This window comes from Oreochromis aureus, linkage group 23 (genome assembly GCF_013358895.1).
Source record: "Oreochromis aureus strain Israel breed Guangdong linkage group 23, ZZ_aureus, whole genome shotgun sequence".
Classification (NCBI taxonomy): domain Eukaryota; kingdom Metazoa; phylum Chordata; class Actinopteri; order Cichliformes; family Cichlidae; genus Oreochromis; species Oreochromis aureus.
Window position 1 is genome coordinate 32557200 of NC_052963.1, and position 111735 is coordinate 32668934.

The window sequence follows — 111735 nt, forward strand, 5'->3', positions numbered from 1 at the left end:
TACTGGACTGCTGAATTTGCCAAAGCTAATCCATAAACACAGTGAAAGAGTTAAGAAAACTTTATTGCAGGCTTTTCACAAAGGTCAGTACCTTAAGTATGCAAAGCTACATCTGGACGAGTGGTTTTGGAAACAGGTGCTATGAACAAATTAAGTTAAGAAACTGATACTGAAAAGCAGTTAGTTTCTGAAATAGGACAGTGATATAAAGAACTCTCAAAATATATTAGGAACTACTTAAAGCAGTGGAATAATGATTAATGTGGTAAAATTATGAACAATAGTTATATTATTAATTATTAATTATACACTAATAATTATCTTGCATTCTTAAACCTACTTAACAAATGGCAGATAGTACCACCAGCAGTGTGCACTAAAAGTCTTTATTGTGCAGCAAAACTGTCCTATCAGTATTTTACTATATTTGATGTTTTTGTTGCATATTACCATTGTTTATAGTTTAATATACAGATATACATCATATCCCTTAAGCTATTCAAACAATTGTAGGGTTTCTCTCCGTAACCCCAACAGTCTTGTTGTCGTCTTTCTGGCTATGCATTTTTCAGCTTACCTGGCAATGTTTCGTTTCTGTAGCTTTAGAAGCTGAATAAACGTATTACTGCAGATTTTGGCAAATATTTTCACTGCAAATATTTCACTGTTATCTGTAAAATCTAAAGCTGTCAGATATTTGTAATGAAATAAGTAAGTATAGATAATATTCGCTCTGTTTTCTAGCAGAACAGGCAGTAACCTAAAACTGAATTGAATTGAACTGAAAGTTGTTGTTTTTTTTAAATGTTTTATTCTGCTGCAAGATTCATCCATAGTTTGACCCCACAGATAAAAACACAAAAGATTTTCTCTATTGTCTGAGCTTTACAAAGTGTGACATTATATTTTCCCCTTAGATTATAACCCGTCTCTAGAGAACATCTTCTGTATATTTGCTGGTAACAGGCTATTCCATGGTTCATACAGTACTTGTGCAGTATGATATTTAACAACTCTCATAAATTTGAACAAGTTTGATTTCAAAAATAAAATTTTATTGTGTTCTTGAAACTTTACCTGCTTGACAATTCTTAAGGGCCATTTTTGAAGTTGTGTGTAACACCTCTGCACAGTAATTTAAATATGGAAATACATGAAGTGAACTACTGAGTTTATGATTCAGTAGATGCTTTTCTTTACTCATGACTGAAATAGTTCTTGATAGTCTGATTGTACATGATTTATTTAAGGTTTCCAGCTGATTTTGTGGTCTAAAAGTACACCAAGAAATTTAATCTGACATTTATGTCCAGTGTTATTTATCAGAATATTTGTATCAGCTACAAATAAAATGAGAACAGTATCTGATTATCTACATCAGGACTGTCAAACAAAAGACAGAATTGGCACAACAAAGACTCAAATCTGAGCCACTGGATAGCTTTGGAAAAAAGAAGGAGAAGATAAATTTTGGACTTTTAATTGTAAGTTTTGCAGCTTCTCCTACTAATAATGACCTTCCCCGCAGCCATTCATACTACCATTAAGTAATCATTAGGTAATCAATAAACAATTAAATGACAGAAAAGTCCTGTTTTTATAATCTACTATAAAAATTTCTGTTTTTGTTTATTTTTAGAATGGACCAATGGTAAAAAACCAAAAAAACAATAGAATATTGTCTGTGAAGTAACAAAAACATTCTCTTTTACTTTTCCTGTAATTTTACACATTTGTTTCTCACAAATGTAAATCATGCAGACACATTTCTTTCATTTACTACAGCAGCATTTCTTTGTCATGTAGAAAAACTACACCTTTTCTTTTTCTGAATGTGTAGATGAACTTCTTTACTCTGACAGAAGTGTGGCCCACTGCCTCAGGTTAGTTTGACATCCCTGCTCACATACAGTTTTGAATCCAATACTGACCCCTGTGGGACTCCACAAGCAATGTTCAATCATTTTAATTATGCTATCCTGTCTCCACAAATTGTTCCTTAATATTTTGTGCTTAGTTATAAATGTATTCAGTCTGTCAATGAAGAGTTTATTCCCGTATTTTAGATATTTGTATGAGTAGAGAATTTGTGGTGTCTGTCTCTGGATTTATACAGGGCTAACTGCTCTCACTTATATCATAAAGAGTTGAAAAAACAAACCAAATGTTTAGAGGTCTTAGTTCACAGGGTTACCCAAAAATAAACTGGCATCATTATTTGAAAGTTTGGTCATATTTAATATCTGTTATACTGTTTAATTTTTAATATCTGTTACACACACACACAGTTAATTTTGATGTTTTATTGTTTCAATTTATGCTCATTTTTTATAATATGGCGTATAATGAAACAGCACAAACTGTAGCTTCAGACAAATCCGAGGCTTCAGATCTACCAGACTAATTTCATCACACATGATGGGCACTGTGATGAGGCCCAGGGCTTCTTGCAGACAATGAACACAGATCAAAGTGTGGAACATGGGAAAGTCATCGGGTTCAGATTGCATTCTTTGTCTTTCTATTAGCAGATCATTTTTATCTTTCCATTTATGTTTTGCATCAAATAAAATGTTGTTTTAAATGAACAAAAATCAGAAAAACACCATCAGAGCTTCTCTCCAAAAAGAAGCAAGGATGAATGACGGCCTCTTGTTGAGACGTTAAGCAGATACAGTTATGTCTACGACTATTTATACAGTGACACAGTTTTTGTCATTCTGGTTTTATACAGTCTCTCATTTTCAGAGACTCAGAAGTATTTGGACAAATAGCATAATTCTAAATAATGATGTGACCCCAGCAAGGACCCAAGACACTCAGCATGCTTGTGACCGTGTGTTTATTTACAAAATGTGCGTCTCTGCATCCCTCAGTCCCTTTAACCCTTCCCTCAAATAGATGCTGCTGTATTAAATCCCTCTATCCCTTCAGTACCATTCAGACTTCCAGCTGTCTTCACCTGTCCTCCCTTCCTCCAGGTCCCGACGTCACTGAAATAGGGAGAGTGTAATTACTGAATTGCTTCCAGCTGCCCTGCCAGTCTCCCTGGCACTGCCCCTTGAGCCCACTGGACCACCCGACCTCTGCAGCGGAGCCGCAGACCACACCTCCGCCACAAATACTTTCTAATAATCATGGTCAATTACTCCCTGAAGTCTACAACATTTCCAGATGCCATGGTGATCATCTTGACCCTGCTTGCATAAACAAAATAGCTTCATTTGCATTTAGGTTTTCAATTATGAATTTGAAATACAGGGAAACTGATCATTATGGCCAGGACTGTAGCTGGTTATATGCAAAGGTCATAGTGGTTCAACTGTCAGTTGTCATCGTTCCCATTAAAAGCACCAGTTCTCTTTGGGCACCGTTTGCTTTAAAATATTAAAGTCCTGCATTAAAACACAACATATCATAGCAGGAAATACATCTTAGATAAAAAATAAATTATTTTAAACATGAAAAGTGTCAATGTTATTTGAATGTCTGTGTTTGTTAAGACTTGAAATACCAGATGATAGGTACACATTTTCATATTACGAAAATAATTTGCACATTACATTCAAATACATTCATGTGGAAAAGTTTTCACAGGGCTGTCTGCAGTCCTGTGAGAAAAAAGGAAAGTCGTGAATCATTTGCTCACAAAACCACCTTCAGCAGCAAGTAATCATTTTCTGTATGTCTTTATCAGTCATATCACTGTTCTTCTTTGAAATGATGCTTCGTTCGTTCAGGTTAGGTTCGTGGCCATTCGTTTATGGACAGCTCTCCTAAGGTTCTGCCACAGCATTTGACACCCTAATTTTTTTCTTTTTCTGGTCTTCAGAAAAAGTTGTAGCCAAGCTTTATGTTGCGGACAGATCCGTTCTAGAATATTTTAGTGTTGTCATGAACTAGTCTGAATCTAAATTCAAAGATCACACTCAAAGATCAGCGGCGATTGGCAGCTTTACAGAGTTCATTGAATGGTAGTGAGTTATTAACTGGCAACAGGTAAGTGATGGGGAAGAGTGGCTTCACTACAGGGATGCACAGGAGCTCTGCTGCAGAGCAGAGAGGGAGTTAACTGCAGTCCAGGCGGAGGAATTGATTATTGCGGAGCTTATGAATATTTCAGACAGTCTTACTTGTTAGGATGGTAAATTGAAGCTTAGGAGGAGAACTTTGTCAGCAGGAGAAAATCAAGGAATGTCAGAGAGGTGCAAAAGGGGTCGTGATCAGGTAGGTTGTGAATGGCTAATACCTTTCCTTTGCAAGTAGCAGAGAAAAAACAAGCTACAGCAGGCAAAAGTTGCTGGAGGTGTTCACAGTCCACAAGTGAGTTGTGTACCAAACAAACAGGGTTCCAGGAATGAATCTGGTCTAAAAAGGGGGATAGAGAAACAGGTTTAACAGGCAAAGAGCACTGAAACAAACTAGTAACGGAAGAAGGCTTCCTGTCACCATGCTGGCAAGAGGACTGAGGAACCCTTTAGCTTTAATATAGCCAACAATTGATTTCTCCATTCAGAATAGCTGTGGGACGGAGGGCTCAAACAGGAACACTCCTCCCAGTGGAGGAGGGGAATCAGCAGGTACACAGAAGAGTTCATGGATGATTCAGTGACTCCGAAGTGCCCGAGTCCTGTGACTGCAGAACAAACCCAGATGTCAGCACCACTATGCTGACAGTTGGTCTGAGGCGTTGATAGTTTGTGTTTTGTTTTTGCTTAAATGACATGTCGTGCTTCATGGCCAGGTGTCTCCACTGTGATTCTACCTGTCCAAAGGACATTGTTTCAGAAGTCTAACTGACGTCTGTAGCGTCTGACATGTAGCTCTTTGGTTTTTTGCAGTTTCTCTGAGCTGCAGGTGAATTTGCTGAGTCGTCCATTCCTGGGAGGGACTACCAAGTGCCATGACTCTGACCTGACTGCTCCAGATCAGCAAAGTGCCAAAACCTCTGCTTTCATAGAGGTGCTCCCGCTTACTGATGATCAGTTAATCGATTGCATTTGATTAGTAACCCATAGCCTCTCCTTATCCCCATCATTCCTCATTCCAAACAGGATTTCTGTTATCAATACTTGTACTTCAGCATAATCATTGTTTCTGCGGTGCGTTGGTACACCCTTTGCTTTATGATAAACACACATTCAGTTCAAATGCGTGCATATACATCAGATGTAATGATAGAATCTATCAAAGCATTTTTAAAGCATGATGCAACGTTGTTTGGGATTTTTGAGAGAGAACAGTAGGGGGAGCGCCACTACAATAAAAAAAAGTCCTTGTCCTTACCTCGTATAGTTTTTGTCTTTAAAATGGGCTTACCAGACATTGGACCGCGGTGCAAAGTGCCCATTGTCCTGATGTAATTCAGATCTGAGGCATTTAAAGACTTATAGATTAGACGGGATGGTTAAATAGGATAACACACACACACTCTCTCTCACACATACACACATAACGTGTTCGGAGAACTGTGTTACTAAATTTGTATCACTTAGAAGTTTACAGTGATGTCTATTTACATCACCTACGGGTCAGACTTTAGCCCAAACTTAAATAATGGCAGTTTCGCTTTGTGGGTCAAATCAGACCAAACTAATGGTATAAAACACTTCTTATTATCGACTTTTTATTATTATTTTATTATTTGACTCTTGGCGCAAATCCCCATTTACTTTTTGCAACATTACTCTTGTACAAGAAATATTCCCACTGATGAGTTTCTTCGTGTCCATCCCTGAAAGCCATTTAAAGTAGAAGAAAGTATATCTTGGCTCTCCTGCCTACGATCCTTAGCCACATTTGAACCAATGGCAGGACAGACGGCTCTGCTGTAGCCAATGATAAACCGCTGTTGAGTGCGCACTCGTTTGGCTGACGACGACCATGGAGCGGAGTAGTGTCCTCTTCGGCGTTTCAAACTTTTAGCGTTTAGTTTCATTTCGGGCAGAACGGTAAGTTCAAAACAGCTTTTGAGCAGATTTTCTTTTTTTTCACTCGTGTGGCGACTTTTTCGGATCTAATTCTCGGTTAAGATAATTAACTTCGCTTCGGTTCTGGAATCCACTGAGTTCAGTTTCTCATCAAGAAAACAAACCTCACCTTAACCATTCCTCATGCTTTTCCCGAAAGCTTTTCTGGCTTTAAGTGTTGCTGTAAACGCGGTTTACGTCTTGGTGAGACTTTTGGGCCCCACATGAAGCGCAAAATCGGTGCGCCGTCGGTTCTTTTCGTATGTTAGGCCGTCTTTTGTGCCAACCTGCACAAAAGACGGTAAAAATAAATGGTTTGGGTCAGTATTACTTTATGGTCTTCTGTATGTCAGCGTAATGTGGTACATTTGTTATGAATGAGCCTCAGGTGTGCGTAAACAGCTTCGCAACTTCGCAGTTAAAGGAAGCTGTTTGGACTGTTTTTGTTTGTTTGTTTTTTGTTTTTTAAGCCCACATAGTTTGTCCTTTAGAATAAAGAAAATATTTGATCAGTGGGAGTTTTGTGTTAATGTTTGTTGCTTTCTGAATTTGCAGGAGCGTTTCCCTGAGCTGGAATGGGGGAGATAGAAGGTTCATACAGGGTCCTGCAGACCCCTGGCACAAGACTGGGAGCCCAGTTCAATGCTGGGATCAGCACTCTGGAGCCGGGCCAGAGTCTCAGTGGCAACATGGTCAACAGGAGCATAAGCCAAGGGAGAGGAATACAGATCCGTGTGCAGGGGCTGGACGACTCTCAGGAGTTCTTTGATGTAGAAGTAGGTTCTACTGTGTGTGGTTCGTGCAACCTCGTTTATTTACTTTAAATATGTCTGCAGATTGCTCCACAAAAGGCTCCATCTTACCTTGGAGGCCTTGGTCACCCTGGTTTGTTTGTGTGTGTGTGTGTGTGTGTGTGTGTGTGTCTTGGTGACAGCTGCCACATGGCTTTGGTGCTGAAATCCCTTCCTCTTTAAGGCTTCTTATTGGGGCAACTTAGTGTAACTCAGCAGGGCGCCTCTTGGTTTCTTGGCTGTGATTTCTGCTCCAGGTCCAACTGGTAGTAGTTCTCTTTACTGTCCCTAAGGCTTGACTTCCAAAGGAGTAGATATTAAAAGTTAGGAGTCTGGTCTTTCTGTTTTTTAATTTTTTGGGGGGGGGTTAAGTATAAATTTTACAGAAGCATTTGGTTACTCACACAGTCATCACATACAGTGTATGAATCCTAGCTAAATATTCTTGCTTTTGTTTTCTTCTTTTCATTGGAATTACTTTAGAGAAGTTGATCCCATTTAATAGTGGCTGTTGAACAAACTTTGAGATCCATGCTGTGGCTCTGCTTTGCCATGTCTACTTGCCAAATTGCAGCAGGAGTCACTGAGAAGGCCAATAGGAAGCAATAAGGAAGCCACTCTATCAGAGCATGCTTCCTGGCTTTTTATGTGAAGGGGAAAAAAAATCTAAGTAGAGTCTGTACAATGATTAAATGCTCAATTCAGTGGCTGGTTGATGGTGAAGTGTAATAAAAAGACCTGGCAGCTGCTAATTGTGTTCAAATAGGTTTGTATATTTATACTTTCCTGTGTGTATCCTAAATCCTTGTGTAGCCACAACAGTAGCAGTTCAGGAGTACTGCTGAGGCAGACGTTTCATAATCTTATACACCATATGTTGTCTCAAAGTCTTAAGCTAATAGAGCGTAACAGACATATGTTAAACTTGCATGAAAGCAGGCCTGTGTGCTGTTCAGTCTGAAGAAAATTTAATTGGTTTTAAGAAAATGTTGTTCTGAGTTCTGACAGGCTGGCTGAGGTCTGAGTTCAGTGCGGCTCTGCACGTGGTGTTGATAGGTGGCAGACCGAAATACATGGCTGCAAAAAGAGAATGACGGCAGTGCTGTTGTCAAGCAGACTGGAGTTTACCAGGAACAAGATGGCCTCTGAGAGGCTCTGTTGTTCACTGCTTAATATTTCTGTTCATTCATTGTGAGGAGTCGTGGGCTGGTGGGTGAATAGTTTTTATCCTTGTGTACTGAACGCATCAGAAATGTACGCTCAGTTTGTGCTCTATCATTTATTGTTTTTGTGCCTATCTGTCCACAGTCACTTCAAAGAGAACTGATTGAGCCAGCACAACTTTTCCTATGCTTTTAATTATATTTTTTCTCCCTCGTGGAGTCCGTGTGCAAAAATAGATACGAAATTGCAGTGTGGAATGTTTGCCATGGTTGTGGCCTTCAAGTAACTGCCTCCCCTCATTGTGGCGTTTTGGTTGCTCAGCTGCCCAAATATCTTGTGTACAGTCTCCATCACCTGCCATTTACTGCCCCTCTTACTGTACAGTGAAGCAAAAATACACTTCACTCAAAATTACACACAGGAAAGCCACAAGGGATTCATCCATTGTGCAAATTTGCTTGATATAGATGCTCTTATTTTCTGCTTTGTTTTTGGTGGTTTTTCTCTTTGAGTCAGGGGGGGATAAATATATGGGAACTATTTTGGAGTATTTCTGCTTTGCATTGCTTTTAAAATGTAGATGCCACAAAATTTATGGATTTTGACGTCTTATGATTACAATATTCTGCTGGTAGATTGGTGCAGTGCTAAAATAACCGCTGTCGTTCTCCATATTCATTTCTTTACTGTTAAATCACATCTTTCATCCTTTGTGATAACTCTGAACTGTAAAATCATATTGCGTGCGAAGGTGTGTGTATTTCTGGCCATATAATGTCTTTAGCCTGGACCTCAGGCAGTCGAATCAATCAGAGAGTCTTTGATCTGCTGGCCTTCTTCTGCTGCAGTTACCTGACATGGGTCATCATCAGCAGACATTTGCTTGCACGACTCTTGTCCACAGGCCCCTCCCATAGCCAGCCAGCACAGGAGAAAGCTCAGCCTTGTGGTTTCTGGACAGGGAGGCTGGGCCAGCGGGGCAGGGGAAACACAGGCCTCTTTTATCCAGCACAGCCAGCCCCTTTGCTGGCCTTAACTTCCAGCTTAAGACTTGCAAAAAAAATAAAAAGGTGGCAGAGAGTGGGTTGTGGAACCTAGCTGTGTGAAAATGCGTTTATAGTCAGGGTGCTGGTGGGAGGGAATCCAGGCAGGCTTTGCTTTAGTGTTAGCAAACAAGCACATAAATAGCAAGGTTGACAACCAAGAGGGGCAGTTCAGAGGGAGCAGTCATGGCCAGTACAAAGTTTGAGCCGAGGTGGTGGGGGAGGGGGGACACAGTCAGGAGTGAAGCCCTGCCGAAAGTTGGGCTGAGGAATTCCAAACCCCCCTGGCCTGTCCCTGAAATCACATTTGGACTAACTAGATAACTCAAACAGTGTAATTCAACCGTGATGTGTGCTTTAAAGTCCTGTTTCATCTGTGAGCCGTTCTTGCAACGATGCAGTCAGTGTGAAATGCAACAAAGTGTTTAATTATCCTTTAAAATGGATGGTTTACACTAAAGTTAACAATACACAATTTTCCTCTGGCCCAGAGTGTTATTTATTCAGATTGTCATTTCTTTAGAGACATTTTTACACGGATTTTTAATGAATAATTTGTGTGTTTAACAATTCAGATGAATAAATGGCACTACAACCCAGAGGGGGGAAAAAAAAACAACACAGATTTTCATTTATTTATTTAAATTGTGTGGAAGTTTCTGGCATTAACAAGAGATTGCAAGATCGAGACACATGGCACTCTTGTAGAGGAAAAACACTTTAAAACTTTATTTTGGGAGCAAAAAAAGCTTAAAAAGCAAAGATTTTTAAGGGTTTTTTTCCCCATCTGATCTCACTAGTGATTCTATGCATGCAGTTTTTATGTTGCGTGATGTTTGAAATTAAAGTCAATTTAGATAATGGTTTGAAATGGCTAGCTAAATAAGTGCCTGGAAGTGCTATAAGATGGCTGCCCAGTGGAAAGACTTGTTTCCAGAAGGAATTTGGATAAAGTAATATCAGAGTGGTGTATCTGAGTTTATCTGTGGTCAGTTTATCATCTGTGGCGTCAGTTACGCGGACATGCTCACAAAAGCGGTAATCTTGTTCTTCATACCAAATACAGGCTGAGAAGCATTCGGCTCTCATCCCCACAAAGCACTCGCGCTACCCCACTGTGTACTGAAGTGGCTAAACTATCTAATGGCTGTGCCTTGAAGGACTTCTTGTTAAATACCTCAAACAACTCCTCTCTGCTTTTACTGTTATGGTAATCTTTCTTGCTGCAGGGAGTAATTTACCACCACCTAAGGAGGATCCACCTATTGAGATTTTTCTTTTTTCTTTTTTTCCTCCCCTCATGTTTTAAAAGCCAAGCCGAGGGTGTAAATTATCTGGGTTACACAGGTGACTTGAGCAGAAGGCACTCTGTAAAACATCTGATCGCGATTACCACCTTCCAGAGTTGATTTGCCAACAAACAACATGACTGCCAGCTGTCCACGGGCGTGTCCTAAAGCCAGGCAGCGAGAAGAAGGGAAATTGCCATTCAGTTATAAAATCCATTGAAGAACCTGTTTAACGTCAAAATGTATACCACCGTGAAAAATGACAGCGTACCTCCCACTGTGGCAAATGCAAGCCCCAACACACCCCTGCTGTCAGTGGGAGGTTCTGCTAGAGCCCTCTGCCTTTCACCGTGATCTTTAGACCATGTTTAACCTGTCATGCAAGGTACAACCAATCCCTGCATTTTTGAATTGCACCTGTATTTTTTTTTTTTTTTCCTTATCCCCCCCCTTGAAATTCTCTGTGCATGAGAAAGGCAGTCCTCTCCTATAGCAGGCTGTTTTTAAAACTTCTACTTGTACTCACCCCTGCTCCCAGCGCATACACACAAACAAGGAGAGATTTGTCTCCCAGAGAAACATCTGTTTGCCATAATCCCCCGCTGCTTTTGGAGCTTGATTGGGTGACCCATTGACCTGCCTTAATGTTGGCGTGGAGATGAGACTGTGGTCCACACCACAAGTAGGGTGTGAACAAACTCGGCATGATCTCGCCGTCACATCGCAGATGTGACTGAACTTAAGATGCCAGGAGGGCTTCTGCGGTGCCGCCCATTGGTTTATGACACATTAGCGGCAAAGGAGAACTGATAAATTACATTCAAAGGTGGAGTTAAACAGCAAAGTAAATTTGGATTTCTTTTAATCAGTTCGGCCAATTTTGGTAGTATGTTCTCATGCTTTCAAAAGATATTTATATCTAGAAACGGGGCCGGATATGTGATGATGCCCAAGCCATTTAGTTTCGACTCCGTCTTCCGTGTCAGAGGCCTTCACAGGTCGGTGCAATTGTTTCTTATCTCTGACTCAGAAAACTCAAATAGCGTGTTTCTTTTAAAGGCTTGCATGTGACTCAGGTGTGTAAAAGCTCCACCACCATGATACTGATGTCACAGTGTTGCAATGTTCAACTGTCAGGAAAAATAACCCAGCACTGATAAAGGAGCTGATAAGCTCGGAGGCAAACAATTCAGATTGATTGGACAGTTTGGAACCCGTCTAGATTTCAGGCCCTTCCAAAAGAATGAGTCAGGTGATTCAACAGCTAAAATATGGATTTATTGGCAACCGCGACTAAAAGTCCATTTCATTTTTAAGACGTTTAACTCTGATGACTGTAAAGTGTAAAACTTCATTCGAATCTAGGTTGCTTCTTGGAGTTGCCTGAACTTGATGACAGCTTTTGTACCAAAGCTTTTGCTTTTAGTACGTTATTGGCCAAATTATATTTGTAGTTTATAAACTTGTAAATTCAGGCATTTTTCATAACATTTACTTTTTTCTTTTTGTTGTTGTTCTACTGTAAAATACTTCAGCTGTACTTAAACCACCGCAGGGTTGCCAACATTTAAGTGTGTGCCCACAAAGTAAACAGTAAGTGACTTCACAGAGAGATAAGCCAAATTGGACAGCATAAGAGGAAGTTGGTTGAGGGGAAAATATTATCTGCGGGCTACATGGAATTTCACTGCAGTGATGCTAGAAAGAACTTTTTTTGGGGGGGGGAAATGGGGGAATGCTGTGCAGTAGTTGTACCGAGGCTAGCTGGGTCAATAAGAAAATGCTATCCCTCCCTGTCTGACTGTAAAAGATAATGCTACATGTCAAAGTTTGATCTTACTGTGCTCTTAAACACACGTTCACAATTCCGGCAGAGGGTTAATGAGTAACACAAAGACGAAGTGCCAAGAAAAAAAAGATAGCATTAAGTAGTTTGCTCATGGCTACTGCATTGAGAACATAATCCTCAGCAGGTCAAACCTGCCAACTGCTTCTGGGTTTCTTGTCGAACCAGCGGCCTCAGTTCTGTTTGATTAAACCTAAACATTAATCGTGTGGTGATTAGGCTGATTGTAGCTGTTTGACAGTGTGGTTTTAAACTTTGTTTGCTGGTTAGACTGAATTTCCACCGACTTACAACAGGATGAGGTGTACATGGTAAACCTCAAGAACACTGAGAAGAAATGAGGATTAGTGTATGGAAACATTGTCTAACCGCAGGGAAGATTTGGTTTTGCTCTAATAACTTTGTTAATGAAGCACTCACTGAATGAGTCAAATTGACAAAATACCTCAAAGCGTTCCTTACATTTGGCTCCCGATTCGTTGCGTAAAAAAAATCTCGCTGACGTTGTCTGGATCGTACGTTTGGCCTGCACTCAAAGGCAGCCCAGACAAAGTATTTCAACACACCGGTTTTTGTTCTCCGTTTGAGGTCAGCTGGAATGAGATACCTTGAATGTGTGGAAAAAGGGGGAATTTTACAAGAGATTCCTAAATTTATGGATGTTGTGTCAGTAGGTTTCACCTGCAATTTATAGATTTTCTGAATGCAGAACATGTGATTGTATCAAAGTAATGAAAAGACTGACTACAGTAAACCTCCTGGTGTGCTTTGAGTTGTAATCCTTTACTTTAGCCAATGCAAAGCAGTACTTTTTATAAGGCTTTTAAAAATACTATTTTACATTACAACCAGATGTTTCAGGCTATAATTTTCTCAAAAAGTCACAAGCTAGGATTCCAAACCTCAAGTGCAGTGTGTTCTTCATACATAGTAATTAGTTCTTCATTTAGTGAAAACAGACCCCAGAGCATTGAGATGGTAAACTTGCGCAGAGTTCCCGCATGCACATTTCTCAGGCCCAGATAAACGGCGAAGTACAGTAAGCTCAGACGCTCATCCAAGTCGAGAAAAGTATTTAAATCGACAGATGGAACATACGCAACCATAAAACACACAATGGAGTGGATCATTTACAGCTGCGAATATTTTCTGCACCACACAGGCAGACGGCATTTATTCAGCGCTCGCTTTGAACACAAGCGTGTCCTCGGTCTCTTCGGGCTTAGTTGAAATTAGTTTTTGATGATGCTCTCCATCTGTGGAATCTTTCTGAATATTTTCTCTTTTAAAGCGATGCACTTTCGCTTCTCATAAAGCTCATAAGATCTATTGTCACAGAACTTCTGAAATCTTTGTGTCGACATAGTGATGAAAATGATAATTCATTCTTCTGCTTTTCTTTTTTTTTTTTCTCTTTCAGCCAAAGGCTGTTGGACAGATCCTTCTCTCTGAGGTTTTCCACAGAGGCAACCTCATAGAGAGTGATTACTTTGGCCTCGAGTTTCAGAACATGCAGATGAACTGGGTACGTACATCTCGATTTCCTGTTTGAAGCGGACACATTGGACATGGAGGAGCTGACTTGCGCACTGATTAAATGTGTTGGTTGAGGCAAACTTTTTTTTTTAAAATGCTTGATGACAACAGGATGGGCATTCGGGGAACAACATGGACTTATAAGTCATTAGTTGCTCTTCTTCAGCAATGCAAACAGTGAGGTAGTGTTTTCTCTGGACTTGAGTAGTATATAACTTTGGAATATTTTTAACTTGTCTGGCAGCAGTGCTCATATACACATGTCAGACTTTCCATTGTTTTACTCTTCCAGAAACATAAGTGGAATTCAAGACCACCTAGAAGTTTTTGTAAAGCATCAGAGAGGAGCTATGGAGCCCACTATATATCTTCTTCAAAGAGAATGAGGCCAGTGTTGTTTAATAAGACCCACCGGCCTCTTTGCTCATGTACGCTCAGCTGCCCGAGGACTGAAAACTATACTGTGTTTAAATATACACTACATTTGCTGCTCTGCAGTCTGGTTTTTAAAGGAGCTTCTTCCATTAACAAACTAAATCTTTTACGCATAGTGAATTTTTACTGATCGTATGAAGGAAGCTTAGCTGCAGCTGATGTCATGAACTGTCGGTGACCCAGCAGGGCGCACGCTGAGATTCTTTTGGGAGTAGTTGCTATGTCCTCATCAGTTATTTCATCGTTCAGGAAGCTCTTACGCAGAAGAATAATAATATATTAAGAGTTTAACAAATAATTGGAAAATGTTTTCACGATTAATCATCCGAGTCATGAATCATTCGCTTTGTTAAAGTTTCCCAGCTGTGAGGACTGAATTTGGTACTCATAAAACCAAAAACTAATTTAAATTGGGCTAATCTGTCCCACGGGGTCACCCCCTGTGTGCACCTCTGCTGTTTCTATATCGCTCCAGAGGTCCTGCTCAGTCTCGTTGATCTTGAGGCTCTGTGTTGCTCACCTGATCTCCATTACATCCATTAAACCTGCGTTTAATGGATGTAATGGAAATGTGTGCAAGTCAATGAGAGGCGCTTCATGTGAATAGCACTGGTTTGATTGTTTTACTTCTGCTAAACAAGTCCTTCGAATTATGGGGAGAGGGCTAAGAGCGTCAGTCTTGCTCATGCACTGCAGACTCTTCCACGAACATCTTGTGGGCTGCAGTTTGATCACCAGCGATGATCCTGGGCATGAAAGTAGAGTTGTTGTTTGCTGTCTGCACAACATTTGAGAACTTGGATGAAATCCAAAATGTGCAACTTTTCAAACAGGAGTGACCTCAGAGAGGTAGCAGAACCTGAAAAGGTCTCCAGGTGAACAAGATGACTTTGAAGGGAAAATGGTCAAAGTGACGTTCGGGTATTGTTTAAGGAGGAGTAGTCCCCAAACTTTATTATGGCACCATGTATCTGAAGTTTCTAAATCCTGCTTGATCTGGCAGATTTTTACACTGGATGGCCTTCCTCATGCAACAAGAGGTTTATGTCTCCTCCTAAAATCAGTCTGGGCATATTTTGCTTGTTAGACAAATGTGTAAACCACTGCACCATGGGATTTTAAATGACAATGCCCCACCCCCAAAAAAAGCTGTGAAAACAGTCCAAAATCCTCAGATATTCAGTGCTGCAGAGTAAGACGAGAATAAGCCTCAAATTGGCACATTTGAAAAGCTAGTGTGTTTGGAGGGTTTGCTTATTACATGTTTGGTAAATCAATACTTGTAATACTTGCATTCTACTCATTTCATTGGGTTTCCCATAGATATGGTATCAGTACTTTGCCTCTGATTATTTTTACACATGCATTTGTACACTTCCAGAACCAATCAGCGAGTCTGCTGACATAATCCTGCCCACATATCAAGCGATACACCCATCACTGATTGCGTAGGCTGTGGTTGTGTAGTTGGCTTGACGCGAACTTTAACGTTGTCCTTATAGTTGATGTTTTCTAAGTTTCAGTGACATTCCTCGACCAGCACATCGCTACTAGTACATCTTTGTGGGTAGTTTTTTAAAGTTCAAGTGTAGCTGTGGGATATCCAGGCGGATGTTTGATGCAGGTCAAATGCAGATGGTTTTTATTTATGTGTTTATTTATTTTTAAACTTAAAACAACATCAGACGATAACTGATGGTTTCAGGAATGTTTTGGCAAATGTAATCCCTCTTTTACTCTCTACACTGACCATTTACCCCAAAGCCTGCTCAAATGTGGTTAGCCAGTAGAAGTTGGAGTAGAAGCATAAACCTTTTTTTTTTTTTCATTTTTAATAGAAATTTATATACAGACTGGCACATGTGTGACTACGAATTGAGTAGAATTCAGGCAGCAATCAGCTGATACCAATTTCTCAGTATATCTGTCTGGATCGAGCGCATTCCTCCCTCAATCAGCCCCAGATGTACGGCTTGAGCAGCCTCCTACACTGAAGCCAGTGTTTTGCCAACAGCATTGTGACATCTCTTTTCTGTTTCAAAGGGGGCTGATGCAGCAAACGGTCCCTGTGTTACAAGGGAGTCACTGAAGTTATCCTGCCACCACCTGTCAAAGTTATTGTTCACATTATGTTCTATTATTTTTATTTTGGGTTTTTTTTGTTCTCTTTAGGTTTGGCTGGAACCCACAAAACCCATTTCAAAACAAGTCAGAAGTAAGTGAGGCCTATTCTTAGCTCTGAATCCACTTAATAAAAAGTGTTTGGGGCATTGATAATCTTGCTTGTCTGCTTGTGTGTTTACAGGACCAGCAAATACACTTTTTAGACTGTCAGTGAAATTCTTTCCCCCTGATCCGGGTCAGCTGCAGGAGGAGTACACCAGGTCAGTGACTGTAATTTCCTTCTGGATATCATTTTTATCTCTACCTGTATGAGGAGCTTGAGGAACATGGTTTCTTTTTCTCTTTTTTTTTTTTTTTTTTTTTTTTTTTTTTAGAAGCTCTGTTATGCTTTTCAGGATTTGAGAATTTGTCTTTAAAATTACTTTTTCTGCCGTTAAAAACTTTATGATCCTTGTTTTTCTGAGAGTTATTTGTTTAAGTGCTGTTAAATGGCACTTAAGGTTCCTAAAGATGCTTCATCCATGATGAGCTTAGTTTGTGCTTATTTACTTCTGATGAACATAAACAGATGGACACTAAGCTTATGTCTGTGTGTGTGCACATGCTTTTTTTTTCTCCTTTAGGTATTTATTCTCCCTGCAAATGAAAAGGGATCTGATGGAGGGCAGGTTGATCTGCACAGAAAATACTGGTGCCCTGCTGGCCTCTCACCTTGTCCAATGTAGGTTCTTTCTGTTTTTGTTAAAGCTGACAGTGTAATCAGACTAAATTAAATTATGCAGTAGTAAAAGCACTTGTAAAATCTCTAGTAACTGGTTTGCTCTATATGTTTCAGAAAATAATTCTGATCACAGAAACCGCAGATCTTAAAAGAAAATGTTCTTTTCAGTATTTTCTTATACTCTGTTTAACAAAAAAAAAAAATAAATTCCCAGGGTTCAGTGTATTATACCTCCTCTTACAGGTCTTTAAAAACCTCATGGTAAAACTGTGTTAAGAGACCAGATGAGAAAGCGCAAATGTCTAGATTCAAAAAGCAATTCTTACGGTAATTTGCAGCAAATTGTGTAGGGAATAATTTGTGAGCTATAATCTAAAGTAACAGCAAATCTACAGGTCTCAAAAGAATAAAAACAATCTGTTAAAATGTGAAATGAGCGTAGTCTTGCTTCGTTTTCTCTCCATAAATCACAGCGGAGATCGGCGACTACGATGACGCAGCAGACAGGGAATACCTGAGGATAAACAAGCTGTTACCTTACCAAGAGAAAGTACAAGAACGGATCATGGAGCTCCATCGCAGGCACCTGTAAGTTTTGCCTTTTTGTCTAAGTGAAATCTTTCTCCCTCTTTTCCAAATTGCTCTAACCATCTGACTCCTGTAGTTCGGTTTATGGCTGCTTTCCTTTCTCGCATTCCTCGCGCACTCAGAATACTTGAATCTGACCTGTAAACGTAAACAGGGACGCGAGCTTCGTTCCTGATGTCATTACCAAAATTAAAGTCAGCCAGACTTTCAGCTTCTTCAGACGCTCATGTAGCGACTCTCACGGTAGACCAGCCGCCTGCAGATTGTTCTGTTGCAGCTGCTGACTGTGCACTTCTGAGAATAAATGCAATTCATTATTTTCTCCAGATGACCACATGTTGAGGTAATTTGAAACAAGTTAACTGTGACATCGAAGTCGCTTCCAGGCATTGCCATCATATTGTGTGTTTGTTAGATTGGCCTGCAGTGAGGATGCAGGGGAAATGCAAATGATCACTGTGATACCATGATTGGTATGGATGATAAGACGCTGAATTTTCATACTGGTAGATGAAAAATAGCACGGGTTTATTTCACTGGCAGATGAGATGCAAGCTTCAGATTAAACAAATGATTTTAGCTTTTCCTCTTAAAACTGCACACGCACAGCATGTACTGTAGTACTGGCTGATTTATTTAGACCTTTTCTTCTTGTGGAGCTTTGCATGAGTCACAGCAAAAAGGTTTGGTTTCTTTTATCTTGTACTGGGTTACCCTACAGTCGATCATATGTCGGAAACAAGCCATTTTCCCCCTGCTTCAACCCAGCTGTCGGTGATCACAGCTCACCGCTGGCGACACATGTTGTGTCATTATCAGCGTATACGTGTTCTAATATTGAAACATGCTGAGAAGTATGCTTTGTGTAAGACTGTTATCGCACAATTTTTCCAGCAGATGGACTCTGGCTGTGTTTTTAGAATGCACTCTGTGCTGTCTGCAGCACATGTTGCAGAATCCGCATCAAGGCTGTGTGACTGCAGAAATGGGTTTCACAAACAAAGTAAACGAAACAAAGCAGTGAGCCCCAAAAATCCAGTATCAAGCAGGTCCTAATGCATCTTGTATGGAATGTACCATTGGCCTATGTAAGACATGGGACACATAGCCTTGTTGGCTTGACAGGCAGGGGTTATACCCAGCTGTAAACAGACAGCTGCAGTCACCACAGGCAAGCAGTCATTATGTTGTATTGTTTCTTTCCAAATCTGCCTGCAGACGGAGCCTTGCGCTCTCTGCTTGATGACTAAATTTACGTCACTCAGACAGAAGTGGTCCCTCGCTGATGTGGAAACTGTAACACCCGCATCAGCCTGTTAAGTGTTGCTTCTTTCAGACATCTGAGCGTCTGCATTACTGTGCCTCCCTGGTTTTATTCAGACATGCCTAAACTATTCTGAAAAGAGTCACTGTGAGTGTTCAGCATTTGACTAAACACTCCAGCATGTTGAGTATACAGTTTCTTGGTTATTTTGTCCCATTCTCTAAATGGGTTCCAGCTATTTGGGCATAAAAATCTGTTTCAAATGTGTTTAAATGTCACTTCCTCAGCTTTACATAAAACCATCCCACGTGATTACTCATGTTTGGCTGTCTGTAGCCATTCTTCCACTGCACTGTAGCCCTGAACTGTTCTGCAAAACATCTGATTGAGGAGCATGTTTGAGGCTTCACTGCTACATTTGGGAATCATGTTGTCCCTGCTGCATGCACTACCCAGACAGGCCCACAGAGTATTTCCAGCAGTGCAAACTCCTCTCAACCATGCCATTTCCTGCTGTGTGCCACTTGTAAGTGTGGGGAGGGAAAAAAACAAAAAACAAAACACGTATTCGCCCAAAATAGCTTAAAATTCATGTGTGAAAACAATTTGTTAGTGTGACCGCCCTCAACCAGCCTTGTGCGACTATAAAGAAATAAGTCCCTAATGTAGGAAGATGCTAGAGACTTAATTAAACACGTTTATTTGTTCAGGTGTTTGTTTCTGGATGAACTTGAATAAATAATCATTTCCAGAAAACTGATCTTGAAACTTTAGCACCCAGGCACAGTTCACTTTTTTTCTTTTAATGATGTTTAACACGGTTTACTGTAATGAGGTCAATGAAGTGTGACTATTGAGTGTTCTTGCTAAACAAACCACAGTGAGGGTTTTTCCCCATTTTCAGCGTGTTACAAAACCCCTCACTCCACTTTTCCCACCATTGGCTCCCATGCAAAAGCAGTGCTATCCTGTGGCCAATGAGAACTCTTTTCAACCCAGTGTGTTAGGCAGCTCTAAAGACTTTTGCTAATCTTCCCTTGGTTGCCAGGGTGGAAGCACAAGCAACGAGCTCCCTGGCCTAATCCTTTGCTCTGGCCGGTCTATTAGCCATAAGGCCAGTAGGGCAGGGGAGGACCCTAAGGAGATTTAACTGCTTAACGGATGAACAAAATTAGAAGACTGTGATGATTGGATGGATATGTCTTCCTAACATGCTGTTTGGTTGTAATCACACCATTTTTAGATGACGTCTCTAAAATCCTCGAAATTATAAGGGATTTAAGGTCACGCTGCTCGGTCTAAAATTCATGCTGTCGTGCTCTGTGTCAATTTTATGTGGTAACTTTTTTTATTTTTGATTCTTTAACTGTACATAAATATAGTGTAGTGTTAAACCAAACACTTTGAATGCTGTAGATGATTATTGCCCAACTTGATGAGAAATAATTTAATAAAAAATAATGGGGTAGACAGTTAATTTGATTAAGGGAAGATGTGAATCACAAGACCGCAAAGTGACATGTTGGTGTGTTATACAAGTGATCTACAGTACTTGAGGCAGTCAAGGTTATTTGTTATTAAGCAAAGCCACTTCAAAGTACATGGCATAACTCCTCAAAGTTGCTAAATTACAAACACTACATGAGATACTACAAACTGATTTTTGAATCATTTCACTACACGGATGGGAAGATTTTTAAAAAACAATGTTTTAAGCCCTCTGGCACTGGGCTTTTTATTTTAAACACCCAAGTTTAATCGGTAACAGCCGGAAAGCTAAAAATGGTGTTCCCAAGGAGTGAAACTACGTGGGAACACTGTTAACACAAAACGACTTCATATTCATATCAGTAAATTTGACATTCAGTTTTACTTCCACCTAATCAAAATTGTAAATTTGGAGTGAATGACAGCCTCGCGGCTGAGTCGGCAACTGCGATTCTATTGACCCTGCTCTGAAAATGTTTTAGCTCATCTCCCAAGTTTGTTGCAACAAATGCGATTGAGCTGCTTGGCTGTAGTGTAAACACTGACTATGATTAACAGAGGCATTGTCTTTGTGCTAAACAAGCCATAATGGGCTGTAATTGGCATCTAGCTTGTTCACAATTCTAATGCAATTATCTGGGAGGTCTCAGTTCCTTCACTGAAACACTTCAGTAATTTTTATTTACTGAACTTGGCAGAAAACAAATCTGTGACGGGCCCTACTTTGCCGTCATAGTATCTCTTTCTTTCTTTTTGTTAAATCTGTGTATAAAGCAAGCACGTTACGCAGAACGTAGAGCCAAAAAAGGGTTTATTTATGTGCACATAAATCTGAACCTGTCAGTGGACCACTGAGAGGAACCCTTCCACCTGTGCACTTTAAGAACAGCACGAAGAGGACCTGCTGTTACAGTGAGTATTAATAACTTCTGTTATGTTGTTGATACCAGGGGGCAGACTCCTGCTGAATCAGACTTCCAGATCCTAGAGATCGCCCGTAAACTGGAAATGTACGGCGTCCGCTTCCACCCAGCAGCTGATCGCGAAGGCACCAAGATCAACCTCTCTGTCGCTCACATGGGCCTGCAGGTTTTTCAGGTGACCGCTGCTCTGAATCCAGATGTCTTCCTTGTGCATATATCCTAACAGTGTTACTGATGATTGTGTCTGTCTTTTATTCCACTTGTATTTTCTCTCAGGGCCACACAAAAATAAATACCTTCAACTGGTCCAAGATTCGCAAACTGAGCTTCAAGAGAAAACGTTTCCTCATCAAGCTTCACCCAGAAGTCCATGTAAGTGTTATCAGTGTCCTTCAATCTTAGATTTCATATACACTGAGACTGAGACCAGATGGCTGTATGCATTCTGCTTCTTATCAATCTTTGTTTTAGGGCCCCCATCAGGACACTCTTGAATTTTTGATGGGCAGTCGAGACCAGTGCAAAGTCTTCTGGAAGATCTGCGTGGAGTACCACTCATTCTTCCGACTGTTTGACCACCCACAGCCCAAATCCAAAGCTGTCCTTTTCACTAGAGGCTCCTCTTTCAGATACAGGTATTGACTAAAGACATAAAAATAATGCCATGTGTCACTGTTACTGGTTTAGTACATTGAAGTGGTTTAATTAAAACTCTTTCTGCCAGTGGAAGGACCCAGAAGCAGCTTGTGGAATATGTCAGGGAGAATGGAGCAAAGCGAACCCCTTACCAGAGGTATGTGTGTGTTTGAGTTTAGACATACAATTTATCACAAAGAGAAGCCGGTTTTTTTTCTAATTCTTCTTAAGCATCCACTGGAAGAAAAATCTGCATAAAATCATAACGGTAATTGTTACACGATGACATGGAGATCTTATTTTCTTTCAGAAGGAACAGTAAAGTAAGAATGTCGGCTCGATCCCTCGCAACCGATGTGCCAAAACAGGTAAATACTGCAACATGTGGTGATAATACAGCCATAGATTTGTATTTAATGGATAAGCTAACGCAGATCTTTTTCTCCCTTTATCTCTTTCCGCTGTCCTCTCTGGTTTTGTAATTTTTTTTTTTGTGTGTGTCTCTTCTGTGTTGTTTTGTTTTTTTTTTTTTTCCCAGAGCTTTTCATTCAATGACAGTCTCAGGTCCCCGGGCTCGTCTTCCTCCGCAGCCGTGACTTTCCAGTCAATGCACATCCCTAGCGTTTTCCCGCTAACAGAACGCCAACCTCAGCCCCAGCCTTTGACCGCACTGAGTCAGTCTCCAGCACCTTCTCAGCAGCAGCAGCTTCAGTCCCCTCTGCAAGCCACCAGACCCCCCAGCCCTCCGAAGGAAGAGCCCATCAAGCCTACTTCCCCGTCACCCTACGCTTTTCAAGGTGCCCCCAGCAATCAGGCAGCAGGACACTGCAGCCCCTTGTTTGTGTGTTCAGAGAGTGGCACGGCTCAGTCACAGCCCTCCAAAAATGGCAATGAGGATAATGAGCGTGGGGCCAAGTGGGGTGGAGGGAAGAGGACGGGGTTTTTTACACCTGAGGCTTTTGAGGCGGAGCTTTTGCGTACTAAACAGAACCCCATGTTCTCATTGTCCAGCTCACCACTACAGGTTACTGAGGAGTTCATTGATGATGATCCCACTGAAATTTCCTTCTATGGCGGGGGTGTTGAGGCCTACTCTTATGGGCTGGAGGATAAAGTAGGTAACTTTGATTTAATGGAGGAACCTGAGCTTAGCAAAAACCGGCTCTTTAGTGTGGGAATTGAAGATCTGAATGGGAACCCCAATCCCTTCCCTGACAGTATTGTAGGTCACTCTGAGACTAGTTCTTTGGTTAACAACCGCTCAGAGTGCAGCTCCTTGGATAACCTGGGGCTCAGCTCTGCAGGGGAGTCCATGTCAGTGGGCTACGGAGGAGCTGACACCTCCTCGCTTCGCCTGCCTGGGTCTGACATCCAGTCGGAGGCCAGCTCCATGGTCAACTTCCCAGCGTACTCTGTGCGCTCGGAGAGCAGCTCCGCGGTGCAGTTCAGTGACCTGGTGGAGCAGCTGGAGCAGCTCAGCTACCCGCCCACTGCCACAGAGGGTTCAGGGAACGGTAGCTCAGATTCAGACTCCGACTGGGGCTCTGACAGCGTCCTTCCCCCTGAGCAGAACCTATTTTATAGCAATCCTTTGACGGGGAACAGTGGAATCGAGGGGTTCCTCCTGCAGTGTCACAATCTGCAGGCTCTGACACTAGCAGACCCCTCTGGATCCCCACATGTTAAAATGTAAAGCACTTGAAGACAGTCTAGGGCTGTCCAAATGTAGAGATAACATTATAATGCCTGAATTATGCTTCAGCAGGAAATCTGTGGTAACCGGAAACCCCTCTTAACCCTACACCATAACCTTCCACATCAGTCTCTGCGGGCTGCATCGGCCCGATGTGGAGCTGCATTTCTCAAGAGGTGCACGTCTCGTTACCTGAAAGGTTAAGAGGAGTTTTTGGCTACATGGCAGATTTCCTACTGAAGCATAATTTGGCAACAGCACATTTCACCATTTAACCAGCACTTAAAAGATGTTTTTAGTTTTTGAAAAAGATGGGTGGTTCTTCATCATCATCGCCATCACCTGAACTTTGAGGCTTCTCAGTGAAGACACCACATCATTTCACTTGAACCTTCCCCATACACAACTTTAGTTGCAGGCAGCGCTATAATAGTTTTTTTTTTCCTGCCTTGTCTGGTTGAGGAGGTTCTTTTATTTTTAACATCATTCCTATCTTCTCCTGGAATTTGGCTCTTATTTTTACGAGAGCCTCGAATGCCATATCTCTTTTACAGTTGTCTTCTCTGTAACATTTAGCCTTTTAAGAGAAAATATTGAACATGCATTTTGGCAAAAAAAAAAAAGCATTTATTTTGGAAGCTTTATCTTTTTAAGACACAACATGCCTCCTGTTAAAACACTTATGTACACATTAGCATAGGACAAGTTATCCAAATTACCTTCCACTTGAATAGTGAGTGTTAAATGGAAAAGTTATTCTTCTGTGTGTAAAGTTGATCACTTGAGATGATGGTTTCAGATAATTTAAGCTTGTAAGTAATGCAGAATTTTTAATAATTTTCTACTTTTTAAAAAAAATTCTGTCCTGACCTACAGGTAAGAATAAAAATGAGCTAAGTGTACTTAAAGTACTTAACAAGCATTTAACTTCTTAACTACTTGTTTGTTTTTAAATCTAATTTCTGGCACTTACTGGGCAGTGTAGAGTTTTCTGGTAGATGGTAATCTGTCTAATCTCAGGGTTGAAAAATGAAACCAATATTAGTCCCTGTTCAAATGAATATTAAAGCCCCCCTTTTTTTATATAAAAAAAAAAACAAAAAAAAACAAAAAACACACAGGGCATGCCATTAAATCTTTTTCTTCTTCCTTTTTTTTTGCCTGCCCCCTCTTGTACCTCGCTGCCACCTGCTGGCGAAAATCAGCATTGTTCACATCCCAAAATCCCCAGCTGTGGTAGTTTTTCTTTTGTTTTGATAGGTTTATAATGTCTATATAATTATATTTTTACAAAGCCAACACCAGCTAACAATTTTTTTCCTTCATGTTGAGCTGAGTTAAAGAATGTAAACAGTGCACTGATGAGCCATTAAGTGCGCTGTTAGCACCACTTTCTACAGAATGAATGTATCACCTGTTTGTATGTAAGGCTTTAGTGTTTTAAACTTCTTGATTAACAAATGAAAGCAGAGCAATGAAGCACCTTTTCAAGCATTTGATCAGACCTAAAAACTTACAGGAAATCCTTTTGATAACTTTTTTTATTACGAAACAGGGTTTTTTTTTTTGCACATTTCTGAGTAATTTTATAGGAAAAATCCAGGCATGTCAGTTATTAACACATCAGTGTGGACAGAATATTTCTCTGTAATGTTTGCTCGACTGAGATATATCTGGTGTCAGGATTTGTAAGGGCTGATTCTACATTTAACCCAGCTAAGATGGCGATGATACACGCTTTGATTTTATCCCTTTAAGGTGCCCGAACTCAACTTTGCTTGATTTTTCTGTACATTTTACAGAATCACCTCTTTGTGTGCAGCACTTGCACCTCAATGCGGTTTTTTGTCTTTATTTTTTTGTAATCCATAGACACTAGATGGATAAATCTCATCTGTCCTCATTGTCATTTTGAAGGATGGGCAAAACACACCCAAAGTGTTTCTGCAGACTCTCTGCAGTCACGGGTGTGGACGGGTGTTTCTGTGTCACCATGGAGAAATCTTATTTTGCTTCAGAGTTTTCTGATCTGAAGGATTTGTCTTGATGGGTCTTTATTTTTATTTTTTCTACCATGTGATTCTTCCCACTTAACTAAAGATTTCATTAACGACTAGCTGACAGTTATAACCAGCTAACCTGCACTTAGACACCAAGTAATCACCACTTAATCCTGAACATGTATATTTTTACTAATCATAAACAGCCTGTACTTAATGTTTTGTATGTTTTTACTTTAAAGAATAAAGTAATCACTTTTGGGTACCATGAATGTCAGACTTAAAATTCTTTAAAATTGCAGATTAAACTCAAAGGAGTAGTAATGGTGGAACACAAACCCTTATGGTGTTGGATATTATCTTAATGGTCAAGAACGTGGAGGATGAAGTTTATGTATGTTGCATATAATATATCTGCTGCTGTATCCTGACTGTGTTTTAGTTGCAGGAACAACTACAAATCAAAATCTGATTGCTCACAAATCTTTCATTCAGTTATGAGGAAAGCATGTGCCAAAATGTTTGCATTGACTCATTAATATCCTACACTGACACCACTCCCTGGTGTGTTCCGAGTGTATCGCGTGACACTCCAGGGATCCTGCTAACGTTATTAGAGGAAGAATTCGATATACAGCAGTTTTCCGTCATATTTGAGGCAACAGACGCACATGCCGTTGGGGGTTGGGTCAGACTTGTACACAAGATTCCTCAACCTAATTCCAGCTGAGTGCGAGAGTGTGCTCGCGCTCCCTGTTTGGACGGGCCTTGTGCCAAGTCATTCCACAGCAAACCCCCATCCTCCCGCTGTGGAGCCCGACGTCCGCTCCCTCTCCTCCCCTCGAGTCAGTCCCTGTGGTGGGGGCACTTCAAATAAACTATAAACAACTGTTTGCCCTCCAGACAGGCCGCATTCCTGATAACTCTTTGCATGAGCAATTATTTCCGGGTCGAGTAGTGAGTCGTGGAGCTGTCTTCTTTTTTTTTTTCTTCTTCTTCTTTTTTTCTCCTCCGAGCCTTCCTTCCCCCCTCCCCTCTAATAGAAGTGGAAGAACAGCTGTGGTGACCCATGACTCAGTTAAGATAATGGCCTGGCGTTTCATCTGCTTGTTTTGTCTCCTGATTTTCTGTGCGGAACAAAAGCAGCAGAGCCGGTTCTCTGACGTGAATCGAGCCTGTGTAGGTTACTATTTGTCGTTTGTCTTCCTCGTAGAGGGCGTTTGAAGCGAGGGCAGGAGGGGGAAAATGTGGGAACTATTACTTGCCTTTGTTGCCTTCCCCTATATTTGGGGCCTTTGTGTGATGAACTTGGATTTGTTAGAATCTGTGGCTTTTTTTCTTTAATAGGAAATTTTGATAATTTAGGGGTGAAAAAATGGTTTGGATGAAGATGAATTTTAATAGTTGCATACAGTTTCTGAAGAAGGTCAACTACACGTAGAGGCCTTGGTTGTCTTAAGCTCCGCCCTGAAAAGCTCATGTTTAATCTGTGTGATTGGTTCTTTAACCTTTTTTTTTTTTTTTTTTTTTTTTTTTTTTTTTTTGATCCTTTTACTGAAATCTGACGTAATATAAGGTGATATAAAATGCTTATCTTTATCATTTTTATTTTCCCTCTTCCACAGATTCAGTGGTGGACAGCCCTCAGCTCTCCCCCGTCGCCTCCAAAGGTCCCCTCTGCCTGTCGCCCTCCTTCCAGATGTCGAACCTCAGCCTGCCGGGCCAGACCCCGTCGCCCCTGCAAAGCCCCATCCTGAGCGAGGTGGGCAGCAATGCCAGGCTAGAGGAGGAGGAGGAAGGCAGGAGGAAGGTACACCTCTTACATGCCAATCCTTCCAACAACCTGCCTCACAACCCTAAAGCACACACACACTCAGTCCCTCTAATTAACAATGGGATGGGAAGTTTTTGTTTTGTTTTTTCAGTGGAGGGAAAGTTAGTTTTGCTTAAAAGTTTTGAGTTTATTTTTGACAGGAGTGTTAACTGACGTCTCTCACCGCAGCGATATCCCACCGATAAGGCCTATTTCATTGCCAAAGAGATTCTGACCACAGAGCGAACATACCTGAAGGACCTGGAGGTCATCACTGTGGTAAGTTTTCTTTTGAAACTTGAAGGACATTTGGACGAAATCCATAAAAATATATAAACAAATAAAAGCTATAGGAGCAAAAATGGCTAATCAATCTGAAATTGTGTAGTTCTGCTGTGTCATGCATGTATGAACTTCTATTAACATATTATTTTGCATAATAAATGCACACACAGTGTTTCCATGTGTAAAATTGAGTTTATCAAAATGCAACACACTACTGAGTTAATGTAAATTATTTTGGATGTTCTTCTTGGTGTTTTTATATTACTGGGTAATTCAGCCTTCAGTCCTTCAGATGCAAAACTGGCATCAAACCCTGTAATTTATATTTTCTGAAGTCCGAGTAAAGAAATAAAAGGCCTTCGACTTTAAATGCCATACCATTGTTTGTAGAATAGTTTTGGCTAATCTTACAAACACGCTCACTTTCCCATTTCTCCTTAATGCATAGTGAGTCAGCGTGAGGTGCTTTCATAGGTTGAATTTCAAGTTTTGGAAGAATAATATCCTCATGCTTTTAATTCTGTACCAATACATGACGATCGGGCGAAAAGTGAGCGAGAGGGGGAGAGACGGACACTGGCATCAAAATGAAATCTCAGAAAGCCAGATGTGTTGTAAAACAGCTCCCCTTAAAGGCATTTATGCTTGTAGTCAACATGTACTTTTTCTATTTTTTGCACATGCAAACTTTGCGCTTTGCAAATTTAACTAAACTTGAATTTTTTTGTAATCAGTGGGGATTTAACACATACAGTGTATTTTCATGGTTACTGAGACATAAAGTTTATCCTTCCTTCAGAATTGCTGCCTAAATAACTGCCTAGAGACGAGATTCGCTTTTAGGAACGACTCTGTGAAGAAGAGTCGGGACACTTTTCTTCAGCATCAGCAAGTGTTAAACCAGACTTGTCGTTTTCATTCACACCCATGTACTAACGTGACTTTTGCGTTTGGCTGCTCCCAGTGGTTCCGTAGCGCTGTGATCAAAGAAAACGCCATGCCCGAAGGCCTGATGACCCTCCTGTTCTCCAACATCGACCCCATCTATGAGTTCCACAGAGGTTTTCTGAAGGAGTTGGACCAGAGACTGGCTCTCTGGTAGGTGCTTGATCTGGTTGTGGGTGTTCAATGTACCTTGGAAGTTGGATTTCGTAATTGGGGAGTGATGTCATTGCAATTGAAAATGTCTGTGTTTGAGAATGAGAGAAACAGCATCTCATCAGGCAGGAGCTTCACTGATAAGACAAACTCTGTACATTTTTTTTATTTTTGTTTTTTTCCTAAGGGAGGGGCGTTCAAATGCTCATGTCAAAGGAGACTACCAGAGGATTGGCGACGTGATGCTGAAGAACATGTGTGCCCTTAAGGTAGGACAACTTCAGTTAATTTAACATGTTTTTTTTTGTTTGTTTGTTTGTTTTATTCCTTAACAATCGGCTGACAAACAGAGTGACCTGAGTCTCGTTTGGTCTCCAGGAATTCACCAGTTATCTACAGAAACACGATGAAGTGTTAACAGAGCTGGAGAAGGCCTCCAAGAGGCTGAAAAAGCTGGAGACGGTCTACAAAGAGTTTGAACTGCAGAAGGTCTGCTACCTGCCCCTCAACACATTCCTGCTCAAGCCCATCCAGCGACTCATGCACTACAAGCTAATCCTGGAGAGACTGTGCAAGCACTATTCCCCTGCCCACCGCGATTATGACGACTGCAAGGGTGAGTTTCCTAAAGCTTCTTTTACCTCATGACGGTGCTGATAATACCCCACCATCTCACAGCATCAGTCCTTTGTAACATTCGAATGCATCAACTAGTAAGGGAACTGCAAACGGTAGCACCACGAGCACATTGTCCCTCTGGTGAAGACCGCTTACTTTCACCCAATCAAGTATTCACAAGTTTATTCACTGTATATACATTATATAATATGAAGTACAATTGCATAATATGCATTATGCAAATGTACAGTTTATAAGGTGGGGAAAGCTGCAGTAAGCTGACACTGAAGAAGACGCTTGGATGAGTAACGAAACAATTCTCCCACTGAAAATGCTACGACTAACACTATTAATCTGGAAATGCTTCAGTATATTTACTATCTTTGAGTGTTATCACAAGCAGGTTTCTAGTGAAATATTCTAGTTTTATTCATAGTTCTTTGAGACAAGATTAATACAACATATGTCAATGCGTAAGAGAAATATTAAAACTTTCAGAGGGAACAGTGTTCATGTGCAAAATCATTTCCACTTTACTTGGTCGTCACTGTAGCAGGAATGTGATAAGTCTGTGATGCATCATCTTCTGGTTATTCATTTGTCTTCCCATACAGAGGCTCTGAAGGAAGTGGCGGAGATAGCCACTCAGCTTCAAAGCAGTCTTATCCGGCTGGAGAATTTCCAGAAGCTCACAGAGCTGCAGAGAGACCTGATCGGCATCGAGAACTTGACGGCACCAGGCAGGGTGGGTGCAGTGGCACAGAGCGAAGTGCAGGAAATAAGTGCATACAATCTAACAAGGTTCTCATGTTTGTTTGTTTTTTTTAGGAGTTCATTCGAGAAGGGTGCTTGTACAAGCTCACCAAAAAGGGGCTGCAGCAGAGGATGTTTTTCCTGGTTAGTAAAAACAAAATCTACTTCAACTTAACGTCTAAAGCTTCTAATCATTGTTAGCAGTTTTTAATCTTTGTCTTCATGTCTTTTCAGTTCTCTGACATGCTCCTTTATACAAGCAAAGGTGTTACAGCAACCAATCAGTTCAAAGTCCATGGACAGCTGCCCCTTCATGGCATGATAGTGAGTCTACAGTCTCTTCTCTTAACCTCTGCCACCCCCTTTTTAACCATTAAAGCTCCCAATAAGAATCTGTAGTTGGGTTTACACAAAAGCTAACATCCCATCATCAGGTATTCCAATTCTTCTGACACACAAAGTGATGAGAAGGGAGGGTGAGGGTCTCTTAACTTTACATGTCTCTGCTTTGCTCCTGGCTGCAGCTCATAGTGTTGGATGCGCCGGTAAGTCCTCTGAGCTCTGCCAGCTTGGATGCCCAAACCCGATCCTTCTTTCCTCCCATGCCTGTGTAGACAAAGCGAAAAGCTCATCTCAAGACAGTAGACTCCATATAAAAAAATGGAAATAGCCTCAGCTTTTGAAACATGAAGCCAATATAGTTTAAAGCCTAAACTTGCATTCTTTCTAATGGCCAGCAGGGGGCAGTGATTGTGATCCCAAAAAGTAACACTGTATAGAAATCTGAGAAAACGAGCCTGCTTCTCACTTATGACTGCATTACACACTCCCGTGTACCTAATACACATGTTTGGTAAATTATCAGCTGTTTTACTCTAAATGAGAATTGAAGAATAACTCAGAGTGTGACAACTTTGTGATGGACAAGTTTTCTGCTGGTTTCTCAGTCAGATCCATCCCTCCATCATCTGTACAGGTTCAAAACACTGAGGTGGTGACTGCCAAAATAATCACAAATCAATGGGTGATGTCATAATGGCTACATCCATTTTTTTTTTTAATTAAATATACAGTGTTTACTCAAGACATACAGACATATCAGCCTCTGCCTGTCATAACTGTTCATAATTATACAAAGAAAATACAAGGATGAACTATCAGCAGGGCATGGTGATGTGTGTTTTGACTTTGACATGGATATTATTAGGATATGAAAGATAAGATGACCCCACCAGTTTACCTCCATATACATAGATGCTTCAGTAGAGGCTCTTTGCCAGGTCTCGCTGTGACTTCAGACGTTTTGCGTTTGTTTCCCTTCTTTCTGCTCCTGATCTGAAACCATTCATGGTGAAGAAGGTTATTTGGATTACACCCGTTTCCTCCATCTAGCTTGCATTTTTGTTTTCTTTTAATCGTTTCTTCTTTCTGCTTGTAGGTAGAGGAAAGTGAAAATGAATGGTCGGTTCCTCACTGCTTCACTATTTACTCAGCTCAGAGGACCATTGTGGTGGCTGCCAGGTGAGACTAGGAGGGGGAGAAGTTGAAGTAGTGACATGTGACTGTGCATGCTGCGAACAGCACATTTGTGTGTATCATGTACTTCCACAGTCCCATGTAACTATTACCATCACGGATAAACATCAAATAAATGCAAGTAAATCTAATGCAGATCCAAACAGGTGTTCTAAGTGAACCTTCGGCAAGCACCAGGTGTCTGAATCCAGTCAAATACTGCTCCTTTTATTGGTACGAGTGATGAATGTGTGTGTTCACTGTAATATAAACATCATTACCTGAGCCATCCACTGTAAACCTCAATCAGTATACGAGTCATGTTTCTGGTTTAGCCTTGACCTGCCCTTGTAAGAATAGTAGGCTGAATACTTGGTGGGTTTTTCCTCCAAGTAAAGTGGCCTATGTTGTTTTTGGCCTGTCAGACTTCATTGGCCACATCACCACATTCTTAGATCTCTAAAGTTGTTATGGTCTCAATTAAAATGTCTACAACTTCAGGCCAAAAGCACAGAAACAAAGAACCCTATCATAATAAACTGGAAGTATCCCAATAATGGGTTACATCATCCTCTGTTCTCTCTAAAAATGTGTCCAACGCCGTAATTTGTCTGTTTGTGATTTCAGCTCTAAAGTGGAGATGGGAAAGTGGATTGAGGATCTGAACTTGGCTATCGACATGGCCAAGAAGTCTCAAGAGAAGTCCAGCATCTTTCTTGATGCTGGACTCAGCGATCGCTCCAACCGTAAGAGTTTTCTTTAAACTTGATACCGACACAGCCTTGAGTGTAAATGTGTGTTTTTGTGGCCACTTTGCATTTTTTCTCAGCTTAGTGAGCAGAAAATCCCCTTTGGACACAAACACCCCAAACGTGCTGTTAATCCCTCCCCCTCCTCTCCTCTACACAACTTCCTGTCCTCCATCCTTCCCCCTTAGGGTCGTCCGACGAGGTTTCTCTGGAGCAGGAGTCGGAGGATGACATGAACTCCTCCCGCACTTCACTGGACAAGCAGACGCACCACCGTGCCAACACAACCATGCATGTGTGCTGGCATCGCAACACCAGTGTGTCTATGTCTGATCACAGCCTGGCTGTGGAGGTACTCCTCCCCTGCCCCCAATTACACGCAAACACGGCCATTTACATACACCAGCATGCACACGACACACACCAACAGCACGTACATCAAACCTCCCATCTTCATACCTGCATCAGTGGAGTGAGCGGAAATGGCTTTGCATTCTGTTTTCTTCTGAACCTTTTAACACCTTTTAAATGCTCATTTTTTCCACTTTGTTTCCATTTTCAGTTCTTTAAGGCTCTAACAGTCAATTTCTCCTTGATAGATCATCTTCTGTTCTTTATGTGCATGCAAGAACATTCGTCTGACACTGGCTTTTCATCCCACAGACCTGAAGGATTTCCTAACATGCTCTTCTTTCCATTTCTCAGAGCTAACATGCTAACACTTTTTTCTGCACCCTCTTGTTCCTTTTTTTTCCCCCTCTCTCTCTTCGCCCTCCTCCAGTCTTCGGTTCTCCGGCTGTCTCACCAGAACTTCCTCCTCGCTATCTCCTCGGTCAGGGCCAAAGACCAAATACCATCACACATGTTTGCTGGTACCGAAACCAGAACCTCTCTCTCACTGATTACCTGCGCATGAACCAGGTACTCGATCCACTGACCCGAAAGAGAATACTGAGCTACACAGTGACTGTGTTCCCGCCCTGAAGTCATAAAGAGTTAGACTTAATGAACACTGATGGTGGAATTCCAAGAAATACAAACATCTAAAGTGTTTATTTGTTCATTTATTGCTAGAATTTGTGTCCCAGGAGATACATTCAAAACAAATTAGTCTCCATTTCAGTTTGGATCTACCTACCAAAACAATGTTAAATAGAAGAGTTACTAGAATTGAAGCACGCAAAAATGAAGGCAACACGAGCATTTAGATAATGAAGAAAGGAAAATGCATATATTTTAAATACCAGATGGAAAAGTTGGAAGCAGAGCGAAGGAGCCAGGCTATCTCAGGCTCTAGAGCTTGAGACTCTTTATTCAAGGGTTGTGTTTGAGCCTCACATCGAGTAATGAAATTTTAAGCACTTTGGTCAGGAAAACTAGAAACGTGTTTAATCATTTTAAAAATGCCAGATAATTATATTATTATATTTCAGTTTCCAAGTGTCAGAAAGAAAAACGGCTCCACAACTCATTCTCCCTGTTGGGTAGACTGAGTGCACTGAATAGAATTATAAATTCTAAGCGGTCATTTGTCTCACAGCTTTGAAAGAAAAATTTAACAGAAGTATGAAAGCAAAAATGGTTTGTTTTTAAGGTTTTTGTTTGTTTTGTTTTTTTTAATCAAAATCTGAATCAGCGTTTAAGCAAGAACTGATATGCTCATGCTTGTATCTCTCCTCGGTTGGACTAAGATGGTGACGGTTTCAAATTTTTAGATCTGCAAATCAGAGCTGAGGGCTGAGTGTTGGCAAGCCAGAGTTTACTGTGCCAGGAAGGTCTCTCTTTACCTGGTTAAATCACCATGGTAACTTGCGCTGAACAAACTGAATGAATCGTCTTCTACTCGGCAGCTAACGCAGAAGCACATTAGCAAAACCAGCCGAGTTACAACCACTTGTTGATGAAACGCAGGGTTAGTGAGGCCGTGTATTATATGGACATGCATGAGCAAAACAAAACTACTCGGTTATAATTACTACAGATCAAACTCCACCTTCAGAGCGCCAGCATGCATTAACTCTTTCCCCTTAGAATTAACACACAAACATGCATTATCTACAGATCACATGAATTAAACTTTAATTTAAACTCCAGCATTAAATCCATTAATTTTAGCAATGATCAGTGTCTAACCTTGTTCCTTTCTCCTCTTTCCTCTGTAGAACCAGCTCTCAGGTTACCTCCTGAGGAAGTTCAAGAACAGTAACGGTTGGCAGAAACTCTGGGTCGTTTTCACCAACTTCTGCTTGTTCTTCTATAAGACTCATCAGGTCAGCCCTCAGAGATCTCTGACAAAGATCGAGCCCACGTAAAAGCACGTCACTGAGGTGTCTGTCAATGTCTCGTTTGCAGGACGACTTCCCGCTGGCTAGCCTTCCACTGCTCGGCTACACGGTCAGCACGCCCGAGGAATCGGACGGCATTCACAAGGAGTACGTCTTCAAACTTCAGTTCAAGTCTCACGTATACTTTTTCAGAGCAGAGAGCGAGTACACCTTTGAAAGGTAAGTCGATTCAGGTCAGTTGATTCCTCCAACGATGCAGTTCGTCCGTCAGATTACAGTAGCATGTCTGCTCTTCACAGATGGATGGAGGTGATCAAAAGTGCAGCCAGCACTACAGGCAGGATGAGCCTCCTCATACCTAAAGGAGGTCCCATGGAGATGAACGGAAACTGAAATGAGCGTCGTGTATCTGGAGGCTGGGCCTCTGGGGCATCAGAGACTTGTCGGTGTCATTTCTATGTGAAATAGACATTTAAACATTAACAAATGAAAGATACTGCCAGTTTCAAGTGTTAACATTTTTCTTCTTGATTCTAATGGTCTGTGCATTTTGCTTGATTAATGATGTAAATGGTAACATTTGTCCCACTATACAGGATATAATGAAAGGGAGAGGTGTACATTATGAGCTTTTTTTTTTTTTTTTTTTTTTTTTTTTGCATGTGTTGTGCTCTTGTTTCTTTGATCGCATAGACTGATGGGAGATGCTGTTTTTATGGGACCAACACAAAGGGCTTAAATTCAGGTTTTCTGAAGGACTGAAGCTTTACTGGGTACAGTACTGTACTGTGACTGACTGGGATACAGATGAAATACAGTATGTGGGAAATGAAGGTACTGCAAATTGTATGTGCTCTCTAAACTGTACTTTGATAGCGCTGAGGGCATTAGTGAGGAAGAGGTGAACGGGAAGGTAATGAGATGCTGAAGCAAGTGGGAGACTCGAAGATTTGGGAAGTTTTAGGGAATTCACGCTGCTGCGAGGAAGCGGGATTTGTTGTGAGCAGTATTCGTTTCTATACTCTGAGGCCAGACCTGATTGCTTTATTTGCTCTGAGTGGGAGAATGCAACCAGTGTTTGAAACTTTTTAAAAGGGAGCTGTTGTCTTTTATGCGCCTGGTTAGTTAGGCAGCGTTACGGTCAGTCTGGTGCTACATTTCTCTATTTTAATATCTTATGTTTCCTGTTTTTATGACCCATAGGGATTAACTACTTGAGGACATGCTGCGCAACAATTTTTTTTCTAGTGTTTACTTTGTAAAATTTGCAGATTTTCCTTCTAAAAGCTAAAGAGAACATATTTTTAAGTAACCGTTTGAGGATGGCTTACCACATGTCAGACTTTTACACGAATGGGAGCTGCACAGATGACAGTAGTGTAGCGTTTTACATGAACCCATGGTATTATTTGGTATATATTTTTATGAAGACTGGAATCTTTACGCTCTGTGTGTGATGTGTTATATTTTTTTGTGTGTTTGTGGTGAAGCCAAGCGTGCAGTCCTACTTGCACCTCCTTCCCCCTCCCCGCCTCTGGAGCTTAAAGAGAAAGTGATGATGGAGGTAATCTCCGAACCATCAGGCATTCTGTGCGAGTAAGAGGCAGACTCTGCTGCACACTTAACATCCAGTATGTTATTCCTATTTATTGTGTAGGATGTGGTCAGGGCCAGGCTCCTGAATACACTCATGTAGTCTTCATGTTATTCCATTTAAAAACCTAACAAATAAAGCATCATTTGAATCAGACTTCTTGTGGCTTTGTGCTTACATTGATGCCCATTTACTACTTTACGTTTAAGACGTCAGTTAGATGTATTTGGTTTAGTGGACCTAATAATGTTTGCCTTATTTACTGTCATGTGTATATTGTTTCAATGGTGAATGCTCAACTTAAAAATACCTGTATGTTTTCAAAAGTTCTTGCTGTCGGCACAGAAGGCTCTCACCTGATGATTTTTCTTTTTTAATGTTTATTTAACCAGGAAGTCTTAATCTCTTTTGCAAGCGGTCTTGCTGTCAAGATAAGCAGCATGGACCCAAGTGCACATTGCATTTTCAAAGCAACTGAATTTACTTTTTCTGAAGATGTGAACTTCAAAGAAATTAACATCACTGCAATAAACAGCCACCCGAGCTTCATATTCATATGTCGAGAAATCCTGTGCAAGTATGAGAGCATGCACAATCTGTACAGATGTCTCCAACCAAGGTGGAGCTTTGACTCGGTTTAAAAAAAGTCACCATTCTGCTGTTCAAACCCTCTTTCAAAAACCAGCCATTAAGAAGGAAGAACTGCTTTAAAGGAGGAAGAAGAGGGCCACAATTATTTATTTTAGATGCAGGATGAACTCCGGGGCTGCCCCAAGGCTGAATACAAGATAAATTTGAATTATTTTTAACACTGCATCATGCAAATCTACTACAATAACCCCCAAGAAATGAGCATAATAGTTCCCCTTTATGATCATCTCTAGACAAGTTGCACAAAATCTTCACTTCCTATAAAAGTCAGCCCGTCTTTATGCAACACTAACATTTGACCAGACTAGCTTTTGAAAGCATTGAAAGAAATTCTCCATTTAGCTCTGAAATTACTTTATTAAATAAAGTGGAGCTTTAGCTAATAATGGTTTTCTTGTAGGGTCTAAGTACATTTTAATATCTCAGATCTGTTGCTTTACATAATGAACAAAGGGGGAAACATTAGATAAAAACCTTGAGGTCACATATGACTTCTTGTAAAAATTGAATATAAAAACATGAGGAGGCATTTAACTGTACATAAAACCAGACAAAAAGCATCTAAAGTGTTGGGATGACAAGAGACTGAAACATCCAGAAATGAGTAGAGGTTTCACTTGCATGTTGCCTAGTTAAGTGCACATTATCCACAAGTAATCAAACAGAAAAATGTGTGAAGTTTCACTGAGCAATTTCAAAATGCAGGTATCATTTACAGAACTGACATAATTTATATGTGCAAAACAAAATGTTTTAGTCTTGATTTGAGACTGAGACTCAAACACAAAATTAAAACTAGCATGCCAAACTAGTTTCCCCACAGCTAAGCTCATCACACATCACGGCATGTATTTTCTCATATTAACTGCTGGATCTTGTGCCAGACTTGGCTGAGCAAGACGAATTTGAAACATGCAGAATTTCATAGTTTGGATTTCAAGGAACGAGCCACATCCCCATTAATCAAATTAAGCATTTGCTCATGTATAGCTAGGATAATGAGGTTAAACAACAATATATTTAAGAAAATGCCAAAGAGGAATAGTAAGCTGGAACACTAAATAAATGTGTTATTGCATTATTAAAACAGTGTAGCCTTTACACCTGACTGTACAGCAGTGTTGACGAGACTGCTGCTCACCTGAGAAATAGCATCAGATCTGCACAGCTTGCATAACCCGAACCACAGCGACGGTAAAATGTACACACTTTGTGCTGGACATTTTGAAGATAAGAGAAATCAGCCTTCTCCCTGTTCAGGGTGAGACTCGCCGTTTGAAGAGTTGTTTTTTTTTAATGTCTCATGTATTACAGAGGATCTGCAAAAAATAATGGCAGTCAGTCATAAACAAAGCAGGGCATTCCTCAGGCATGTCCAAACAGCACTGAGCAGTGGGTGTGGTGTCTTCCCCAGAAATGCTGATATTGCTCGTCTGCCAAGCTGATGTGTTCAAACATTTTTCTGCTGGGGAGTGGTGAAGGCGTGGCTCCTTTACTTTTCAGACAACAATGTGCCTCCACATCAGAAGGGTCTTTATGGCTGTCAGTAATGACGACTGCAGCTTTTAACAGTTACAGTTGTCCAGCCCAAAGACTTTACAATTAGTTCTTGTTTAATTACCTGTGTTGCTAAGCTTTTTCATTTTCTTCACTTCACAACCCTTATCTGCATTAACACGGAGTTCCAAGATTACAGCTTTTGATTTCTACCTTGATAAACTGAGTAAAGTGGTGCACTGTGTTGCTTTCTTTATCACGGCTAACTCTTATCTGTGCTGGACGAGTGTGTCACAGAGGGTTCCCATAAAAAAAGTGACCTCCCTCATTTGAAGTACATTATGAAAAAGGCGGACACCATGTGACTTTGAGCTTATCTCCTCCTGTGAAATGTACAACACCACCTGTGAGTCCACTACCACCACCCAGCCCCTATTTGGTTTAAAGGAATGATTTACTTTTGTAGGAAATGTGTGCCAACCTGTTTTCTTGCTGAGCTGGACAAGAAGCTTGACATATAAACCAAGGTTTGTGTTTGTCGTAGCCAGAAACAAATCAGATATATTCCCATTACTGGAAATAGTCCAGTCGATGACGATACTGCCTGCCACTTCTGACTGCGAGATCTCTAGACAAATAACCAAATCAACACTTTGTACACTAACTCAATTAAAGATTAGAATGACTTTGTAGTATTGTGCTGACAATCTGATATATAGTTTTATGTGAAAATGGCTCTAGTGAGTGCTAATGTTATCTTGGACACAGCAAGGCTAGCCCTTTCTCAGACCAAATGGGCAGAAGTGTTATCAACTTCCAGATAAATAAATATGTTTAATATCAAATATCAAACTCCTTCAGCCTTCAGTGCAACAAAAAAGGTTAAAAGGCCCGAGAAAGAGCGATCCCATTTCTCTCATATTGCCTTCCCTAAACTGGTTCCTTTAAAATCCAGAATTGAATTTCAAGTCTTCTCTTCACATACAAAGTCCTGAATGATAATGTAGTATCATATTATCCTAACATAGGTCTTTGCCCTCTGACCGCAGGCTTACTTGTGGCTTGTAGATATTTGTAAAAGTACAATCAGAGGCAGAGCCTTCGGTTTTCAGGCCCCTCTTCACGGGAACAAGCCCCCACTTAGGATTCAGGAGGCAGACACTTACTAGCCTTCAAACTTTCCTTTTTGATGAAGCATACAGTTAGGTTTGGATCAGGTGACCATAAACCCTGAGTATTTGTGTTCCACTCACCTCTTTTAACTCCTCATGCACTTATATCCCACTGTTGCATGTCATTAACATGCATGTGTGCTGTCTCATAGACTGTCTTTAATACGCTGTCAGAAAGTCACCCGATTTAATGGTGGCTAATAAATGGGTTTGGCTTTGTTGTGAAAGAAAAATGGTGTGCAATAAAAGATTACATCACATAATACAGCAAAAAATTTGAAATACTGCTTTCATCTTGTCCATTTTCATTTTCTAATCTGAGACAGAGGGCTTTTTATTAACATTTTACTGTTGAACCGCCTCTAATCTCTGCTGTCTGCTTTCAGTTAACAAAATACCGCTCTCATGTTCCAGTATGATCCCACGCTTGATTTAATCACGCACGTTTTGTTTCATTTAAACTACATTTATTGCTTCATTGCTTTCCACAAATCAGAACTACTTAAGCTTAAATTAAAATTTTCTTGTAGACACAACTTTATAAAATCAGTTGTTGATTAACAGCCGAGACACAACTGGGTCATGTCCTGTGTGTGTGTCTTTTATATGATGTGGATGGAGGCAGAGGGGCGGTGCTTGTGTTGTTAGAGCTTATCTCCGCCTTTCACTCCACAATAAGTTCCCTTAGAAGGAAAGCCTGCAGACTGTAAACTGGAAAGCATTTTTTACACTCAGCGTGGCAGTAAGTCACCAAAAGTCAGTGAAAACATTTTCTACTCACCGAGAGGTTAAAATGCAGCACACTTAGGATGTTGGGGTTTTTTACCTTCTCGACATAGTATTTCGGGTAAGTGCGCTTCAATGATGTTTGATGTCCGCACACCTTTAAGGATTCATACACAACTTTTCAGGTGTAGTCCCAAGCTTCTCCTTGAAGTCTCCATCCTGGGGTTTCGACAGACATTGATTGCGTTTGCATCCTGGAGCTTTATCCAGGCTATCAAAAGATATTCACAATCTAATCCGCGTGTTTGTTCTGCAGGATAATCTCCACAAGTCTTCCTTTCTCTTACCAGAGAGACGGGGCAGAAGGAGAAGGTTCGAAGAGGGGGGTCCACTGGGGAGAAGCACCCGCTGAGCGAGGCGGTGGAGGCGGTGAGGTGAGGAGCGCACTCAGAGGGTGACGGGGGCATGGAGATGTTGCGTCGCTCCTCTGTGTTTGCCTCTGAAGTGTTTGACCGCTCGCCCACCGACAAGGAGCTGGTGTCCCAAGCCAAAGCACTGTGCAGGGAATACATCCACTCCAGGCTGAACCGTGCCGGGATCGGCTGGTCCAAGCCTGAACACGGACTGGCTGCATCAGGTGGGACACTGGGAGAGATATCGTCGGTCCTGCTGTGGCTGGGTAAGTTTTCGGGAAGCGTTCGTGCGCTTTTTGCGCACAATAGTACACTTAATTCAAACAGAGACCCGCGATCGCCTTAAAATGTGTGTTTAATATTCAAAAATGTGTCGTATTCCTGGTGAATCCTAATATGGTTTCCACTGAGAGCGCTGAGTTCACGTTTCACGTTTTTGTGCAGCCAAGTTCCACAATATTTATATTTTAATCATTTAAATTGACAGATTGGGATTTATGATAAAGATATAAGTCTTTATTTTACATTTATACTTATAAATGAATGAACACGTAAACGACTTTATCGGAGAACACCTTTATTATATAGAGAATCATGACGTGATTCCCCATAAAAAAGCTAAGGTCACCGTTTTGTTTGCGTAATATTTTCCTTTCTGGATGCTGGCCCAGTATAAAAACTGGTGTGGTGGATTTTCTTTCTCTGGGAGGATTCACTTCGCCATGCGTGGGGATCTTCCCACCTCCAGATAATTCACTGGAACTTCACGTTGAAACTCGACTGCTCAGGTTTGAAAATCCTGAAAATCCTGGAGGGGGTACACTGTTGCTAAATAGTGAAACTGAACAAAACCACTTGCGCCCTTCAAAGTCTTCTAAGCATAGAGTTACAAAACACTTCGACATTAGTGAGACTTTTTTCATAAATAGTTCAACATTTTTGATAGCAGACTAATACCTGGCAAAATAACAGAAAAACTAAACAGAGAGGACCAGTCTAGCCATGTTCTGACCAAACTCACTTAATTCCAGCATCTTAAAAGCTCACTAACTGATATGTCATATCTGGTTTGTTTAATCTCAACGAAAACTATGTTGTGTAAAAACATTTATGTCACAGAGTTTTTTGGCCGGGTCAGAGACTCCAGGATGTTATTGGTATCTTTGGAAAGTTTAGCTCTTTTCCTCTGCTTTCAGTCTTTCTACAGTGCTCAGTTAATACTTTCACTAAAGTGTTTACTATTAAAAGGGTTCCATTAAGATTCAAAGAGATGATAAACCCGTGTTTTATTACTGGGCAGTGTCCCTTTGTTTCTCAGTCAGACCCGGTGCTTGGCTGTCATACCCTGATTTAAAACACAAAGATGGGAACAGCCAAGAGGTAAAATGAATGTATGTAACAGATAGAAACAGCTTCTGGGTTAGAAAAGTGAGACCAACACAGAAGTGCTTTAAACCTGATTCTTTTGAACAGCCGTCTGGTTCTATAGAAATCTATGAGAAAGTGTCTCCGCTGCTCTCTGCACCTATGACTTCTACAAACACTTTCCTGATGCATTTATGAAATTAATCACTAGTTTCAATTCTTACTAAATACAACATGATGTTCATTAGATAAATTATGATCCACACTGGAGTCCAAAGGGACAATAAAGCGTGATATCCTTTAGGGCATGGCTGTGTTGTGATTGTCACCTCTTGCTTGTCACTTATAAATGGTGACGGTGAAAATGCTCAGGTTGAAGCTTCACAACTTCACCAAAGAATTTCTGAAAACTCAGAAACTGACTGACTGGCTTAATAGGGGGTTGCCTGCGAGATAGTCCAAGCTCAGCTGAACGCCATGTAGTTGTTGCCTGTTAATATTAATTTTATACTGTAAACATTTTTTTTTTTCAATTTTCCTTATTTCTTTGATAGAAGAGGTTGAGTCTATAGATTAGATTTGTTACAGTGTTTTGATTGCAGTAAAATATCTTTCTGTGAGTATTAGGGAATCACATATAGGACACCAAGATGATTTCACACCTCAGGTGAGCAGGCCATTTTCAGTACCAGCCTCCTGACGACCGGTGAAACCAGCTGCTTCTTATTAACATGTGACTCCCTGTTTTGATGTAGCTACACTCCCAATATATTTGTCATAATTATTATTTGAAAACAGTTCCATGAAAGGAGGCCCTGTTGTGAAGTCTTAACCGACCCAGATTAGCAGAATGTAGGCTAACCAGCAGTTTGTTGGTGATATCAAAATCCCTGTATGAGAAATTAAGAAACATTACTGTTGTTTGCTTTCAATTAGGCCGCATAATTTAAACTATTTTAGGTTTTTTTGGCCAGAAGTAGATTTGCATTCAGTGAGGTCAATTTCAGCCATTTTCAGGAACGACATGATTAAGGAAATGGGTCTCCCTACACTGGGTTCAACTTCACAGTGACCTTGTCCATGTTTAATATACGATCTTTGCTCTTTGACCAAGCCAGGGTGTCTACCTGAGCAAAAGTGCTTCCCCAGTAAATCAAAACAGTTGACAACATTTTTCCAATTAGATCAAATACAAAGTATTTTGTAAAATGCTAATATTTTATTCACTAATATCTCTCAAAAGTCATATCTTTTATACGGCATTATCTAAGGTGGTCAAAATTGCCTTTATTAGCCATATGACCAGCTACTAGACGAGATAGCTCTGGCTTATAACTGTGTAATAGTTAACTTTTAAAAGCCACACAGCTTTTGAGAGTTTTTCAGAGTGGGAGCTTTGACTGAGTTTGCTTTCTCTTGTTTTGGACAGGCGATGAGTTGGAGTACCTTCGTCCCAATGTGTACCGTAACGTCGCCCGACAGCTGAACATCACAGTGGCATCGGAGAGCGTGGTGTCCGACGCTTTCCTAGCTGTCGCTGCAGACATTTTCTCCACAGGTAGGTCAAAATCTGGAAAATCAAGCCATGCAGATCTGCATCACAGGAACTAATGTTGGTGCTTTCTTAACTGGTTTAACCTGTACTAACTTGGACTTCAAAATGAAAGAAGGGAACTTATTTTGGTTATCACTGGGAAGGAGGAAGTCTGAGACAAGACAAAATAAAGATATACTGAAAGTTTGGAGAGCTGAGTTACTTTACTTATTTTTACAAATTACAAATGACTAAAAGATTTTGCTTAAGGGTTAATGTCGCCCGTTGTCATGTAAACACTTCTTATTTAGGCTCACCGCAGGATTCTCCATTAGTGAGAAGCATTTTTAGGGCTGCCATTATCCCCCTCAAATGAAAGGAGCTGGAGGGAAAACTTTCGGTCCATATTAGGTTAACACGATGGTGGAGCGAGTGATTGTTACAGACAGTTTGGACCCCACCCAAGGAGTTCAGTCATGAGTCCCAGCTGGGTTATTCTTCGGGGAATTTTAACAAAGCAGTCTGATGAAAAGGTAATGAACAGTCGGCTGGAGACGAGAAAAAAATCCAGTCAGTCTGGTCCTCAGTAATGTTCAGAGTTACTTAGTAATTCAAACGTAGCGAACTTAAAGATTATCTTCCTTAATTCTCACAGTTCACAACTGATTATCTGTGTCCTGTGTACTGTTTGTTTGTATATGTGTCTTTCTGGCTGCTGTTACAACCAAATTTCCCCTTGTGGGACAATTAAAGGATTATTCAATTCTATTCTATTACAAAGGGAATTCAATATCACGAGCGAAAAAGGGGAAAAAAAAGTCTCACGTCTCATGTTGAAAACTTGCGTATCAGTGAATACAGTGTAAACATGGACAAACCGCAGTGCCGACAGAAGAAGAAGAGAACAAAGAGGAAGTCCTGAGCAACAGCAGATTATGACCACAAACTTGTGTAATCTGCACGAGCACAGTTAGAAATGTCATTTGGCTTCCCGCACGACAAAGATAAACTACAGCAGCAATATATTCAGGCATCGTAACGCAACCCGCGCAACAGTGTAGCTATAGTCGTCTAGCCGTGTAGTCGACACACACACACACACACACACAGACTACACGACTACACTTTTACAATTTCCATTTCCTGTAGTACTAAGTATATATTAATTATATAAAAATAAACATAGATAATAATATAATAATACATACACACATAAAGACAGTTTTGCATCTAAACTGTAAAAAGAATCATTTTGTTAAATTGTCTGAAGTTGTTCTTTAGGTTTTTCACAAAGGGAAAATACTGGTGGTGCTGGCTGCACAGAGCATGTGTGCTACAAGTGTGAACTGATTGTTTTAATTGACGAGTGAAAATGGCCTCCATGCTCAGTAGGATATCAGCTTTGCAAAAACAAAAGATTTAGTTCAGAATGATTTGCTCGAGTTAGGTATTTTACACCCCTTCTGATGTTGTGAGTCTTACTGTAAAAGTAACCACAAGTGAAAGCCTTATTTAACTCCAGCTGATTTCCTCATTCACAGCACCTAAAACTGACATAGTGTTGTTTTTGTAGCAGCAGGGAGATCATACTTGAGTATGGCTTGATTGTTTTTTTTTGTTTTTTTTTGGTCTACTTCCTTTACTTTCTATCGAGTACAGCTTAATTTCCATTATATTTTACCTTCATCCTATGTCCTTTTTAAACATTTAAAATCTTTTCTGAACAGTTTAAAAAACTAAATTCCTGACCTGTCAGATGTTGATAGTAGTATGAAATATGCAGAAACTTTAGAGTATCATCCTGCAAGTTTCCAGATTTCCTTTTCAAAGAGATCAGACGACAGTTAGAGGAGATGGATGAAACCGAGGCTCGGTTTGTATGTGTTGGACATATAAACACGACAAAAATAGTCCGAAGCACTGACTGTAAATGGTGTGGCGGCAGAAAGCTCTACTAAGCACGCAAGCTTAGTGGGAGAAATGATGTGCTCACTAATCTAGCAGAGCGTTCTGCCTGCCTGCCATCCCAGGTCTTGTGTTTGGGTTTTCCCCGTTGTGGGACAGAAAGGCATGCAGGCCTCCTGCTGAGATTGGATCATTTGTTCATCCACCTTTAAAGAAAGCTGCTGACAGACACATTTGCTGAATTAAATCCTACTGCAGTTATTCAAGTGGAGAGCAGGGTCTCTCCATTTATGAAATAATGACTTTCAGTATGCGCTCACACATCAGACAGCAGGACATTGATGCTTCCATTGGTTTAAGTAAAGATGTGGTTTATTTTCTCTCATAAGGTGTGACATGGGGAAAGGTGGTTTCCTTGTACGCTGTGGCGGGAGCCTTGGCGGTGGACTGTGTACGCCATGGTCATCCAGCAATGGTCCATACCATTGTCGACTGCATGGGGGAGTTTGTCCGCAAGAGCCTGATTTCCTGGTTAAAAAAGAGAGGAGGCTGGGTAAGGACGACTTATTATTACTTGTTTGTATGTTTCCGTAAGCATGTGTTAGTCTGTACGAATGTACGGCTATGTGGCATCTATGAGACAAGTAACTGAAAATGACAGCCGGCATCTGTGGGTTCGGTTAAGTGTCAGTAAGAGCTCATAAAACCAAAGAAGAGAGGAAGCCATCAGCTAGTGTAGTCTGTTAAGTTAATGCAGTTCCCCACAATGACTATAACTTTAACCAACCACAGCCTGCTTATGCGTTGTGGTTTCTCTTTGCCGCTCTTTTCAGTCTTCTTTTTCCCCCGGGCAAAACAGATGACCGCCCCTCCCTGATCCTGATTCTACTGAAGCTCTCTTCCTGATAAAATGGAGTTCTTCCTTCTTACTGTCACCAGTTTCTTGCTCATTTATAATCATCTGATTGTTGCATTCTTTCTCTGATGTTGTAACGACTTTTTCTTCCAATATAAAGTGCCTTTAGACAACTATTGTTACCTAGTGCAATATTTCAATTTATTATTTAATATTTAGCTGTTCCATTACTAAAATGGCTTTCCTAAATGCAAAGTAAGACCTCTGTTACATATTCAGGTATCTGTGTACGTACATTAGGAAACCACATATGCTGAGAAATATTTTATTCTTTGTAAAAATGTACTGAACTGAGACGGTGAACGTGTAGAAGGGATTTATGGTTGTTGTAAAAATAGTGTGACGCTCACCTGCCCCTTTTCCCACGCTATGTGTGATTTACTTACATGCACTCAGAAACTTTGCTTTAGGCTGTTCAAGCAGGGTTGAAATTGAAACTGGAGCCTTGTGTGGACATGTAACTTCAGAGTCCCGCTTTTCAGTTTTGTGCTTTGAGTTGACGTGAGGCAATTTTATTATTTTTTTTTTATTTTCACACAGCTTTTGTGATACCTCTCAGTTCATCGCCTGCAGGTCTTTTCTATTCGTCATACGCCGACAAATGTTAATGAACAGTTGCATGTTTTCAGAAGCTTTCTGAAGATTTAACAAGCTCAGAATTTTCCTGACAGCTTGATCTCACGTTTTTACTGAGAGCGCACACCCTCCTGTGCTGGGCGTGGTGGTTATCATTCGCAACGTGTGTGTGTGTGTGATTCAGCGTACAGTGATTTTTATTTCATTAGATAACAACTTTATTGAAGCAAATATTTATTTTAAAGAAAGACAGCACATGCACACTTTTAAATCTAAATACTCCCACTGAAGCAGCATTTTCTTATCATTCAGTCCAAGCTACTGCTGGTCTCCCTGGCTCAACCTCACTGCTTTGTGTTTTCACTCACAGCTCTTCCTTTTTTGAACTTTTTGGCATCCAGGTCAACTATAGTGGATACATAAGGTCAGTTACTCCTAAGGCCCTAGCAGAGTAATCACAGCTGATCACATTAATTGTGGGCATAAATCAGTTTTAAATAAAAACATTTTTGTTGGTCAAATAAACTTAAGAATTCCCTTAACCCTTTCACACATAGTGGTCACTACAGTGGGCAGCTATTCAAAGGCTATTTTCTTGGATTTGTGTCAGTTTTGATGGTATACATGCACATAAACCACTACATTGGACACTGATGTGTCACTCCATACCCTGCCACCCACTGGTCGTTTAATGTTACTATAGATGCATGATGTGTTCAGTTGTAATTATTGTTATTTAACCCTGTCATGCATGAATTATGACAACCTCAATCAGGATTTTTTTCTTAAGTTTCTTCTTTTCTTTTCATCTTTTCTTTTTCTTTTCTTCTTTTCTTTTATAATTTCATCATCCTGATTGAGGTTGTCATAATTCATGCACGAAAGAGTTAAAGCTTGCCGAAAGTCTGACTGTTCAACTACTTTTTTTTTTTTATTACGGGCATATGGACATAACTTTTGATTTTAACCTTTTTTGATTTTAACCTTGATTTTATCGTGTGTGTGTGTGTGTGTGTGTGTCTTTTGTTTTGTTGTGTTTTATACGATCTGCTTTGAGCAAATTGCCCCTTGACGAATTTGGCTTAATTGAAGTTAAACTAAAAATATTGTATTTAATAATTCAAATTAAATTCATTTCAAAAAGAACATTTTTATTTTATTTAGCTGTGATGAAGTTTGTCACAACAATAGCAGAGGCTGGCAAATCAGTGAAACTAACTATATTTGATTGTTATTAATCCTCTCAGTGCTTGCCTAATTTTAAAACAGCATGCTCCACCTGTGATCGGTGTGTCATATCGTGTTACAGCCACCCAGATCAGAACTGCAATATCCTTTTGTTTTAAATTAACTAGAATTCTTTGTTTACAAAAAATGGCAAAACCTGGAACAAATGGTTCAAAGAGAAAGGGGATGATCTTCTGCAGAATTGTGTTTATAGGAATAGCCTATCTGATAAAGTCCTGGACAAACATTAGTGTGTGAAATGGAACGATGCCTGACAACGTGCCTCTGTCCGTGTTCTGCTCTGCTGGTAAGAGCACATTAATGCCTTTCCAGCAGAGCGAACCACAGGCCCGTGCGCTCTGAAACATGGCACCCGAGCCTGTTTTGTTCAGAGAGAAGTGGAGTGTGACGAAATGGAGAGCGATGCATTGTATAACTGACCTCCTGAGTGCAAATGAGCGACCTGTTTTTCACTCTAACCCAGAGACATCTGCTCTGACAGATGATGTCAGTGTGTGGGGAAAACCTAAATAACGTTGTGTGACTGGGAGAAGCAGCGCGAGCTGAAGGAGGAGAAGTGTTTAGTGTCAGAGCTGACACTAAACTGCACTCTCTGTGGTATTTCATTGTCTGTAAAAGTCTGTTGAGTAGATGGCCTCGTATTGTAAGCAGTGCTCAGAATTAAGTGTGGGCTCTGGCTTTAAAATGGCATTCTTGTGGGCTAGCTGCATATCTGCAGATTGTCAGATTAGTGGAAAATGAAGGACACATGTTGAAATTGTAAGGTCTTCTTGTGTCTGTTAAATCCTGTGAGAACCGAGTCATCATTCACGAGGAGAAACTCTAACCATCTGTTTTGGAAAAAAACCCAAAAGCACTCTTTGGGGAAAAAAAGTAAAAATAGCTTTTGATGTGTGTCAGTCAGAAGGTTTACTTTCGTCTATTCGATTTATTTTTGTCCCCTGATTACCAAGACTTGGGAGAACAGCTTTCAAAAATAACATACTCTCATAGCCCGGGGACAGTGTAACTTAGGTTTCAGAGGGTTAAAACAATAGACTGTAAATAAACGATGGATATAGCCACCGTGACATCATGATATGTGAAATTCTGCTTTGAAAGAAAGCTTAACAGCCACTGACAGCTTTGATTTTTTTGAGCTAGAGGTGTATTGTGCCAGGTTATTGATTAAAGTTAGTTAGCTGATTAGCAAGGTCCAGAAGGCGTGTAAAAAGCTGCAATCAACTGAAAAACAAGTCAGCTTTATAGCACTAGAAATGCTGCTTATAGCCTTCTCCAAAACAGTTTGGCCCTCTATGGACAGTGTTTAGTTTAAACTCTTAACTTTCCTCTGCCTTATTTCAACTGTCTCATCCTCATGATTAGCCCTCAGCATGTGAGTGTGTTGTCTCTCCTTTGTGTTTTGTCAGTATGTTGTCTTATGGACTTTGTATTTTTGGGACTGCTTATCAAACTCTCTTAAAGGTGTGTTTTGTGTTTAGCGCTCCCTGCCTTAGAGTTGGCTCCTGGGTTGTAAACCTGCATCATATGACGAGTTATTTTATTAGTCTGCTACTTAAAATTAATAGGCAGGTATTTGTGTCTTTGCTTTGCACCCATACAGACAGTGAGGTCAAATGCACTGCAAGTTAAGAAAAGACCAGAAAATACAGCAATGCTATAAAAGCACACAAAACATAATGAAAGTTAAACAAAACAAAATAGAGAAAGGGGGGGAAAAAATTACGAAACAAACCCATAGTGTTTTTGGGGAGACAATAATGTGAAGGAAGAGCTGCGGAAGTGACAAGCTAACAGGAAAGGGCTAATAGCAAACATGTGTCTCCAGTATTATATGAATCATGTGATTATAAAACACACGTTACCTCAGATCTTTTTCTACCACACAACAGTGACGAACCTTCTGCTTCTTTTAAGCGTGTCTCAGTGCAGTCATTCACATGTTTGCATTTCTGTCACTTGCAGCTGGTCCGTCATGTTATTGTGTCCCCAGAAACATTTCCATGGCGTTTTGTTAGATTTTGTTGTTTTCTACTTCTGTTGTATTTCATGTAACTTCCTTTGTGTTTTGTGTTGTTTTGCAGCATTTTCCTATTTGCTGGTACGTTTTTGAGTTGCAGTCTGTTTGACCTTTAAGGGCTACCGTACATACAGTGTATGGATGCAGCTTGTTAAAAGCTAGCTTTAGCTAATAACTTAGCACTACAGTCTTTTATTCAAATAGGGTCTCTTCTAGCTTCAAAATATTTACATGGTGGCTTCAAAATGCCAAAACAAATGGTTGATGTTATGGTTGCTACATTCATCCTTTATATACAGTTTATGACTCACAGAAGATGCATCTGGAAGACACAAAAATCTACTTGTTAAATCTAAGTAACACAAAAAATATTTACATTTGACTCACCTAAGCAGTAGCACAGCCTTCACAAACAGCTAAAATTGAGACTTGTCACATGTTGAGTGGGCCGGATTGTGACAAAGTGATTATAACCATACAACAGGTGAATTATGTAAAAAGAAAAAAAAAAAAATCACTTGTACAGTTATTATAAGGGGGGAAATTGGCTCAAACTGTTTTCTGCAGCAGGTGGTGAAGATGTTGATTTCTCCTGAAAAGTTGGATATCTTGGTCGGCTTTTATTTTTAGCCACAACGGTTGCCACTTGTGTGAAACTTACTTATCTTTATTCCTCTGTGTCCCCCTGCAGGTGGATGTAACAAAGTGCGTGGTGAGCACTGACCCAAACTTCTGTTCTCACTGGCTGGTGTCTGCTGTCTGTGCCTTTGGACACTACCTGAAGACGGTCGTGCTACACCTCCTCCGCGAGAAGTGAAAGAAAAAGAGACACAATGGATTGTGAGCACACTGCCCGGCACTGCACACCACCAACACCACTAAAGCACCCACTGCTTTGGAATATGTTTACACTTATTTGCACTGAGCCTCGTTGATGAACACCCACCCATTTCACAGACAGTGAACTTTCCTCGCGTCTTTGGCTTCCCCTTGTCTATTTATTATTAATGGTTATATAATGGCACACATCGGATGCAAACGTATAAAAACTGCATCTGTGAGCAAGTTTAGCTTTTCATTTTTTGTCAAACTGCACAGCTTCCAGTCTTGGTGCCTGTTTTGCAGGGATTTGGCTGCTCCTAGTGGTACCAAATGGTAACTACTAGGCCTATTGAGGATAATCTGCGAGATCCTGAGGCCATTCATGAGAACTTGGTATTAGAGGAAATCTACACTTTTGGCCTGGACTGTTAAAGTTCATGCTAGATAAAGAGAAAATTGAACATATTTTTGACCAACTAAAGACTGTACAAAATTCCTTGATATCGAGTGATCAGAAAAAAGATGGTTTGCGTATTTTTTTTCCTTTTGACTTTGCAGTCTGAAACGCTCAGAACAGTACATTCTCCTTTATTTTTCTTATCATGATTGGCAGCAGCTTTGACATTTTCTCTCCATTCCTACAGTCACTCTTCAACATTGTTCTGAAAGCATTTAAAGTGACAGTTCGTCCCAATGTCAGATTGACAGATTTTCCTCTGGCCCTCTTATGCTGTATGTCAGTCTACATTATCCAGGCGTGAGTTGCTGTTTTTGGAGGTGACAGGTTTAGATATGTCTGCTTTCTCTTGAAAATAATAAAATTAAATGACAATGGCCCTTAGATGCTCAAAGCATTGAAAACTCAGCAGCAATGCCTCTTACGCTAAATCATCAGCCCTGTTTCACTATTTGCTTTTTACTAAATGACATTTTACCATAGCATGAATATCTCATCATCGCTAATTCCAGCAATACAGTTAACAAATGTTAACTGTAAAAAAAAACAAGCAAACAAAAAAACAGTTAACAAATGTAACCTTGAAGAAAGAAAGTCAGTCTCTCATCAAACTGCTCACAACAAGGTTTGCAGATAGATTTTATTTATTTATTTAATGAGTAACCCTGTCATGATTTCTGCAAAACGAGGCATGGTGTGCTGTTATCTGTAAAATGGCAAATGTGACCTTGACCTTGATAAAACAAATTTGGATGGAAACCCATTAGGTGATCATTGTATTTAAGTGTGATTACATTCTGATCAATACTCCAGGAGGAGTAATCCTCACCGTGGCATAAGCTCGTTGGTTCTACAGTTGGATGAAACAGGTGGCATTGATCCAAACTCTAGAAGGATCAATAAGACCACAGACCAGAGGAAATCAATGCAGTTTTGATTTTGGGGTGAAATGTACCTTTGTTAGGGTAGACCATACATTTATTCTAACTGGTGAATCCATAGTAAACATTAAGATTACAAATGTTGAAGCTGAGATTAAGCTTTATCCCGAGTTATTTATGAATACTATTTTATTAGGATATAAAATTAGAACATTTTAGTTTTTTAATGGGCTTCGATGCTTACACCAAGTCTCTATGTAGAGCCCCTAATTCATCTTCAGTGGTCACTGTGAGGGAGTTTGTTATATTGCTGTACCGAAACTGCAGTAAGTTGCAACATGTTTTTTTTCTGAGCACTTTCATTTCATGAGTAGAATTTATTCCATGAATAATTTCACTGTTTATATGGCATGTTAAATACATAAATGTTTGTGAATGGTCTTTGACTGTAAATATGCAGACATAAATAAAATATTCTTAAAGCAATCTGTAAAGTCTGGAGCCATTAATGATGATTTTCAGCTGTTTTCCAAAGGACAAGCGCTTGTTAACCCTGAATAAATGATTCCTCGTTACAAAGTATTAATTAGTGGTCTATGTGCATGAAATGAAAACACCTGTATTCACAGGTTTTTTTCAGTGTTTATGTTTCAGTCTTTTTTGTTTCATATCCCAGGACTGATCTCTAGTTGTACATTATTTATTGGATTGTTTTTAAATGTAAACTTACTGTTGTATGTGTAGGCTGCAAAGAAACTGCATAAACACTGAAGGCTATTGTTACCGCTGAACCACATTCAGAGGGTCAAAATAGCATGCATTTTTGCAAGCAGTTATTTGTGTTAAACTTTGAAATATCTGTTAAACTCTTTTAATAAATAAAGTCAGATTTTGGGGTTTTCATTCACAGGGAAACCTTTCAGAAAAGAATTTGGCCTCATTTGACTCGATGTAAGCTGTTTACAGCCCATTCACCTACACCAGGGGTGTCCAACTCCAGGCCTCGAGGGCCGGTGTCCTGCAGGTTTTAGATATCACACTGATTCAACACACCTGAGTCAAATGATTAGTTCATTACCAGGCCTCTGGAGAACTTTAAGACGTGTTGAGGAGGTAATTTAATCTGTGTTGGACCAAGGACACATCTAAAACCTGCAGGACATCGGCCCTCGAGGCCTGGAGTTGGAAACCCCTGACCTACACTCTTCTACTGATAACACTACTACTACAATTTTCATCATTTATAAGTCTGTATTTTCTATATAATCAACAAGCTTACAGTTGTTTTTATTTTTTTAATTAGTTTCCACATAAACCTCTAAAGACCGTGTCTTTTTAGATGTTTTGACATTCAGTTGGTCGCAGTGGTTTTCAGTAGCCATCATTCTGCTACATCATTGCCTTAGAATCACACATGTTGCCCATTAAAAATATTGCTGATCAAATTGTTATGAAGTATTTTCCGCAATTTTTTAGAAATATTTTCAATTTAAAATCTCTATTAATATAATAAACTGTTGTTATTAAATATTAATAATAGCTGCTCTATTGTTATATACAGCAGGGAAATAAAGGTCTCTCCTGAACGCACCTTTAGTGTTTATTTGTGTACGTGAACGCACCATGAAACCACTTTCCACGGGATGGATACGTCACGCACTCCCGATTGGTCCTAAAGCCGCCACGCCAGATTCGATTGGATATTGACAGAAACGTCCCGGCTCTTTCCGGATTCCGCAGCAGGTTTCTCTTCCCATTGGTCCAGCGTGTCAGAGTGCAGAGAACAACAAACAAGATCGGGTGAAGACCGTCGGGATGGATGCAGGTAAGCGAGATTTTACAGGAAAATGTGATATTTTACTCCCATAGCAATCTCGTTAGAAGTCATAATGACTACAGCATCACTCTTTAACACCTGGCGGTGGCACTTCTGCTCTGTCGCGGTGGGATCAGCGTCGCCAGCTGGCAGCCTGCCTCGGTGACGCTAGCTGCTAAAGTGATGACTAAAGCTAACTGCTAATTACCGTTAGCTTGCTGCTACTGTTGCTAAATCTGCGGGATTCCCGCTTTGACAGCTTGTGGTGTCATCACAAAACGTTCATTAAGGTGTCGTTTCTTGTGATGCCATGCATTGCTCTAAATAATTTGTCCTCTATACATCTTTTGACTTTTTAGCTAACATTTTGTTACGCCCAAGATGAGCATCCCAGCTGATGCGCTGTCACCATCACATCAGTTATCAAGCTGCTGTTAGCCTGACTCTTGTTAGTTATGTGGGCAACACAATGGTATTTTTAAAGCTCGGTGGGAATATTAAGTCATGTTAAGATATTTTCTAGTGTATGATAACAGGTTTAGTGGGAGTTGTATGCTGTTCTTAATAAGAACTGAAGTTTATCTTGGCTTTGAGCGCAGTGTTTCCAGCTGCAGTGAGAAGCCTGAATCTAGCCTGTTATTGTGGTTGGACATTGACCATCCTCATCAAGCCTTTAGGGACAAAAATGAAATTTTATGTTTTTTGTTATTCAGTTATTGAAAGTCCCTTAACAGTTCCTTGTATCTGCTCGTTTTATGTTTTTAGCTTTTAATGATAGAAACTCCCTCAGCAGCATTGTTAGCACTTGCTCCAAAATCACGGGGGTTAGGCACAGAAATTTGTGCTCAGTCATTATTAAACATCTTGACCAAGTTTTATCTTTTGTGTTCAGGAAGTAGCAGGTCGTCACTCCCTTGTAACCCACTGTAGAACAAGTAGAGAGATTTAAAATCCTTCATTGTATAAGCTATTAAATCCCTTAACTTTTGCAGTGGTCATTTAGAATAACTTCGTTTTATGATTACTAATTTTTATACATATTTCTTTGTCAATCTATTTAATTTTTATGTATTTTTTGTCCATCTTGTTCACTGTTTATTGCTATTTTGCAAGTAGGTTGTGTAGGTAAGTTGCAAATGAATTGCTTTTTTTTGGATCAGTAAAATTATCTGACTCTAAGTTTAAAATAAGAGCATGGAAGAATCATTTTCAGGCTCATGGATGAGTGTTTTTCACTGACTCCATTGGCATGGCCTTTTAAAGTAAAGTCCTCTCAATATAAAAGTGACCTCTCCATACCGGTTTTCTTTCAAATATTGATTGACTCGTTGTCTCCAATTTTGTTTCGCATTTAAAATGAAGCACCGGAAGCTTACAGGATCCAGATGGTACCTGCTCTTTGTTCCTTTTTAGCTCCAGTTACCCAAGTCTAGCTCCCAGCAAGGCTGTTACTTCCAGAGTTTAATTCAGCTTCATACATTTTCTTGGTGGTTACTAGCTGCTCATGACTCAAAAGGCAGTTTTCTGGTTGTTTTAGAGGGTGTGCTAGATTAAGCTTAGATAGGCTGGTTCAGATTGGGATTAACTGATCATCAATGTAAACAGGAAAAAACTTAATTGAGAACAGTTTTTTATGGAATTTGGCTGTGTATGTTATGTAAGCAGTGAACGATCGTAAGAAGCAAATAGACGGCTGTTAACCACATTAACCTGACACTAAACAAATACAGGGTTTCCATGTCTTGTGGCAACATTTTTCTTTCTTTCGACTGTTCCTTTTAGGAGTCCCCATATTAGATAATCTACCTCCATCTTACACTATCTCTTCCTTCCACTTCTGCCACACCAACCATCTCCATGCCCTCTCTCACTACATCTATAAATCACATCAATTGTCTTCTTCCTTTTTTTTCAGCCTTCCACATCTTTTGCCCATATATCTGTTGTCTCTCAACTGCACATGTCAAAAACCTTCTCAGCCTTACTCTTTGACTTTGTCTCCAAACTGTGACATGTACGCTGCCCTTTTGACATATGTGTTCCTAAACTCATCCATCCTGGTCACGCCCAATGAAAATCTAGCGTCTTCACATCTTCAGCTCTGCCACCTCCAGATCACCGTCCTGTTTTTTCATCAGTGCCACAGTCTCAAAACCATGCATCTCAGCAGGTCTCACTACCATCTTGTTAACCTTCCCTTTTGTTCTTTCTGCTACCCATTTGACACAAACCACTCCAGACACTTCTCCACCCACTCCGTCCTGCATGCACTCCCTTCACCTCTCTTGTGCATTGTCCATTGCTTTGGATTGCTGATCCTGTGCATGGCAGGCAATCTGCAGAACATTATATGTTGACTTAGAGAAGTTACTACAAACAAGAGGTTTTTTCCTGTAAAAAGGGAGATTTTCCTTTCCGCTGTCACCAAGTGCTAAATCATAGTGGGTCACCTGATTGCTGAGATTTTTTTGTGTTATTGTGTGGTTTTTACCTTACAGTTTCATGTGCCTTAAGGCAAGTTTTGTTGGGATTTAGGTGCTATATAAATTGAATTGAATTGAATGGTTTGGATATTGTGCTTAAAGGCAGGACACTGCAACAAATGTGAACACTTGATTTAATCAGTTTCTTAAAAGCTCCCAAATTTTTGTTCCTGGAAGTGGTTGAGAGTCCACTCCAGCAACTAATGGATACTCCATCTGAACTCCCTGAGAGATGGCTTCATGTTTATCAGCTGCAATAAATGGGCCGTGATAATGCTGGTGATCACCTGACATTTCCTGACAAGTCTGAATATTGTCCTCACTCACATGCACTGCACAGCAAGAGATAAACCACCTCAGCTGTCAGCGTGTAAGCTGCCTGAGTAGAGTAGAGTGAAAACAGCTTTATCTTCCCTCAGACTCGTTCTTTTTTTTGCAGCTACCTTGACATACGACACACTTCGCTTTGTTGAGTTTGAAGATTTTCCTGAGACCTCAGAGCCTGTGTGGATCTTGGGTAAAGAATACAATGCACTCACAGGTGGGACTTGAATCTTCTCGCATGAAAATTTCAAGCACATCATAAAGTCAGCCACTCTGTTTTGTCATTATGATGTGGATATGTTGTAATATGGCGATGTCTGTATTGTAGAGAAAGATGAGATTTTATCAGATGTCACTTCACGGCTGTGGTTCACATACAGAAAAAACTTCCCACCGATTGGTAAGTTCCGGTCTTCATCACTTCTGTCACATGTTTCTAATGTGACCTCTGGCTATCAAAAGGAGTTATGGATGACTCCTGAATGTGTTACAGGGGGGACCGGACCAACATCAGACACGGGGTGGGGATGTATGTTACGGTGTGGCCAGATGATTCTGGGCGAGGCCTTGGTGTGCAGACATTTAGGAAGAGGTAAAGCGGACTTTATCTCTGCGTGGCACCAACAGCCCGTCTCCAGTGAATAGAAACGAGGCTCGTTTTTGACAGATTTCATAACTGACCTTTTTGTTTTCAGATTGGAGATGGGCCAAAGGCCAGAAACAAAGAGAGGAGTACATCAGTCTTCTCAACGCCTTCATCGACAAAAAAGACAGCTATTATTCCATCCATCAAATTGGTAAGTAGTGAGCTTCAAACCATTCCAGTTACACCAAGGCTTGAGTGAAAGACTTCACAGGAAATTCTTCTTCTGTTCTTATTAAATGCTGCAGCTCAAATGGGAGTTGGAGAGGGAAAGCCTATTGGCCAGTGGTATGGACCAAACACAGTTGCCCAGGTTCTAAAGTAAGTACAGGAAAGTACCATAAGGCCCCACTGTGGACTTAATACAAACACACAAAGCCAAAATGAGCAAGAAATCCCCACATTTTGAAAGCTGGAACAAAGGAATTACTGGCTCTGTGAATTAAAGATTAAAGCTGTGTTGTGCAGCATTCTTGTGAGCAAACAACAGGTTTTGTGTTCAGCATTTCTCTTAAGCACACATTATTTGTGTCTTTAAGGCCTAAAACATTTTTTTTTGTGTGCATTTCTGCTGCTCTCAAGTTTATGGGGTAACTGTTGACTCCTTGACAAATCTGGGATCCACCTGTTGCTACTTGTTGGTCTTTAATCCATTAGCATTTTTTGCAATATAGTTTTTCTGGTCATCGCTTAGCTATTTATTTTCATTTTTCAGACATTTATCACTACTGCAGGAAAATCAAAAAGAATCCTGGTAAGAACAGCAACAAAAAAAAACCCGAGTAAAAACCCCCAATGAAATATCCCACTCTGAACCACACTCATGTCATGTTTCTGTAAGAGCACACATCACTTAGTGTGCAGCATACCAGTGTGGTATTTCATTATTGGCAATTCAAATTCCTTTAAGTTGACTTTTATATGTAACAACAGCTAAAATAGTTCTTTACAACTAGTTCTAGACAAAAAATACATTTTTTTCAGTATAAATAAAACATCTGAATTTAAATTAAAAAAAAAATCTAACTTTTTTTTTTTTTTTCCCCCATAGTTTTCTTACAGTGAATGGCAAGTGCACATAAATACTAGCAGTCTCCCAATGGATGCTGATTGGTTGGTTAATCATTTCTAACATGAAGTACCCCTTTGATGGCGTACATTTTCCAAACAACAAATAGAAATACTGGCGGTCACCAGGTCTACCCGTTGATGTCTGAACTTGACCTTGAGTTCAAGGTCACCAGTATTTGTACTGGTCTGAGATTTTTCATAGATGCACCTGCCTTTCAAAGTCCTACATCGACTTGTTTTGGAGATATCTCATTCACAACTTTGGTGTCCACGCCACCTGCCCAGCGGGGTGACATCTATACCCCATCACCCTTTTATGTCTGAGGGGTAACTCATATGGATGTAAAAGAATGTGCTGATTCGGATTGTCAAAAGTGATGCTGTCAGGAGTTTGCTGCTAAAGTGAATTACGGTGCTGTGACATCACATATAGTCTCAGTATTGGTATTTCATGCTAATCAAAATCCAAAACACAAAAACATTAGAAACACGGAACCACCATGTTTTGAAACTTGATGAAAAATTTCCTGTTTGCCCCATGAAATTTACATTTTTGGGCTGCACCTCCATCAGACTGACTCACAAGCCTTCCAGTGGACCAGGAGGTCCAGAGGATGGGCAGTTCTCGAGTGTTTCGGAGCGCTGGGGTAAAATTAAAACGTGTGACTGTGCTGTGCTGTTTTGCTTTCAGGAAGCTGGCGGTGTTTGATACGTGGAGCAAAGTAGTTGTACACGTGGCGATGGACAACACTGTGGTCATCGAGGAGATCAGTGAGTGCAGCTGTGTTGCAACTTGGTGTTTCTTTCATTAGCTTAACCTGGATAAATGTCACTGTGGACTGTTTACACAGTTCCTGTTTGACCAAACCTAACAGTTTCTCTGTGTAAACATCTGCAGATTGATATGAGTCTCTGTAAAGAAACCAAGTTCATCCAAAGACGGAGTTATGCTGCTACTTAATTTACCAGTAGCAGCATAATTCTACACTGACCTAATTTGTATCTGGTGTAGTTTTCCTTCACTGTATTGTACTGGCAGCATGGTCGAAAGTAATCTGAGTAATTTTCTGTTTTTTGTGTTCATTTTTCTGTAGAGCGCCTTTGCATGCCCTGGCTGGATGCCTGTGGAGAATCGGAGGGAGTTGGGGAGCTTAATGGATGCCTGGAGGGAGCATGTGCCATGGCTGAGGAGGAGACGGCGCTCTGGAGACCTCTGGTACTGCTCATCCCCCTCAGGCTGGGCCTGAGCGATATAAATGATGCCTACATTGAAACCCTCAAGGTGAGAAACTGGCATGTACAGCATAATGACACAACTAATTCTGTGAGTAGTTATGGCCACAGTATCATGAAAAATGAGCACTGTCAGTGTAGATGTGATTTGCAAAATGGGGAAAAATGACAGATAACCACAAAGAAGTGACATAATGATGAACTATAGAATGTGAGGCATTTAGAAATCAGAAATCCAATATTGTTAAGGAGAATCACACAGGAAGGAAGTAGCAGCGTAGAGACCTTAGAAATCAATGACACTGGGCGACTTCAGCCGACTACAGCTGATATAACAGTTGGTGAATTAAAGTGGGCTCAGGCAAAACTATTCTAAACTACAAGGCAAGCGATTAAAATGACAACCAATGAGAGCAAAGGATACAGTTGACTGATATGCAACAGCTTGGTACATACATTTACAGACAGTTACCTAGGCAACTGGAGCAACTGTGACCAACCACCAGTCGGAAAGTCATGCACGATGAGCAAAATGCTCCCTCCATCTTTTATGTTAGTCACCAGGAAAATCACTATTTAAAAGTTACCACAGTCTGAGCATGTAGTGTCCTCAGTTTTTCAGTCAGATAATGGACGTAGTCTCTGTGCGTCTGACTTTTATCCGTACTAAAATTCTAAAAGGGTTGTGGGTAGTGCAGATGCCTGTTTGGGAACAAGATAAATAATTCATCAGCAGTGCCAAGATACAAGTGTTCAAAAGCAGCTTCTGCTAATTTAAGTCTCTATCCACTTCCAGAATATAAGCCGCTTCCACACATTCAATAGTCTCAGTGGTGTAGAATTTATGTATGCCACAACTCCAGGCACGGCCTCCCACTGCCCGCTTCTCTCAGCGTCTCTCTAACAGATGGAGTAAAAAAGCACATCTCTGTTCAGCTGAAATGGAAATAAAAAGCTTGATTATTAATTTAATGACCCCTCATGACTGACAGCATTATGGGATCAACAATGCAAGAACGGTGCCTGAATAAAACTCCCGTTAAGTTATCATAGATTTTAATTTAGTGAAAGGGATTTTGAGGAGACATTCAGTGCCAGCATGGTGTATATATCAGCCAAATTCAGCCACAGCTGGGGTGAGATAAACCCTCTTGTCTCTTTTCACAGCAATGCTTCATGCTGCCTCAGTCCCTTGGTGTTATTGGGGGAAAACCCAACAGTGCCCATTACTTCATTGGTTATGTCGGTATGTCTAGTCTCTGTGTTTGTGAAATAAACTGTGCATTCTAAACAGCTCATGTTCATCATGTGATTCTTTTTTTTCTTTCTCTTCTTAAAAACCTTAATTAAGTTACCCGCTTGGGTCTGAACACATGTTTTTGTCCCCAGGAGAAGAACTCATCTATTTAGACCCACACACCACACAGCCTGCAGTGGAGCCGTCTGAAGACAGTCAGGTCCCCGATGAGACTTACCACTGCCAGCACCCACCCTGTCGCATGCACATCTGTGAACTGGACCCATCCATCGCAGCGGTAGGACTGCCAGGGAGAGTTTGACAGTGCAGAGCTCTTAGAACAGTCTTCGTCTCTTAGACTAGCGGTCCCCAACCTTGCGCCACGGAGCAGTTTATGTCTGACAGTGTTTTCCTCCTTACAGTAAGGAGGATTGTAAAGGGGAAAGCAGATCAACCACTAACTAAAGAAAAAGATCCATAACTTGACCTTCATTAGGTTAACAGATGTTAACAGATCTCATCTCGAGTTTCTCCAGCATTTGTTGGAAAGTATGGAAGTGTCTGATAAGGCAGTGGAGGCATGTAAAGAGCTAGTGGAATAGCGATGGGCTTGGAAAAAATGTCATACTGTGTCCAGATGTTGCCAAAGACCTTTCAGAAGTGCCTCCGGCTGATAGAACAATCAACAGAACAACATATCAGATGACACACAGGCTGTTGTGTGTAGATATGAATATTAATAGTTAGACAAATGTGTTTTCTGTGCTCTTCCAGGGTTTCTTCTGCAGAACAGAGGATGAGTTTGATGACTGGTGTATGCGCATAAGAAGGGTGTGTCTCTCTCTGTCTGTAGCATTAATTTGTTTATTACTACTTAATAAAGGCATTGCTGTGTTATTGGAAAATCACAAAAATAATTGTCCTTGTCTTGTAGCTGTCCTGCAACAGAGGGACCCTGCCTATGTTCGAACTCGTAGACAGCCAGCCCTCTCATATGGTCAGCGTGGACACCCTTAACCTTACTCCTGGTAAATATACTGCACATTATGTTCTTAAATATGCTAAAAGTAATTAAACTCTGTGAAGGGAGTGTTGTAGCTACTCTTTAACTCTTTCTTTTGAGGGGGAAAAAAAAGAAAGAGGACCTTTTGGTAAGAAAAGTTAGTTTTTGATTGGTGTTAATTAAAATGTTTGTTTTTTTTAACCCCCTACAAACAATCAGGGTCGCGTCATTGCCCAGTGGCAATGATGCGACCCTGATTGGTTGTAAAGCTCACCAAACGAGAAAATGAATGACAGCAAGGAAGATGTGTGAATCCCCCCTAAAGATGAATAAAACACTGGGTTTCTTGTGTCTTAACTCACAGACTTAATTAATTAATTAAAAATTAATTTTGAATTTTTTTTTTTTAATTTTCCTTTGCAGATTTCTCAGACTCGGACAGGTTGGAGCGGTTCTTCGATTCAGAGGACGAGGAGTTTGAAATCCTTTCCCTGTGATGAACATAACGAACAATGATTTGCTGTTCTCGATGGCGGACGGAAGATTCACCGTCTCTTCTCTGAATCAGAAGGGAAGCCTGAGTGGAGGAACATGAACTGGAAACCTCTTGAGCCAGTCCAGCTCCAGTGGTGTAGTCAGTGTGTGGCACACAGCCTCTGAATGCTCCATCATTGAGACTGCCTGAGGGAGGGGGGGAGGGGGGGGGAGCTGTAGCAGGAGCTCAGGATAAATTCTGTATGCACATCTTCACACACACGTGTTTCCATTTAAGTCTTAACACTTTTAAATGTTTCTTCTGAAGTGATATGGTGCCTTTCCCTGACTCCATAAGTAAAATTGCCATAACAGTTTTATGTTGTGTAGAAACACGGTGCGGTCATGATGCCCACGGCTTACGCGGTTTGTCACTAATAACTGACGTCTGTAACAGCCTGTAACGAAACCAAATTTAGTCAAATCTGAAGACAAGTTGTATTAGTTGTATCCTCGCCAAGTCTGAAACATATACACTCATCCATTTGAAGATTATTTATTTAATCAAAACAGTATATAGGCAGGTGACAGAACAATAGATATGTAAAAGAATGAAAAAAGCAAAAATAAAAAGAGCTGAATTTCAATTTGTATAGCTCTCTTGACTTGTACAAGTGTGGGACGTAATATTTTACTCAAGTAAACGTGTGGGATAAAGTTTGTGGGGTGCAGGAGAGGACTTTAGTTTTTAGGAGTTTCACTCCAGAGCTCTCCGAGCGGCAGGTTCTGTGCTTTGTTGATGGCATTGAGGCTGTGGGCTGTGATGTCTCTGTGAACATTTTCAATATTCTGCGCTGCATCAATCACCTGAGGAAGAAAATTTAGATAATTAGAACAAATCAGCAATTTAACTCTTTTTTTTTTTTCTCCCCCCCCAGATAGTTTAACGTTAATAAGATGCAAAGATAAGACTGTGGAGGTGCTTTCACACAGGAGGCAGCATTGGAGTGCTTGCCGTCACAGTTCAGCAAATTTAAACTTGGACTGGCCTCCAGTAGAAAGAAGACATCCAGCAGACAGAGTGGAAAAGTTCATATCAGATCCACAAGAAGAAAAGCCTTCCTTGGAAACTGGTTTCCATCCAAATAGATGCAGCTGTGGAGTTTAACAGTGGTGAAGCTCTGCCTGTTTAGCTTTTTGCTCTGCAGCTGTCATGAAACAGCTCGTTGATTCTAGTAGTGAGCACAGCTCAGCAGGTGATACATCCTGTGTGAAAGCCCCATAAGAGAAGCTCAGACTGCTTTCATAACTTTGTAAAAATGAAAACTATCCAAGAATTCACCTTCTGAATTCTTTTTTCTAAAACAATAAATAACACTAGGCCCAAGATAAAGTAAGGGGAACACATACTCTCATTGTTCACAGTATTTATTCACTCCAGTCTCATTTCAGAGCAGTGCAAGTCAAGCTTTATACTGCTCTCACCAACACCTGTCAGTGTGGAGTGGACCTGATGGAGACAGGTGAAGTAAAATAACCCTCAAGGTGGTAACATGATACGTTACTGTACGTGATGGCAGAGACTGATCAGGAAAGAGAAGCCAGTACAACTATAAAGACACGAAGAAAAGCTGTTGGTGTCGCAGGCGTGAAATAGAGTTTAGGTGGTGCTTCGCTGCTGACAGGTGGCACCTGATCACACAGATATCGGCCCGATGCATCCCCATTTTAAACATCCTGTCGGAATAAATCTTCCATTCAGGCTTCCCTCATACCTGCCAGTTTACTGTCTGATCCTTCATCAGCTGTTCAAACCGCTGTTGCACTGTTCTTTGGAAGACGCTCGTCTCGTATCTCTCTTGCCCAAACTGTCCTCTGAGAGCTGCCTCGGCCGGGTTCAGCTGCAGAAACATTACAAGGTCTGGCTTTGGCAGTCCCACATCGGGCTGCATGCACCAGTCCAGGCGGAAACCCTGGAGAAGACAAAAACCTCCATCTGTCACGCTCGACTGCATGTTGCAATACCGAACTGATGGATGGAGTTTGAAAAGCAGAATAAATGCACTTACCGGCTTAGCGCTGGTGAAAGCAACTCCAGAGAAAGCGTACCTGTCTACAACCAGAGTGATGCCTTGCTCCAGCTTCTTCTTCATTAAAGGCCTGTGGGTTAGAATCTGTTAGGCTGTGTAAAGACTTTCAGGAAATGAAACATAAAGGCTAGAGGAAACAAATGTCAGCACATTTGATACAACCAGCAGTGTTTGCTGTCTTGTTTGCCACTCAGTCCATTTGCACTTAAAAAACTGGAGAAGGAACCAATGCACAAAAAAAAAGAAGAAAAAAAAAAAGCGTGAAACTGAACTCACCACTATGCACTTTGAGGACCTGTGACTTATAACATTCATAGCATGAAGTAAAAAAATGAACATGGCTTATCTAATTGTACTAAACTTGCTGTAAAAAAAAAAAAAAATAAATCAGCTGATTCCAAGGTGGGAAGCACTAACTGATTTTTTTATAGAATGATTTACTTTTTAGGGAACAGCTAGTCCCTTCAGCCGTAAGGCTCAAAGCCTGTGTTGGAGTGTCTCAAACCATTTTAATTCATGTGCCACAGACACCCCAGTTTGATCTCAAGAGGACCAAACTGCTAAAATGATCTCCAAATCATGACTTTTCTTTTAGTAAACAAGTGTATGTTATAAAAAAAATATTCACATATAATAAGCTATTGATTCATAAAATTCACAATGAACTTCCTCGGGTGTCCTATAACAACTAACATCTGAGTTTTTCTACACTAAAAAAAAAAATGCTACTGAAATAAATTAAACAAAGCCATCAATACAAATCACTGGGTTTCTGCTTTGTTAGCCTTTTGCTCAGAATTTGTCCCATAATTTATAAAAAGAAAGACAAGATTAGAAATCTTTGCTCCCTCTCCATCCACCCGTTTGTCTGCTTTAGCTTTTACACCTGACATTAAAACACTCGTCCAGCTGCTGATCACACTGTTGGGTTTTATTAACCTGGTGTCTCCAGTTGAGCCGGATCATTAGTGTTTTGGCAAAGACATTTCGTCTCATTCTGTAATATGCATTATATATGATTAAAATAATTGAACTGCAGTAACTATACACCTTTCATATAAATATATTCTATAACTTAACTATTTTCTTTAGCCCACATAATTATATATTTCAGTTACATAAAACATGTGAATTTTGATTTTATGTAGTGTATCGCCTATATAATAAAAATGTATGTAACCCAATAACTATAAAATCCAGAAAGCTACAGAACATGGGGCGGTTCATTTACAATCACAAGTCTAACTTTTGTTTCACACTCATTTTTATATCAGAAATAATCAGATTGTTTTGTGTTTAAAAGTAAACAAAATGCCAGAAATCTGCACTGTCATGAACACATTTATCACCAAAAATTTAAACCTAATATTTCATATTTTATTAGGTTAACCCTCTGGGGTCCAGGGTATAACTACCATTTTTGACTACAGCTTGATCTTTCTTTTTGCCTTGCTTAGTTTGGTATCATTATTTTCAGCACAACCTCACATGTCTGAATTTATAGTTATTTTTTCATTGATATACTGTATTAATACATTTGATCTGAAATCACAAAAAATATAAAATCAGAGTAGGCAAAAGTTTAATTAATTTAATTATACACGTTTAGTTAATTATTTTCATAACTTGAAATGCAACTATAAATTGTACATTTTAAAAATCTATGCACAAATTTTGTAAACAATGATATATACGACTATTTACCTAAAAATGCATCCAATGCATCTGGCGTTTTTTGTAAAACAATTTAAAACTACCAAAATTAAAATTAGAGAACAATCCGGTGTCACAATAAGATGCCACACAAATTGTTTGTGCCAGTGAAGTAGTCTGTCTGCCAAAACACCAACCCTGCAGGCCTAACAATATGCAGTATATTCAGTTTTAGAATTTATATTCATTGTTAATTGTAGCTAGGCTCAAGGTGTTAATCCTAGCTTTTTTAATAAACAACACTGTCATATGCAAATTTGGGGTGGCAAGAGAATATTTTAGGGTGGCACCCCTGTAGATCCGCCCCTGTATCATTCCTACTGTGGTGCCTGTCATTAGAGTAATTTGGGAACGTGTCACTTCCTACATGTTAGCTCGAGGATCAGTCCGCTGACACTGATTTGCAGCCAATAGGAAGCCGACCTCAGGACACCGTCTGATTAAAGGTACTGAACACACCTGAGATTTTCTTTTCCCGCTCTGCCCACACAAACTTTCAGCGGCACATATGTTCACACTAACGTAGAGAGTCTTACACCATCTCCCAGCGATTTGCAGAGAACAACAAGTGCACCGTGTGGTCCTCCAAATCACTCTTGTTCTCCAGGTAAGCCCCAATCAGCTGTCCGATCGTCGTGGTCCTGTCTGCATGAAGAAAACCGCCACGGGACAACATGTCAGACACGTTAAAGCCATAGGAGAACTTTAAGCTCCTTCCGTGAAAAACGGAAAGCAGTCTCACCGGGGAACCTCATCATCTCAGCCGGCCTGCCGCTCTGCTGCAGAGCCTGAACCAGCTTGCTGCACTGCGTGGTCTTCCCGGCCCTGTCCACCCCCTCCAGCACGATGAGCGCTCCTCTCGTCCCCGCCATCCCCAACCACTGTCCGTCAGTGCTGCGGTGAACGTTGCAGAAACCACGAACAAACTGAAGCCAAGCCCTAGACACGGACCTGTGCCCTATCACCATTTACCGCCTTTTCCTAAAACAAAACATCAACAAGGAAACACAATGACGCACTTCCTGTTTCATTTCGTCACGTTTCAGCCAGCCCATCAGCTCTCCGACTGCTGCCCTCTACCGTTTACCCATCATCCCCCTTCACAGATCATTTAGATTTTGCCTACAACACCGTGTGAATACTCCGTCAGTCTGTTTGAATTAGAATATCCAAGAAAAGCAAAAATGCAGGAAAGAAAACTACTACAGCTGTTCCAATATCTATGGAAAACTGCTCTCTACTTCCTTGGCTGTACTTAGAACTTCATACACTTAATCACAAGAAACAGTTATGCTGAATAAAACATGTTTTATTACCACAGGGCAATTTAATGACTGATTCACCTGTGAGTGTACAATGTCCCGAAGTTTGTCAAGTCTGTCAATTCAGTTTCATCACAACAAATCACAACAGCAATCTCCTTGAGATGCTTTTTATTAGGGAATGCTTTACATAAGTTAAAGACTACAATATTACAGCAAACAATCAGATGACAACCCCTTCTATAAGAGTTGGCATTGACTCTCCAGGTATCTGATAGTCTACTGGATGTCGTTTTAAAAGTTATTCCCAGATTTGGTGTTTTGTTGATGGTGGTGGAGAGCAAATACAAGATGTCACATAACTGTTTAGTTGTTTTAAGACCTGGAGGTCATAAAGACTATATATTTTTATCGTTTGCTATCCCTTTTTTGTGTCTTTGTGTCCGGTGGCACCCTGGAAGGGACCACTCCCATCAGGATGAAGGTGATCACTTAGAACTTGTTGTTGATTTGTAGTGAATCTTACTTCCAAGGGGACGTGAATAACCAAAACATTCTAGCTAAATACCCATAGGTCCTGTAAAAGGTGATATTCAACACCTTTCTTACTCTGATAGTATGGAGGGAAAGAATCTGTTCCACTCCCTTTGACACAAAGACTGAAATTATTCATTCTTAGTTACATAATTAGGTATATATTTTTTAAAATTATAGCCTATTGATACATTGGTTTGTTTTGTGAATGAACACAGCAAAAACAAAAGACCATAAAGCAGATGGGAGGGGGTGGAATAGGTTGTTTCTCATTAACAGAGACTGTCATGACAAGTTACTCTAAATATTAAAAATGGCCAATATTTAACTGCACAACACACGAGCACCACATTTCTTCCTTATGGGAAAATGATCTTTACAGCATTAGACACGTGTTACACTTTGCTCTTGTGACAGTGTTTCAGAGCATCTTTCAGTGCTGCCAGCACCATGTCGACGTTCTCCCTGCTGCTGTTACATCCCATCAGTCCCACACGGAGCACCTGGAAAACGACAAAAAAATCCAATGTAAAACACACAGGCAGGAACAAATGTGTTTGGATGATGCATTTTGGCACTCGATCATCATTTTCTCTTACCAAACCAACTGATGGTCCGAGCCCCCCAGAAATCTCCAGATTGTGTGTTTTCATGATGTAGCTTGTGATCTCTTTCCAGTCATATCCATAAGGAGCAACAATTGTAGTGACTGTAGGCAGCCTCAGACGCTGCAACAACCAGCTCATTATTTTATCTTATATAAGAAAGAGCTGCATGCTTGATGGAAATTCCCTTACAGATTATTATGATTATTCTAAAACTTACCTTTTCTTTGACAAAAAGCTTGAGACCCATGCTCTCCAGGCCAGCATGGAAATATTCGGCTACCTTCAGATGTCGTTCCCATGAATTCTCCAAACCCTTAAAAAAATAGAATTATAGAATTAAAACTAAAAATTCACAGACAACTCGCAGACACTACGGAGCTGCAAGTCCTTTTCTCATCAACTATATCTCAATTTTCAGAGTACTGATCACACGAGTGTGCTCTACAGCTGTGCTGTGAGGCTGCATGTTCAGCTAAATGCTAATGCTGGATGACATGAATATTTAACAGGGGAAAGTGTTTCATGTTCACTCTTAGGCTAGTGTGTTAGCACTTTTCATATTAGCATTAGGCACACAATAGTAAGTCTGGTGGGAATGTCATGTTGTTGGTATTCCAATCAAAGCAGTGGATAAATTAAATTTTGGCCTGATAACCATTGGAGACTATAAAAATATAACGATGCTAAAGTTGGTAGGATTAATTCTCTGAACATGAACATCTGTACAAGGCTGAAATATTTTAGCCTGCAGAAAAACCCAACATTTGTTCACTCATTAATTAATTAACTATTAATGAATTCATACACTACCGTGTGGCTGTTTTGACAAATTGCCCCTGACGTCAACACTCTTGGGATCACTTGACGAAGTAAACTCCTCCACCATGGATCTAGAAAGCTGTGGTGGTTTGGGCATCTAACTACAAAAGCCACTTCCCTCTCCTCACCTGAGGAGGTGGCTGAGGGCTGTCTGATCATACCTGCTTTGACTCCTGTCCTGCAACTCAGACTGAGATAAGCAGGATGATAGATAATTTTTTCCCCTCTATGGGATTCTCAAGATAGTTACTGAACCACATTGGATTCAGCTGCTTTGAGCTATTGTGGGAGGAGCTTAACTGTATGGGCCATAAGAAGTGCTCAACTGGTGGGAGGTGTCTGCAGATTTCCTCAACAAACTGAGTTCTGCATCTGCAAAGCTCTGACTGCTGCAGCTGGACTAATTATTCTCTCTTTTTTGATTCAAGAAAAGTGAGGGGTCTTGACTATATTTTGCATTCACTCTGCAACTCATCCGTTTAATAAAAGTCAGGATTTTAATTAAAAACATTTCCTTAGTGACACCAAATGTTTCAGCTGCAGTGCTTTTATCTCAGGTTTCCACAGAGGAGATACGCTCTGTTTTCATTACTGTATTCCGTGCTTCATTAGTTAATTGCATAAAATGTTAAAACTGCAGGCTCATGAAACCTTTTAATTGCTAGACATGTCTCACCTCTTCAACAAGGACAGACAAACTTTCCCTCAGAGAGTAAAAAGCAGTGACAGGACCCGTGTGGTGATATCTATGAAAAGAGACAAAGCAATACCAAATGATCTTAGTAATAGGTTAAAAGTGAGCCTGAAACACGGTCCAGTCTACAGAGAAAGTCTTACACTCTTGATGGCTTCCCATCACATCCCCAGTAGTTTGCCAGCCAACTCAAATCCAAGTAAAACGACACGGGCTTTGTCCTTCGGCTGAAGATTTTTTGGCTGTGGATAAATTTACCTTTAAATACTTATGGTACCCTATTATTCTGAATGAATAAAAATGATAAAAATGTGCAGTTCTTACCATGCTCTCTCACTGAAGGAAATCGGTGCTGTACCTGGTGGGGCATTCAGAACCTTTTGGGAGCCTGTATACAGGATATCTATCTCTAAAAGTACAAACATCAACAAAAAAATCCATATATATTATGTCATAAAATAAAGACTGGAAACATCTGGCAGGATTTTTCAGTGCACCTTGCTGGTCCATGTAAACGGGGGCTCCTCCAATTGAAGCCACAGAGTCAACAAGAAACAGGCAGTTATACCTGCAAGCAAATCACAAAACACCTATATCATCTGTCTAGCTGCAGATGTGGTGATGGCAAAGTGCTGTGTCTTACTTATGGCACAGCTGTCCAATGCCATCTAAAGGATGCAAGACTCCCGTCGAAGATTCTCCGTGTGCCACAAAGAGCAGCACAGGTCTGTGTTTGGATAAAGCCTGCGGTGAGATAACAGTGTGATTACACAAGTGGCAGCAGTGACAGAAATGATTAAAGTAGCCTGATAACTGGAGCATCAGGAAACCATACCTTTTCCATCTCTTCAATAGTGAAGCAGCCACCAGGAGGAGCCACAATAGTGTTTACTCTCGCACCTGTAGGTTTGATACACATGTTTTTTTTCTTAATTAACAGGTTTTTTTATTACACCAATGAAAGCCACCTTTAAAAGACAGCAGCAGTAATACTCTGTATTTTTATCATCAAGTCTTGTGGAAAGACCTATGGGAGTTTATTTAATTATGTGCCACAATGCTTCGTTATTTTCCTAAAAGTCAGTATAATGCACTGCCTGACATGTTCATTATGGTGGATGTGGCCACTGTAGTTTTTTTTGAGTGAGGCCCACTTGCTCTGCCATGCTGCAAATACTAGAGCAGCTAATGAGTATTCACCATAGACTGCATATATGGCTCATGGTTCCCTTATTGTATGACCTCAGTAAAAACCTTTCTCATGAGATTATAGGTTCAGCTGCTAGTACAACATTAAGTTAATGTTGTGAATTTTCTACCATATAAAATATGATAGTATGCCCACATTTAGTCATAGCCTTCGTTTGCTCGTGATCTGGTTTTAAACAGCTATGATGGCGTCTGTGAAAATGTTCAGCTTGACTTGCAGTGTGCTTTGGTGTCATGCATGTTGTGCCTGTCACAGAATGGCCAGGGTGGAGGCACAGTTGCGTGAGAGAGACAGTTTCTTAGGCGATTTCAATGAATACCGATGCAGAGATTAGCAGATGGCACGCATAAACTTTGCTGTACATTTGGAAAAGGTGTGAAAGTATTCCACAGCAAAAGCTCTTTTTGAACAGTGCCCATCTGTTGTAGGAAATTATATTTTTGAATTTGGTTATCTTCCAGGATTTGTTAGGTACAAATGATACAATGAGCCTTACCTATCCTCTCTGCCATCTCTGCTGCTCTCTCTCCCCAGATTCCATTCACAGCTACAAGCACGCTGTCCCCGGGCTCCACTGCATTGAAGATGGCACACTCCATAGCACTGTGGCCGGTGCCACTCACAGCTAGAGTCATTTTGTTTTGAGTCTGGAACATATACTGGATCCCACTCTTGATGTCGTTCATTATCTGTAATTGAAAAAGGGCCAAGTTTGGTGAAACGAGTAGTGATCTATCTGATGTTAGAACCATTCCCAATCTTTGTCTAGCACAGACAGCATGCAACCCAAATATAGATCAGACTGGAGTTTTAATCATTGGTGTTAAACCCCTGAAGTTACCTCAAATATCTCTGGATGCATGTGTCCAATGACAGGGTTGACACCGGCCTTCAAGATGCGTGAAGGGACGTTTGAAGGTCCCGGTCCAAACATGTGACGATAGGGAACTGTCAGAGGTTTCTGCAGGCATTTTGGTGGCGGTACAGAGATAGACGACATGTTCCCAGCAGCGTAACAAGCAAAACCAAACCGCAAAGAGCTGTGGAACCAGAGCAAGCACACCTCAGCTGAACACACCTCTCTTTCTGACCAGTGAGCACCACAGGTCAGAAGACCATCATAACATGTTCTGCTTTTATCTTTTTCTTCTTATGTCAACACTTGTTGGTCTCTCTGCGTAATGAGCTCATGTAGTTTGATGTGTTCTCATTTTTCAAGATAAGGAAGTGATCCAGCATGTCCCGAGATGTTAATCATTGACCACCAACTGACCAGAGTCTCAGGTTTAACTATTAAACTGCAGTGTTCCTAAAACATTAACAGAGTTTGGTTGCTAAACATTCACTTTGTAAGATGATATTTTAAATGCATTAATGAACCTTAATTAAATCTGTGACATCTCGGGTCATTAAGAACCCAACAATTCTCTCATAAGGAAATCGTTGATGAGGAGAAACTCATTTTTAACAGGATGAAATCTCCAGTTAAAACAAGACTCACAGTGGACAGCCTTCTACTTTTAAATATCCTAGGAACCACAATTAAATTAGCAGTCTGTGAGTAAAGTGCTCTATTGGGAGATTATGGTCCTTTAAGGTAATTGTCATTATTCAAGACCTTGTATGTGAGGAGAAGGATTTAAAATAAGATTCTGGATTTAACAGGGAGCCAATGAAAGGAAGCCCATATGGGAGAAATATGCTCTCACTTTCTACTCCCTGTCAGTCCTTTCACTGCAACATTTTGGATCATCTGAAGGCTTTTCGGGGAGCTTTTAGGACAACCTGATAATAATGAATTACAGCAGTCCAGCCTAGAAGTAATAAATGCATGAGCTAGTTTTTCAGCGTCACTCTGAGAAAGGATGTTTCTCATTTTAGAGATGTTGCACGGATGAAAGAAAGAATTCCTACATATTTGTGTGCATTGAAGAATATACCCTGATTAAAAACAACTCCAAGATTCCTCACAGTGTTACTGAAGGCCAATGTAATATCATCAAAAGTACCAAAGCTGGAGGGAGCAGAGCTGAAGATGGTAAGATTTTTACTAGGAGTGACCAGGATGGAGAAGATTAGAAATGAGTACATCAGAGGGACAGTTCAGGCTGCACTTTTTGGAGAGGGGGTGCAGAGGAGGGGTAGTGGATATACCGAGCTGGCAAGCAGGAGGAAAAGAGGAAGACCATGGAGAAGGCTGAGGATGGTATGACAGAGGAGGATGCTAAGGACAGGGTGAGATGGGAGCAGATCATCTGCTTTGGCGACCCAAGAAGGAGGAGGTAAAAGAGGAAGAAGAAATAAATTAGCTGCTGCAATTGTGTGTATTGTTTTGCTTTTGTTTTAGTATTCTTTTGAAGTAAATATGCGGCATCGTAATTACATTTTTCTGTACAGTTAAAATTCTAAAGTTCAGCTGAAGTTTTTGTTTTTTAAATGACCCTTAAGCCAGTTTTTGTTATCCATTATTATGAGGTCAATAACTTTTTAACCATCACTCAGTGAGAATCCGTGAGCTTATGAATTGAATATTTGAGGTTTATTATGACAGCTTGTCATTGTGCTTCACAGTTGGGCCTGATTTGTCTTCTGAGGGATGAGGAGATGCTTCCCCAGAGGTTCGGCGCAGAAGCTGCCATCTTCGTACACCAGCCGTCCCCTCAGGATGGTGGCGCGCACGGCCCCTTGCAGTTTGAGGCCAAGGTAAGGAGTCAGCTGATTGCACAGTCACAAACAGCAAACTGTTATACAAACAACACTCGTCAACTCATACAGTGTGTATGTTAAATGTTTCTCAGTGATTGCATTTACCTTGTTTTTATGATGTATGTTTTCTTCTTGAATCTGTGAAACACAGCAAAGGATGAAACACATCTGCCTCAGGATATGATGACTGTTTATGGTTTCTTACCTCAAACTCTCTCTCTGGGTCCCATACGACCAAGTCGGCATCATAACTGGGGGCAAGGCAGCCCTTCCGGCTGTCGAGGCAACACAGCTGAGCTGTTTTTTGGCTCAGGAGCCTCACAACATCAGGGAGCTGAAAACCTCTTTTACTGGCTGAACTCCAGAACAGAGACAAGCCTGAAAACGATGAGAGTAATAAAGAAGATCACTGAGAACTGAGCTGAGACTAATCAAATCAGAGTTTTTCCACTCCTTAATTCTATTTATCCTTTAATAATAAGATTGTATGAGGCGAAACACTGCGTATCACTGTCAAGAGACGTGTTGGTGTCAGACTTTGACCACTCTCTCACTGAGGCAGAACAGTAAATGATTGCTTTAAACTGGAACTCGTTCATGTTTACCTTCCTGTGAACTTTGCCTGACTGTCAGTGATTGTCAAAAGCATTATGGGGATATGTGGAGGCAGGGGGCAGCTAATCCAACCCAAAAGAAAAGAAGCATATCCCTGTAATATTTCACAGATTAGAATTCATTTGTAATCCATCCATCCATCCATATTTTTTTGCTTATCCTATTCAGGGTCATGGGGAGGCTTTGGAACCCAGCTTTCATAAAGTGAGAGGCAGATTACACCCTGGACAGGTCACCATACTGTCAGAGGGCTAACACACAGAGACACCATGTCTCTTCTATTCATATCAAGTGGTTGATTCCCACTAGAGCATTCACTATTATATGAGGTACTACAAAAGTGCTGTGATTATAATTGTATTGTCTGAAACACTACGTTATGTTGCAGTAGTTGAGTAGAATAGTTTCTCCATCTGCAGTTATTATTGATGCGAATGCCTGTTAACAATTCACATTACTGTCATCCAAATACATTTTTGGCATTTGGTCTTTCCATTGCACCAAAGAAATACTTGGAAAGCTGCAGCAAGACCTCCTCGGGATACAGAACAGATCACGCATCTGACATGACATTAATTATGGAGGAGAGAGGCTTGCTGAGGCAGCAGTAACTGCAGGCAGGTGGCATCAACTTTGCGGGTATTATATGCAGAAGGGGTTGATGTAGGCTACTGAGGTCCCAGGACTGTGGCAGACATTAAGGTCTGCCTGCCTTTTTGATAGTTGCTACTGTATATTAAATATTCTGCATCTGTGTTTGCATGAGTCAGTACCAAACTGTAAAGAAGAAATCCCTCCCCAAGCCTGTGTGAAGTCTCCACTGTCCAGTTTCTTCAAATCGGTGGTGCAGGGGGAGTGGTCTGAGACCACCATGTCGATCTGTCCAGCTTTCAGCGCAGACCATAGCTGCTCCTGGTGGGAAAAAGTCAGTCAGAGAGTAGCTTTTTGTTGTTGCTGTTTACTGAAAATAGTCAGCTTAGTGTCTTCTGTACATATGATTGTTTACCCGGTTAACCGATCCTCTGATGGGCGGGCAGCACTTAAATTGCGTGGCCCCTGCAGGTATGTCTTCTGCACACAGGCTGAGATAGTGGTGGGTGGTCTCCACAGTTAGAGGAGCTCCAGCCTGCCGTGCTTCCTCAATCAGTTTCAGTGGCTTTGCAGAAGACAAGTGGACTATGTGGCAGCGTACCCTAGGATATTACAGGAAACATCAGCGTCTCCCTTTGGTTGATTTTCATATGGGATGACTGTATTTTTTCCTGCGACAAACAGAACCTATACAAATATATCAACTATGATATTATGGTTATTCATTAACATGCTAAATTTCTCACTGGTACTGCAGGCAAAGCTCCGTGACAACACGAATAGCTTCGGTTTCCATGACGTCTGGCCTGGACTGCAAGAAGGTGGAGTACTGGCAAGGGTCTAACATGGGGTTGGGTATGAAAATATCAGTGTTTATTAGTGTAAAAAAAAATAAAAAGACATATGTTCTGCATTGGTATTCCATAAGATTGAATTTTGGACACTGACTACATTAGATTTTTCAGTATTTTCATAAAACACTGTAATGAATGTTACCACCAGTCTCTCCTTTTCCTTCCCAAACGTCCCTCTCTGCATGAAACTGGAGGAGACAGGACAAAAGGCTTATTTTTTTATTTCATCTGGCAATCTTCTGTGTGCAAACTAAAGGCAAATCACACACAGAGTAAGAGAGCTTAATGTTACGTAAGATGTTTTGGTTTGTAATTTACCAGCAGGACGCTTCCTGTGCCTTGCAGCTGCTTCATGGCTGTATGTAGATCACTGTCATTTACATGGGGGAACTCATCCACCCCGCTATGGATGAGAAAACACTTGAAGCCAGCCACTCCAGCCTGGATCATTGGACGTAGATGGAGCTGCAAGGAGACATTCATGGAGTGTTTGTTTTAGTCTTGTTTTTTTAATTTTTTTTACAACCTGGCCTGTTTGTAGAGTTCATCATGCTAAAGCCGTGCACACGTTACCTGATTGCCAGGGACCACGCCTCCCCAGAAGGCTACGTCCACAAAACACTTCCCTGTTGCCTCCCGCAGCTTCTCATGAAAATTGTCAAGAGTTGTGGTGGGAGGGATGCTGTTTCTGTGTGAATAACAAAGGCCTGATGGGAGCTTCACCTCTACTGTTTAAAAAAGAATCTTTCTAAAATGGTACTGTTTTCATTACTTGTGCTATATTTAACCCATCAGGCAAGACTGCATCGTTATGTTTTGTTTTCTAGCTTTAAACTTTTTCCAGTTACCCTAAACTCATTCACTGTAAGTATAATTCTTAGAATAAAGAGTTTTTCACAAACTAAAATTTCAGCCTTGACATTTTAAACCAAGCCCTGGACGTACTGGGCCCCTCAGATTCATTTGATGTTTGCCTGAGGAAAACAACATTTATTTTGCAGTCTGTTTACCCTGCACGTTCTACCAGTGACCTTGTATGATCAGTCTGCAGGCACTGATTTCTGAATTGGTGAAGTCTCCAACTTACAGCGGCATGTCCACAATCGTCGTCACCCCTCCGGCTGCTGCAGCTCTGGTGGCGGTCCAGAAACCCTCCCAGGAGGTGCGGCCCGGTTCATTCACGTGAACGTGGCAGTCTACAACGCCTGGCATCACCACGCTGTCACCCACATCCAGCACCTTCCAACCACAGAAAGGTTTTTTAACAACGCAATGAGTCAAGCACCTGAGAGAAATAAGATCTTCAGAAGTGTTAAATCAATTGATTACAATTTTACAGACAGGCAAATTATCCTGAGCAGTGTTCTGAGGAGTGAGACCCAGCTTACCTGACAGGCCACATCCTCAGAAAAACTGCAGCTCGAGGCTATTTCATGTATCTTCCCATCCTTTATAACTACAACTGCAGGACGTACTTGATCACCAACCAGCACCCTCGTACTCCTCACAGCACTGACTGTTGATCCGAGTTCCATGTTTTGTTTTTTATTGACTGTTATTGAGTTGAGTATGCTAGACTCTCACTAATATTCCTCTGAACTCCAGATAAAATCTGAGCAGCTCAGTTGCCTAATGTGGAGGCACAACCCTCTACTGAACGGGCTTATTGACCTTTGTTTGGCCACGTGACATGCAGGGCCAGTCATGCACAGTTTGTATGAAATTTCACAAGTAGGACCATAAAATGTACTGATTCTAGAGGACATATGAGGAATTGTGAGCATGTTGAGTAGTGGTGTCTGATACTGCATGTACTGATGTTTTTTACTTTTAAAGGCAGCTTATGTAGAAGAGAGCTGTGTATCATGATTTATGAAGTAAATGTAATATGCTTAATCTGAATACTTTTCAATAGCAGCTAAATGTTGGGATTTTAGCTTCCCACTGTTAAAAAAAAACTACATCTTTCAGTTTTTCCAAATATTTTTCATTCTGGAGGATTTAAATTTTTACACAATTTGTTGTTTTAAATGTGATGCAGTACAAGTGTGTTATTATACTAAGGCATTTTCATACTTAATGTTTGAGATATATTTCAGAAATATTTCATTTAATCTATTTCAGGGGGCTTATTTGAGTGTCTGAATATGGTATAGTAATAGATATGATGACCAATATCACTTTTAAAATTAATTCAATTAAATTTTATTTATATAACGAAAATCACAACAGGAGTCATCTCGAGGCACTTTATACTGTAAGGTAAAAGCGCTACAATAATCTAGAGTAAACCCCAGCAATCAGGCGAACCCTCTGAGCAGCACTTGGGGACAGTGGGGAGGAAAAACTCCCTTTCAACAGGAAGAAACTTCCAGCAGAACGAGCTGCAACAGGTTTACGGTTTTTTAAGTAAGCTAAAGTCAACTTATTAAATAGACTCAGGTTCAACATGGTCACCTCTATGTTGTTAAGAGAGACCTGAGCAAGTTTTTGTTTGTTTGTTTGTATTTTACAATGAAACGGATTTCACTTAAAAATGCAGATTTACAATTTTTTATTTTTTATTTTTTAACCGAACCAGTTTTGAGCACACATTTGTGCCGATCGTGACAAGTATTTAAAAAAAAAAAATCTGGTGCGCAAATCCGACAGATGTGATCCTCCTCACCTGTCATCACTGCAGGCTGCTGCTGGCTTTGGCTGTGTCTGTGAGCGTGGGGTGAGTGTGAGGGATGGAGGCTGACAGGGTTCATCTTGAGCAGGCCTCACCTCCCCTCATCCCTTCATCCTCCCGGCGATGCGCTGTGCGTTATGACGCCAGGCCGTTTGACGAGCGCATTACGTGGGGCTGTCAGAGCAGCACAGCAGCCGCGTTATGTAATGCATCGGGTGTTGCTGCACGGATCTCAAGATCAGGAGGAAAAACTGACGGATGGCTGATTTGGTAACCAATAACCGCGTGCTGGCGTTTGACCGAGCTTACAACTACAATGCTAACTGTAAACTGTAGGAGTGCAGTGTAATAGAGCCTGACTGGGGCATCGGTGCCCATCCCTGAGGTGCACAGACGTCTGGAGCCTGCAGAAGCTGCACATCTTTTTTTTTTTTTTTTTTTAGCCGGCCGCTGGCGCGTCTCTGTTCAACGTCTTCTCTTATCTCAGTGGAAATAAACCAATGCGGGTTTGGTTGAGGGAAGAAACAACATCGTTTTCTGTCCTTTATTGCGCTGGTTTGAGCCAACAGCCGCTGAGCTGTGGTATAAACAATGGCGGGTCCCGAGCAGTCCCAGCAGCAGCAGCAGGTAGAGGAGAAGGCAGAGCACATAGATGATGCTGAAATGGCTCTGCAAGGCATTAACATGCTGCTCAACAACGGCTTCAAGGAAAGCGACGAGCTGTTCAGGAGATACAGGTAATTATTTTGCGCATTAATCGCTGCAATCTTGCTGAAGTCTACAATATAGGGAAATGTTTTAAATCTGAAACACTATATACACAGTACAGTATGTACCTATGGATCCACATATACCTCAAACGGAAGAATATTTTTTTAAAGAACTTTACTATCTTTGAGGATCTGTCTGATTTATGTCACCACCTTTAAAATGGAAGTCATAGCACTAGAGTTGAAATTAAGAAACCAGGTGACAGATATAAAAACAAGTTAAGAAATCAAAGAAAAGGTTAAACGATATCAGTTACTTTATTGCTGTATTTTCTATCATGAAAGTATTTGCTGATTTTGTAGTTTATTGTAATAAATGTACATCAGTTTAAATGTATTTGACCTTTTTGATCGAGATAAAACATTTTGGGATTTCAGCTTTAGCTCTGAAGAGTTGTAAAGGATATTTTTTCAGGCACAACAGATTAATGATAGTGAAACTACTTGTCTGTTGCAGCCCTACGTGGCCCCGGTAAATGTATGCACTGAGACACTTGCATTTTCCTCCTTGCATGTCAGACAGATAGTCCTTGGCAGCGGTCATGACAGCTTAAGATGAGACTTGTTTCTGCTCTGTTTGTGCCAACAGAAAAAGTTACTGTCTGCAGCTCCTTTTAACATTTTTCATCTTGGTTTTGCAGGACACCCCAAAAATACACAAAAAGCACGATAAAGATTTTTTTTCTTGTTCTCTGGGGTTTTTTTCTCCACAGGAGCCAGAGCCCATTGATGAGCTTTGGGGCCAGTTTTGTCAGCTTTCTGGTGAGTTTTCTCTTAGCCAGTAGTCCAATGAGTTGATAGAAAAAATAGCAATGCACTGAAAGAGGTGTGAAAGATGCAGAGTTAAAATAATGGGCATCCCATCACAGTTCATAAAGGAAGCACCCAGGTATTAGGACCTCATTGTCACCACTACATCCTCTCCTTTGATTTGCTTTTAAATCCATTAACATAATGGATGCTTCCTCCTCTCAAGATCAGCATCACTCTTGCAGTGAAGCACATTACTGAAATGCTTCAATAATGGCAGAAGGAGATTTTTCACAGCATGGTTGTCACACACACACACACACTCACAGACGCTGCTGTGTCACTCCCACTCGTGTCGACACTCGCACAGCATGATGTCATCCTCTGTCCCCAGATGCTAAATGGCCCTGAAGGCTGTTGGGGGTGCTGAGATCTGACCAATCATTGCAAGCACTCACACATGCCCAGTGGCATTTAATGCATCATGCATAATATTATTACAAGCTAGTATAAAACCACAAAATTAATTTCTTATCTCAATGTAAGAAAATATTCTTGTTTTATATTCAGTATTTCATCCTGTGTGTGCTTTCTGCTGGGCTGCATCTTTTCAGCATCCCAAACACAGCTGCACAGATGTCACTGTGTTCCTCCATTCATTATTTTGTAGAAAGAGCCCTTTGTCCTTTCCTGCTTTTAAAGCTATTACATAATGCTCCTTCACTCTTAGATTGTAAGCTAGCTCAAGCATAAACGTGCCCTATGAAACAATACAAATTCATATCAAGATAGTACTAATGTAAAGCAATGAAATACCACCAGACAAGGACTTTTTTCCTGCCTTTCACTGCAGAATGCCATGATGACATTTGAGGAGGAGAAGATGCAGACTGCCTGTGATGATCTGAGGACCACTGAGAAACTGTGTGAGAGCGACAGCGCTGGAGTCATAGAGACAATCAGGAACAAGATTAAAAAGAGTGTAAGTGCAACGCTATTAAAAAAAAGAATTCAAAGTGTATATTATAGGGCTTTCTGGTGGGCGCTGAAAAAAAACTGTAGACTAAACTGATAAGAGAGCTTCCATTAAATTTGGGGCTGAACTGAAACCTAGAGATACTGTTAGTACAGATTTAGATGGATTCCACTGTTGCTGGCATCTTCTTGTATCACGGCCGGTACAGGCTGCAATTCAGATAACTATGTTAGGATCCTCAGCTTTAGGCGTAATGATGCAGGCAGCAATGAGATCATGCCAAACTCACTCGCAGATTCAATTAGTACTCCTGGGAAATTTAATCAACAAACTGGGTGATGAGTGGAGGGTCATTCAGGAAACTCCCCGTCCCTCATGCCTGCCAACCGCTGGGGAAACGAGATGCATGCTGGCAACTGAAGACGTGTGCCTGTGTGTGCGTGTTACAGATGGACTCTCAACGGTCCGGCGTTGTTGTCGTGGACCGCCTGCAGAGACAGATAATAGTCGCCGACTGCCAAGTATACCTCGCTGTGCTCTCTTTTGTCAAACAGGAACTCTCAGGTAATAAACAAAGAACCATCACAAGCTGGTATGATCTGAATCTGCATCACTCATGAAGTAAACCAGTGTGTGGGGAGTGGGGGGTTAGAGTGCTGTTGGTCTATCATGGCTAGGTTTGCTTGATTGTTGAACTTGTACTTGACATTATAATTCTGATTATTTTGCATGATTCATTAACTTAATGAACCTGTGGGATGTTCTTGAACTTTAAATATAATTCAAGTGAAAAGCAAAGAGAGGTGCAAGTGGTGACAGAGTCTTGTTTTTTTGGTTAATAAAGCCTGTCTTGCAAGTGCTCGTCTACGACCTTCAGTTTAAGCGTCTTACACCGGAGGTATAATAGTATAATAGCATCACACAGAGTGATGGAGATTTGTCACCAAACACCCACTTACTCAGATGAGTTTTGTTTTAAAAAGTGTTAAGCGATTAATGAAATAATAACACAGAAATTCAGCTCAATGGTTCTCAGGTGATCCTCATTTCTTATGTAATTTGCCGCCAGAAGGATGTGAGACTGCAAATGTTTGATGCTGTGAAGATCAGACATTCACAGATCTGTAGCACGGAGTCTGTGTAATATCCATGTGAGACTGTGTGAGATAGCGCAAGTAACTGTTTGGAGAGTTCGCAGTGATTAAATTGTCATCTTTTGTCCTGTCCTCTTGGACACTCTACCAGCTTCTTCTGGTTCTCAGCATTTTTGTTACAGATCATACACCAGCAGTGTGTTTCCAGTATTTCCAGCAGTGAGAATCTGGCTACAGCAAACTACATGAAGTATAGTTGTTTCTGGTCTGAAATTGACACAATCTGGCACTTAATAAAGTTAAATATTGAGTAAATAGTAAGAATTTATAGTCAGGCCTAAGACTTACATTCATGGATGGGTTGTTGCAACCAGTTAGATAAATTAGCAATAAATTAAAAACCATAACAAAAGATTCAGAGTTTGTTATAGTTGTCTTCTGGGTTTCTGGGTTTGTTCTTCCACCTCATGTCAGTGCAGAGCGTCCTCAAAAATATCTTGTTCACTGTTTTCCACTGACAGCGTATATCAAAGGAGGCTGGATTCTCCGTAAGGCTTGGAAAATGTACAATAAGTGCCACAGCGACATCAGCCAGCTGCAGGAGGCCTATCAGCGGAGGTCCTCTGGGAGCCAGGACTCCCTCTCAGCAGACAACGCCAACCACAATACACCCGTGGAGAATGGTGTCACAGCCGAAGCCCTGGACCGCCTCAAGGGCTCAGTCAGCTTCGGCTACGGCCTCTTCCACCTGTGCATCTCCATGGTACCGCCACACCTGCTCAAGATTATCAACCTGCTGGGTTTCCCTGGGGACCGACTCCAGGGCCTCTCCTCCCTTATGTATGCAAGCGAGAGCAAGGACATGAAGGCCCCTCTAGCTACGTGAGTGAGCGGAGGTCTTACCGTTTATTACATCAGGCTCATTTCTACAGCAGGAACTCAGAGCAGAAGTTTTATATGTGAGCATCTCCCGAATCCGAATACTGCTATTTGAGGAATGCAGCTGCTGTTCTTCATCATCTTTTAGAAATGTTTTGTGCAACAAGCAAACAGTGCAGTTTTTCATCGGCACTCAGAAGTACCTTCATCTAAGCATGTACCCTTTCCCTTTTTTAAAAACAATCCTGAAGAGGTCCAGTGGGGGCAGTTACTGTTACTCAAACAGCATGCAAAGATACCTGCATCCCTAAAATGACCCACAAGTTCCTGCGGTAGAAAATGACCTTTAGAAGGACAGAAATGAAAAGGAAATGTAGTAAATGTAATTAGTTACAGTTCGTGCATCATTAATCGCATATAGTTAATTTAAGACTCACAAGCCTTTTAATACAGCTTTGTTTTTATAAAACATCAAATAATAATAAACAAATTAGGAGTCTTGAGTGGTTCTTAATGGTTTTGTTTAAGCTTAATTACTTGTTAAGCTTTCACAAAATATGAACCATATTGTAAAAGATCATCACATATGAGTTCTTCTTTTCCCCCTCTTCTAAATTTAAAACAGTCTCACCAATGGTCATTTAACAGCTATTTTGGGGTATTTGATTACATAACATAGGACCCTGATTGGCTAACAAGCTCTATCTTCACCCTGGAAAAAGCAGCTGACAATATAGTCTCACTAATGGGTTTATTTGACAGCTGCGTGTCAGCTTTGGGAATTAATTTTTAATCTCAAGTTTTAAGCCACATTGACAAGACGTTTATAAGCTTAATTCCATTTCAGAGATTTAGACTGAAGTGGTGAGAACTGTTGTCTGACCACTCTGGGCTCAATCTCCTGTTTTGTTGCTCAGGTTGGCCCTCTTGTGGTACCACACTGTAGTGCTGCCTTTCTTTGCTCTGGAGGGCTCGGATACGCATGCAGGGCTGCTGGAAGCTAAAGCTATTCTGCAGAGAAAGTCGGTGGTTTACCCCAACTCCTCTCTCTTCATGTTCTTTAAAGGACGAGTCCAAAGGCTAGAGGTATGTAGCCTTTCGGTAATGATCAGCGACAGATCAGTCAGCAAGTCCATATTAGCTGCAGATGGTTTATTTGTGTTGTGCTCCATGAGAAATATACAGTAGACAAAACATTCTTCACTGTAGTAGAGTATGAAAAATATCATTCACCCCCTGCCTTGCAGGCTGTCTGTGTTTTGAGCACATGCAGTTAATAAGCATGTCAGACGGTTCATTAACTCACCAGCATCTAATCAACCACCTACTGATCCGTCACCCAGCGCATGCATGCAGTCTGTCTAACACGATTACCGTTACCCGTTGGTGTGTGTGCTCTCTCCTCTGTCCCCAGTGCCATATCAACAGTGCTTTGGCCTGTTTCCATGATGCATTAGAACTTGCATCAGACCAAAGAGAGATCCAGCATGTGTGTCTCTATGAGATTGGTACGTGTTTCCTCATCAGGTTAGTCGTGACATACTGTCTGTTGGCGCTGACTGCAGTGATAGATTAATTGCACTCTGCCTGCTTGTCTTTGGAACAGGCTGGTGTAGCATGATAGAGCTGAACTTTGAGGATGCATACAGGGCATTCGAAAGACTGAAGAATGAGTCTCGCTGGTCACAGTGCTACTATGCTTATTTGACCGGAGGTAGGTCTGGCATACACTAACAAGAGGCACTGTTAGGATGCTGTTCCTTTTGCTTTAGCTCCTAAATGGTCCTCTTTGTGTGTTTTTTCAGTGTGTCAGGGTGCTTCAGGAGACCTGGATGGAGCAAGTGGAGTTTTCAAAGACGTGCAGAAGCTCTTCAAGAGAAAAAACAACCAGATTGAGCAGTTTGCTGTGAAAAGGGTGGGCACTCTGATGACACCTTTTTATCTTTTCTTTCTTTTACATGTCAACTCTAGCACAGAGTAGAGCCAGTGAGGGTCACAGGTGGCGCTTCACTGCACAGCTGAAGTCAACTGTGACATTTTCACAGGACAGAAGTTACATCTAGTACCCGATTTAATTCATGGACGGTACAAAACATGAACATAGCCATCACGACTAATGAGTAGCCACATTATTCTTAGCCAGCGAGCATGCCCTGGATAAGCCTCATTTCTATAAGGATCATATTTTACAAGCTGGACTTGTATTCAAAATGTTTTATTCAAATTGACTGTGAGCTTGTGAGGACGGTGTTTATTGAGGTCAAAGGAGAAAAGAGCCATTTTCCTATAATCTTAAATACAACTTAGAATAGAATACAGTAGAATAGAATGACTACTTTACTGTCATTCAGCAAAAACAGACAAACTGCACTGTCCTCAGCATTCATTCATTTAAAACAGTGCAGGAACAGTGTTTCTGCCACACTGGGCACCACCTGGTGGCCAGTAGAAAGAATGCAAGACTAAGGCGACTTGCTTTCACTTTTCAGATTCAGAGGTAACATGCATTATAAAATTTAGTTTCTATGGATTTTTCCAGCACCCTGGTGGCTTGTAAAGGTACTGCATGCAGACTGAAAGGCATTATTTATAATAAACTAATAACTTAATGCTCATAAAATAAACCCAGTGTATATAAGTTAAATAATCACTTCTCTGGTCTTAGACCTCCAAACATATTTTGTTTTTATTTTCAGTTTAAATCATGGAAGCTCTCAGGTGGAAAAACATAAGCTGTTAAGAGAGAGTTAGCCTCAACAATCAACTCAACAAAGGACAAAAATGAATCCTTTTAAACGAAAAGAAGGAAATATTTAATCTTACTCTAGTTTGTTGATCAGAGTTTAAAGGTTTGGGTTTCACATTGGGTTGAAGCTTTCTTCAGTTTAGAAATGGAACTGTTTCCTCTTCTTTCTGGCAGCTATTCCCACACAGACACATTTTAACAGCACAATCAACCATTAAAATTGTAATTAAAAGCAGTAACATTAGCCTTTCAAGTTTGTTTTAATCGTTTGAGAGTTACATTTAAAAAGCTTTTTTATGTAGCAATCCTGTGTAGTTCTACGTATAATAATGACTGGAAGTGACCAATAGGACTTTCTATTAAAACCAAAAGAAATCAGTTTCTGTGCCAAGTAAGTGTTTGTGGTGGTAAGTGGTGACCTCTGGTGAAATGTCTGACTCTTCCACCGCACGAGAGCCTCTCTAATGTTTTTCTATGTTTTCTGTCTCCTGCCTGCAGGCTGAGAGACTGAGAAAGATGTCGCCCTCCAGAGAGCTATGCATTCTTGGCGTAATCGAAGTTGTTTATCTGTGGAAAGCACTGCAGAACTGCTCCTCATCTAAACTGCAGATAATGAATCAGGGTGAGCGTAGCCCATATGATTCAGATCAGCATTACCTTTGTCATCATCTATCCTGTGTAATCATTTCCTGTTTTTTGGGGGTTCAGTGTTGCAGACTATAGATGACACTTCGTGCAGAGGCCTGAAACACCTCCTTCTCGGTGCCATTCATCAATGTCATGGAAATATGAGAGACGCTGTTCAGGTAGCAATCTGCAGCAACACACTAAGAGGCTTTGCAGTGGATCCACACTGGCAGTTTTACTCATTTTGCTCTGCCTTTTCCTTTTGTGTGGCCTTCCAGTCATTCCAGTTGGCTGCTAGAGATGAGTACGGACGACAGATCAACTCATACGTTCAGCCGTATGCCGTCTATGAGCTGGGATGTGTACTCCTTGCAAAGCCAGAGGTCAGCTTGCTGGTCACAGCTTTTAGATTTTTTTTTATTTGTCTGAGATGTTGGATGTTGTTGCGACTACGTGCCTGATTATAACCACATGGTTTCTGTGCTGCTATTCAGACAGTGGGAAAAGGCAGATCACTGCTACTTCAAGCAAAGGTAAAATAATAACTTCTAAGTTATTTGAATTAGAATTAAAATTAAAAACAAACATTTTAATACATGTCTATATTATGTTTTAGGAGGATTTTACAGGCTACGACTTTGAGAACCGGCTTCATGTTCGCATCCATTCAGCCCTGGCCTCTTTGAAGGAAGTAGTGCCTGTGTGACTCCAGACAACTACGAGCATCAATGGCTGAATTTTTAAGCCATTCAGAGTAACTGTTTGATGTCTTAGTGAAGGATTTGGGGAAATACATGTTTGTTACCCCACCCAGTCAGACTGACAACCAAGTGTCATCTCAAAAATAGCTAGTGTGGCTATTACTAGCAGGCTTAAAACTATGCCGAAAGTTTTCAAAGTTATACTTTTATAGATGTATATTGTTAGCCAGCAAGTTAGCCACCAAAAACTATGTTGTTGCTGCATGGTGCAAGAAATATTAAAAACTTTAGGGCAGATTTTTTTCATTGTATGATGAGGTGAATTATAGACATCAAGCTAAAATCTAAATCAGAAAATCGGGGAGCTTTACGAATGTGTTTCTTTTAGTTTATGTCCAGCTACGATAGCTGTTTTCACCTCTAACGCATCCATGTCCTGTTTCTGGATATGATCCACGTAGATGAAACTAAATGAGTCCTTATCCCTGGGGAAAAATAACAAACAAACTCACTTCCTCCAATCTTTAACTGTTCCTTTAAGTGTTTTTCTCATGCATATGTGTAAGCTAGCTTGTAACAGTTTTCCTCATTAACTTGTGTATTTGGATGACTTTAATGAAGCCTCTCCCTTCAGTGAGCAGTTTACTCAGCACACAAACTCTTAATGAGAATGAAATTCCCTCAATAATAGTTTTAAAATGGATAAGATACAGTTAATATTGCTTTTACATTTGTGCCATCTCACTCCAACTATAAAAAAAGAAAATGCTAAATTAAAGCCAGTTTTTTTTTTTTTTTTACCACATAACATATTGTGAACAGGAATGAGTAAAACGTAATATTTGATACATCTAACATATTCTTAAACAGACAAATGACAAATTAATTGAAAGAGCAGTGGTGTTTCTATCGTGTCGCCTTTCGGAAACAATTTTTTAAATCAGCAGTTTTGAATAAAAAAAGCAACTAAGCTGAATTTTAGTAACAGACAGTTCAGCACTATGACATCAGCAAACTCTTGTTTGTTTCCCTACATAAACCTGGTTTCACTTTCAACCTCGGCCTCTGTGCGGTTATGTGCCTCTCAAATGGGGCCTGAGGGGATCCAAGAGATCTGTTATGCTGTGGAGGGTTATTTTGATGTCTTGGTTTTGATTCACTTGTCCTCTTAGAGATATGAATCACTGCAACTACTTCAAAAAACTGCTCAAATAAACCCTAGATTTTTGCATTTCAGTACGGCTTTATCCTATAATGAAACAGTTTAATCCTTAAAAGCGATTCCAGGATGACAGTGCCTCCGTCTATAAGACATGAGGGTTACAGAGTTGATGGATAAGTACAAATGCTATTCGAATCCCATCGTATGGCCTCATTAATTACTAATATTGTCTTTTCCTTTAATTTGTCACCTGTCTGTAAATTATTAAATAGCTTGCTAATGTTTCAACTGTCACTTCAGTGTTAAAATCATGCTTTTGGTGACTAAATCTTAGTAATCTGCCTGTGGACTTTGAACAAAATGGACAGTGAAACAAGTCATACCGTATCACACAGTTTCATTACTATTCACAGTGAAAATAAACTAGCAAACTAACATGGGAATAGTTAAATAATGTCACTGGTCACCTAATCTTACAGCGGCTCGAGTAGCTGGACCTTTAACAAATGAGACGACCACACTTCACAATGCCCTCATGGTGTTGCTATGTGAAGACATTGGGCGTGGCTCCTGTGCACTATGCATGGCATGGCAGGGTAACAGTGGCTTTAAGACTGTACTGAAGTCAAATGTACCTGTGTGTCCAGTCCTGCATATATATATATGAAGGTATTATAATACAGTACCTTCAGTGCTGTCATGTTACCTCTTGAAAGGTGCTGCTAAATGTCAGCGTAATAAATATATATTACTAGTGACTTCCTTTGTTAGTGTTTTAGTGATTGAAGCTTTTGAATTAGTTCTTAATAGTGGCAAGTTTATATATTACATAAGAGGAGGTGCACTTTTTACAAGCAGTATTTATGCTGTTTTTAGTTTGACTGCTGTGATGGCCGGCGTTAGCAGCTGAACTGACTCAGTATGATCTTGTATTGGACAAAGAACATTGGTGAGAGTGGTTTTGACAACCTTTTTAACCAGTTTGACACTGTACATATGAAAACTTCTGTGCAGAGAACTGCCTTTAATGAACAAGCACTCTGAGGCTTTTGTTATCCGAGCAATACAAGCAAATGAAGGGTATCATATAGTCATTTAAAAAGGCTTCCCACACTGACTCTGTGTTTTTCATCACATCACATTGTAAAATTAAAGGTTTATTTTGCTGACATATCTGGTAAGACAGTGCTAGTCATCCCTTGTGGCTGTGATGGATATAACATGTGGTAAATGTTGAGCAGTTGAATGCACCCAGTACTTCTGTCACCGAAAGATTTCCTTTTGTCACGAGATTATGTTGGAATTAAAGTTACAAGTCAGGATGATGGTGTTCCAATGTGTCACTGAACAATAAACTGTTCTCCATTAATCCAGGTAAACAGTGCGTGTTTTTCTCTTCCCTCTGGACTGAAATTGCACCTTCGAAAAGTGATGTTGCATCAATGACTTTTGGTAGACACACAGTAACTGCACTTTCAAGAAAAGGTCTGTGAAACTGTTTGTTATGCTGTTGTCTTGCAGGCCTTTCGGTGTCAAGTTAGTACAGGGAGTGCAGAATTATTAGGCAAATGAGTATTTTGTCCACATCATCCTCTTCATGCATGTTGTCTTACTCCAAGCTGTATAGGCTCGAAAGCCTACTACCAATTAAGCATATTAGGTGATGTGCATCTCTGTAATGAGAAGGGGTGTGGTCTAATGACATCAACACCCTATATCAGGTGTGCATAATTATTAGGCAACTTCCTTTCCTTTGGCAAAATGGGTCAAAAGAAGGACTTGACAGGTTCAGAAAAGTCAAAAATAGTGAGATATCTTGCAGAGGGATGCAGCAGTCTTAAAATTGCAAAGCTTCTGAAGCGTGATCATCGAACAATCAAGCGTTTCATTCAAAATAGTCAACAGGGTCGCAAGAAGCGTGTGGAAAAACCAAGGCGCAAAATAACTGCCCATGAACTGAGAAAAGTCAAGCGTGCAGCTGCCAAAATGCCACTTGCCACCAGTTTGGCCATATTTCAGAGCTGCAACATCACTGGAGTGCCCAAAAGCACAAGGTGTGCAATACTCAGAGACATGGCCAAGGTAAGAAAGGCTGAAAGACGACAACCACTGAACAAGACACACAAGCTGAAACGTCAAGACTGGGCCAAGAACTATCTCAAGACTGATTTTTCTAAGGTTTTATGGACTGATGAAATGAGAGTGAGTCTTGATGGGCCAGATGGATGGGCCCGTGGCTGGATTGGTAAAGGGCAGAGAGCTCCAGTCCGACTCAGACGCCAGCAAGGTGGAGGTGGAGTACTGGTTTGGGCTGGTATCATCAAAGGTGAGCTTGTGGGGCCTTTTTCGGGTTGAGGATGGAGTCAAGCTCAACTCCCAGTCCTACTGCCAGTTTCTGGAAGACACCTTCTTCAAGCAGTGGTACAGGAAGAAGTCTGCATCCTTCAAGAAAAACATGATTTTCATGCAGGACAATGCTCCATCACACGCGTCCAAGTACTCCACAGCGTGGCTGGCAAGAAAGGGTATAAAAGAAGAAAAACTAATGACATGGCCTCCTTGTTCACCTGATCTGAACCCCATTGAGAATCTGTGGTCCATCATCAAATGTGAGATTTACAAGGAGGGGAAACAGTACACCTCTCTGAACAGTGTCTGGGAGGCTGTGGTTGCTGCTGCACGCAATGTTGATGGTGAACAGATCAAAACACTGACAGAATCCATGGATGGCAGGCTTTTTTAAATCACGTTTAAAAACATACATGTTCGACATTGCATTTAAGGTCAATTAGGGCAAACTGCATCCGGATTGCATTGGATTATGTAACTATTTTATTGTATTTTCATATTTATAATTTTATTATACTTGATTTTATCTGTACTATGATCTTATGGAAAGCACTTTGGTGTACTTCGGTCTTGAAATGTGCTATATAAATAAACTTTGATTTGATTTGATTTGATTTTGAGTGTCCTTGCAAAGAAAGGTGGCTATATTGGTCGCTGATTTGTTTTTGTTTTGTTTTTGAATGTCAGAAATGTATATTTGTGAATGTGGAGATGTTATATTGGTTTCACTGGTAAAATAAATAATTGAAATGGGTATATATTTGTTTTTGTTAAGTTGCCTAATAATTATGCACAGTAATAGTCACCTGCACACACAGATATCCCCCTAAAATAGCTAAAACTAAAAACAAACTAAAAACTACTTCCAAAAACATTCAGCTTTGATATTAATGAGTTTTTTGGGTTCAGTGAGAACATGGTTGTTGTTCAATAATAAAATTATTCCTTAAAAATACAACTTGCCTAATAATTCTGCACTCCCTGTATGTATTCCCGTTGAATTTATCTTTACTAACTCCAGCTTCCTCCCACGGTCCAAAATATGCATACTAGGTGAATTGACTTGATGCATGATCTATTAATGTAGTTGAGCAAATCCCAGATAGTTGATTCAGTAGTTCTGGCAAAACATGAAGTGGGAAAAGCATTTCATTACTCATTCAGGTCATTTATTCAGTCATTATATCAACTTTTTGGGATTTGGTGAATTAGTTATTCTAACTTGGCCTGAAAGTGCTAAATGAGTTCATGGTTTGAATAGTCAGTATGACCAGAAACGTATTATATAAATGCCAGTACAGTACATTCATTAAAATTTTAATTACATTCATGTGCACTCTTATAAATATCTCGCACTCATATTGGATGACAGGCTCCCTGAATACCGATATTCTCTGCAAGAAGGGGCAGAGCTGCCTCTTCTTCCTGCAGAGGCAGAGGTCTCTTGGTGTGTGATGAAACGCTGCGTATATTTGATCATACCGTGGTGGCCTGTGCTGTGTTTTATCCTGCTGTATGTATGTATCTATCTATCTATGCACTTTCATTTTTTATATCTCAAAGAAAGCGTGGAGAATATGACAAACTGGATTTTTACCACACCTTCATCACAATGACAGCCGAGCACAGTCATGATAATAATGTGAACTCGCTGAAAATATGCAGTGATGGAAAATTATTCAAATGTGCTCATTTTCCCAAGTACTGTTGTTGAATACAATAATCTTACTAGATCATAGAGAAGGAATTATTGCACTTATTGTAATTATATTTGACTAGATGCACTTCCAGATTATATAAACTAATAAGCAAAGCTGCAGCCCAGCTCAAATGTTTTATTCTAACATTTCTTTGAATCAAACTTCAGTATTTAGTAATTCCCAATTTATTTATTCCTTTTTTTGTGTTTTGGACAGGTTAAATGAATAGAGTTAGGGATCATTATGTCCGGGCTATAAAATAATATAAATAATCATATAATATCGTACACCGTGTATCAAAAACAAGAATCCATGGTCTGATTTTGTCATAACGATGCAGCAGACAGATGCATAGTCATATGAAGTGATGTCACTAAACCCAACAGAACCTAATATTAGTCACGGACAGTCAGTGAGCATTTTCTTTTAGCTTGACTGATCACTGCTTCCAAATAGTGCACATTTTATTCATAATATTGTCAATCCAAGCCCATTATGTATTAATTATTTTTCCAGGGTTGTATGAAATCCCAGGGGAAAAAAAAAAAAAAAAACTATACAAGGTGTAGGTCTATTCGTCTATTAGATTATGCTGGGGGTTGGGTGTTGATCCTCGAGTGCAAAATTACTGATGGAAGAGAAGGTCAAAGCCATCAGGTCCTCAGTTTAGAAAAAAGAGAAGCATTGAAGTTCACTTTTGTTCTTAGTGGGGTATTCCAGTGGACTTGTGAAAAATTGTCTTCGAAGTGTCCAAGACTGTGTCCACCCTGGAGTGAATGGGGCATGTGAGGCTCCATTAGTAACAGGGGGAAGGTTGGCCTTCCCCCAGGATAAATGACACCCTGGAACAGAGGCGGAGATTAAGCCTCCCATCCTACTTTTAAATACCCTAGAAACAACAAGTAAGCAAGTGAAGTGTTCTTTTGGGGTGTGAAGCAAGATCGATCAACTGCAGACCAGACAACAAACGACGGAGGCCCCAGACAAGTGCAATCAAACGATGAGTTTATTAACACCGGAGAGGAAACATCAGCATATGTCTTCCTCTGACAAAAATACACTGAATGCTGATTTTATAGCATAGAGCAGCGGTCCCCAACCCCCGGGCCTCGGACCGGTACCGGTCCGTGAGTCGTTTGGTACCGGGCCGCGAGAGTTGAGGCTCAGGTGTGAAATGTATGGTTTTCAGGGTTTTTATCGGTTTTCAAAGTTATTTTGTTATCGTTTTTATCGTTAACTCGGTTTTCCTGGGTCTTTTCACGTGTGTTATGAATAAATCTTCTTTTTTTTGGTACCGGCACTAGTTTTATTTTGTTGTATTCATCCGCGACACCTCATTGCCGGTCCGTGAAAATATTGTCGGGCATAAACCGGTCCGTGGCGCAAAAAAGGTTGGGGACCGCTGGCATAGAGGATTACGCCCCCACGTACACGTCAACACAGGTCAAAAATACATTGTGTACAGTCATTGTTTACAGACAAGGGTACATCTTGTACATCTCTAATAACAATAAACAGACATGTAACTTCTCTTTTCTATAACACTTGCCTTTTAAGGTAATAAACTTCAAGCTTCAGGGTCTCTAAGGGCTAATAATTGACCCTCGTCATCAATCACTAAGTAGACAGAATTGCAGCAGGTCTCAAAGAAAAGCAGAAGACACTGGGGCCTTCGCTCAGGCCTGCTACTAGATTAATATGTGTATTGTAAGCATGCATGCAATTAACCTGCTATGTTCTCATCTTCCCTCAACATGTATCACCTGGACACTCTCACCAGTGAAGCTTAAAACCCTCTTGGATGAAACATCAACTCCAAATCAGCACAGATATGCAATGTGTATAAACTGAACTCAACCTGTGAATAGAAAGGTCAATGTGATGACAAACATATTCAATGCAATATGAACCCTATAAGAAATATTACTGATAAAATAATACTGTAAGACATGTTATTAATGCATTTATCATAAGGCAGATTATATGATAGCAATAAAAGAATCTCTGAATCCTAACAGGTGATATAATATTATAAGGTCTTTGAGATAAGACGGGGCCTGATTATTGTAAGGAGAATGATTTTGAGAGCTGATGAAGAGAAGCCAATAAAGGAGGAATATGCTGTCTCTCTCTAGTCCCCCCAGTCAGTACTCTCACAGCAGCATTTTGGATCAACTGAAGGCTTTTCAGGGAGTTTTTAGAACAACCTGATAATAAGGTATTACAATAGTTCAGCCTAGAAGTATTAAATTAGAAACTAAATATAACAGCTGCTGGCTATGCTTCTAATTTTTGGTTGATATTGTAGTATTTTATTACGCTGGATGTCCAAATTGGGTGAGACGACTTTAGGTTTGAATAAGAGTTACAAGTTCAGTTTGAGTCCATTTGATTTATAAAGCACCAATTCACAATAATAACTGTTATATATGATAAATAAAAGACCTTAAAATAATAGAGACAAAACCCCAACAATCAAATGGGGATGGTGGGACAGAAAAACTCCCTTTTTAAGAAACCGGCAGAATGAGGCTCAAGGACGGTTCAAATGGTTGGGGATGAAAGAAAAGGCAAAATAAAAATAAAAAAAATCAAGAGCATACGAGGACAGGAAAAACCACATGATGGGAGGAAGAGGACCAACGTTACTGACATGCAGTAGTGATAAATTAACACACTGAGAGTAAAAGACAGAAGTGGAGCTGAAGTGCGCAGTGCATGATGGGAAGTTAATTAGCAGTTGTGTCCTATAACAGCATAACTAAAGGATGGGTCAGGGTCAGCTGATCCAGCTGTAGCCATAAGATTGATCAAAAGCAAAGTTATAAATTTAATGTTAAAAAGAAGAGAGCATGTCTGGTTACACAGGAGAGGGACAGGACAGCTGAAGGCTCAGCCTCCCATTAGACTTTTGGAAGCTCAAAGAATCAAAGTGAACAACTTTCTCTGCTGCCACACAACTCATAACTGTTATTCACTCCCTGTCCTGATACTTCTATATCATTTACTCAGCCTGTTAATGGTGTACTATGGTTCTACGTGACGTGTCATAACCTCTCACTATTTGTCTGTAAACAATAACGGTACACTATTATTGCAATCTAGACTACAGCTCAAAAGTTTATAGAGAATTAGAAAGGTCTTATTTTCTGACAACAGTGAAATTATTTTTTATGTTTTACTAAATTAATCAGAAGTATAAAGAAATATAAACGATTAATGGTAACATTTATCATAAATCACGAATGAGATTTAGTGGAATGTCTACATAGGTGTACTGTTATGAAAACAACGGAATGATCATGAGACACTGTGGTAAAGTTTAGCAGGTTTATTTGCAGATAGTTATGAATACAGGATAAACACTGTGGGCTCCAGGAGACGGGGTAGAGGTCCTGCAGGTTGTCTGAAGGCACACTCAGACTCTGTCACAGAAGATTGCAGGGACCCGAAAACGCTGAAAGGTCTGCACAGAAACAAAGAGTAAGCAAAGAAAAGAACTAATGGAAAATATGACATGACTGTGGCCTGTTACGTTACCTTGGTGATACAATGATCTGGTTGTTGAGAAGACAGCATAGACACTTCATGGGGAGCAGGGGAGCAATCAGCTGATTGTTGACAAGTGACCGAAGGGGTGGAGGGCGGAGGGGCATCCACTGAAAAAGATAAGCACACGGACAACAACACGGACAAAGGAGAGAGAGAAAAAAGCAGGCAGAGAAGAGAGGGCTCTGGGACCATGACATCTACAGAGGCCCATTCAGCAATTATACCTGCTGTGTTTCAGTGGTGCATATTGTTACCAGTTGTCAGTTTTCTCATGTTAAATCCCAACTTGTCAGTCAAGAAAACTTTTTGTTTAAGGTCTGATTGCTCTCCCTAACTAGTCCACTTTATGCATGCTTCCTAATGTGTCACGCTTATCAGTGGCTCATGGTTGCTTAAGGCCTATGTCTGTACTTGACCACAGAGGCAGAGCATCATTCGATCCTGCAAGCTGCCTATCTAGGGAGCATTTCAAGGATGACAGACTCCACTTTCTCTTAGGCAACACAGCTCATGACTTTTTAACAGTGTCTCCCTATCCTCATATTTGTATATTATCTTATATAATACATAACTATACACTATCCTTGCAATCTAACTGAGTTGCAGTGTTTAAGGTCTGATGGGAAACTCTCCCTAACAAGTCCACTTTATTGCTGCGTGCTCATTTTGTCCTATTAGTGGCTCATAGGTGTCTAACTAGTCCACTTTATGCATGCTTCCTAATGTGTCACGCTTATCAGTGGCTCATGGTTGCTTAAGGCCTATGTCTGTACTTGACCACAGAGGCAGAGCATCATTCGATCCTGCAAGCTGCCTATCTAGGGAGCATTTCAAGGATGACAGACTCCACTTTCTCTGCAGCAAGACAGCTCATGACTTTTTAACAGTGTCTCCCTGTCCTCATATTTGTATATTATCTTCTATAATACATAACTATACACTATCATTGCAATCTAACTGAGTTGCAGTGTTTAAGGTCTGATGGGAAACTCTCCCTAACAAGTCCACTTTATGGCTACGTGCTCATTTTGTCCTATTAGTGGCTCATAGGTGTCTAACTAGTCCACTTTATGCATGCTTCCTAATCTGTCACGCTTATCAGTGGCTCATGGTTGCTTAAGGCCTATGTCTGTACTTGACCACAGAAGCAGAGCATCATTCGATCCTGCCAGCTGCCTATCTAGGGAGCATTTCAAGGATGACAGACTCCACTTTCTCTGCAGCAAGACAGCTCATGACTTTTTAACAATGTCTCCCTGTCCTCATACTTCCACTACAGCTACACTACAGCTCAAAAGTTTGAAGTCAATTACAAAACTTCTTATTTTTCTAAAATACTAAAAGTCTTTTTTCATATTTTTTAAATTAGTCAGAAATACAAAGAAATATCAATGTTTAAAACCCACACTGATCACAAATTATGATTGATGTTTGATAAAATATTTACAGGTATACTGATCCCCATTTACAGCAATTATACCTACTGTGTACATTATATAACCTACTCTCAGTTTATCATATTAAATCTCAACTTATTATTGGCCAAACCTTTTTCCAAAGACATCAGCACAAACCAAAATCATTGTGCAGATTAAAAACAGTAAATTTGTGAGGTTTGTAATGGATCATCCCATTTTTGCTTTATAAACGCATTTTATCAAATCTGCACCTGGTTTATAACCATGTGATCTGTCCATAAAGGAGTGATTGATACTAAAAATGGGCCCATGTATAATTAAACACATTTAAATCATATCATATTCAAATCACATCACATTAAATCTCAACCTTTTAGTGACCAAACCTTTTCCCAAAGACATCAGAGTTAACCAACATCATCTTTCCAACTAATTTAAAATTAAATTTGCCATATTAACTTTTTAAACATCCCATTTTTACTTATTAGTGTCATTAAAATAAATTTGCACATTTGCATAACAACAGCTGGGCCTGCAGATCTGTAAGTTAACCACGGCTTAGGTACTTTGATCTGCAGTGACCTTTGGGGTCTGGATACCTATTATTTATTTTCACAGGCCCAGAGCCTTTTCTACAAAATTACAAAAAAACCCTGCATTTTTTAAAAGTTCCATTAGTATTAACGGAGATCGACAAGTAACTAAAGATTTAACACAGTGATCAGTGGAGAAAAAAGAAAATAACCCATTTCAACATTTTCAGTTCAGATCAAAATTATTGTTTTGATTAAGGAAACAGTAAATTTTTCCACATTATTGTCCTAATCTTCTAATTTTCTTTTTCCTATATGATTAAACCAAATTCAACTTTAAATAAATAAATAAATAAAAGCAGATACACACCCAGATATTCAAACCTTCTGGGTTTTTTTCTTTTTATCAGTTTAACACATGGATTAATTTTCATTTCTTACAGTAAGAATCCTCCAACAACCTTTTGAAAGAAACATTTTTTTGTTTTTCCTCAATTTTGAGACCAACTGAACCCACAAACCTGAAGCTCCAGACCCCAAACTAACCAAATTTAATGTTTCCTTAATCAGCACAGTAATTTTAACTCTTGGTGTGTGATTTCTACTCACAGTTTAGGCGCTTGCTTCTTCGACTTGATCCACGATTAGCTCGACACCATCTTTCTGCTGTTATTTCTCTCCTCGTGCTTCTCCTTCATGCGTCCTGTCCTCAGATATAATCCAACAAGCTGCCTCCTTGTTTCCTCCTTGACTTGTGTTAAGAGTTAAGTTAAGAGAAATCCAGAAAAGTTTTCCTGCTTCAAAAGCTCTTCCAGCTGCCTGTCTTGTTGTCCTCCTTTAAATGTTTTCTTTTGCATTTTTGTATTTGTATTTTTTTGACTTCATATTGCCATGACAACACAACACAGAGCATTATGGTAGATTAAATCAGGGGGTTCTGTCCTGCAGAAATGTTGGTGATGTCATGGGGAGCAGAAATCTAAAATTTTGTTAATGAGGTTTATCTTTAAACAGACACTCACTGATCGTGCAAGAGCAGGAATTTAACTACAAACCCTCATAGTCCCCATCAGGATTGTTCAGTCTGCTCTGCAGTATCGGTCACAGTGGCTGGTTTAAGTAAGTTTGTCCCATAGAAATCCTTCATAACTTTCAGGGTGCATGAGTGTTAGATTGTATCTTCATCTCATCCTAAATGTTTTACCAACATGTAAAAGGCATTCATCCACAAGATTTTAGTTTGTTTGTGCTGAAATTCAATTTTTCAGTTTTTTTCTTCAATCAACAGGCAGCTTAAATATCTTGAATGACATCACTCATTATCAGAGCTCACATACATGTTTTTTTTTCTTTAACATGATGTCATTTGGATGTCTTTACATACACAAAATTAAAATCCATGTATGTCAAATATACAGTGTGTTATGCTGAGATTTTTATGAACAGTTGTCTGATGTTTACTGGGTACTTGCATGTGTTATGTTGACGTCCCCCAGGAGACAAATACAAAAACCTGTTTTATTCAGAATAAAAGTCCATGTCCATGCCCAGGTTTGAGTGACTACTTGGATTAGGGGAGTATTATTTAGAGCAATGTTTGTCACTTTGGTTAATTGTTCAATTCAGGCAGTTGTTGTTCAGTCTTTTTCTAACTGAACTTTACTTGTTAATAAGCTCAAAAAGATGAGCACGGTACACAAATCTGCTAAACAATAAAGTCAGTGACATCTGTTTTCACCAACACTTTTTCTGTCTACACTAGTTTAAATGTTGCGGATTCTACAACTCATCAGACTTCGTGGCGCTTTCATACTCTAAAAACCACAACAATACATTTCCACGACGGGGCTGTTTGAGCACTGTGGTGAAAATGTATATGTACTAGCTCGGTAAGGACAGTTCAAAGTAGTAGAAAAAATAAAAAGAACATTTTATTCTTTATTCAAAATATTTTTATAATTATGATGTCTCTTTAATCTACACCCACTACACATTTTCTTTAGACAATCACTGGTTGCTTCCCAAAGATCTGGAAGCTGTTTGACGATAACACCGCTGCTATTGTGAGAGTGGCGCTCAGGATTGCAGCTCTGGAGGTATGACACCACTGTTACATTAAGATGAACTATATGGTGAATGGATGGGATTTTTTCTCCTTTTGGCACCTTTTCTTACCTTATTTTTGAAATTTTAACCCCTTAGTTATGTGCCATGGCTTTCTCAATGATCCTTTTCTGCAGGATAAAATCTGAACGCGTCTAACTACAAATGACAAAGGCCTCAGAGGAATCCCCTAAATCACTGGAATCTTTCTACTTCTTTTATCACTTCCTGTAATGAAAGTCTTATGCAATCAGATTTAATAAATCGCGTAACAAATCTATTTCGCTACATTTAAATCTAGCTAATAGATGCAATTAATGAATGTATTTTATCCATGTAAACATCTATGTATGTATGCTATCTACTTAAGAACATTTTGCATTTATAAAATCAGCTAAGCACACTGCACACACACACACACACACTGTGTATTTGACCAGTGATTATTTATTGTGTTTTTTAATGAGGAATTCATTGATAAATGTATTCATTGTGATAATGAAACATAATCTGTCATCAGTATTTGAGACTGAAAGGACTGCTATAAAAGGAGCAGGTTTTTTGTTTGTTTGTTTGTTTTTGTTTTGCACAATTCAGCTTGTAAAATAGCACCAAAGTTGATACATGATATGTTTATATGTTCTAAAAGTGACTGATTCTTAAAGTCCATATTTCTGGGAGTTTTTGAACTGGCTGCAAGCATCTTACAGAAGCTCTGAGGGTAAGTGCAGGGAAGAAGTGACTAAAATCCTTTAGGGTTCTCATTTATTACACTTTATTACAGAAGAAAACACACTGGACATACAGAGGTTACCTTTTGCTTTTAACTACAGAGTTTAACTTATCTGAAACCATTAAGACAGAAAACATGAGCTCAAATGTGAAATTCTACATGTTTATGTATAACCTGGAGCAAATGGTAGCTTTAATTTGAGGCAAGAAGGCTTCTATGTTCGACTCAGGCAGCATGAATTACCTACATAGAAACTGTTAACAGAGCTGAAGTTTCTCATCCTGGTTTAGTTGTGTATAAATTTGGACTCTGGCTTCATTGGACACTTAGAGTCTAGATAAAAACTTCCTGATGCTGAGTGAACAGTTGATGTTTGGAATTTTGCTAGTTAATAAAAGTGCAGGACAAAGGTTAAATGACTTGTCTAAGACAATTTGCCTCGAATGATTTCCACCATGTAATAAATACACTTAACGGCCATTATATTAATTACACCTTGCTTGTGCCAAATTTCATTTATATATATATACAGAAGAAACTATATTAGCTTTGGCTTAACAATAGGTTATATAACATACTTTCTTGTTTTTGTGACGGCTCAAAATTAAAACCTTGAATCATCACCACTGTTGTGAACTAAAGTGTCTCATTTTCTTTTCAATCCATTAAGTACCACATTTTGTAGACTGAGCAAGAAAGGCAGTAAGCTCTTCGTTGTGACCCCAGAAAATTTCATGTATCACTTTCTAGCATACAGCTGACGCTGCTCGACATCTTACAGTGTAGTGTAAGAGTCCCGCCACAAGGAGGCACTGCAGCCTTTCAACGAGCCTGGGATTGTTTAGCTCAACGGCCTAAACCGTTTCCCATTCATTGAGAATCTGGAGAGTCTGGCTGCAGCCTCTTGTGCATTCATTCTCTATGGTAGTGCTAAACCACTACGGATGTAATATATTTTTGGCCACTATGGTCTTTCGGCGCTGTTGCGAGTTTGAGACGCGGCACTTTAAAAAATAAGAATTCCACTTTTAAATTTCGGGAGACAAAACAAGCAACGCACCGCTCGCAACACATCTCCAAACGTAGTTTGAAATAAGAGTAAACCAACAGAATACATTTTCAGGTGTATATTACAGGTAATAGGCGTGTTGCGATTACTTGTGTTTGGAATGAATTTTGTTTAATATAATTTTTTATTTTTTCCCTGCATGTCAAGATGCACACGAAATGTGTGTCCTACCCAGGGAAAATCTCTGTGGTGTTCAGCAAGGGGCCACTTGGATACCTTCCCCAGGACCCGTCGAAAGGAGCTAGACAGATTAAAAATGACCCCGAGCTGCAGTCGAGGAACATGGTTGCATAAGCTGCAGCAGTACCTGCGGAAGAAGCAGCAGTCTGCGTCTGCTTCCACAAACGCCCCAACTAAACAACCCCTTGGTAAGTTGTTTTAATAATATTTTAATAACATTTTTGGTGTGAAATATAAGTTCAGTGTATATTTATCTAATTGTTGACTGCATCACAGGGATGGATGAGGATAAAGACCTGGAGGACGCAATGCTGAGCATCTCACCTGCAAAACTACACATGCAGAGCTGTAAGTACTCCGTTATTACATGGACTAAATGTCAGAAGTGATAATGGCTAAGTCTGTTTTCTATCTCATATGACCCTATCCTCTGTCTCTGCATAACTAGTCACTGTGCCAGCAGCAGCAGAAGGGTCCACACTCAGAGGATCTTCAGGAGCAAACAGGTTTTCAAATGAAAGGTTTCAGAACTGGAGTACAATTGTTTTACATGACAAATTGCTCTCCAAAGCTGAGCCTGAACTTTAACTTTTATGTATTGTCTTGTTCTTGTTTTTGTGTGTTCTGGCCACGCTCTGGCGATGTTTCTCTAATAGTATAGTTGTATGCTGGCATTATGCTAACTGTCATAAGGACTATGAATTGATACCTACCATCATGAATTGATACCAAACACAAAGGGTGAGTATGTGTTTTTGTTCTCTATGAATGTATTAAAAACAAATTAAGTAGCAGTAGTTACTAACACCTGAATGCATGTTGTTCACTGTATACCGCTCCTCCTGCTTCGATGAGAAGAGGTTAAAAATGATTTGGTTTGGCGTCTCTCTTGCATATAAATATTTGACATTTGTTTTGCAATGAGAAACAGGAGAAGTAAGAGTATGGATGTGTGAGCTCCTACTAACAGCAACACTCACATACATTGTAAATTATGAAGTGGCTGACAAGTTTTTCTGTTGTAGATCCATCTGCGGCGCTGTCCATACCACCGTCCAGTACAACTGCTGAACCTCAGGCATCTGCAGCCAATGGTAAAAAACAGCTATAATGTTTTTCATATAATTAAATGTTCTGTTTATTGTGTCTAGAGTAAAAAAAAATTTCTGTTACTCTTTTCTATAACTATACCTGTAGGTGCAGCCTCAGGTGTGAAGATGAAGTTACCTGTGCCCTTCCCACAGGAGCTGGCATTTCTACTAAAGGAGACCATAGGTCAGTCAAACACAAAGGCCCGAGTCAAGTCCTAGTCCCTCTCTAATTTTCATTTACAGTTGATGTTCAGTTAGACATCTGCTTAATGCATAGATCGTTAATGATAGCATATTAATTACGATCACTTTACATTTTGTCTTCTTTTCATCTTGCTCAGAATTAGCACACATGAATTACAGAATGACTGCGTTCATTTTTTTCAGGACCCAGTTCAGATGCTGCTTGCACATCTGTGCGCAAAGTGCTTACTTTTGAAGACAGCAGTGAAGATGGTGAGCATATACAGCATGTATACAGCATGTCCTTTATGTTTTTTTCTGTGTATTCCAACAGTAACAATGTAAGAGTAACACTGTTTTGTCAAATATTTATGTTTAAATCCTAGCTCCTTCAGCTCAACCAGCCATTCCAGTTCCAGTGCCTGGTTATGAGCATGACCTCAGCAGCTGGAATTGTTCTCCACATCAGAAGTTGTGGATGAAGATTGAGCTTCAGGATCTTGGACTGTGGCCTTGGTCTCGACCAGTGCATCACCCAGGGAACGCGATTTCACTCTGGGGTCTCCCTCCACAACCTGAGCTCATAGATACAGTAGCTGACCTACCATCGCCAAATTTCTTCCAGCTCCACTCCTTCTTTATTTGGAAACCTGAGAGTGCTATCATGATCAGGTTAAGAAACAATTATATCTTGCCATGTCTCCATGGTTGCTTTCGTCCACAAGTGGTTTCTGCTGGTGTGGGCAGGCCATGAGTAATTGTTGGCACCAGTGGTCAGTATTACATCCTCTCCTCTTGACTCTGCTGCAGGGCTTGTAGCAGGAACTGGTTTGCTGACAATCCACGATGGCTGGAGAAACTGCCCGAAAGGTTTACCAACCTTCTCCCTGCTTTTCTGATGTGCAAAAAGGCCATATGCCTATGAATGAGCTCAGGTGGACTGGTAAATCTCCAGCAGACATGGCAAACCATATAAATGAACTCATGCACCTCAAGTACGAACGAGCTCACCTGGCATACCTCCATGCCATAGAATCAGTCTGGGATTTTTGAGGCAGGAGCACATGGAGAGAGGACCATTGGGCAGTTCCTGAGGAAGGAAAATAAACCACAGGAGTTCGGGTCTTATGAAGACCCACATGCCTGGTGTGGCGTCTCTGTGTCCAGCCATTACCTGACTGACTACCTGCTCGACGAATTCCGACGTCAACATCCAGCCACATCCAAACTCCTCCAAGGCACTTTTGGGCACATCTTCAGGTCTGACCACACCACGAACGTGGCACGAAAAGTCACACTGGCATCTGGGGTCATGTCCAGTTATTCCATAATGAATGAAAACTGGCTGATTGTTTCATGGGTCATGGTTCAGTCTGAGACGGAAAGGTCCTTGGAGCCCATGTACCAGGGAATGGCCAAGAGATACAGTGCTGTGCTCCATTTGAGATCCCAGACTGCATCCCTGGTGAAAATCTATCGTGGGATGCCTGGAAAACTACTCCTGCTATTGTTGCTACGGCCACATCTGGACCAGTGGCAAACACCTGTGCCTCTCGAACCCACTACAATAACAACATTATTGTGAAACTGGACCTGTTCCACTGCCTGAGGCGATTTTCACGGGAGTGCACCTCTGAGCATCATCCTCTGTTCAGCACTTTCTGCCAGCTTCTCTCTGCTGCCTTCTCAGTGGTTGATCAGGCGGACCTGAAGAGGCTCCAGGATGCTTCTGTGTTATCCATCCTGCTAATTCCACTAAGCAACACATACGAGAGCACTGCATGATCAAAATACCACAGCCCACAGAGCTGCTGAGCAGAGTGGAAAAAGTCCTGAACCATTTTCACCTGGCCACAGACCCCAACAACGTCCCACTCTTCAAGCCATCCATGCTGAAGGCGTGGCGCATACAGAGAGTGCACATTCTGCGTGGCTGCCTCAGTGACCCTGAACTCTCAGAGGGTGTAATGATTAGGTATGGTGGGACTCTTCAGACCCTTCAGAGTGACCTGTCAGGAGAAGTACCCGGCACTTCACCTCTCTGACAGAGACACTGGAGAGCGATTTGGACTTGAATACATTGAGCCAGGCTGCCGTCCAGTCCCTCTGAACTGGGACAAACACAAAACCCTGAAGAAAGATGAACCGGCTGCCCTTCAGCCCCCGTCCTCTGTTCCAAAACCTGTGTCTGCACAACTTCAGGTTCCAGCAGCAGGACCCTCCTCCAGTTTGGCACCGCTAGGCGTGGCATCCCCTGCACCACCTGTCACCCACCCTTTCTCTATTGGTGCACTTTTAAAGTAGGAGATACCATCAGAAGACACCCAGCAACTTACAACAGTCATGGGTAAGTTAACATAATGGTATTGTCAAACAATTCTCTATAAATACTACTATTATTAATGTATTCATTATTATTATTAGTTTCATTGCATGATATATGAGTAACCAGTGAACTATTACTGTTGTTTCCCAGAAATCTTTGAAGCTCTACCTCTGCCGATGCGGTCCTCACCAAGGAGTGCTCGCACTGGACCTATAAAGACAGGTGGACGGGTTTTTGTGCTGGACCACGAGGCAACAGGCAATAGATGACTTGCTGCAAAAGCACCATGGGAAGAAGGACATTCTGAAGCTTGCGGATCAAAATTATGCAAACATGGTCCATCGTTCTGCTACAGATCCCAACAGCTTTCTGCACCCCACATCCAAGGTGCACATATCCCGTTATGTGAAGCACTTGGCTAAGCTTCTCAACACCAGTTCTTCTTTGAACACAACCCATCATAGCAGAAGGAATCTCAGCAGTGACTGGAGTTTGCACAACCCCCACCCCAGAGTCAACAGGCTGATAGTGATGAAGATGAAGATGGAGACTGGGACAGGGTTCTGAGTGACCACGGTGAGGAGGAGAAAGGAGAGGAGGCGGGCTGCACGGTTGAGGATCTGAAACACAGAATGGCAGAAGCAGAAGAGCAACAGATTTAAAGCATGCAGAGTGGTGGCTGACTTGCTCGGAGAAGGCAGGCAAGAGCATGACTGAAATAAAGTAATGATGTCAATACTGAGTTTGATTGTGCTGGAAAATTGAATAGATATAAACTAGCAGCCACCAGGAAGCAGACAAATGACTTATTAAAGATCTTCCTTATTTAAATTATGCATGAGCCTCATTTTCTATGTCATCAGGATGTATCTGAATTATAGTTTTCGTTTTAGTCTTTGTTTTAAAAGTTGGATGTCTGCGTAATTGTAGATTATATGTCTGGTATGTATCATCTCAAAACTGTGATGATACAGTTTATTCTGAGTTATGTTCTTTGTGACAGTATACGTACATAATGCAGGAAAATTGCTCCACAGGCCGTAACAATATATATTAATAAATCAAATGATGATCAAATAATAACAAAAAGCAAAGTGAAAAATAAATGTTATCCATTTATTTTTAACTGAAATGTTATTCGTGGACACGTGGTAGCTTCAGTCCAGTCAGGAAGCAGAAAAGCAAAGACAGCAAATAAACGGAATATTTCACTACCAAAACTTTTGAAGTGCTGAAACCCAAACACATGACGCTAAAAGTGATTGTGATAAAACGGAATAAGAGCGATCTAGACCGGCCGGAGGACAAAGCCAAAGCACAAACAGGGGAGACGCGACTTCACGTCTCCTCGCCCCCCAATGAGTGGCCGTGGCTCTTAGTCCGTGAGGGCAGCGCTCTCCTTTGAGGCCACTTGCCTTACACCAAGTGGCTGGCCGAAGACACACAGGCAAAAGTCCGATGTTTTTGTGCTATTTTCACCATTCAAATTTTTAAATATTCTGCCATTTCTGCTCTTGCCAGCTATATCTTTTGGTCTTCGTGACTTTTTTTTTTTATATTAAGCTTTTTCTGCAATATTTTGGCCCATGAAAATGAATGGCGTGAGCTCACTCCTAAGGTGTCAACCTGTTCTTGCGTGTCCGAACAAACGCTTCTTACTCACTCAATTTTCACTCTTTCTCTGCGCTCCAGATGGGTTGATTGATTAAAAAATGTAATCGCTCGTGATGACGGCGTTAACGCGTTAACATTGACAGCCCTACAACAAACACAAAAACTGAAGACATTATGATATAGAATTTGCACCGATGTGTTTTCGAAATTGTTGGGTCTAAACTCAGACCCCGCTAATTCTAGAGACTTATTCCCGTGAAAGAAAAACAAGGCAACAGCGGTCGATCGTTTTCACTTGCAAGGGAGGTATCGTCTGTGTCTCACACGAAAATGACCCCAACGATAACCTCCTCCTGCTGCCTTTTATTGAGAGACAGTTCACACAAGAAGTAACGCCCACATAGTTCTAAGACAAGGCTTTGTATGTATATGTGTGAATTTCTATATGTAAGTAGGAATGTGTGTGTGTGTGTGTGTGTGAGAGACCTCCTGCTGACCAAAGGGTCGTAAACACAGGAAGCTTACATCAAAGGAAGTAGATCTTCCAGATAGGATGTATCTGCAATAAACATTACAGCCCCTCATCCAGAACCCCGAGAATCTGGGGAGGGGTCTGTGGAATTCCTTTCATCCCACAGTTAAACAATGTAGAAATGGATGGTAAGCATAAAAAAATGACAAACATTCAACAATTCACTCTAACAGAAATTCTTTCACACAAATATATATGCGAAAAGTGAGCGCGAGGGCCCTCGGTTCTTGCTGCTGCTGTGCTGAAGTCTCACACATAACCTGTCGAAAGGGGAGGGGGTGTGCTGCTGTACCATGAGAGATACAGCATTTAGCTATCAGGCCCTTCTACTAGGCAACAGGCTCCCAGTTTAGATTCAGGACACAGACACTCTCTCAACTTTTAAGATTAGAATTCAAACTCTAATAAACTTATAGTTAAACCTGGATCAGGTGACCCTGAACCATGCTTTAGTTATGCTGCTATAGGCTCAGGCCCATTATGCACTGTTCATTTCTTCCTTTTTATATGCCACTGCCTTTTCTCACTGCCCAGAGTTTGTATAATGTCCTGTTTGTTGTTCATCGTCTCTAATTTCTCCTTTTGTTTTTCTCTCTTTGGTTTCCTCTCACCCTCCAAACCAGTCACTGCCTCTCCTTGAGCCTGGTTCTGCTGCAGGTCTCGTCCTGTTAAAAGGGCATTTTTCCTTCCCAGTGTTGCCAGGTGCTGCTCATAGGGGACTATCCTGTGACCTATCCTGGGACTATCCTTACAGTAAAGTGTGGTTTACTGTAAGGATGGTTGTGGTTGTGAACTGGTGGTATATAAATACCTGTCAAATCTCAGTGTACCGTTGTAGTAAAAGGCACCTGTAGCTGCCTTTATTAGCAGTAGATTGTTGTTCAAATACACACTGAAGAAGTGTTCAGATACTGTGTGTAAATGTACATAAAGTACACACACTTGCTTCCTTCAATCATGACCATGACCTCCTTTTACATGATCTCAAGTTCATCTCTAAATTTAATATTCAAGCCATGATATTATTGTTTCCAAGTGTGATGAGGGTGGGAGTTTTTCTCCACACGGTCTGATAGGTACACACCAAGAGCATCTCTATAAGAAAGCATGTCTGTCACACAAGGTTTGAGGCAACAGCTCACTCTACCAATAAATTATTCAGGCTCCTGTGCCACTGAATTTAGACATGGCAGAACAGAGCTGGAAGGCTGGGCAGAAACAATACACGACTCCTTCTGTGTTTTCCTCTAGTGGACACTAATGTGCCGAAGTAATCATAAAAACATTCCACTTAAAAAAAAAAAGTACATTCATCAGGGAGTGTCTGCCAAGTTTAGCATGTGGTGATTCATGGGAGTGACATCATCCCGTTTTATTCACCTCTGTGATTCACACCACTTACATTTTCTGTGTGCCGTTTGAAGCATGTTCGTTCTGCGAGGAGATTAGACCTTGAAATCTTAATGCTGATGAATTAAATAAAACATTTGCATGAGAGAGAAGTGGATGAGACAGAGAGAGCCCAAGAGGGATTTTATACATCGTCTAAATGTGTGTGAGAGAGAGCAGTAGGAATGGTAGGACTGTGCAAAGAGCAAGGTCACAAAATTGCATTGTGTTTCACTGAGGCTGAAACCTGAGCAGTTAAAGTATCCTTCCACCAGACAAAGAGTTCCTGTTGACTGCCCTTTATTGCCTAAACCTTTTTGCAAATTGCTGCTAATTATTTTCAGGGAAAAAAATCATTTGTTCAGAAAGCTGCTGCTGAGATGCCAAATTATAAAATTCATTTTTTAAAATACACACATAAGATTAAAAATATATATATACACACTGGATGTCAGTGAAAATAAAATGTATTGATCTGTTAGCATCGAGCTTTACAGGCACTGAATCTTCAGTAGTGCGGGACTGATCACTCACAGTGACATTATTTTACAGCATCCTGTCATCTTTTTGCCAGTCATGTAGGGAGTCTACACATTCCCCTAACAAATAAAAGCTCCCCGGTTTGATCCCAGGAGGAGGCACGAGTCTCTTTCAGGGCTGTGTCGAATCAAACATGCAAAGTTACCTGCTGTGGCGACGCCATGTGAATAAAGGAGCAGCTGAAAGAAGCTTCTTCTTCTCTCATCTCTGTTATCATGATGCTACGATGCTAAAGTATATCCACAAAACATCTCTCTCCAGGCACTTTATCTGCTCTTTTTTCTCTGTCTCTGATTAAATAGTTCTGCTTTAGTAGATATGATTTACTTTCTCAGTGAAATTACTTAATTATTCTTTATTATTAGTGGTCCATGAAAATGAATTATATGAAGAAGATTCAAATTCATCATAAGACACAGAAAGAGCGCTAGTAAAGGTTGGTAAAGGCATTCTTATGGACTCTGACAGTGGACTTGTGATTGTTATTGTATTGCCAGCCCTCAGTACAGCATTCAGTGCTACTGAACATATTTTTCTACAGAAACTGAAACACACTGTTGGTTTTACAGGAAACATGCTGCACTGGTTTTAATCCTGTCTTTATGATAGATTCCAATTTATTCATGTAATCATGGAGATCCAAAGGGTTCAGTGCTGCATGCTTCTTACATTATCCATGCTTCCCGTGATAATGTTATTAGAAAATACAGCATACACATTCATTTGCTGTGTATGCAATATCCAGCTTTATTATATCCATGAAGCCTGGTGATGCAAATCAACCAGTGAAACTAAAGGTTTTGCTTAAAGTCATAGAAGCCTATTCCAGCTGCCATAGGGCGAGAAACTGGTACACCCTGGACAGGTCACCAGTCTGTCACAGGGGCCTCTTATTTACTACTTTTAGTACCAATTCAGACGAAAATTGAGGTTATTGTACTCAGTCCTAAAGTTCTTAGAAACATGGTTTCTGGGCAGATACCTCCAGCAGCACTGAGGGGAATCTTGGAGTCATTTTTGACCACAATATGTCCTTCGATGTACACATTAAGCAAAAATGACTGCTCTCTGTCAACAGTGCTAAATTGGAAACATCCAGTCACTATAACTGCATTTAAAATTCTTCTTCTCACATGCAAAATCTTGAATAATAAGGCCACATCTTATCTTAAAGCTTATATTATGTTATTATCCCAATAGAGTACTTCACGCTCAGACTGAAAGCTTATTTGTGGATATTTAAAAGTAGAATGGGAGGTACAGGCTTCAGCTGTCAGACCCCCTTTCCTGACAACTCTTAACTAAGAGGATCCAGCTGTGTGGTGTGTGGCGTAAACGCTTTCAAATGTAATAAATAAGGCACTTGTAGAAAAAATGCTGCTGTGCATATTAAATGGAGTACATTATAGTATTTATTTGTCAAATAGGCATACTGTCACGCCTTAAAGTAGTCAGTAAATTTGAAAGAACAGAGCTAGAAAGATGTGTTTTTGAGTTTTCATTCATTCCATCTGATGGAAATTGTGTGTTTATCTATTTCTTGTCACTTAGCAAAAGTGGTACATGAAAAAAAAAAAACAGTCTGAGTATCTCTCTGAAGCAGACAGTGTTTTTTCTGCCTGTAAAAACTGTCCTCTCTCTGAAGGAAAATTTAACAGAAA

At 40.5% G+C, this 111735-nt stretch overlaps 7 protein-coding genes and 3 long non-coding RNA genes across 13 annotated transcripts; 5 read left to right on the forward strand and 5 right to left on the reverse strand.

Annotated features, from left to right (window-relative positions):
- The first annotated feature begins 5820 nt into the window (after window positions 1-5820).
- Window positions 5821-36376, forward strand: farp2 (FERM, RhoGEF and pleckstrin domain protein 2). 3 transcript variants are annotated; one of them, XM_031730495.2, is made up of 27 exons: window positions 5821-5951; window positions 6525-6745; window positions 13523-13627; window positions 16246-16288; window positions 16379-16457; window positions 16821-16918; window positions 17392-17506; window positions 21209-21356; window positions 21458-21553; window positions 21653-21816; window positions 21906-21974; window positions 22128-22185; window positions 22356-22614; window positions 27136-27320; window positions 27513-27602; window positions 28573-28706; window positions 28894-28975; window positions 29085-29322; window positions 29939-30069; window positions 30153-30221; window positions 30312-30401; window positions 31516-31598; window positions 32220-32338; window positions 32530-32693; window positions 34504-34611; window positions 34694-34845; window positions 34926-36376. In XM_031730495.2, exons 2-27 carry the CDS (start codon window positions 6545-6547, stop codon window positions 35017-35019), a joined length of 3174 nt encoding a protein of 1057 aa, XP_031586355.1. In that variant the 5' UTR covers window positions 5821-5951; window positions 6525-6544; the 3' UTR covers window positions 35020-36376. The 3 variants fall into 3 exon arrangements, with proteins under 3 accessions (XP_031586355.1, XP_031586356.1, XP_039462547.1); XM_031730496.2 differs by having other exon boundaries at window positions 27136-27272; XM_039606613.1 differs by lacking the exons at window positions 34694-34845; window positions 34926-36376 and adding an exon at window positions 33123-33262 and having other exon boundaries at window positions 34504-34607.
- LOC120436153 lies at window positions 30413-34588 on the reverse strand. Its single transcript, XR_005610193.1, has 3 exons — window positions 34475-34588; window positions 31318-31412; window positions 30413-30683 (listed from the first exon to the last, which is right to left on the reverse strand). It is a non-coding gene; the product is annotated as an uncharacterized LOC120436153 (long non-coding RNA).
- Window positions 36377-40214: 3838 nt separating the features above from the next.
- On the forward strand, window positions 40215-53175 carry boka (BCL2 family apoptosis regulator BOK a). Of its 2 annotated transcripts, none has more exons than XM_039607475.1 (5): window positions 40215-40387; window positions 40583-40945; window positions 43474-43602; window positions 45873-46036; window positions 50935-53175. In XM_039607475.1, the coding sequence occupies exons 2-5, from the start codon at window positions 40732-40734 to the stop codon at window positions 51058-51060; spliced, it is 633 nt and encodes a 210-aa protein (XP_039463409.1). In that variant the 5' UTR covers window positions 40215-40387; window positions 40583-40731; the 3' UTR covers window positions 51061-53175. The 2 variants fall into 2 exon arrangements, with proteins under 2 accessions (XP_039463409.1, XP_031586357.1); XM_031730497.2 differs by having other exon boundaries at window positions 40617-40945.
- Window positions 53176-54126: 951 nt separating this feature from the next.
- Window positions 54127-63334, forward strand: atg4b (autophagy related 4B, cysteine peptidase). Its single transcript, XM_031730500.2, has 13 exons — window positions 54127-54228; window positions 57142-57243; window positions 57355-57426; window positions 57520-57618; window positions 57722-57823; window positions 57918-57990; window positions 59432-59511; window positions 59835-60022; window positions 61141-61219; window positions 61363-61508; window positions 61985-62041; window positions 62145-62238; window positions 62637-63334. Exons 1-13 carry the CDS (start codon window positions 54219-54221, stop codon window positions 62708-62710), a joined length of 1176 nt encoding a protein of 391 aa, XP_031586360.1. The 5' UTR covers window positions 54127-54218; the 3' UTR covers window positions 62711-63334.
- dtymk (deoxythymidylate kinase (thymidylate kinase)) lies at window positions 63228-67630 on the reverse strand. Its single transcript, XM_031730501.2, has 5 exons — window positions 67233-67630; window positions 67027-67135; window positions 64757-64847; window positions 64463-64660; window positions 63228-63554 (listed from the first exon to the last, which is right to left on the reverse strand). The coding sequence occupies exons 1-5, from the start codon at window positions 67456-67458 to the stop codon at window positions 63429-63431; spliced, it is 750 nt and encodes a 249-aa protein (XP_031586361.2). The 5' UTR covers window positions 67459-67630; the 3' UTR covers window positions 63228-63428.
- Window positions 67631-67906: 276 nt separating this feature from the next.
- Window positions 67907-72913, reverse strand: agxta (alanine--glyoxylate and serine--pyruvate aminotransferase a). The gene is made up of 11 exons (XM_031730498.2): window positions 72459-72913; window positions 72114-72306; window positions 71243-71307; window positions 71051-71151; window positions 70905-70975; window positions 70732-70816; window positions 70551-70649; window positions 70390-70459; window positions 69112-69207; window positions 68886-69014; window positions 67907-68789 (listed from the first exon to the last, which is right to left on the reverse strand). Exons 1-11 carry the CDS (start codon window positions 72615-72617, stop codon window positions 68682-68684), a joined length of 1176 nt encoding a protein of 391 aa, XP_031586358.1. The 5' UTR covers window positions 72618-72913; the 3' UTR covers window positions 67907-68681.
- A 1221-nt stretch (window positions 72914-74134) lies between these two features.
- On the reverse strand, window positions 74135-78017 carry zgc:103559. The gene is made up of 11 exons (XM_031730502.2): window positions 77772-78017; window positions 77471-77622; window positions 76957-77071; window positions 76702-76848; window positions 76526-76571; window positions 76276-76369; window positions 75945-76131; window positions 75712-75850; window positions 74529-74701; window positions 74429-74461; window positions 74135-74332 (listed from the first exon to the last, which is right to left on the reverse strand). Exons 1-11 carry the CDS (start codon window positions 77916-77918, stop codon window positions 74183-74185), a joined length of 1383 nt encoding a protein of 460 aa, XP_031586362.2. The 5' UTR covers window positions 77919-78017; the 3' UTR covers window positions 74135-74182.
- Window positions 78018-79108: 1091 nt separating this feature from the next.
- LOC116312967 (tetratricopeptide repeat protein 39C-like) lies at window positions 79109-90131 on the forward strand. The gene is made up of 14 exons (XM_031730503.2): window positions 79109-79794; window positions 80541-80589; window positions 81431-81559; window positions 82003-82117; window positions 83169-83529; window positions 84444-84612; window positions 84941-85034; window positions 85133-85240; window positions 85332-85441; window positions 86771-86894; window positions 86981-87078; window positions 87178-87282; window positions 87394-87432; window positions 87516-90131. The coding sequence occupies exons 1-14, from the start codon at window positions 79649-79651 to the stop codon at window positions 87603-87605; spliced, it is 1737 nt and encodes a 578-aa protein (XP_031586363.1). The 5' UTR covers window positions 79109-79648; the 3' UTR covers window positions 87606-90131.
- Window positions 90132-96142: 6011 nt separating this feature from the next.
- On the reverse strand, window positions 96143-99157 carry LOC120436405. The gene is made up of 3 exons (XR_005610394.1): window positions 98924-99157; window positions 96352-96470; window positions 96143-96277 (listed from the first exon to the last, which is right to left on the reverse strand). It is a non-coding gene; the product is annotated as an uncharacterized LOC120436405 (long non-coding RNA).
- Window positions 99158-102195: 3038 nt separating this feature from the next.
- On the forward strand, window positions 102196-106790 carry LOC120436437. Its single transcript, XR_005610421.1, has 9 exons — window positions 102196-102286; window positions 102367-102587; window positions 102676-102747; window positions 102848-103140; window positions 103425-103493; window positions 103597-103674; window positions 103878-103946; window positions 104060-106020; window positions 106150-106790. It is a non-coding gene; the product is annotated as an uncharacterized LOC120436437 (long non-coding RNA).
- Window positions 106791-111735: the final 4945 nt, after the last annotated feature.

Bases quoted from the DNA above. Each gene is read 5' to 3' on its own strand.
- agxta (XM_031730498.2), bottom strand. From the start codon at position 72,617: ATGTCGTCTATCTCTGTACCGCCACCAAAATGCCTGCAGAAACCTCTG. The intron at 70,650-70,731 runs GTAAGAACTGCA...ATTTATCCACAG, and splicing joins TCCTTCAGTGAGAGAGCATG to CCAAAAAATCTTCAGCCGAA. The intron at 70,460-70,550 runs GTAAGACTTTCT...CTCTTTTCATAG, and splicing joins GATGGGAAGCCATCAAGAGT to ATATCACCACACGGGTCCTG.
- dtymk (XM_031730501.2), bottom strand. From the start codon at position 67,458: ATGGTGATAGGGCACAGGTCCGTGTCTAGGGCTTGGCTTCAGTTTGTT. The intron at 67,136-67,232 runs GTGAGACTGCTT...TTCTTCATGCAG, and splicing joins TGAGATGATGAGGTTCCCCG to ACAGGACCACGACGATCGGA. The intron at 64,661-64,756 runs GTAAGTGCATTT...TGTCTTCTCCAG, and splicing joins CTTTCACCAGCGCTAAGCCG to GGTTTCCGCCTGGACTGGTG.
- boka (XM_039607475.1), top strand. From the start codon at position 40,732: ATGGAGATGTTGCGTCGCTCCTCTGTGTTTGCCTCTGAAGTGTTTGAC. The intron at 40,946-43,473 runs GTAAGTTTTCGG...TGTTTTGGACAG, and splicing joins GTCGGTCCTGCTGTGGCTGG to GCGATGAGTTGGAGTACCTT. The intron at 46,037-50,934 runs GTAAGGACGACT...GTCCCCCTGCAG, and splicing joins TAAAAAAGAGAGGAGGCTGG to GTGGATGTAACAAAGTGCGT.
- atg4b (XM_031730500.2), top strand. The intron at 61,509-61,984 runs GTAGGACTGCCA...GTGCTCTTCCAG, and splicing joins TGGACCCATCCATCGCAGCG to GGTTTCTTCTGCAGAACAGA. The intron at 62,042-62,144 runs GTGTGTCTCTCT...CTTGTCTTGTAG, and splicing joins GGTGTATGCGCATAAGAAGG to CTGTCCTGCAACAGAGGGAC.
- LOC116312967 (XM_031730503.2), top strand. From the start codon at position 79,649: ATGGCGGGTCCCGAGCAGTCCCAGCAGCAGCAGCAGGTAGAGGAGAAG. The intron at 79,795-80,540 runs GTAATTATTTTG...TTTTCTCCACAG, and splicing joins GAGCTGTTCAGGAGATACAG to GAGCCAGAGCCCATTGATGA. The intron at 80,590-81,430 runs GTGAGTTTTCTC...CTTTCACTGCAG, and splicing joins CCAGTTTTGTCAGCTTTCTG to AATGCCATGATGACATTTGA.
- farp2 (XM_031730495.2), top strand. From the start codon at position 6,545: ATGGGGGAGATAGAAGGTTCATACAGGGTCCTGCAGACCCCTGGCACA. The intron at 21,554-21,652 runs GTAAGTGTTATC...TCTTTGTTTTAG, and splicing joins AGCTTCACCCAGAAGTCCAT to GGCCCCCATCAGGACACTCT. The intron at 30,402-31,515 runs GTGAGTCTACAG...TTCTGCTTGTAG, and splicing joins TGCCCCTTCATGGCATGATA to GTAGAGGAAAGTGAAAATGA.
- zgc:103559 (XM_031730502.2), bottom strand. From the start codon at position 77,918: ATGGAACTCGGATCAACAGTCAGTGCTGTGAGGAGTACGAGGGTGCTG. The intron at 77,623-77,771 runs GTAAGCTGGGTC...TGTGGTTGGAAG, and splicing joins CTGAGGATGTGGCCTGTCAG to GTGCTGGATGTGGGTGACAG. The intron at 76,572-76,701 runs GTAAATTACAAA...TGTCTCCTCCAG, and splicing joins GCACAGGAAGCGTCCTGCTG to TTTCATGCAGAGAGGGACGT.